General features: G+C 43.2%; 4 protein-coding genes across 4 annotated transcripts in view; 2 read left to right on the forward strand and 2 right to left on the reverse strand.

Annotated features, from left to right (window-relative positions):
• Positions 1-12169: 12169 nt before the first annotated feature.
• Positions 12170-97588, reverse strand: slc16a4 (solute carrier family 16 member 4). The gene is made up of 10 exons (XM_064922087.1): positions 97308-97588; positions 84395-84534; positions 62231-62375; positions 61763-61895; positions 61235-61378; positions 60542-60703; positions 59681-60376; positions 24934-25145; positions 21973-22066; positions 12170-17411 (listed from the first exon to the last, which is right to left on the reverse strand). Exons 2-10 carry the CDS (start codon positions 84415-84417, stop codon positions 17185-17187), a joined length of 1836 nt encoding a protein of 611 aa, XP_064778159.1. The 5' UTR covers positions 84418-84534; positions 97308-97588; the 3' UTR covers positions 12170-17184.
• A 1828-nt stretch (positions 97589-99416) lies between these two features.
• Positions 99417-102839, reverse strand: LOC135503906 (ragulator complex protein LAMTOR5-like). The gene is made up of 4 exons (XM_064922088.1): positions 102692-102839; positions 102543-102604; positions 100827-100944; positions 99417-100052 (listed from the first exon to the last, which is right to left on the reverse strand). The coding sequence occupies exons 1-4, from the start codon at positions 102724-102726 to the stop codon at positions 99992-99994; spliced, it is 276 nt and encodes a 91-aa protein (XP_064778160.1). The 5' UTR covers positions 102727-102839; the 3' UTR covers positions 99417-99991.
• Positions 102840-129959: 27120 nt separating this feature from the next.
• On the forward strand, positions 129960-135458 carry prok1 (prokineticin 1). The gene is made up of 3 exons (XM_064921788.1): positions 129960-130465; positions 134455-134580; positions 135082-135458. Exons 1-3 carry the CDS (start codon positions 130391-130393, stop codon positions 135199-135201), a joined length of 321 nt encoding a protein of 106 aa, XP_064777860.1. The 5' UTR covers positions 129960-130390; the 3' UTR covers positions 135202-135458.
• Positions 135459-143127: 7669 nt separating this feature from the next.
• LOC135503908 (pepsin A-like) overlaps positions 143128-144179 on the forward strand; it is a 3316-nt gene continuing 2264 nt past the window's right edge. Inside the window, exons 1-3 of the mRNA XM_064922090.1 lie at positions 143128-143186; positions 143320-143461; positions 143851-143968. Coding sequence (XP_064778162.1) covers positions 143128-143186; positions 143320-143461; positions 143851-143968 — 319 coding nt within the window. The remainder of the gene's footprint in view (positions 143187-143319; positions 143462-143850; positions 143969-144179) is intronic.

The following is a 144179-nucleotide window of genomic DNA, read 5'->3' on the forward strand; positions in this document are numbered from 1 at the left end:
AGTAACTGTGTTGTAGTACCACCTGCTAACAGTAAGTAACTGTGTTGTACCACCACCTGCTGACAGTAAGTAACTGTGTTGTAGCACCACCTGCTAACAGTAAGTAACTGTGTTGTAGCACCACCTGCTAATAGTAACTGTGTTGTAGTACCACCTGCTAACAGTAAGTAACTGTGTTGTACCACCACCTGCTAACAGTAAGTAACTGTGTTGTAGTACCACCTGCTAACAGTAAGTAACTGTGTTGTAGCACCACCTGCTAACAGTAACTGTGTTGTAGGACCACCTGCTAGTAGTAACTGTGTTTTAGGACCACCTGCTAACAGTAAGTAACTGTGTTGTAGGGCCACCTGCTAATAATAAGTAACTGTGTTGTCGTACCTCCTGCTAACAGTAAGTAACTGTGTTGTACCACCACCTGCTGACAGTAACTGTGTTGTAGTACCACCTGCTAACAGTAAGTAACTGTGTTGTAGCACCACCTGCTGACAGTAACTGTGTTGTAGTACCACCTGCTAACAGTAAGTAACTGTGTTGTACCACCACCTGCTGACAGTAACTGTGTTGTAGTACCACCTGCTAACAGTAAGTAACTGTGTTGTAGCACCACCTGCTAATAGTAACTGTGTTGTAGTACCACCTGCTAACAGTAAGTAACTGTGTTGTACCACCACCTGCTAACAGTAAGTAACTGTGTTGTAGTACCACCTGCTAACAGTAAGTAACTGTGTTGTAGCACCACCTGCTAACAGTAACTGTGTTGTAGGACCACCTGCTAGTAGTAACTGTGTTTTAGGACCACCTGCTAACAGTAAGTAACTGTGTTGTACCACCACCTGCTAACAGTAAGTAATTGTGTTGTACCACCACCTGCTGACAGTAACTGTGTTGTAGTACCACCTGCTAACAGTAAGTGACTGTGTTGTAGTACCACCTGCTAACAGTAACTGTGTTGTAGTAACACCTGCTAACAGTAAGTTACTGTGTTGTAGTACCACCTGCTAACAGTAAGTAACTATTGTAGTACCACCTGCTAACAGTAAGTAACTGTGTTGTAGGGCCACCTGCTAATAATAAGTAACTGTGTTGTCGTACCTCCTGCTAACAGTAAGTAACTGTGTTGTACCACCACCTGCTGACAGTAACTGTGTTGTAGTACCACCTGCTAACAGTAAGTGACTGTGTTGTAGTACCACCTGCTAACAGTAACTGTGTTGTAGTAACACCTGCTAACAGTAAGTTACTGTGTTGTAGTACCACCTGCTAACAGTAAGTAACTATTGTAGTACCACCTGCTAACAGTAAGTAACTGTGTTGTAGCACCAACTGCTAATAGTAACTGTGTTGTAGTACCACCTACTAACAGTAAGTAACTATTGTAGTACCACCTGCTAACAGTAAGTAACTGTGTTGTAGTACCGCCTGCTAATAGTAACTGTGTTGTAGTACCACCTGCTAACAGTAAGTAACTGTGTTGTAGTACCACCTGCTAACAGTAACTGTGTTGTAGTACCACCTGCTAACAGTAAGTAACTGCGTTGTCGGACCTCCTGCTAACAGTAAGTAACTGTGTTGTACCACCACCTGCTGACAGTAACTGTGTTGTAGTACCACCTGTTAACAGTAAGTAACTGTGCTGTAGTACCACCTGCTAACAGTAAGTAACTGTATTGTAGTACCACCTGCTAACAATTACTGTGTTGTAGTACCACCTGTTAACAGTAAGTAACTGTGTTGTAGTACCACCTGCTAACAGTAAGTAACTGTGTTGTAGTACCACCTGCTAACAGTAAGTAACTGTGTTGTAGTACCACCTGTTAACAGTAAGTAACTGTGTTGTAGTACCACCTGCTAACAGTAAGTAACTGTGTTGTAGTACCACCTGCTAACAGTAACTGTGTTGTAGCACCACCTGCCCGACAGTAACTGTGTTGTAGTACCACCTGCTAACAGTAAGTAACTGTGTTGTAGTACCACCTGCTAACAGTAAGTAACTGTTTTGTAGTACCACCTGCTAACAGTAACTGTGTTGTAGTACCACCCTTTAACAATAACTGTGTTGTAGTACCACCTGCTAACAGTAAGTAACTGTGTTGTAGTACCACCTGCTAACAGTAAGTAACTGTGTTGTAGTACCACCTGCTAACAGTAACTGTGTTGTAGTAACACCTGCTAACAGTAAGTTACTGTGTTGTAGTACCACCTGCTAACAGTAAGTAACTATTGTAGTACCACCTGCTAACAGTAAGTAACTGTGTTGTAGCACCAACTGCTAATAGTAACTGTGTTGTAGTACCACCTACTAACAGTAAGTAACTATTGTAGTACCACCTGCTAACAGTAAGTAACTGTGTTGTAGTACCGCCTGCTAATAGTAACTGTGTTGTAGTACCACCTGCTAACAGTAAGTAACTGTGTTGTAGTACCACCTGCTAACAGTAACTGTGTTGTAGTACCACCTGCTAACAGTAAGTAACTGCGTTGTCGGACCTCCTGCTAACAGTAAGTAACTGTGTTGTACCACCACCTGCTGACAGTAACTGTGTTGTAGTACCACCTGTTAACAGTAAGTAACTGTGCTGTAGTACCACCTGCTAACAGTAAGTAACTGTATTGTAGTACCACCTGCTAACAATTACTGTGTTGTAGTACCACCTGTTAACAGTAAGTAACTGTGTTGTAGTACCACCTGCTAACAGTAAGTAACTGTGTTGTAGTACCACCTGCTAACAGTAAGTAACTGTGTTGTAGTACCACCTGTTAACAGTAAGTAACTGTGTTGTAGTACCACCTGCTAACAGTAAGTAACTGTGTTGTAGTACCACCTGCTAACAGTAACTGTGTTGTAGCACCACCTGCCCGACAGTAACTGTGTTGTAGTACCACCTGCTAACAGTAAGTAACTGTGTTGTAGTACCACCTGCTAACAGTAACTGTGTTGTAGGGCCACCTGCTAATAATCAGTAACTGTGTTGTAGTACCACCTGCTAACAGTAAGTAACTTTTGTAGTACCACCTGCTAACAGTAACTGTGTTGTAGTACCACCCTTTAACAATAACTGTGTTGTAGTACCACCTGCTAACAGTAAGTAACTGTGTTGTAGTACCACCTGCTAACAGTAAGTAACTGTGTTGTAGTACCACCTGCTAACAGTAAGTAACTGTGTTGTAGTACCACCTGCTAACAGTAAGTAACTGTGTTGTAGCACCACCTGTTAATAGTAACTGTTTTGTAGTACCACCTGCTAACAGTAACTGTGTTGTAGGACCACCTGCTAGTAGTAACTGTGTTTTAGGACCACCTACTGCTAACAGTAAGTAACTGTGTTGTAGGGCCACCTGCTAATAATAAGTAACTGTGTTGTCGTACCTCCTGCTAACAGTAAGTAACTGTGTTGTACCACCACCTGCTGACAGTAACTGTGTTGTAGTACCACCTGCTAACAGTAAGTAACTGTGTTGTAGCACCACCTGCTGACAGTAACTGTGTTGTAGTACCACCTGCTAACAGTAAGTAACTGTGTTGTACCACCACCTGCTGACAGTAACTGTGTTGTAGTACCACCTGCTAACAGTAAGTAACTGTGTTGTAGCACCACCTGCTAATAGTAACTGTGTTGTAGTACCACCTGCTAACAGTAAGTAACTGTGTTGTACCACCACCTGCTAACAGTAAGTAACTGTGTTGTAGTACCACCTGCTAACAGTAAGTAACTGTGTTGTAGCACCACCTGCTAACAGTAACTGTGTTGTAGGACCACCTGCTAGTAGTAACTGTGTTTTAGGACCACCTGCTAACAGTAAGTAACTGTGTTGTAGGGCCACCTGCTAATAATAAGTAACTGTGTTGTCGTACCTCCTGCTAACAGTAAGTAACTGTGTTGTACCACCACCTGCTGACAGTAACTGTGTTGTAGTACCACCTGCTAACAGTAAGTAACTGTGTTGTAGCACCACCTGCTGACAGTAACTGTGTTGTAGTACCACCTGCTAACAGTAAGTAACTGTGTTGTACCACCACCTGCTGACAGTAACTGTGTTGTAGTACCACCTGCTAACAGTAAGTAACTGTGTTGTAGCACCACCTGCTAATAGTAACTGTGTTGTAGTACCACCTGCTAACAGTAAGTAACTGTGTTGTACCACCACCTGCTAACAGTAAGTAACTGTGTTGTAGTACCACCTGCTAACAGTAAGTAACTGTGTTGTAGCACCACCTGCTAACAGTAACTGTGTTGTAGGACCACCTGCTAGTAGTAACTGTGTTTTAGGACCACCTGCTAACAGTAAGTAACTGTGTTGTACCACCACCTGCTGACAGTAACTGTGTTGTAGTACCACCTGCTAACAGTAAGTGACTGTGTTGTAGTACCACCTGCTAACAGTAACTGTGTTGTAGTAACACCTGCTAACAGTAAGTTACTGTGTTGTAGTACCACCTGCTAACAGTAAGTAACTATTGTAGTACCACCTGCTAACAGTAAGTAACTGTGTTGTAGGGCCACCTGCTAATAATAAGTAACTGTGTTGTCGTACCTCCTGCTAACAGTAAGTAACTGTGTTGTACCACCACCTGCTGACAGTAACTGTGTTGTAGTACCACCTGCTAACAGTAAGTGACTGTGTTGTAGTACCACCTGCTAACAGTAACTGTGTTGTAGTAACACCTGCTAACAGTAAGTTACTGTGTTGTAGTACCACCTGCTAACAGTAAGTAACTATTGTAGTACCACCTGCTAACAGTAAGTAACTGTGTTGTAGCACCAACTGCTAATAGTAACTGTGTTGTAGTACCACCTACTAACAGTAAGTAACTATTGTAGTACCACCTGCTAACAGTAAGTAACTGTGTTGTAGTACCGCCTGCTAATAGTAACTGTGTTGTAGTACCACCTGCTAACAGTAAGTAACTGTGTTGTAGTACCACCTGCTAACAGTAACTGTGTTGTAGTACCACCTGCTAACAGTAAGTAACTGCGTTGTCGGACCTCCTGCTAACAGTAAGTAACTGTGTTGTACCACCACCTGCTGACAGTAACTGTGTTGTAGTACCACCTGTTAACAGTAAGTAACTGTGCTGTAGTACCACCTGCTAACAGTAAGTAACTGTATTGTAGTACCACCTGCTAACAATTACTGTGTTGTAGTACCACCTGTTAACAGTAAGTAACTGTGTTGTAGTACCACCTGCTAACAGTAAGTAACTGTGTTGTAGTACCACCTGCTAACAGTAAGTAACTGTGTTGTAGTACCACCTGTTAACAGTAAGTAACTGTGTTGTAGTACCACCTGCTAACAGTAAGTAACTGTGTTGTAGTACCACCTGCTAACAGTAACTGTGTTGTAGCACCACCTGCCCGACAGTAACTGTGTTGTAGTACCACCTGCTAACAGTAAGTAACTGTGTTGTAGTACCACCTGCTAACAGTAACTGTGTTGTAGGGCCACCTGCTAATAATCAGTAACTGTGTTGTAGTACCACCTGCTAATAGTAACTGTGTTGTAATACCACCTGCTAACAGTAACTGTGTTGTAGTACCACCCTTTAACAATAACTGTGTTGTAGTACCACCTGCTAACAGTAAGTAACTGTGTTGTAGTACCACCTGCTAACAGTAAGTAACTGTGTTGTAGTACCACCTGCTAACAGTAAGTAACTGTGTTGTAGCACCACCTGTTAATAGTAACTGTTTTGTAGTACCACCTGCTAACAGTAACTGTGTTGTAGGACCACCTGCTAGTAGTAACTGTGTTTTAGGACCACCTGCTAACAGTAAGTAACTGTGTTGTAGGGCCACCTGCTAATAATAAGTAACTGTGTTGTCGTACCTCCTGCTAACAGTAAGTAACTGTGTTGTACCACCACCTGCTGACAGTAACTGTGTTGTAGTACCACCTGCTAACAGTAAGTAACTGTGTTGTAGCACCACCTGCTGACAGTAACTGTGTTGTAGTACCACCTGCTAACAGTAAGTAACTGTGTTGTACCACCACCTGCTGACAGTAACTGTGTTGTAGTACCACCTGCTAACAGTAAGTAACTGTGTTGTAGCACCACCTGCTAATAGTAACTGTGTTGTAGTACCACCTGCTAACAGTAAGTAACTGTGTTGTACCACCACCTGCTGACAGTAACTGTGTTGTAGTACCACCTGCTAACAGTAAGTAACTGTGTTGTACCACCACCTGCTAACAGTAAGTAATTGTGTTGTAGCACCACCTGCTAACAGTAAGTGACTGTGTTGTAGTACCACCTGCTAACAGTAACTGTGTTGTAGTAACACCTGCTAACAGTAAGTAACTGTGTTGTAGTACCACCTGCTAACAGTAAGTAACTGTGTTGTAGTACCACCTGCTAATAGTAACTGTGTTGTAGTACCACCTGCTAACAGTAAGTAACTCTGTTGTAGTACCACCTGCTAACAGTAACTGTGTTGTAGTACCACCTGCTAACAGTAAGTAACTGCGTTGTCGGACCTCCTGCTAACAGTAAGTAACTGTGTTGTACCACCACCTGCTGACAGTAACTGTGCTGTAGTACCACCTGTTAACAGTAAGTAACTGTGCTGTAGTACCACCTGCTAACAGTAAGTAACTGTATTGTAGTACCACCTGCTAACAATTACTGTGTTGTAGTACCACCTGTTAACAGTAAGTAACTGTGTTGTAGTACCACCTGCTAACAGTAAGTAACTGTGTTGTAGTACCACCTGCTAACAGTAAGTAACTGTGTTGTAGTACCACCTGCTAACAGTAAGTAACTGTGTTGTAGTACCACCTGCTAACAGTAAGTAACTGTGTTGTAGTACCACCTGCTAACAGTAAGTAACTGTGTTGTAGTACCACCTGCTAACAGTAACTGTGTTGTAGCACCACCTGCCCGACAGTAACTGTGTTGTAGTACCACCTGCTAACAGTAACTGTGTTGTAGGGCCACCTGCTAATAATCAGTAACTGTGTTGTAGTACCACCTGCTAATAGTAACTGTGTTGTAATACCACCTGCTAACAGTAAGTAACTGTTTTGTAGTACCACCTGCTAACAGTAACTGTGTTGTAGTACCACCCTTTAACAATAACTGTGTTGTAGTACCACCTGCTAACAGTAAGTAACTGTGTTGTAGTACCACCTGCTAACAGTAAGTAACTGTGTTGTAGTACCACCTGCTAACAGTAAGTAACTGTGTTGTAGTACCACCTGCTAACAGTAAGTAACTGTGTTGTAGCACCACCTGTTAATAGTAACTGTTTTGTAGTACCACCTGCTAACAGTAACTGTGTTGTAGGACCACCTGCTAGTAGTAACTGTGTTTTAGGACCACCTGCTAACAGTAAGTAACTGTGTTGTAGGGCCACCTGCTAATAATAAGTAACTGTGTTGTCGCACCTCCTGCTAACAGTAAGTAACTGTGTTGTACCACCACCTGCTGACAGTAACTGTGTTGTAGTACCACCTGCTAACAGTAAGTAACTGTGTTGTAGCACCACCTGCTGACAGTAACTGTGTTGTAGTACCACCTGCTAACAGTAAGTAACTGTGTTGTACCACCACCTGCTGACAGTAACTGTGTTGTAGTACCACCTGCTAACAGTAAGTAACTGTGTTGTAGCACCACCTGCTAATAGTAACTGTGTTGTAGTACCACCTGCTAACAGTAAGTAACTGTGTTGTACCACCACCTGCTAACAGTAAGTAACTGTGTTGTAGTACCACCTGCTAACAGTAAGTAACTGTGTTGTAGTACCACCTGCTAACAGTAAGTAACTGTGTTGTAGCACCACCTGTTAATAGTAACTGTTTTGTAGTACCACCTGCTAACAGTAACTGTGTTGTAGGACCACCTGCTAGTAGTAACTGTGTTTTAGGACCACCTGCTAACAGTAAGTAACTGTGTTGTACCACCACCTGCTGACAGTAACTGTGTTGTAGTACCACCTGCTAACAGTAAGTAACTGTGTTGTACCACCACCTGCTAACAGTAAGTAATTGTGTTGTAGCACCACCTGCTAACAGTAAGTGACTGTGTTGTAGTACCACCTGCTAACAGTAACTGTGTTGTAGTACCACCTGCTAATAGTAACTGTGTTGTAATACCACCTGCTAACAGTAAGTAACTGTTTTGTAGTACCACCTGCTAACAGTAACTGTGTTGTAGTACCACCCTTTAACAATAACTGTGTTGTAGTACCACCTGCTAACAGTAAGTAACTGTGTTGTAGTACCACCTGCTAACAGTAAGTAACTGTGTTGTAGTACCACCTGCTAACAGTAAGTAACTGTGTTGTAGTACCACCTGCTAACAGTAAGTAACTGTGTTGTAGCACCACCTGTTAATAGTAACTGTTTTGTAGTACCACCTGCTAACAGTAACTGTGTTGTAGGACCACCTGCTAGTAGTAACTGTGTTTTAGGACCACCTGCTAACAGTAAGTAACTGTGTTGTAGGGCCACCTGCTAATAATAAGTAACTGTGTTGTCGTACCTCCTGCTAACAGTAAGTAACTGTGTTGTACCACCACCTGCTGACAGTAACTGTGTTGTAGTACCACCTGCTAACAGTAAGTAACTGTGTTGTAGCACCACCTGCTGACAGTAACTGTGTTGTAGTACCACCTGCTAACAGTAAGTAACTGTGTTGTACCACCACCTGCTGACAGTAACTGTGTTGTAGTACCACCTGCTAACAGTAAGTAACTGTGTTGTAGCACCACCTGCTAATAGTAACTGTGTTGTAGTACCACCTGCTAACAGTAAGTAACTGTGTTGTACCACCACCTGCTAACAGTAAGTAACTGTGTTGTAGTACCACCTGCTAACAGTAAGTAACTGTGTTGTAGTACCACCTGCTAACAGTAAGTAACTGTGTTGTAGCACCACCTGTTAATAGTAACTGTTTTGTAGTACCACCTGCTAACAGTAACTGTGTTGTAGGACCACCTGCTAGTAGTAACTGTGTTTTAGGACCACCTGCTAACAGTAAGTAACTGTGTTGTACCACCACCTGCTGACAGTAACTGTGTTGTACCACCACCTGCTAACAGTAAGTAATTGTGTTGTAGCACCACCTGTTAATAGTAACTGTTTTGTAGTACCACCTGCTAACAGTAACTGTGTTGTAGGACCACCTGCTAACAGTAACTGTGTTGTAGTAACACCTGCTAACAGTAAGTAACTGTGTTGTAGTACCACCTGCTAACAGTAAGTAACTGTGTTGTAGTACCACCTGCTAACAGTAAGTAACTGTGTTGTAGCACCACCTGTTAATAGTAACTGTTTTGTAGTACCACCTGCTAACAGTAAGTGACTGTGTTGTAGTACCACCTGCTAACAGTAACTGTGTTGTAGTAACACCTGCTAACAGTAAGTAACTGTGTTGTAGTACCACCTGCTAACAGTAAGTAACTGTGTTGTAGTACCACCTGCTAACAGTAAGTAACTGTGTTGTAGCACCACCTGTTAATAGTAACTGTTTTGTAGTACCACCTGCTAACAGTAACTGTGTTGTAGGACCACCTGCTAGTAGTAACTGTGTTTTAGGACCACCTGCTAACAGTAAGTAACTGTGTTGTACCACCACCTGCTGACAGTAACTGTGTTGTAGTACCACCTGCTAACAGTAAGTAATTGTGTTGTAGCACCACCTGCTAACAGTAAGTGACTGTGTTGTAGTACCACCTGCTAACAGTAACTGTGTTGTAGTAACACCTGCTAACAGTAAGTAACTGTGTTGTAGTACCACCTGCTAACAGTAAGTAACTGTGTTGTACTACCACCTGCTAATAGTAACTGTGTTGTAGTACCACCTGCTAACAGTAAGTAACTGTGTTGTAGTACCACCTGCTAACAGTAAGTAACTGTATTGTACTACCACCTGCTAACAGTAAGTAACTGTATTGTAGTACCACCTGCTAACAATAACTGTGTTGTAGCACCACCTGCTAACAGTAAGTAACTGTGTTGTAGTACCACCTGCTAACAGTAAGTAACTGTGTTGTAGTACCACCTGCTAACAGTAAGTAACTGTATTGTAGTACCACCTGCTAACAGTAAGTAACTGTATTGTAGTACCACCTGCTAACAGTAAGTAACTGTGTTGTACCACCACCTGCTAACAGTAAGTAACTGTATTGTAGTACCACCTGCTAACAGTAAGTAACTGTATTGTAGTACCACCTGCTAACAGTAACTGTGTTGTAGTACCACCTGCTAACAGTAACTGTATTGTAGTACCACCTGCTAACAGTAACTGTATTGTAGTACCACCTGCTAACAGTAACTGTGTTGTAGTACCACCTGCTAACAGTAAGTAACTGTGTTGTAGTACCACCTGCTAACAGTAAGTAACTGTATTGTAGTACCACCTGCTAACAATAACTGTGTTGTAGCACCACCTGCTAACAGTAAGTAACTGTGTTGTAGTACCACCTGCTAACAGTAAGTAACTGTGTTGTAGTACCACCTGCTAACAGTAACTGTATTGTAGTACCACCTGCTAACAGTAAGTAACTGTGTTGTAGTACCAACTGCTAACAGTAACTGTGTTGTAGTACCACCTGCTAACAGTAAGTAACTGTGTTGTAGTACCAACTGCTAACAGTAACTGTGTTGTAGTACCACCTGCTAACAGTAAGTAACTGTTGTAGTACCACCTGCTAACAGTAAGTAACTGTGTTGTAGTACCAACTGCTAACAGTAACTGTGTTGTAGTACCACCTGCTAACAGTAACTGTGTTGTAGTACCACCTGCTAACAGTAAGTAACTGTTGTAGTACCACCTGCTAACAGTAACTGTATTGTAGTACCACCTGCTAACAATAACTGTGTTGTTGTACTACCTGCTAACAGTAAGTAACTGTGTTGTAGTACCACCTGCTAACAATAACTGTGTTGTTGTACCACCTGCTAACAGTAACTGTGTTGTATTACCACCTGCTAACAATAACTGTGTTGTGGTACCACCTGCTAACAATAACTGTGTTGTAGTACTCTGTGGCTGAAAGGACATCCTATTATGTAATACTTAAGGTGCACATTATTTAGCCTGGCACAATGAAACCAATGTAATAGTCCCCAAAGTTCAAACCCCACCCATCTGACACTCCAGACAGGCTCCATCAAACTGTCCTCCCGTTGTAGCAGTATATTGTACTTGGAGATGACCACCACGGTAATATCACTCACTAGCGTCTGACAGTGTTTCCAGTCAAGTTTTAGATCAAAACAGATGTGACAACGGATTGCCCCAAGGCTGAGATGGTAAGTTCCGGATAAAGATACATCGCATATCAATAAGGCAGATGGATGGTTGCTGGCAACAAAATGGCTCCTGGTTGAAAACCCCAGACCATCACCTGCCGTTGTTCCCTTGTGCAAGGCGCTGCACTGTGACTGAACTTGTGCCGTGCTTACGTGTCTGTCTGGGAGGGATCTGAATGTCCGAAGATTCATTTCTGTTTCTCACAAAATGGATAACAAAATATCTATTCTGTTCTAGTGGATTTCTCTGTTCCCTATAGAGTATCGTCGCTTCTAGAGGATATACTGAATTCTGGAACATCCAAGACACTGTCAGACACCTCAGAATGTAAGTACTATCCATTCATACAATATGTTACTCTCTATATAATGGCATCTATACTATTACAAACTCAGTGCTGTTGAAATGATCAATCCACATTCTGTTCACCTCTTTACTTCTCATAACATTTTCCAAATATATTTTTGTGTTTGTATTTTGAAGCGATTTAATTTGCTTTTACGAGATGATTTGTTTAAATTTGACTCATCATATCTGGTCTGATATACATTGTTTTTTTTTGTATTGTTCATTCTCTTAATAAAAAGTGATTTTGGTGCAATTTGTTTGTGTTGTGAGAGTGATTTTCTCCAGGTGTCTGAATAGAAGCAAAAATGACCCTAACAAACCTCACCATCCATGTCATGTGTCTCTTTATTGCAATAGTAAACTGTTATGAATATGATTGGTTAAGCATGTTTTCTAGTATGTAAAATGTCAAGTCATCATCTTGTCTGACAAGAAATGATTGCAATCTGAATACAACATCAAATACATTTCTAGGTGTTATCAATATACATTTAAGAACTTAAGGGTTGCTTTTGTTCTTGTTTTCTTGAAAAACAATTGTTGGACAAAATACATTTTTCAGGATATTGCTTAAACCATGGTTTCTTTATAATACACCCCACTGGGTTCAGACAGTAAATAATATAATAAACACAACTACTTTTAAAGCATCAAAATGTCCTTCTTACACGTGATTTAACATTAACATTCAGTGGGCCCACAATCACTTCTTGGAAATCACACTGGAAGTGAACAAACAGTTAAGTCCCAAATGGCACTCCATTCCCTATATAGTAGCGCTACGTTTAACCAGAATCTATAAGGGCTCTGGTTAAAAGTGCATTATATAGAGAACAGTGTGGCATTTCGGACTTACAACACTGAGCTCTCTTGGCATCCATTTTAGGAGCGAACAGAGCTGCTGCATGTGCATCACGGTTGGTTAATGGAAGAATGTGTTAAAACAATACAAAGAGCTGTGCATGCAGGACGCTGATGAGCTTTGTGAGAGTGAGCTGAGGGGGAAAGAGATTTGGTACTGGTTAATGATGCAGTGTTCTTTCAGTTGAAGCTTTTTAGCGCCACTAGAGGGCGGTAGAAAACAAAAGTGAAATGTTCCATCACTTAATTTTGAACCAAACTGGTCAGTGCTCCTCAAACTTTTTTTGTACCAAGGACCGGAGACTGGTCAGCAGTATCTCACGAACCGGCACATGTCCACGGGTTGAAAAATACTGAACTATGTACATACAGTATACAGTACTTAGGAACATTTAGTGAATAATGGGAAATCATTATGGTAACTGTCAAACAATTTGATCTAATATTGTGCTAGTATTAAACATGTTGAGCTAATATTACTTGTTTTGAGCTAGTATTAAACATGTTAAGATAGTGTTACTAGTATTCAACATGTTTAGCTAGTTTTAAACATGCTGAGCTAGTATTACTAGTATTAAACATGTTGAGCTAATATTACTTGTTTTGAGCTAGTATTGAACATGTTGAACTAGTATTACTGGTATTCAACATGTTGAGCTAGTATTACTAGTATTAAACATGTTGAGCTAGTTTTAAACATGCTGAGCTAGTATTGCTAGTATTCAACATGTTGAGCTAGTATTACTAGTATTAAACATGTTGAGCTAGTTTTAAACATGCTGAGCTAGTATTGCTAGTATTCAACATGTTGAGCTAGTATTACTAGTATTAAACATGTTGAGCTAGTTTTAAACATGCTGAGCTAGTATTGCTAGTATTCAACATGTTGAGCTAGTATTACTAGTATTAAACATGTTGAGCTAGTTTTAAACATGTTGAGCTAGTATTGCTAGTATTCAACACGTTGAGCTAGTTTTAAACATGCTGAGCTAATATTACTGGTATTAAACATGCTGCGCTAGTATTACTGGTATTCAACACGTTGAGCTAGTATTAAACATGCTGAGCTAGTATTAAACAGGTTGAGCTAGTATTCAACATGTTGAGCTAGTATTAAACAGGTTGAGCTAGTATTAAACAGGTTGAGCTAATATTGAGCTAGCTAGTACTGCATTACTACGTTTGAACCTAGTGTTTCTGAGAGAGTTTGAGGTGTAGATTATGGATGTGTCTTTGGCTCACAGTATAGAGAAGGGTTAGTAAACATACCATTATTTATAATAAAGGCAAATAGTGGTGATAAACAGTGAACCAGTAGACTGACAAAACATTGAAAAAAATGACAACATAAACAAACAAAAAAACACCCGATAGACTAGACTCCCATATATAATGGCATTATACATTGATTGCATTGTCATTCTGTCTGCCTGGAGTTGTGACACTGAAGTAGCCTACAACAGCATTTCATTTCCTCATTTTACCAGTTCTGCTACAGTACATTGGGGTAGTAACATCTACAGAATATATATTATCTGGGCTATAATAAGTCAATAATAGCCTGAGTGCCAATCTGTTTGTCCTCTATTGCCAACACCTTATCGCTCCATTATTGTCAATACAGCACAAGCAGACTGGCACGCAGGCTAAGCAAATAAAGTGTCTGTAAAGGCACTTGGTCAGTAGTTTACACAGTAAAGCAGCACCAACCCAATGTACCCTGCCCACCGAGTACATACGAAGTAAAGCCTGGTATTTTCAGCCAATTTCATTTACCTACATGTATGTAGCTTGGTCCTTGCCAACGTCTATGGTGTGGTTGGCACGCCAAACAGGCAAGACGGCACAAACCGATCTGGGGCCAGGCTAACCTAAATTAGGGTCTGTGTACAAAATCATCTCCCCTCAGTTGTATACCGTACATACTAAAATCCCACGGGGCAAAAACAACATTTCAATCCAGTATGTGTTATTTCATCGTTTTGATGTCTTCACTATTATTCTACAATGTAGAAAATAGTAAAAAAATAAAGAAAACCCTTGAATGAGTAGGTATGTCCAAACTTTGGACTGGTACAGTATACCATACGGTATATACACTGAGTGGACAAAACATTAGGAACACCTTCCTAATATTGAGTTGTACCCCCTTTTGCCCTCAGAACAGCCTCAATTCGTCGGGACATGAACTCTACAAGGTGTTGTAAGCGTTCCACAGGGATGCTGGCCCATGTTGACGCCAATGCTTCCCACAGTGTGAAGTTGGCTGGATGTCCTTTTGGTGGTGGACCATTCTGGATACCAGTGGAGGCTGCTGAGGGGAGGACGGCTCATAATGATGTCTGGAACGGAGCAAATGGAACGGCATCAAACCATGCGTTTGATGTATTTGATACCATTCCACTGATTCCACTCCAGCCATTACCACCAACCAGTCCTCCCCAATTAAGGTGCCACCAACCTCCTGTGCTTGACAGACATGGGACAGCGTTGAGCGTGAAAAACCCAGCAGCGTTGTAGTTCTTGACATAAACCGGTGCGCCTGGCACCTACTACCATACCCCGTTCAAAGGCACTTCAATATTTTATCTTGCCCATTTACCCTCTGAATGGCACACACACAATCCATGACTCAAGGCTTAAAAATCCTTCCTTAACATGTCTCCTCCCCTTCACCTACACTGATTAAAATGGATTTAACAAGTGAGGGATCATAGCTTTCACCTGGATTCACTTGGTCAGTCTATGTCATGAAAAGAGCAAGTGTTGATCATGTTTTGTACTCTCAGTGTAATCTACAGTATATGGTATATAATCTATATGGTATGTAACCTATACCATAAACAAACAATCTCAAAATGCAAAATGTTTCCGTGTACAGGTATAAATATAGAGGTATACCAAGACATTTGTTGAATAGGACTGCGTGCTATATTCCCTATTCAGTGCACTACTTTTGACTGGAGCCCTATGGAAGCCCTATGGAAGCTGTATGGAAGCCCTATGGAAGCTGTATGGGAGATGTATGGGAGCCCTATGGGAACTGTATGGGAGCTGTATGGGAGCCCTATGGAAGCTGTATGGGCGCCTCATGGGAGTCCTATGGGAGCTGTATGGGAGCCCTATGGGAGCTGTATGGGAGCCCTATGGGAGCTGTATGGGAGCCCTATGGAAGCTGTATGGAAGCTGTATGGGAGCTGTATGGTAGACCTATGGAAGCTGTATGGGAGCTGTATGGGAGACCTATGGAAGCTGTATGGGAGCCCTATGGGAGCTGTATGGGAGCCCTATGAAAGCTGTATGGGAGCCCTATGGAAGCTGTATGGGAGCCCTATGGAAGCTGTATGGGAGCCCTATGGAAGCTGTATGGGAGCCCTATGGAAGCTGTATGGGAGCCCTGTGGAAGCTGCTTGGAAGCCCTGTGGAAGCTGCATGAAAGCTCTATGGGAGCCCTTTGGGAGCCCTATGGAAGCTGTATGGGAGCCCTATGGGAGCTCTATGGGAACCCTATGGGAGCTGTATGGGAGCCCTATGGGAGCCCTATGGGAACCCTATGGAAGCTGTATGGGAGCCCTGCTCAAAAGCAGTAAACTATATAGGGAATATGGTACCAATTGGGACGCATCCCAAGACTCCTCCATGGTGTACTTCATATTCATGGTGTACTTCATATTCATGGTGTACTTCATATTCATGGTGTACTGTATGACACACAGAGGTGTATGGTTTCTGATTCATATGGATGTGATTGTAGAGACTACAGTGACTGTTTTGTGTCAGGTTGTTGCCTTGTTCAATTCCTCCTCATACCGAAGGAAAAGTGTTCCAGCCACATTAGTCGACACTACAATGAGATTTGTGTCGCAGGCGTCAGGCGATTCCATGAGAACATGAGTGATAACATATATGGCCGAGCAGAATAAGTGTAAATTTGGTTTATTTTCAAAGTTACAAAACAGGATGATCTGTTTTCTGTCTCTCTTTATGGACTGAATGTCAACCAATCCACAACCATTATTAGACTATTCATATAGCTGTGGTCATCATCTCCTCAGTCCGTCAGTCAGCTAGCCAGTCAGCCATTCAGTCAGTCTGTTAGCCAGCCATCCAGCCAGCCATCCAGCCAGTCAGCCATCCAGCCAGTCAGTCAGTTGGGTATTCCTTGGCTTTCTCCAAAGGGGCACGGTCATTTCAGCCCATCCAAAAGCTGGGTAACTTAGGTCCAACTGGCACAGTCGGCACATGGAGGTCCAACTGGCACAGTCGGCACATGGAGGTCCATGCTTGTTTTATTAAGGAGAGTGAGAGAAAGGGTGGAAGCAGCCAACTCTGCCCTTCTTCCCTCTTACACAGTTCTGTGTGGCTCAGTTAATAAGAGCAATGGCTCTAGCACAGGTCGCGGGTTCGATTGCAGCTAGGATCCCAAATACTAAAAATGTCTGTACTCACTGTACTATAAGTCACTTTGGATAATCGTCAAGCGTCTAGCATTTATTAAGAGCAGGAAGCCAACCCTGCCCTCCCTCCATCTAGATAGCCTTGATTCCAGGCTTGATGAAGTAGAGTTGGGGAGTCCGATAATGTTCCAGCTAGATCAAAATGTTCTAAGGACCGTAGTGATTGTTAAGGCATGGTGATTGCCCTATGGTTATTTTTGCATACAATATTCTCAGAACATTCCAAGGAACCAAATGTGAAAGCTGTGGTGAAACCACCATCTAGACAACGCCGTTGTTGTTCTTCAGGACAGGGAGCTCTGGTTCGGGGCAGAAGCAACCGTTGGTCTTCCAGCTGGTGTCTGCGCTCCGCGCCTCGCGTCTCTTCCTCCTGCTCTGCCACCTCCTCGCCACGGGCTCCAGGAAGAGAGATAAAGAGGACAGCAGGTAACACCCCCCCGCCAGGTAGAAGGAGCAGTCGTAGGTCTGGGTGTAGTCATACAGGAAACCTAGAGGATGGAAGACAAAGGGAAGCCAAAAAGGGGAGACAGTCAAGTCATTCAATGCTTAGAGAGAGAAACGGACATCTCCCCCCCTGAAACGGACATCTCCCCCCCTGAAAACCCAAATGACAGAAGACACCACCACAAAAAGAAACCATTAATAACGTCATAAAAACTGAAAGAAACGAACATCCCCGACACCACACATTATGACAGGAGACACCACTGCAAAGGGAGGAGACCGTTAGCAATGCCATTCAGGCTAATAACGTCACTTGTTGACTCAATGAGAGAAGCAATGGATACACACTGTAGATATAGAATTACTGGCAATTTTAGAATCTATTTTTTATTTTTTTATGAAGACACACACACACACACACACACACACACACACACACAGAGAGAGAAACCAAATCTGACATCCCCCTGGACACCACACGTTATAGTGACAAATGACACCACAGCAAAGGGAGACCGTTACGTCAATGAGAACGTAACGGTGAGAACGTCAATGGACTTCTCCCTCACAACGTCAGAGTTAACTGTACTGAAAATGGGGGGGGGGGGGGGTAAACATAACTAACAATAACAGCTGGTGTACATACTTACAGACAGAACATCATACAACTACGAGAATTGCCTGGCCTAGAACTGAATAACAATCTGCGCAAGGCTACTCTCTGGGTGGAACGCTAACACACAGCCTGTATAGCTAGCTGGTTGTGGGGGGTCTGGGTGGAATACTAACCCACAGCCTGTATAGTTAGCTGGTTGTGGGCGGTCTGGGTGGAATACTAACCCACAGCCTGTATAGCTAGCTGGTGGTGGGGGGTCTGGGTGGAATACTAACCCACAGCCTGTATAGCTAGCTGGTTGTGAGGGTGCCGGTGTCATGGTGGACTGCGATGAGTTAAGTTCATCCTGCAGGACTAGCAGCATGGACGGTAAACATAGCAGCACGCTATTTCCTGACCCCAAACCCCGTAAGGGGTCACCAATAGTCACGTTTTGACCCTGGAATGTAGATCCCCTCTCAGCTCTCAGGACGGCCTGACCAATAGGAAGACCCTCCCACCCCTCTCCAAACCCCCCCCCCTCTCTGTGTCAATAAGTTCAAGGGTACCTCTTCTACAGGTTTTGAAGTCAAAAGTCACTCGTAAGAGGAATGTAGCATTATTTTTTTCCTGGAAATAGGCTTACATCCGTGTTCGTAGACAGTTCCAAGATGGGAAAGTATTTACAAGATGTTTCAGTTTGTCATTTATATCTAGTAGACACCTGGTTATAGCTTGGGGTCTGCAGAGTTACATTTGGACTGGTTTATACTTATTTACACTAGGTGATAAAATACCAGTTTATCCAATGTAGATCCCCTCTCAGCTCTCAAGACTCTCCTACCCCTCTCTAATCCCCCTCTCTACAGTAGGTCATTGAGTTCAAGGGAGTTTAAGTTTTGACGGAAGGGGAATGCAGCTTTTTTTCCTGGAAATAGGCTTACGTCGGTTCATAGACCACAGTTCCCAACATGTGGAGGTGTTCCCAACATGTGGAGGTGTTCCCAACATGTGGAGGTGTTCCCAACATGTGGAGGTGTTCCCAACATGTGGAGGTGTTCCCAACATGTGGAGGTGTTCCCAACATGTGGAGGTGTTCCCAACATGTGGAGGTGTTCCCAACATGTGGAGGTGTTTAAAACATGTGGAGCTGTTTAAAACATGGAGGTATTTACAACATGTGGAGATATTTACAACATGTGGACGTGTTTACAACATGTGGAGGTTTTTACAACATGTGGACGTGTTTACAACATGTGGAGATATTTACAACATGTGGAGATGTTTACAACATGTGGAGATATTTACAACATGTGGAGATGTTTACAACATGTGGACGTGTTTACAACATGTGGACGTGTTTACAACATGTGGACGTGTTTACAACATGTGGACGTGTTTACAACATGTGGACGTGTTTACAACATGTGGACGTGTTTACAAGATGTGAGGGATGTGGAGGTGTTTACAACATGTGGACGTGTTTACAAGATGTGGACGTGTTTACAAGATGTGAGGGATGTGGAGGTGTTTACAACATGTGGAGGTGTTTACAAGATGTGGACGTGTTTACAAGATGTGAGAGATGTGGAGGTGTTTACAACATGTGGAGGTGTTTACAAGATGTGAAGGATGTGGAGGTGTTTACAAGATGTGGAGGTGTTTACAAGATGTGGAGGTGTTTACAAGATGTGAAGGATGTGGAGGTGTTTACGAGATGTGGAGGTGCTTACAAGATTACGTGAAGGTATTTACCATATACAGTATATCTATTATAGTAGATGCATTGTAAAAAAACATGTTTTTTTTTACATAGCCAGGTCTGTATTTAGATCAAATGTAGATTTGTTTATGCTAGTTTATACTACACTGAAGAAAAATATAAACGCAACATGTAACAATTTCTAAGATTTTACTGAGTTACAGTTCATATAAGGAAATCAGAAATTAGTAAATAAATAAATTAGGCCCTAATCTATGGATTTCACGACTGGGAATACAGACATGTATCATAGACACCTAAAAAAAAGTAGAGGCGTGGATCAGAAAACCAGTCAGTATCTGGTGTGACCACCATTTGCCTCATGCAGCGCTGCACATCTCCATAGAGTTGATCAGGCTGTTGATTGTGGCCTTTGGAATGTTGTCCCACTCCTCTTCAATGGCTGTGCAAAGTTACTGGATGTTGGATGGAACACGCTGTCGTACACGTCGATCCAGAGCATTCCCAAACATGCTCAATGGGTTACATGTCTGGTGAGTATGCAGGCCATGTAAGAACTAGGACATTTCCAGCTTCCAGGAACTGTGTACAGGTCCTTGGGGCTATGTAATATAATGTTGAAACATGAGGCGTTGGCGGTGGATGAATGGCACGACAACGGGCATCAGGATCTCATCACAGTATCTCTGTGCATTCAAATTGCCATTGATAAAGGCAATTGTATTTGTTGTCCGTAACTTATGCCTGCCCATACCATAACCCCACCGCCACCATGGGGCACTCTGTTCACAACATTAACATTAGCAAACCGTTCTCCCACACGACACCATACATGCTGTCTGCCATCTGCCCGGTACAGTTGAAACCAAGATTCATCCATGAAGAGCACACTTCTCCAGTGTGCCAGTGGCCATCTAAGGCCGAGCATTTGCCCACTGAAGTCGGTTACGATGCCAAACTGCAGTCAAGTCAAGACCCTGGTGAGAACGAGGGAGCACGCAGATGAGCTTCCCTCGGTTTCTGACAGTTTGTGGAGAAATTATTCAGCTGTGCAAACCCACAGTTTCATCAGCTGTCCAGGTGGCTGGTCTCAGATGATCCCGCAGGGGAAGAAGCCCGGATGTAGAGGTCCTGGGCTGGAGTGGTTAAACATGGTCTGTGGTTGTGATGCCGGTCGGAAACACCCTTCAAAATGCTCTAAAACAACGTTGGAAGCAGCTTATGGTAGAGAAATTAACATTCAATTATCTGGCAACAACTTTGGTAGACATTCCTGCAGTCAGCATGCCAATTGCACGCTCCTTCAAAACTTGAGACATCTGTGGCATTGTGTTGTGTGAGAAAACTGCACATTTTAGAGTGGCCTTTTATTGTCCCCAGGACAAGGTGCACCTATGTAAAGATCAGGCTCTTTAACCAGCCTGGGATCTTTTATATCAGCTAATGAAACATGGGTCCAGCACTTTACATGTTGCGTTTATATTTTTGTTCAGTATAGTTTATGATAATGAAATACTAGTTTATCAATGGGAGAGAAAAGAGGGAGGTCCTCTGAGAATACCTTGGCTGGTATTGGCATTGAGAAACCCATAAACACCTACAGTAACCTGGGCCATTCATCAACATCTCAGAGTAGGAGTTCTGATCTAGGATCAGTTAAAAAAAAAAATTAATCATAATGAATAAGATTACATGGACAAGGGGGGACCTGATCCTAGACCAGCACTCCTACCCAGGGACACAGACTTTTGGACATAAACATGACCTTATATAACACCCAAAGCACAAACCTGTTCTGTTGATTTAATGTTTTTTTTTACAACTGTTCTGTTGATTGCAAAAAAAATACACCCCCCCCCCCAAAAAAAAATGTACATTTAAAAAGTCTGGACTGGAACCAAATTATGAATTTGGAACCAAATTATGAAAACAACCATTTTTCTAAAGCTATGCTGGCCTAGAAGGTTGGATGCTTCTACACCTGCATGGCTTGCTGTTTGGGGTTTTAGGTTGGGTTTCTGTACAGCACTTTGTGACATTAGCTGATGCAAGAAGGGCTTTATAAATACATTAGATTGATTGATAAAACGTGAGCATGCATTTTATTCCAATCAACCTCCAAAGAGCTAAACTATAGGTTATTTTTCACCTGGCTGTTTCTGTCTTCGAAACAAGACCACACACGCACGCACATACTTACACACACACACAATCATCTGTGTGTGTGTGTGTGAGTGCGCGTGTGAGTATATGCGTTTGAGTATATGCGTGTGTAAGATTCCCTCACCTGCGAGAGGAGGTCCGGTCAGACAGCCAAGGCCTACGAAGAACATAGAGAATCCCATGGAGTTGTTGAGTTTTTCTTGTCCTACCAGGTCCACCTGAGAAGGAAATGAACCCAGAAACATTTGTCCTGACTAACTAGTCTGTGTTACTAAACTAGGAACACAGCATAGAACATGTACATCAAAACAGGCACACAAATTTGCATTGTGAATCGAACATATATATATATATATTTTTTTTTTTTACTTGTATCTACACCACTTGACTTTTTCCACATTTTGTTGTGTTACTGCCTGAATTTAGACCCCCTGCGATATGCAACTTTTCAGGGAAGTGAGGAACCAATATACTCAGTCAGTTAGGAAAGCTAAGGTTAGCTTTTTCAAACAGAAATTTGCATCCTGTAGCACTAACTCCAAAAGGTTCTGGGACACTGTAAAATCCGTGGAGAATAGGAACACCTCCTCCCAGCTGCCCACTGCACTGAGGTTAGGTAGCACCCCCCAAAAAATACAAAATAAACCTACAACAGGGTAGCTCTCCAGGAACAGGGTAGGAGTCACAACCTACAACAGGGTAGCTCTCCAGGAACAGGGTAGGAGTAAAAACCTACAACAGGGTAGCTCTCCAGGAACAGGGTTGGAGTCACAACCTACAACAGGGTAGCTCTCCAGGAACAGGGTTGGAGTAAAAACCTACAATAGGGTAGCTCTCCAGGAACAGGGTTGGAGAGCCCTGGTATGTGGTGTACTGTCACAGCGATAAGAAGAGTGGGTCCATGCATTTATATTTGAGTAATTTAGCATTTATCCAGTGCGACTTACAGTAGTGAGTGCATACATTTTGAGACTGAACCACAAGGGACCATGCCACTGCTTGAGGTGAGCACTGTGCCACTGCTTGAGGTAACCTCCTCCCACTACATCACTTAGTTAACACACACACACCTCGGACGATTTTATCGCAAACAACTTACAGTCCTCTAGCCTCAATATTTCCCATCATATGTTACCTACAATCATCTATTAAATCACACAATATGACTAGAGGAATTAAAGACTAGTGAAATTAAAGACTAGAGACATTAAAAACTAGAGACATTAAAGACTAGAGACATTAAAAACTAGAGGCATTAAAGACTTGAGACATTAAAGACTAGAGACATTAAAGACTAGAGACATTAAAGACTAGAGACATGAAAAACTAGAGGCATTAAAGACTAGAGACATTAAAAACTAGAGACATTAAAGATTAGAGACATTAAAGACTAGAGACATTAAAAACTAGAGACATTAAAAACTAGAGACATTAAAGATTAGAGACATTAAAGACTAGAGACATTAAAGATTAGAGACTGTCATGCTCGTCATAAAGATGAGACCAAGGCGCAGCGTAAGTAGAGTTCCACATGTTTTTAATCAAACCGAAACTCAGCAAAACAAACAAGCACAAACGAAACGTGAAGCTATACGAATAGTGCAGACAGGCAACTAAACATAGAACAAGATCCCACAAACACCAAAAAGAAAATGGCTACCTATATATGATCCCCAATCAGAGACAACGATAAACAGCTGTCTCTGATTGGGAACCATATCAGGCGAACATAGAATTACAAAAACCCCTAGACATACAAAACCCTAGACATACAAAACCCTAGACAATACAAAAACCCTAGACAATACAAAAACCCTAGACAATACAAAACTAGCGTACCCACCCTAGTCACACCCTGACCTAACCAAAATATAAAGAAAACAGAGATATCCCAGGTCAGGGCGTGACAGAGTCATTAAAAACTAGAGGAATTAAAGACTAGAGGCATCAAAGACTACATGCATCAAAGACTATATGCATCAAAGACTATATGCATCAAAGACTATATGCATCAAAGACTATATGCATCAAAGACTATATGCATCAAAGTCTAGAGACATTAAAGACTAGAGACATTAAAGACTAGAGACATTAAAGACTAGAGGAATCAAAGACTAGAGGCATCAAAGACTAGAGACATTAAAGACTAGAGACATTAAAGACTAGAGGCATTAAAGTGTCATGACTTCTATTCTGAACTGGTTTGAAGGACGTAGTTAAGAGGTACAAGAGCATGATGACTGTTGGCTGACTTGTGTGTTTCATACACTTGCTTTTTTGCTTTGTCTGAGTGTGTTTGACTGGGAGTGAGGTGAAGTAACAGACCCCATCTACAGATGTCCTAGACTGGTATCAGTCCACACACACATTCTCCCTCTCATATCACTCCACATGTCCAAGGCCACACACACACACACACACACAAACTCCGCTCAATGGCTGGATTGTGTGAAACAGCATAGGTCAGCAAAACAGTGATCAGATCCTTCAAAGACCCTGTTCCCGAATGGTTGGTCAGCTATTTTAAAAAGACGTATCTCTATCAATAGATATCACTAGTGCTGCATTCTAATCAGAAAACTTTATTACCATGGAACAAATTTTACTAGCAATTTCTCTCAAGAAATCTCTCTCTTATCTCCCCTAATTGGTTATTTTAGGTATCTTCATTGATTGGTATCTAAGTTACCTTGAAAGAAAATAAGAATTTGCACACTTTTGCCAGTATCAAAAGCGTGCGGCAGGGTAGCCTAGTGGTTAGAGCGTTGGACTAGTAACCTGGAGGTTGCAAGTTCAAACCCCTGAGCTGACAAGGTACAAAACTGTCGTCAGTTTTGTACCTTGTCAACTCGGGGATTTGAACTTGCAACCTTCTGGTCTAATAGAAAATCAATACCCTTTTTTTTCTCCTTCCAATTCTTGAATTGGAATTTCAGTTAATTTCCTGAATTGACTGACTGAAATTCTTCAGCCAGATCCCAACCTAGGACCCGCAGTAGCCATGTAACCGCAGCAGAAGATGGCTTAATAGACAAAACACTGGTATATGTTCAGGCTTGTGCCTTGTGTAGTGTGTGATTCTTACCAGGACAGGCAGTAGCAGTGCCATGTAGCCGCCACAGAAGATGGCAAAGAAGACAGCGTAAACCATGAGCAGGATGTAGGTGTTAGCCAGCGGGGCAAACAGGTTGACCACTCCACACAGGATCAGGTAGGCCTTGTGGTAGTGGTACTTATGGAACAGGTTCTTATCCGCTAGCCAACCAGAGCCTAGCTGGGCTATAGTCTCTGTGATACCTGGAGGGAGAAGGAGAAGGAGAGGTAAAAGGAGGGGGAGAAGAAGAGGGAGAGGGAAAAGAGGAGGTAGAGAGAAAGAAAGGGGAGGGAGAAGAAGAGGGAGAGGGAAAAGAGGAGGTAGAGAGAAAGAAATGGGGAGGGAGAAGAAGAGGGAGAGGGAAAAGAGGAGGTAGAGAGAGAAAGAAAGGGGGAGGGAGAAGAAGAGGGAGAGGGAAAAGAGGAGGTAGAGAGAGAAAGAAAGGGGGAGGGAGAAGAAGAGGGAGAGGGAAAAGAGGAGGCAGAGAGAGAAAGAAAGGGGGAGGGAGAAGGAGAGCAGGAGAGGGGGAAGGAGAGGGAGAAGAGAGAGAAGGAGAGGTGGGAGAGAGGGAGAGGCACAGACATAACAAGTCCCTTTAGCAAAATGCAGAGTTGGGGAAGCTTCTCTGAAAATAGAGTTTACCAAGCTACCAAATACTTCTCACTGGACGAAGTTATGCTACACCAAAGCTATCTTTAAGGAGCATATAGTTTACTGAGCTAAAGCTACTTTGAAAAAGTAGTTCACTACATCCAAACTACAGTGAACAAAAATATAAACCCAACAAGCAACAATTTCAAAGATGTTACTTCCAGTTCATAGTTCAGGAAATCAGTCAATTGAAATAAATTAATTCATCGTTAAGCTCCCGAGTGGCACAGCCATCTAAGGCACTGCATCTCAGTGCTAGAGGCGTCACTACAGACACCCTGGTTCTAATCCAGGCTGTATCACAGCCGGCCGTGATTGGGAATCCCATAGGGCGGCACACAATTGGCCCAGCGACGTTAGGGTTTGGCTGGTGTAGGCTGTCATTGTAAATAAGAATTTGTTCTCACTTGCCTGATTAAATAAATAAATAATAATATATGGATTTCACATGACTGGGAATGCAGATGTGCATCTGTTGAACACAGATACTTAAAATAAAAGGTAGGGCAGTGGATTAGAACATCAGTCGGTATCTAGTGTGACATATCTCCTTCGCATAGAGTTGATCAGGCTGTTGATTGTGGGCTGTGAAATGTTGTCCCACTCCTCTTCGAATGGCTGTGCGAAGTTGCTGGATATTGGCTGGAACTGGAATACGCTGTCGTACAAGTCGATCCAGAGCATCCCAAACATGCTCAATGGGTCACATGTCTGAGTATGCAGGCCATGGAAGAACTGGGACATTTTCAGATTCCAGGAATTGTGTACAGATCCTTGCAAGATGGGGCCGTGCATTATCATGCTGAAACATGAGGTGATGGTGGCGGATGAATGGCAAAACAATGGGCCTCAGAATCTCATCACGGTATCTTTGTGCATTCAAATTGCCATCGATAAAATGCAATAGTGTTCATTGTCCGTAGCTTATTCCTGCCTATACCATAACCCCATCGCCACCATGGGGCACTCTGTTCACAAAGTTAACATCAGCAAACCGCTCGCCACCATGGGGCACTCTGTTCACAAAGTTAACATCAGCAAACCGCTCGCCACCATGGGGCACTCTGTTCACAAAGTTAACATCAGCAAACCACTCGCCACCATGGGGCACTCTGTTCACAAAGTTAACATCAGCAAACCGCTCGCCACCATGGGGCACTCTGTTCACAAAGTTAACATCAGCAAACCGCTCCCCACCATGGGGCACTCTGTTCACAAAGTTAACATCAGCAAACCGCTCGCCCACACGACACCACGCTGTCTGCCATCTGCCCGGTATAGTTGAAATCAGGATCATTCCGTGAAGAGCTCACTTATCCAGCATGACAGTGGTCATCAAAAGGTGAGCATTTGCCCACTGAAGTCAGCTACGAGGCCGAAGTGTAGTCAGGTCAAGACCCTGGTGAGAACGATGAGCACGCAGATGAGCTTCCCTGAGATTTGTGCATCATCAGCTGTCCAGGTGGCTGGTCTCAGACGATCCCTTCAGGCGAAGAAGCCAGATGTGAAGGTTCTAGGCTGGCGTGGTTACACGTGGTCTGCGGTTGTGAGGCCGCTTGGACATACTACCAAGTTCTCTAAAATGACATTGAAGGCAGCGTATGGTAGAGAAATGAACATTAAATTCTCTGGACACAGCTCTGGTGGACATTCCTGCAGTCAGCATGCCAATTGCACACTCCCTCAAAACTTGAGACATCTGTGGCATTGTGTTGTGTGACAAAACTACAAATTTTAGAGTGGACTTTTATTCTCCCCAGCACAAGGTGCACCTGTGTAGTGATCATGCTGTTTAATCAGCTTCTTGATATGCCACACCTGTCAGGTGGATGGATTATCTTGGCAAAAGAGAAATGCTCACTAACAGGGATGTAAACAAATGTGTGCAATTTTGGGGGTGAGAACTAAGCTTTTTGCTTGTATGGAACATTCTTTGGATCTTTTATTTCAGCTCATTAAACATGAAACAAAACTTTACATGTTACGTTTATATTTTTGTTAATTGAAAAATTATATGTAAATCTGAAATGTAATGGACTACAAATTGCAAAAACAGATCACTCTGAAGTTAGATGTTAACAGAATGTGTAATCTAGCATACTAAACACTAAAAATGTGTTTCAAGTGAGAGATATTCTTTATAAATACTTCTCAAATATTTTATTTTGGCAAAACAGTAGTGTGTAGTTCCAGTAGTTAGCTACACCGCTTCATGGTAAAACAGTAGTCTGTAGTTCCAGTAGTTAGCTACACCGCTACATGGTAAAACAGTAGTGTGTAGTTCCAGTAGTTAGCTACACCGCTACATGGTAAAACAGTAGTGTGTAGTTCCAGTAGTTAGCTACACCGCTACATGGTAAAACAGTAGTGTGTAGTTCCAGTAGTTAGCTACACCGCTTCATGGTAAAACAGTAGTCTGTAGTTCCAGTAGTTAGCTACACCGCTACATGGTAAAACAGTAGTGTGTAGTTCCAGGAGTTAGCTACACGGTAAAACAGTAGTGTGTAGTTCCAGTAGTTAGCTACTCCGCTACATGGTAAAACAGTAGTGTGTAGTTCCAGTAGTTAGCTACACCGCTTCATGGTAAAACAGTAGTGTGTAGTTCCAGTAGTTAGCTACACCGCTACATGGTAAAACAGTAGTGTGTAGTTCCAGTAGTTAGCTACACCGCTACATGGTAAAACAGTAGTGTGTAGTTCCAGTAGTTAGCTACACTGCTACATGGTAAAAAAGATTAACTAATTAAAATGTAGTCATGAATATAACTACTGTTCTATGAAGGAGGGAACGAGGTATAACATACTATGCAGCCCTACTGTCAGGACCCGGTTACGAACCTGGGTCTCCGGAGTGAGAAACAGTCACTTAACCAACTGAGCCACGAATAGTCAGCAGAACCCAGAAGATGAGGCAAACACAGCAGTACTTAAGACGGTGTATTTAATAAAGTAAAAAGGAGAAGTCCTTAAATACAAAAATGGCAAATCCAAAAGGTGGTAGGAATAGCACAAAAAAGCCTCAAGAGACACTCAAAAACAAAAACAGAATTCCACAAGAGCTTCCACCGGAATCGACAAGAATACACAGAACACTAGGGCTGGGTGCTAACATACAAACACAGAGCACAGAACTGAGGGAAACTAAGGGTTTAAATACAATCAGGGGAAACGAGGCACAGGTGCAAATAATAATGGGGAACAAGGGAAAAACATAAGGTCAAAAAGCACAATGGGGGCATCTAGTGACCAAAACCCGGAACAACCCTGGCCAAATCCTGACAGAATCCCCCCCCTAGGAACGGCTCCTGACGTTCCTACCAGCTCTATCAGGGTGGAGGGCCCTGAACTGACGAATGAGGTCAGGGTCCAGGATGTCTTTGGCAGGAACCCAGGAGCGCTCCTCGGGACCGTAGCCTTCCCAGTCCACCAGATACTGCCAGGACCGCTGCACCCGGCGGGAATCCAGTATCCGATGGACGGTATAAGCCGGCTGGCCTCCAATGACACGAGGCGGAGGGGGAGGTCTGTCTGCCGGGACAAGGGGAGAAAAAACAACAGGTTTTAACAATGAAATGTGAAATGTGGGATTAATCTTAAGGGATCTGGGTAAGTGTAGGCGATAAGAAACTGGGTTAACTCTCCTGGCAACCTTGAAGGGACCAATGTATTTTTGGGACAGCTTGCGAGACTCCACCCGTAGAGGTAAGTCTCTTGTGGAGAGCCAGACTCTCTGGCCGGGGCGCAGGGTAGGCCCGGGACGGCGACGTCTGTTGGCTTGTTGTTGGTACCTCTGTGAGGAACGCATAAGATTAAGACGGGTCTTCCTCCACATAAGCCGACAGCGTCTGACGAACTTCAAGGCTGAAGGCACTCTGACTTCTGCCTCCTGGTCCGGGAACAATGGAGGAGCATAGCCAAACTGACACTCGTGCGGGGACATACCAGTGGAGGAGGAGCGCAAGGTGTTGTGCGCGTATTCGGCCCAAACAATAAAGGATGACCATGTGGACGGGTTGTCACGAGTCATACATCGGAGGGTGGTTTCCAGCTCCTGATTCATCCTCTCTGTTTGGCCGTTGGACTCCGGATGGTACCCTGAAGATAGACTGGCAGAAGCCCCCATGAGTTGGCAGAAGGCCTTCCAAAACCTTGAGGCGAACTGGGGACCTCTGTCAGAAACCATATCTTGAGGAATGCCGAAGACTCGGAACACATGATTAATTACCAACTCAGCCGTTTCCTTGGCAGAAGGTAACTTAGTCAGAGGGACGAACCTGGCCGCCTTTGAAAACCTGTCGATTATGACTAGGATAGTAGTATTGCCATGGGATGGAGGAAGTCCAGTAATAAAGTCCAATGAGATATGGGACCAGGGTCTGTGGGGAACAGGTAAAGGGTGAAGGAGTCCTTGAGGGCGGAGGTGAGAAGATTTGCCCTGGCAGCACACGGGACAGGCATTGACGAAAGTGGCAACGTCTTCTCTTATGGTAGGCCACCAGAACTTACGCTGGATGAACTCCAAGGTGCGACCTACGCCCGGATGACAGGTGAGGCGAGAGGAGTGCCCCCACAGAAGGACCTGAGTCCTCACTGCCTTGGGGACAAACAACCGATTGGCAGGACCTCCTTTCGGGTCCGGTTCGCTAGCTTGAGCACGTCTCACGGTATCCTCAACTTGCCACGAGATCGGAGCCACAATCTTAGCAGCAGGAAGGACAGGCATGTCCGTGTCATCTCGAATGGCAGGAGCGTAGACTCGGGACAGGGCATCCGGTTTGAGATTCTTCGACCCGGGCCGATAGGTGAGGATAAACTGTAATCGATTGAAGAAAAGAGACCATCTAGCTTGTCTAGAGTTCAACCGCTTCGCCTGCTGGATATACTCCAGATTTTTGTGGTCCGTAAGCACTTGAAACGGGTGAGAAGCCCAGGGAATGCACACTGTTCCATACAAGCAAATAACGTGCCAGGTTTAGCAGAGAGAGAGGCCGTGTCCCTCCCTGCCTGTTGATGTACGCCACCACCGTCCTGTTGTCTATCAGACCCAATAACCTCAGGCACAAGTAAAAAAGGCACAGAGTGCACCAGCTAAAACCGTGCCAGACAGAGCCGTAATGTGACACTCCTCTGTTGGGAAAAAAATGCATGATTCAGAACTGAGTCCAGAACGAGACCCAAAAAACTAAATTCGCCGAGCTGTAGTCAAACAACTTTTGTTGTCATTCACTATGAACCCCAGTGAATGAATAAAGGGAATCTGAACTGCAGCATGGGATCTCAATCTGTTCCCTCGACTCCACTACAACCAGCCAATCATCCAGGTAGGCCAACACTCTGATCCCCTGGCACCGCATCGGTGCCAAAGCCACCCATGGAGATGGGGAGGATGTATAACACATGAATATACGCATCCTTCAGATATATGTGAACCAATCGCTGGGACGTACCGACTGCAATAGCCGGCAAAGTGTGAGCCTTTAAAACTTGCAACCTTGAGGTGCTTGTCCAGGATGGGACGCAACGTTCCATTGCTCTTGGGAACTAAGAAGTACCGGCTATACCAGCCGCTCTGTACTTCTGACACAGAGGCCACCCGAATAGCCTGCTTTTAAAGGTGAGAGGAAATCTCCTCTCTCAAGACAGGTGCTAGGACGTCGGGGACAAATGACACAGATGCCACAAAAAGGAGGAGGATGCACAGCGAACTGCAGACTATAAAATGATCTCTGAATGTGCTACAGCAACGAAACCACTCTCTCCTGCTGCGTTATGTTAGGTTATATGGACTCCAGGCATACGCATTGTTAGTGGCTTAAGTTGATGGACAGTCGGACGAGCGAATGAAATGGTAGGAGGGACATCCCGGCTTCAAGTCGTGTCAGAGTTCACATCCTGCTTCACACATGCATAAGATAAATACTCCTGTATCCGTGAGAAATCAGAGCTACCGCTCATTGCAAGCCATTTCCATCTACGGTGTCCACAGATTGATTTAGAAGTGAAAATGTTGGTCGGAACCGGTACCAGAACCACACAGTTCCCCTAAACAGAGGACTTACATAACGCGAATGTCTAGCAACTCAAATATTGCCTGTTCAAATCTCATCACGGACAACTTTAGCATTTCAGCTACTTTGCAACTACTTAGCATGTTAGCTAACCCTTCCCATAAAGGCGTCCACATTATTCCCAGCTGAAAACAGTTCTTCAATTCTTCAAAAGTGTTTTTACTCATTTAACGAGAGACATAATTTATGTACAGTTTTTCACTTGAGAAATACTGCACCAAACATCTTAGTTAGATCTAAAATTGCACGACTAAGATTTACTCAGTAAAAACTTCCTCTTCCTTTGTCTCGCTGAGTTAAAATCTAATTTTACTTATCACATGCTCCAGATACAACAGGTGTAGACTTTACAGTGAAAGGCTTGCTTATGGACCTTTCCCAACAGTCTAGAGTTAACAAATAATAATAAAGAATTCAATAAATTCAATAAAATACACAAGAATAGAGCAAAATACAGGTAGTACCAGTACCAGATCAATATGGAGCTATATACAGGGAGTACCAGTACCAGATCAATGTGGAGCTATATACAGGGAGTACCAGTACCAGATCAATGTGGAGCTATATACAGGGAGTACCAGTACCAGATTAATGTGGATCTATATACAGGGAGTACCAGATCAATGTAGAGCTATATACAGGGAGTACCAGTACCAGATCAATGTGGAGCTATATACAGGGAGTACCAGATCAATGTAGAGCTATATACAGGGAGTACAAGTACCAGATCAATGTGGAGCTGTGTACAGGGAGTACCAGTACCAGATCAATGTGGAGCTGTGTACAGAGAGTACCAGTACCATATCAATGTGGAGCTATATACAGGGAGTACAAGTACAAGATCAATGTAGAGCTATATACAAGGAGTACAAGTACCAATATCAATATGGAGCTATATACAGGGAGTACAAGTACCAGATCAATATGGAGCTATATACAGGGAGTACAAGTACCAGATCAATGTGGAGCTATATACAGGGAGTACAAGTACCAGATCAATATGGAGCTATATATTGGGAGTACCAGATCAATGTGGGGCTATATACAGGGAGTACAAGTACCAGATCAATATGGAGCTATATATTGGGAGTACCAGATCAATGTGGAGCTATATACAGGGAGTACCAGATCAATGTGAGCTATATACAGGGAGTACCAGATCAATGTGGAGCTATATACAGGGGTACCAGTGAGCTATATACAGATCAGATCAATGTGGAGCTATATACAGGGAGTACCAGATCAATGTGGAGCTATATACAGGGAGTACCAGATCAATGTGGAGCTATATACAGGGAGTACAAGTACCAGATCAATATGGAGCTATATATTGGGAGTACCAGATCAATGTGGAGCTATATACAGGGAGTACCAGATCAATGTGGAGCTATATATTGGGAGTACCAGGTCAATGTGGAGCTATATACAGGGAGTACTGGATAGATAATAATGAGAGTAAAATAAAGAACAGAGTAGCAGCAGCAAATGATGAGTGTAAAAGTGTGTGTGTGTCAGTGTACAGTTGAAGTTGGAAGTTTACATACACCTTAGCCAACTACATTTAAACTACATTTTTAACAATTCCTGACATTTAATCTAAGTAAAAATTCCCTGTTTTAGGTCAGTTAGGGTCACCACTTTATTTTAAGAATGTGAAATGTCAAAATGATAGTTGAGAGAATGATTTATTTCAGCTTTTATTTCTTTCATCACATTCCCAGTGGGTCAGAAGTTTACATACACTCAATTAGTATTTGGTAGCATTGCCTTTAAATTGTTTAACTTGGGTCAAACGTCTCGGGTAGCCTTCCACAAGCTTCCCACAATAAATTGGGTGAATTTTGGCCCATTCCTCCTGACTGAGCTGGTGTAACTAAGTCAGGTTTGTAGGCCTCCTCGCTCATACACGCTTTTCCAGTTCTGCCCACACATTTTCTATAGGTGTGAGGTCAGGGCTTTATGATGGCCACTCCAATACCTTGACTTTGTTGTCCTGGATATAGGGGGCGCTCTTTTAATTTGTGGATGAAAAACTTTCCCATTTTAAACAAGATATTTTGTCACGAAAAGATGCTCGACTATGCATATAATTGACAGCTTTGGAAAGAAAACACTCTGATGTTTCCAAAACTGCAAAGATATGTCTGTGAGTGCCAGGTGTTACAGGTGAAACCCAGATAAAAATCCAATCAGGAAGTGCTGCATTTTTTGAAACCGCCTCATGCCAATGACTCCTTATATGGCTGTGAAGGAGCTAGGAGTCAGCTTACGTTTTCCATGTTTTCCCCAAGGTGTCTGCAGCATTGTGCCGTCTTTTTAGGCATTTCCATTGGAGAATGGCTGTAAGAGACCATATAGAGCGAGTGGTCGCATGGTGTCTCCCGGAGAAAACCTTGCGTAAAATACTGTGGTAGCCATTTTTCCAATTGTTTCTTATGAGAAACCAACTGCGTCGACGGATATATTATTGAATACATATGTTAAAAACACCTTGAGGATGGATCCTAAACAATGTTTGCCGTGTTTCTGTCGATATTATGGAGTTAATTTTGAAAAAAGTTTGCCGTTGTAATGGTAGCATTTTCCGGTCGATTTCTCAGCCAAGCATGATGAACAAACGGGAGCTATTTTGCCTACAAAAATAATATTTTTGGAAAAAAGGAACATTTGCTATCTAACTGGGAGTCTCCTGAGTGAAAGCATCTGAAGTTCTTCAAAGGTAAATGATTTAATTTGGTTGCTTTTCTTATTTTCGTGAAAATGTTGCCTGCTGCCAGCAGGCATTTGGAAATTGCTCCCAAGGATGAACCAGACTTGTGGAGGTCTACAATTTTTCTGAGGTCTTGGCTGATTTCTTTTAACTTTCCAATGATGTCAAGCAAAAAGGCACTGAGTTTGAAAGTAGGCCTTGAAATACATCCAGAGGAACACCTCCAATTGACTCAAAATATGTCAATTAGCCTATTAGAAGCTTCGAAAGCCATGACATAATTTTCTGGAATTTTCCAAGCTGTATAAAGGCACAGTCAACTTAGTGTATGTAAACTTCTGACACTGGAATTGTGATACAGTGAATTATAAGTGAAATAATCTGTCTGTAAACAATTGTTGATGAAAATAGTCCGGTGGCGATTTCATTAATTGTTCTGCAGTTTCATGGCTTAGGGGTAGAAGCTGTTGAGGAGCCTTTTGGTCCTAGATTTGGTGCTCTGGTACTGCTTGCCATGCGGTAGCAGAGAGAACAGTCTTTGACTTGGGTGACTGGAGTCTCTGACAATTTTATGGGCTTTCCTCTGACACCGCCTGTTATATAAGTCTTGGATGGCCGGAAGCTTGGCCCCAGTGATGTACTAGGCCGTACGCAGGGACCCTCTGTAGCGCCTTGCGGTCAGATGTCGAGCAGTTGCCGTGCCAGGCGGTGATGCAACAGGTCAGGATGCTCTCGATGGTGCAGCTGTGGAACCTTTTGAGGATCTGGGGAACCATGCCAAATTTTTTCAGTCTCCTGAGGGGAAAAGGTGTTGTCGTGCCCTCTGTGCCTGTGTGGCTCAGTCGGTAGAGCATGGCGCTTGCAACGCCAAGCGTCGTGGGTTCGATTCCCGCTGGGGCCACCCATATGTAAAAGTAGTGGCCCCAGCCGACTTGTAAGTCGCTTTGGACAAAAGCGTCTGCTAAATGGGATTTATTATTTATTATTATTATTACGACTGTCTTGGTATGTTTGGACCATGTTAGTGCATTGGTGATGTGGACACCAAGGAACTTGAAACTCTCGACCCGCTCCACTAAAGCCCTGTTGATGTTAATGGGGACCTGTTCGGCCCACTTTTTCCTGTAGTCCACAATCAGCTCCTTTGTCTTGCTCACATTGAGGGAAAGGTTGCTCTCCTGGCACCACACTGCCAGTTCTCTGACCTCCTCCCTATAGGCCGTATAATTTTTTTGTCTGTGACCAGGCCTACCGCTGTTGTGTCATCAGCAAACTTAATGATGGTGTTGGAAGTCGTATTTGGTCACACAGTCGTTGGTGAACAGGGAGGACATGACGGTACAAAGTAAACACCCCTGAGGGGCCCCAGTGTTAAGGATCAGCGTGGCAGATGTGTTGTTGCCTACTCTTACCACCTGGGGGCAGCCCAGCGGCTTTGTGAATGTTGACCTTTGACCTTTGTTCACATCGGCTACCATGAACGTTACCACACAGTCATCCAGAACAGCTGGTGCTCTCATGCATGCTTCAGTGTTGCTTGCCTTGAAGCGAGCATAAAAGACATTTAGCTCATCTGGTAGGCTCGCGTCACTGGGCAGCTCGTGTCTGAGTTTCTCTTTGAAGTCCGACGAGCGTCGGAGCCGGTGTAGAAGAATTCAATCTTAATCCTGCATTGACGCTTTGCTTGTTTGATTGTTCGTATGAGGGCATAGCAGGATTTCTTATACGCGTCCGGATTAGTCTCCCACTCCTTGAAAGTGGCAGCTCTAGCCTTTAGCTCGATGCGGATGTTGCCTGTAATCCATGGAGAATAGAATCAGGAGGATATAATTATGGTCAGAATTGCCAAATGGAGGGTGGGGAGAGCTTTGTATGCATCTCTATGTAAATCTGGTATAGGATTTTCTTTCCTCTGGTTGCACATGTGACATGCTGGTAAAAATTTGGTAAAACTGATTTAAGTTTGCCTGCATTAAAGTCTCCGGCCACTAGGAGCGCTGCTTCTGGATGAGCATTTTCTTGTTTGCTAATGCGGAATACAGCTCATTGAGTGCAGTCTTAGTGCCAGCATCAGTCTGTGGTGGTAAATAGACAGCTACAAAAAATATAGATGAAAACTATCAGGTAGATAGTGTGATCTACAGATTATCATGAGTTACTCTACCTCAGGCAAGAAATACCTCAAGACCTTAATATTGACAAATAGACACACAACACCACCCCTCGTCTTACCAGACGTAGCTGTTCTGTCCTGCCAAAACACAGAGAATCCAGGCAGCTGAATATTATCCTTATCGTCGCTCAACCATGATTCTGTGAAACAAAATATATTTTTCAATGTCCTGTTAGGATATTCTCGAGCGGAGATTCTAGTTTATTTTCCAGTGATTGCACGTTGGCCAATAGAACGGATGGTAGAAGCAGGTTACCCACTCCCTGACGAATTCTCACAAGACACCCCGATCTCCTTGTATTTCTGTCTTCTCTTCACACAAATGACGGGGATTTGGGCCTGGTCTTGGAGGATCAGTATATCATTCATGTCGGACTCATTAAAGAAAAAATGTTTGTTAAGTTTGAGTTTAGTAACCAGTTTTCTGACATTCATACGCTCTTTTCAGTCATAAGAGACCGTAGCAGCAACATTATGTACAAAATAAGTTAAACAATAAGAAAATAAAACACACAAAATAGCTCAATTGGTTAACCTCTCTGGGCAACCCGACGCGCTAGCGTCCCACCTTGCCAACAATAAATGCAAATGCGCTACGCCAAATGCTAATAGCACTCGTTAAAACTCAAACGTTCATTAAAACACACATGCAGGGTACTCAATGCAAGCTACACTCATTGTGAATCTAGCCAACAAGTCAGATTTTTAAAATGCTTTTCGGCCAAAGCATGAAAAGCTATTATCTGATAGCATGCAACACCCCGAAATACCTGAAGGGAACGTAAACAAAAGAATTAGCATAGCTGGCACTACACAAAACGCAGAAATAAAATATAAAACATTCATTACCTTTGACGAGCTTCTTTGTTGGCACTCCTATATATCCCATAAACATCACAATTGGGTCTTTTTTTCGATTAAATTGGTCCTTGTATACCCAAAATGTCCATTTATGAAGACTGTGTGATCCAGGAAAAACACTGTTTATAAATGCAACGTTATTTTTTTAAGTTAAAAAAGTTGCCTATAAACTTTGACAAAACACTTCAAACTACTTCTGTAATCCAACTTTAGGTATTAGTAAACGTTAATAAACGATCAAATTGATCACGGAGCGATCTGTATTCAATAGCAACAAGTTTGGAAAACGTAGTCTACTTTCCCCCTTCCATTTCTTCCTGCTGTGTACCCGACGAAAGGCTGTGCCTATTACTCATATGACCAAGGATTTAGCTGCATAGAAATCACAACACTGGCGACATCGTGTGCAAGCTGTAGGAACTGTAAGCCCGTCGTTATCTATTATACCTTGCAATAGACAATACAGAGACTGGCGGATTGATATTTTCTTTGTTGATTTTGTGATCAGGTTTCCTTGCGATTTTGACCACGAAACACGTTCTGTTATAGTCACAGACATCATTTAACCCGTTTTAGAAACTTCAGAGTGTTTTCTATGCACACATACTAATCATATGCATATACTATATTCCTGGCATGAGTAGCAGGACGTTGAAATGTTAAGCGATTTTTAACAGAATGTTGAAAAAAGTAGCCCGATCTCTAGCAGGTTTTAAGAGCCCGTAAAACGGTGCTATTATCCCCTCCGGCACCATTATTGTAGATGATTCTGTGCTTCCAACTTTGTGGAAACAGTTTGGGAAAGACCCTTTACTGTTTCCGCATGACAATTCCCTGTGCACAAAGCGAGGCCCATACAGAAATGGTTTGTAGAAATCGGTGTGGAAGAACTTGACTGGCCTGCACAGAGCCCTGACCTCAACCGCATCGAACACCTTTGGGATGAATTGGAACGTCGACTGAGAGCCAGACCTAAATCACCCACCATCAGTGCCCGACCTCACTAATGCTCGTGGCTGAATGGAAGCAAGTCCCCCGCAGCAATGATCCAACATCTAGTGGAAAGCCTTCCCAGAAGAGTGGAGGCTATTATAGCAGCAAAGGGGGACCCAACTCCATATTAATACCCATGATTTTGGAATAAGATGTCCAATGAGCAGGTGTCCACATACTGTTGGTCATGTAGTGTACATACAGAATAATACGAAATGCTCTGAGAACACGTTTCATAGCCAGGAAGGCGGAGCTTCCGGGGCGGACGGTTGGGCATGATTTCACTTTGCTTCAAGTGAATAGGACTCGTCTTTGACTCGTCGTAATTTGTTATAACCAGTGACCGACTGAAAGACAAATCTACCAAGGTTTGAATATTGTTCAACTACCAGCAAGGTACTGCAAAATGTTGTTTAATTAGCTACTCGTTGAACTACATGTAGTTATTTTTCTACAGATGTGATCTTCCTGTCTGGTTCTGTGTCCCCCTCCAGATTGTGCGGTGGAGGAGAGCTATACTTAGCCTTGTCTCACAGTAGTAAGTTGGTGATCTGTTGATATCCCTCTAGTGGTGTGGGGGCTATGCTTTGGCACAGTGGTGGGGTTATAATCTGCCTAGTTGGCCCTGTCTGGGGGTATTGTCATATGGGGTCACAGTGTCTCCCAACCCCCCTATGTCTCAGCCTCCAGTATCTATGATGCAATAGTCTATGTGCGGGGAGCTAGGGTCAGTCTGTTCTATCTGGTGTAATTCTCCTGTCTTATCTGGTGTCCTGTGAATTTAAGTATGCTCCCTCTAATTCTCTCTCCCCCACTCTCCCTCCCGTCCCGGAGGATCTGTGCCCTAAGGACCATGCCTCAGGACTACCTGGCCTGATGACTCCTGGCTGTCCCCAGTCCACCTGGTCATGCTGCTGCTCCAATTTCAACTGTTCTGCCTGCGGCTATAGAACCTTGACCTGTTCACCGGACGCGCTACCTTATCCTGGACCTGCTGTTTTTGACTCTCTCTCTCTACCACACCTGCTGTCTCAACCTCTGTATGACCCTGCTGGTCATCTATAAACGTTTGAACGTCTTGAAGAACAATCTGGCTTTAATGACAATGTAACCGGCACAGCTAGAAGAGGTCTGGCCTCCCCGCAGAGCCTGGTTCCTCTCTAGGTTTCTTCCTAGGTTCCTTTCTAGGTTCCTTTCTAGGGAGTTGTTCCTAGCCACCGTGCTTCTACATCTGCATTTCTTGCTGTTTGGGGTTGTAGGCTGTTTTTTTATAACACTTTGTGACATCTGCTGATGTAAAAAGGGCTATATAAATACATTAGATTGATTGTACGTTCTTGAACAGACTTTGATGTACATTCTCTCTCATTTGATGGGTGTGGCTTAATGCAATGAGTGATGTATTTTAAAGGGAGTGGCCATGGTGACTGCGTTCCCCAACCCACAACTCTACCCCTCTACCCCATTTTTCAAACTGTTTGTTCAGTAATTGAACCCTTTCCATTCAATTGAATGTTCCAGAACAAAAAATAAACGTACTGAATTCAGACCTTGTTTCAATCAAATCAGTAAATCAATCACCATGCCTTAATCTTTCTGAAGTATAGAATAACCCCTGCATGCCTGAGTGGGTGACCGAGAGCCAGACTAAGAGAGATAGACCAACCTTTATCTGAGAGAGAGAAAGACAGAGACATAGCAGCAGCAGTCTTCACACTGTGCTAAAACATGATGTGTGACATCTGGTGAATGATGAGGATGTATTAGTCTCCTCCCACTCAGTCTCCTCCCACTCAGTCTCCCACAGAGTTCCCATCTGGAGTCCTGTGTTCCCTGTCACGTTGAAGAGAACGTCCAGTGTTGTGGCTGCGTTCAGCAGGGCACCACGTTGTGGAACACTATCATGCCTGAGTGCCAGTCTGTTTCTGCTATCATCCGAACTCCTTGTCACTCATTGCAATGTTTGGGTTGACAATGAAAGCGATGGAGTTGGCATGAGCACAAAGATCTGTGAACAGGCTACACAAACAAACGTTGGTAGAATTTGGGAATCACAATCAGTTCTATTTGTGATGAATTGTAATCTGCAGGGTTCCACAACGTTTGCCGACTCGATGGGACACAGAGGTTGATTAGTGCAGTGGCTTATCATAAGCAACAGTGTGTTCATTCATAATGCCTTGACTGACAACAGCTTACTCAAAGAGCTGAACATGATAGAAACAATCAGTAGATAACGGCAACATCTAAATGAGGAGATAAGATCTGCATCGAGTACTGTATTCACGATCATCTGTCACACCACAATCTATTGATTACGTTTTTAATTGATTGGTTCGAGTGGCCGATGATGAAGGTACATCAAAAACGCCAGCCTATTTCCTATAAATGTGCACTCCTTTCGAATACAGCTCTATGGGCCCTGGGCAAGAGTAGTCCACTATATAGGGAAAAGGGTGCCATTTTTGACGTGACCTCCCTTATCTTTCCGAGGTCAATGTGAATGTGATAGCCCCTGTCGCTGCTGTGGCTGTATTGATCCTGGGTTCAGGAATAGCTCAGGGCAGACGGGCAGCATCATCATCCCATTGATCAACGAAATGCAGTCAGATCATTACTCGTCTGCATTTCAAATGGCAGCCTGGTATCTATATATTTCACTACTTTTGACCAAGGCACACATGGGGTGACCTATGGGATACAGCCATAGTGATTTCCAGATAAATCCAGTACTGCAGTGATAAAGGTGCAGTGCGGGGACACGCTACATTTAGTGACTTCAATCTACTATGGACTTCCGTTCAGATACTCTGCAGCATTATAGGTTCTCACTTTGTTAGAGTACACTTGGTGAGAGTCTAGAAAAGTAGTGGAGTAGAATGATAGATTTTAAAAGCTGGTTGTCTTTTCTTATTGGTTGAAAACGGTCAACAGCTTTTATCAGGATGTGATTTGCAGCTGTGTGATGGTCTTTTTTCTTGCTGAAGAAAGACCATCATAAAAACGTGACTAAAACTAGAGAGCAATAGTAATGGCGTCTTTTTGACGGCACCAACTGAGGTTAGCTCCGCCATGGTTCGTTGATCAAAGCCTACGGGGAAATAAAATGTGTTTTTTTTTGGAGAAGTTTTGGATAAATGCCCGAAAAAAAGGTCTGTGGTAAATACAGGCTCTTATACGTTTTGTTCTATAATCTTCATCAGTTAACGTCACTTTTTGTGCATTTTGAAGAATTGATGTAATCAAAGCAAGCACATAAAGGGTTCATAATTCATGAAGGTTAACTGACAGATATGATCTCATAGAACATATAAAATCTCCTAAACCTGTGTTTACCACAGACCTTATTTTCAGAGTTTTCAAAAACCTAACAAAACCCCTATTAATTTCCCCGTAAGCTTTGACCAACGAGCCACGGCCAACTCATTTACATTTTTTTAGGACTACAAGCTAGCGAGCTCTATGTCTTGTAACAGAACATTACTATCTCTACTGTGGAATATTCCACAGCAATGAGTCCAGACAGCTGTCTTTCCCCTGTTCCTGTTTATCTGTCCTCTCCTAGTGACCAGAGAGCGTCCCCCCCCCCCCCATGGTCCCCCCCCCATGGTCCGCCTCCGGAGAACAGACTAGCCCTGAGGTTGTTTGTGTGTTTTACTCACAGCAGGTTGGTGGAAGTTGTTCAACAGCTGTTTCTGTAGAAACGCAGCGCAACGGCTTTCAATAAAGCTGCCTCGTTCTCTTTAGCCTGGTCCCAGATCTGTTTGTGCTGTCTTGCCAACCCGGAACAGACTTGCCAACTCTTGACAACTCAAGACAGCACAAACAGATTCCCTCCACTCTGCTCTTCCTGGAAGCCAAATGCTTGGGAATGGGAAGTCACAAGGCTTTGTCTGTGGCCTTGATGTTTGTGGGGCTCTCACCTCTGACAGATAAGACAGGCAGGTGTTAGTGCACCATGCAACTCAACGATAAACCTTAAAGGGGAAGTTCATCCAAAATCACTTCTGGGCTCTTTATAACACTTGCCTGGAAGTTTGTCAGTGCCCCCAGACAGTTTCTAGGTACATTGCTTGAGTACGTAGATTTCTGTATGTTTATATAAACATGCCACATTTCCAAAATGACCTAAATATGCATTAAAAACCATGTGTATTTATCGTTACATGGCATTGACTTATATGTAAAAAGTATTTTATTTTAAATAAGACCTACTTTATGCTAGCGCGAAGGTCTTCCGTATCGTCTATAATCAGTTGATTATTTTATTTCTTCGTAGTTCTAAGATTGATAATTACACGAGGCAGGATGAAGGAGGATGTTACTATTGGTCTTCAATAACGGAAGTAAGGACGACAGGAAGCAAACAAAGAGAAGTACACAAAGTAGCTAGGCAAGTGTTTGAAGTTCTGGTTCTCTGAAGTAAAGTTGTAGGCGAATCATACTCGAGTAGCTGAGTAACTTCAGGGAAGTAAGTAGGCAGAATATCTGCCCAGAATTCAGGGGCATTGTACCCCCCGGGCGCAATAATGTCCCTGTCAGATACAAATATATTGCACAATTTCACTCTTTTCCTGTCCACGATAGAACTATCTGTCGGGCACGGCTACAGGCCATCTGACATCCTGATTTATGGTGTCGATACAAAGACTGAAGGGATTCACCAGCGGTGTCGTCCATTTGCAGTGATCTCTTTGATCTCTTTGGGATTAGAGTGATCACTTTGATCACTTTGGGATTAGGGTGATCACTTTGATCCCTTTGATCACTTTGGGATTAGAGTGATCACTTTGATCACTTTGGGATTAGAGTGATCACTTTGGGATTAGAGTGATCACTTTGATCACTTTGGGATTAGAGTGATCACTTTGGGATTAGAGTGATCACTTTGATCACTTTGGGATTAGAGTGATTACTTTGGGACAGGTTGAAACCGGCTTCTATTCCCACCGTTTTTTCCACCATAGACGGGAAAGCTCCAACCATTCGAGGTAGATTGCAAAAGTAAATAGCTAAAACCTGTAGTCACTACAAAGTCATTTGTAAATGTTATTTGTTTGCTCGTGTTGTATTTGGCTTACTACTGTACATGTAACATAATCCTACGGACTATTGTGTTTTTATTTTATGATTCAATTTCCTTTTCCATTACTCATAATACTAATAAGCAGTCCAAGACCTCGGTCCCGAATCATGGCGCACATTCATCTTCTTCCTGAATTTCAATATTACATAAAAAAAATATATTGGTAAATATTAGCCTAATGAAATAAATTAGCAGAAAGAAATGTGCCGAGAAAGTCATTACAAGGATTATTGGGGTCTTGGGAGGCCAGAGCAGTGTGTTTGCAAGGTATTTATGATGGACTTTGACGTCGAATGCGATTTCTTTGCGGAAGTGGGGGGGGTAGAATCAGATTACTTAGCTACATGTACGCTACATGACCATAAGTATGTGGACACAGGCTCATCGAACATCTCGTTCCAAAATCATGGGTATTAATATGGAGTTGGGTCCCCCTTTGCTGCAATAACAGCCTCCACTCTTCTGGGAAGGCTTTCCACCAGATGTTGGAACATTGCTGCATTAGTGAAGTCGGGCACTGATGTTGGGCAATTAGGTCTGTCTTGCAGTCGGCTTTCCAATTCATACCAAAGGTGTTCGATGGGGTTGAGGTCAGGGCCAGTCAAGTTCTTCCACACTGATCTCTGTATGGAGCTTGTTTTGTGCACAGTGACATTTTCAATATGAAACAGGAATGGGCCTTTCCCAAACATTTGCCACAAAATTGGAAGCACAGAATCGTCTAGAATGTCAAGATTTCCCTTCACCGGAACTAAGGGGCCCGAACCATCATTTCTCCATCACTAAACTTCACAGTTGGCACTATAAGGTTGGCACCAATAAATGTCGTTCCACTTCATGATAGTCCCACTAGTTGTTGATTCTTCACAAAAAAATACAGTTTTATATCTTTATGTTTGAAGCCTGAAATGTAGCAAAAGGTTGCAAAGTTCAAGGGGGCCGAATAATTTCACAAGGCACTGTATATATATAGTGAGGCAAAAAAGTATTTAGTCAGCCACCAATTGTGCAAGTTCTCCCACTTAAAAAAGACGAGAGAGGCCTGTAATTTTCATCATAGGTCCACTTCAACTATGAATGACAAAATTAGAAAAAAAATCCAGAAAATCACATTGTAGGATTTTTTATGAATGTATTAGTAAATTATGGTGGAAAATAAGTATTTGGTCACCTACAAACAAGCAATATTTCTGGCTCTCACAGACCTATAACTTCTTCTTTAACCAGTTGGATATAGGGGGCGCTCTTTTAATTTTTGGATGAAAAACGTTCCCGTTTTAAACAAGATATTTTGTCATGAAAAGATGCTCGACTATGCACATAATTGACAGCTTTGGAAAGAAAACACTCTGACGTTTCCAAAACTGCAAAGATATGTCTGTGAGTGCCAGAGAACTGATGTTACAGGCGAAACCCAGATAAAAATCCAATCAGGAAGTGCCGCATTTTTGAAACCGCCTCATGCCAATGACTCCTTATATGGCTGTGAAGGAGCTAGGAGTCAGCTTACGTTTTCCATGTTTTTCCCAAGGTGTCTGCAGCATTGTGAGGTCTTTTTAGGCATTTCCATTGGAGAATGGCTGTAAGAGACCATATAGGGTGAGTGGTCGCATGGTGTCTCCCGGAGAAAACCTAGCGTAAAATACTGAGGTAGCCATTTTTCCAATCGTTTCTTATGAGAAACCAACTGCGTCGACGGATATATTATCGAATACATATGTTAAAAACACCTTGAGGATGGATCCTAAACAACGTTTGCCGTGTTTCTGTCGATATTATGGAGTTCATTTTGAAAAGAGTTTGGCGTTGTAATGGTAGAATTTTCCGGTCGATTTGATGAACAAACGGGAGCTATTTCGCCTACAAAAATAATATTTTTGGAAAAAAGGAACATTTGCTATCTAACTGGGAGTCTCCTGAGTGAAAGCATCCAAAGTTCTTCAAAGGTAAATGATTTAATTTGGTTTCTTTTCTTATTTTTGTGAAAATGTTGCCTGCTGCCAGAAGAGCTAGCATTGCATTATGCCATGATAAACTTACACAAATGCTTGTCTTGCGTTGGCTGTAACGCATATTTTGAAAATCTGAGATGACGGTGTTGTTAACAAAAGGCTAAGCTTGTGTTTAAATATATTTATTTCATTTCATTTGCGATTTTCATGAATAGGAAAAGTTGCGTTATGGTAATGCGCTTGAGGCTATGATTACGCTCCCTGATACGGGATTGCTCGTCGCTAGAGGTTTAAGAGGCTCCTCTGTCCTCCACTCGTTACCTGTATTAATGGCACCTGTTTGAACTTGTTATCAGTATAAAAGACACATGTCCACAACCTCAAACAGTCACAATCCAAACTCCACTATGGCCAAGACCAAAGAGCTGTCAAAGGACACCAGAAACAAAATTGTAGACCTGCACCAGGCTGGGAAGACTGAATCTGCAATAGGTAACCAGCTTGGTTTGAAGAAATCAACTTTGGGAGCAATTATTAGGAAATGGAAGACATACAAGACCACTGATAATCTCCCTCGATCTGGGGCTCCACGCAAGATCTCACCCCGTGGGGTCAAAATGATCACAAGAACGGTGAGCAAGCTGGAATTCTTACTGGTTGGTAGGTGATCAAATACTTATGTCATGCAATAAAATGCAAATTAATTACTTAAAAATCTTACAATGTGATTTTCTGGATTTTTGTTTTAGATTCCGTCTCTCACAGTTTAAGTGTACCTATGATAGAAATGACAGACCTCTACATGCTTTGTAAGTAGGAAAACCTACAAAATTGGCAGTGTATCAAATAAATATATAAATATATGAGGTCACCTGTTAAAGCAGGGGTTTAAAACCACATGATTCCCTTAGTGAGGTCACCTGTTAAAGCAGGGGTTTAAAATCACATGATTCCCTTAGTGAGGTCACTGTTAGAGCAGGGGTTTAAAACCAAATGATTCCCTTAGTGAGGTCACCTGTTAAAGCAGGGGTTTAAAACCACATGATTCCCTTAGTGAGGTCACTAGCTACGGGGGGTGCGGAGCTGTTGGCCGGGGTTGGGGTAGCCAGGAGGAAAGCATGGCCAGCCGTACAGAGGTGCTCTTATTCTCCATGGAATTTACAGTGTCCCAAAACTTTTTGGAGTTAGAGCTACAGGATGCAAATTTCTGTTTGAAAAAGCTAGCCTTTGCGTTCCTAATTGACTGCGTGTATTGGTTCCTGACTTCCCTGAAAAGTTGCATATCGTGGGGACTATTCGATGCTAGTGCAGTCCACCACAGGTTGTTTTTGTGCTGGTTATCTGTTCTTAGTCCTACATTTTTTGAAAGGGGCTTATTTAAGATGGTGAGGCATCCTCTACTGATGCGATGAGGACAATATCCTTCCAGAATACCCGGGCCAGGTCGATTTGAAAGGCCTGCTCGCAGAAATGTTTTAGGGAGCGTTAGACAGTGATGAGGGGTGGTCGTTTGACCGCGGACCCATTACGCACGCAGGCAGTGAGGCAGTGATTGCTGAGATCCTAATTGAAATCAGCAGAGGTGTATTTGGAGGGCAAGCGACAACAGTGAGAGGCTTATTTCTGGAGAGATTAATATTTAAAATTAGAAGCTCGAACTGTTTGGGCATAGACCTGGAAAGTATGACAGAACTCTGACAGGCTATCTCTGCAGTAGATTGCAACTCCTCCCCCTTTGGCAGTTCTATCTTGAAAAAATTTTTGCAGTTGGGGATGGAAACCTCAGAATTTCTGGTGACCTTCCTAAGCCAGGATTCAGACATAGCAAGGACATGAGGGTTGGCGAGTGTGCTGAAGCAGTGAATAAAACAAACTTAGGGAGGAGGCTTCTGATGTTAACATGCATGAAACCAAGGCTTTTACGATGACAGAAGTCAACAAATGACAGTGCCTGGGGACACGCAGGGTTAACCTCAATATTCATCGGAGGAACAGAGGAGGAGTAGGATGAGGGTATGGCTAAAGGCTATCAACTGGTCATCTAGTGTGTTGGGGACAGAGAATAAAAGGAGCAGGTTTCTGGGTGTGGTAGGATAGATTCAGGGAATAATGTACAGACAATGTATGGTAGGGTGCGGGTACAGTGGAGTGAAACCTAGGCATTGAGTGGCGATAAGAGAGGTTGCATCTCTGAACACACTAGTTATGCTGGCTGAGGTCACCGCATGTGTGGGAGATGGGACAAAAGAGGTATCGGAGGCATGTTGAATGGGACTAGGGGCTCAGCAATGAACTAAAACAATGATAACTATCCTAAACAACAGTATACAAGGAATATTGACATTAGAGAGAGACATTAAGCGAGGCATAAAGCAATCACAGGTGTTGATTGGGAGAGCTAGCTAAGACAACAACAGGTCAGACAACAACAGCTAATCAGCTAAGATAGCAACAACAGGTAAAATGGTGATGAATGGGCAGAGAGCGTCAGTTAACTACACACAGGGCCTGAGTTCGAGGCTGGGGCCGACAGATAAACAAAATAAACTAAGTGGAGTACCGTGATTAATGAACAGTCTAGCAGGCATCAGCTATGTAACCAGGTGATCATAGGGTCCAGTGAACAGCAATAGGTGAAACAGGGAAGCCGTTAGGTAGTCGTTACTACGCTAGCAAGCGGGAGACACGGCGTTAAAAAAAAAAAAAGAGTTAGCAGGCCGAGGATATTAGAAGCATCTGCTTTGATGTCTGGGAAAGGCCGGTTGAGGGCACAGCGGATGGAATTAAGTGGCCAGACCAGTTGTGATGGAACGGCGGCTCCATGTTGACAGAGGGTCCAGGCCAGTTGGAAAAAGAGGTATTGTAGCTGGAGTAATTTCGTTTGCTAGCTGGGAGATGCGCCTAGCTCGCGGCTAACTGGTGCTAGCTACGGGACAAGGGCGTTAGCCATTATAGCCACTTGGTAGCAGCTAGCTAGCAGCGATGACCCGATGCGAAGGTCCTGAGCTTACGGCAAGAATCCGGTAGTGTAGTAGATTCTAGTCGTGTTAGTGAAGAGTCCCGGAGGCATTAGCTCAGTAGTCGAGTGATCATAGGGTCCACTGGGTAGGCCTGGAGATGGGCCTGGCTCAAGGCTAGCTTCGGGGCTGGGTCAGTCGGTGGCTGCTAGCTAGCTGCGATGATCTGGAGTAATGGTCCAGGACTTACGGCAGGAATCTGGTGTTGAAGTGGAGAAAAACAGTCCGAAATGCTCAGGGTTGATAACGCGCTGAGCTGACTGGCAGGTTGGCAAGTATTATCCAGGCTAAAAGCGACTGGTGTCTGTGATAAAGGAAAAGGCCGCTAGCAGTGGCTAACAATGACTAAATAGCTAGTAGCTAATTAGCTGGTTAGCTTCTGATGGGAGGTTCTGGCAATAAGGTCTAAAAATAGCAGATCCGTATCACATTGGGTGAAGCGGATTGCCGGAAGGTATATTTAATTTAATAATGGAAAAAGAGATTGAAAATATATTGACATATATATATAAAAAGATGAAAAATACAAAATTTACACGGGAGAACGACAAACAAGGTCTGCACTGTTACACCATCTTGGCATTATGTGAGGTCACTGTTAAAGCAGGGGTTTAAAACCACATGATTCCCTAGTGAGGACCCCCTGTTAAAGCAGGGGTTTAAACCACATGATTCCCTAGTGAGGACCCCCTGTTAAAGCAGGGGTTTAAAACACATGATTCCCTAGTGAGGACCCCCTGTTAAAGCAGGGGTTTAAACCACATGATTCCCTAGTGAGGACCCCCTGTTAAAGCAGGGGTTTAAAACACATGATTCCCTAGTGAGGTCCCCCTGTTAAAGCAGGGGTTTAAACCACATGATTCCCTAGTGAGGTGCCCCTGTTAAAGCAGGGGTTTAAACCACAAGATTCCCTAGTGAGGTCCCCCTGTTAAAGCAGGGGTTTAAACCACATGATTCCCTAGTGAGGTCCCCCTGTTAAAGCAGGGGTTTAAACCACATGATTCCCTAGTGAGGTCCCCCTGTTAAAGCAGGGGTTTAAACCACATGATTCCCTAGTGAGGTGCCCCTGTTAAAGCAGGGGTTTAAACCACAAGATTCCCTAGTGAGGTCCCACTGTTAAAGCAGTGGTTTAAAACACATGTTAGTCATTCCTCTTTCCCCCAGTCCTTCTCATTACTAAACAAAGCTCTGTTGGCTCATCTCGCCTTTCCATTTGTACACATCTCCGCCTCAGCGATTCTGAGGGAACAATATCAACCAGCCACTTCAACATTGGACAAAAAAATGATAATCGGGATGCCCTCCTGTCGCCACGGCAGCCACTTTTACTCAGTAAGCCGTTGCCTAGCAATGCCAGTGGAGCAGCGACGATGGCCTGACATGAGGCCTTGTCTGGAGCATAGAAATAGAAATAATAGAATGAATGAACATGGACTGGAATGGGAATGTGCGTTCTAGTAATTCAATTTCTATGGTCTGGACTATGGTGGCCCTCCTCTCTGTCTGAGCTCAGCTAGCTGAAAGGGCCTCTTTCAATTGATGTGGGGAGGAGAGGGAGGGAGGGAGAAGGCTGGGGGATATGTTGGGTTTGTTGTGGCAGGAGTGGATGGCAGTCTCTCTCTGTCTCTGTTCACTTTCTGGGAATGACATGACAGCAGAATGTGAGACAGAACAAATGTGTGCTGAGAATACCCCAATGCCATCATACCCCCCTAATCACAGACCTACTTATGAAAACCTTTTAACTCCATGAGGAGCATAGACCATCCCTTAATGTTCTCCACTCACTGTGTTAAACCCTTACATCTAACCCCCTTTAAAAGGTGTGTTTGAGCTACAAACTTCTGGGTTGTACCATTATATACTTCTGGGTTGTACCATTATATACTTCTGGGTTGTACCATTATATACTTCTGGGTTGTACCATTATATACTTCTGCATCCATAGATACCAACCACTCGTCTGTGTGATTAACAGGGGCTGAGCTAGAGCTGTGTTTCTGAGACAAGGGCGGTTCCTGAAGGGGCCTGGTGACAGGTATTTTCACAAAAACTTCTGGCGAGTCCGAATAGTTTGAGCTATAAACTGTATCTATGAAAAGCTGAGACTCATGAACACATTCACAAACTACACAAGAGTCATTAGAAGGTAAGGGGTTCTTCTACATAGAAGATCATAGTAAATCCCAGGACATAGTGTCTATAATACTGTAAGGGGTTCTTCTACATAGATCATAGTAAATCCCAGGTCATAGTGTCTATAATACTGTAAGGGGTTCTTCTACATAGATCATAGTAAATCCCAGGACATAGTGTCTATAATACTGTAAGGGGTCTTCTACATAGATCATGGGAAATCCCAGGACATAGTGTCTATAATACTGTACTGGGTTCTTCTACATAGAAAATCATAGTAAATCCTAGGACATAGTGTCTATAATACTGTAAGGGGTCTTATACATAGAAGACCATAGTAAATCCTAGGACATAGTGTCTATAATACTGTAATTTGCTCACATAGTTGCTGTCACAAACTCCACACAGTTATCTCTGACTAGTCGGAAATGTATTTCTGTACTTACAGCGTTCATATGAGTTCATATGGACCTTATTTTCTAATTTGACATGCGTCAATAAAACTCATGAATGCAACTGTTCATGTTAAATAGTTTTGTGCCCTGGTTGTCCTGACCAGAACATGGGAAAACCCTTCATTGTAGTCCTGGTTGTCCTGAAAATAAAACACTTCATTGTGAGGCTAAATATGAGGGCTGGACATGCAGATCAATGAAAGTCAGATTAAATGCAAAGCCAATTTTAGATGTGATCTAAGGACTGATAGGGTTAACTCAAGAGGACAGGCCATCCACTAATGTTCTCTGCGGCACCCGGATCGTCAGCCCTCTGCTTTATTTAGGGGTACTCAGGGGTCAAGATGAAAATAGAGACATCCATACCCACGGCTGGCTTTGTCTGGCTGGCATTCACTGACTCTACTGGACCCTGGCCCATAAACCTCTGTGTTAGGCCTACATTAATACACGTACCAGCACCCATCCTAACACTCCCAGTCCTAATCTCAGAACTCAAAGCTTATGCACTAGCTAGCTAGCTAGCTACTCGACGTGACAGTCTGTCACAACACACTACACATCTCCTATCATTACATTCCCTCCATTACTACACACAGAGCAGACTGTGGCAACAGACATTATCTTGGAAACCATTTGGCAGAACTAGTTACTGACAACTAAAACGAGTTACAGACAACCCCATTCACCACTCCATAACTCAGTACCACATTCACCACTCCACAACTCAGTACCATATTCACCCCATTCACCATAACACTATACCACATTCACCACTCCATAACACAGTACCACATTCACCACTCCATAACCCAGTACCACATTCACCACTCCATAACTCAGTACCACATTCACCACTCCACAACTCAGTACCACATTCACCACTCCATAACTCAGTACCATATTCACCACTCCATCACTATACACATTCACCAGTACCCATACCACATTCACCACTCCATAACACTGTACCACATTCACCACTCCATCACTCAGTACCATATTCACCACTCCATAACTCAGTACCACATTCACCACTCCAAAACTCAGTACCACATTCACCATAACTCCATAACACTATACCACATTCACCACTCCATAACACTATACCACATTCACCACTCCATAACTCAGTACCACATTCACCACTCCATAACACTATACCACATTCACCACTCCATAACTCAGTACCACATTCACCACTCCACAACTCAGTACCACATTCACCACTCCATAACACATACCACATTCACCACCATAACTCAGTACCCATTCACCACTCCATAACTCAGTACCACATTCACCACTCCATAACTCAGTACCACATTCACCACTCCATAACTCAGTACCACATTCACCACTCCATAACTCAGTACCACATTCACCACTCCATAACTCAGTACCACATTCACCACTCCATAACTCAGTACCACATTCACCACTCCATAACTCAGTACCACATTCACCACTCCATAACTCAGTACCACATTCACCACTCCATAACTCAGTACCACATTCACCACTCCATAACTCAGTACCACATTCACCACTCCACAACTCAGTACCACATTCACCACTCCACAACTCAGTACCACATTCACTCCACTCAGTACCCCATTCACCACTCCATAACTCAGTACCCCATTCACCACTCCATAACTCAGTACCACATTCACCACTCCATAACTCAGTACCACATTCACCACTCCATAACTCAGTACCACATTCACCACTCCATAACTCAGTACCACATTCACCACTCCATAACTCAGTACCACATTCACCACTCCATAACACTATACCACTCCATAACTCAGTACCACATTCACCACTCCATAACTCAGTACCACATTCACCACTCCATAACTCAGTACCACATTCACCACTCCATAACTCAGTACCACATTCACCACTCCATAACTCAGTACCACATTCACCACTATAAAGAAATTAGTTTTGGAATTCACCACTGTAACTCAGTACCACATTCACCATTAACTTGTACCACATTATTACTGCATTCACCACTCCGGAACTGGAAGCACATAAAGCATTCACCACTCCATAACTCAGCATTAACTCCATCTGCATTCAACCATAACTCAGTATTGACAAATAAAAATTTCCATTTGATTTGATAACTTTACCCCATTCACCACTCCATAACTCAGTACCACATTCACCACTCCATAACTCAGTACCATATTCACAACTCAGTACCACATTCACCACTCCACAACTCAGTACCACATTCACCACTCCACAACTCAGTACCACATTCACCACTCCATAACTCAGTACCACATTCACCACTCCATAACTCAGTACCACATTCACCACTCCACAACTCAGTACCACATTCACCACTCCACAACTCAGTACCACATTCACCACTCCATAACACTATACCACATTCACCACTCCATAACTCAGTACCATATTCACCACTCCACAACTCAGTACCATATTCACCACACCACAACTCAGTACCACATTCACCACTCCACAACTCAGTACCACATTCACCACTCCATAACACTATACCACATTCACCACTCCATAACTCAGTACCACATTCACCACTCCATAACTCAGTACCACATTCACCACTCCACAACTCAGTACCACATTCACCACTCCATAACTCAGTACCACATTCACCACTCCATAACTCAGTACCACATTCACCACTCCACAACTCAGTGCCACATTCACCACTCCATAACTCAGTACCACATTCACCACTCCATCACTCAGTACCACATTCACCACTCCACAACTCAGTACCACATTCACCACTCCACAACTCAGTACCACATTCACCACTCCACAACTCAGTACCACATTCACCACTCCACAACTCAGTACCACATTCACCACTCCATCAACTCAGTACCATATTCACCAACTCTCCATTCACCACTCCATAACTCATACCACATTCACCACTCCATCACTCAGTACCATATTCACCACTCCATAACTCAGTACCACATTCACCACTCCATAACTCAGTACCACATTCACCACTCCATAACACTATACCACATTCACCACTCCATAACACTATACCACATTCACCACTCCATAACTCAGTACCACATTCACCACTCCATAACTCAGTACCACATTCACCACTCCATAACTCAGTACCACATTCACCACTCCACAACTCAGTACCACATTCACCACTCCATAACACTATACCACATTCACCACTCCATAACTCAGTACCATATTCACCACTCCACAACTCAGTACCACATTCACCACTCCATAACTCAGTACCACATTCACCACTCCATAACTCAGTACCACATTCACCACTCCACAACTCAGTACCACATTCACCACTCCATAACTCAGTACCACATTCACCACTCCACAACTCAGTACCACATTCACCACTCCACAACTCAGTACCACATTCACCACTCCATAACTCAGTACCACATTCACCACTCCACAACTCAGTACCACATTCACCACTCCACAACTCAGTACCACATTCACCACTCCATAACACTATACCACATTCACCACTCCATAACTCAGTACCACATTCACCACTCCATAACTCAGTACCACATTCACCACTCCATAACTCAGTACCACATTCACCACTCCATAACTCAGTACCACATTCACCACTCCATAACTCAGTACCACATTCACCACTCCATAACTCAGTACCACATTCACCACTCCATAACACTATACCACATTCACCACTCCATAACTCAGTACCACATTCACCACTCCATAACTCAGTACCACATTCACCACTCCATAACTCAGTACCACATTCACCACTCCACAACTCAGTACCACATTCACCACTCCATAACTCAGTACCACATTCACCACTCCATAATTAGTTTTGGAATTGTTAAGTTACATTACTTAACTCAGTTATTACTCCATTCAGTACCACATTCAACTGGAAACACAACCATTTCACCACTCCATAACTCAGTACCACATCTCCATAACCATGTACCACATGTGACAAATCAGTAAATTCACCACTCCATAACTCAGTACCCCATTTCCATAACTCAGTACCACATTCACCACTCCATAACTCAGTACCACATTCACCACTCCATAACACTATACCACATTCACCACTCCATTCAACTCAGTACCATATTCACCACATTCACCACTCCACAACTCAGTACCACATTCACCACTCCACAACTCAGTACCACATTCACCACTCCACAACTCAGTACCACATTCACCACTCCACAACTCAGTACCACATTCACCACTCCATAACACTATACCACATTCACCACTCCACAACTCAGTACCACATTCACCACTCCACAACTCAGTACCACATTCACCACTCCATAACACTATACCACATTCACCACTCCATAACTCAGTACCATATTCACCACTCCACAACTCAGTACCATATTCACCACACCACAACTCAGTACCACATTCACCACTCCATAACTCAGTACCACAACCACTCCACAACTCAGTGCCACATTCACCACTCCATAACTCAGTACCACATTCACCACTCCATAACTCAGTACCACATTCACCACACCACAACTCAGTACCACATTCACCACTCCATAACTCAGTACCACATTCACCACTCCACAACTCAGTACCACATTCACCACTCAGTACCACATTCACCACTCCACAACTCAGTACCACATTCACCACTCCACAACTCAGTACCACATTCACCACTCCACAACCCAGTACCACATTCACCACTCCACAACCCAGTACCACATTCACCACTCCACAACCCAGTACCACATTCACCACTCCACAACCCAGTACCACATTCACCACTCCATAACTCAGTACCACATTCACCACTCCATAACACTATACCACATTCACCACTCCATAACACTATACCACATTCACCACTCAGTACCATATTCACCACTCCATAACTCAGTACCACATTCACTCAGTACCACATTCACCACTCCACAACTCAGTACCACATTCACCACTCCATAACACTATACCACATTCACCACTCCATAACACTATACCACATTCACCACTCCATAACACTATACCACATTCACCACTCAGTACCACATTCACCACTCCATAACTCAGTACCACATTCACCACTCCACAACTCAGTACCACTCACACTGTGTATAAGAAATTAGTTTTGGAATTGTTAGTTAGATTACTTGTTGGTTATTACTGCATTGTCGGAACTGGAAGCACAAGCATTTCGCTACACTCACATTAACATCTGCTAACCATGTGTATGTGACAAATACAATTTGATTTGATTTTACCACATTCACCACTCCACAACTCAGTACCACATTCACCACTCCACAACTCAGTACCATATTCACCACTCCATAACACTATACCACATTCACCACTCCATAACTCAGTACCACATTCACCACTCCACAACTCAGTACCACATTCACCACTCCATAACTCAGTACCACATTCACCACTCCATAACTCAGTACCACATTCACCACTCCATCACTCAGTACCCCATTCACCACTCCACAACTCAGTACCCCATTCACCACCGGTGTGATTCGATAATTCATGAAGTATGTTTAACTACCCGGTTTTAACTACAGTATGCATGTGTCTACAAGCGTACGGACTGGGCTGGCCGAGAGATATGTTATTATTGGAGTGCTCCCTAAATGGAACACTATTACCTATTTAGTGCACTAGTTTTTACCAGGGCCGTATATAGGAAATAGGGTGCTATTTGGGATGCATGCCTGGTTTTCATACAGAGTGGCCTCAGCCTCATCAATGGGAATACTACTGAGCTGAACCCCACGGCTCAGGCCACTGGGCCAAAGTTCAGGTTTTATATAAGGGCATGTGTTACGTAAGACCACTGCAGCTAGGGTCTGAGTCTGAGCTGGAAAACTACTGCGGGGTCTGAGTCTGAGCTGTAAAACTACTGCGGGGTCTGAGTCTGAGCTGGAAAACTACTGCGGGATCTGAGTCTGAGCTGGAAAACTACTGCAGGGTCTGAGTCTGAGCTGGAAAACTACTGCGGGGTCTGAGTCTGAGCTGGAAAACTACTGCGGGGTCTGAGTCTGAGCTGGAAAACTACTGCAGGATCTGAGTCTGAGCTGTAAAACTACTGCGGGGTCTGAGTCTGAGCTGTAAAACTACTGCGGGGTCTGAGTCTGAGCTGTAAAACTACTGCGGGGTCTGAGTCTGAGCTGTAAAACTACTGCAGGATCTGAGTCTGAGCTGGAAAACTACTGCAGGATCTGAGTCTGAGCTGTAAAACTACTGCAGGATCTGAGCTGCTACAGTACTCCTACATAATTCATACCCTAGCTAAAGCTAAATTAGGACTTTTTTTCATCACTTCTAAAACAAAATCTGCCCTACCACAGCACTGCAAAGAAAAGCAAGTTACCTGGTTCTACCTCTGACTAAGTAGACTGAAAAAATTAGATGTTACGCTACAGAAGGTTACATTCAGAAGAGGAATAGTCGAACCCCCTGCCCAGGATTCTATTACTGCACTCTTTGGAAAAAAGCAGTTAACTATAACCTAAAAGGGTTCTTTGGCTGTCGCCCTAGGAAAAGCATTTGAATAACACTTGTTGGTGGTTCCAGGTAGAACCCTTTTGGTTCCAGGTAGAACCCTTTTGGTTCCAGGTAGAACCCTTTTGGTTCCAGGTAGAACCCTTTTGGTTCCAGGTAGAACCATTTAGACAAGAGGGAAACAAAAAGGGTTCTCCTAAGGGGACAACCAAACCTTTTTTTTCTAAGAGTTTAGCTTTCCAGACTGATTGTCAATTGATAGTGTTCATTTGGATGTACAGTGCCTTGCGAAAGTATTCGGCCCCTTTGAAATGTGCGACCTTTTGCCACATTTCAGGCTACAAACAAAGATATAAAACTGTATTTTTTTGTGAAGAATCAACAACAAGTGGGACACAATCATGAAGTGGAACGACATTTATTGGGTATTTCAAACTTTTTTAACAAATCAAAAACTGAAAAATTGGGCGTGCAAAATTATTCAGCCCCTTTACTTTCAGTGCAGCAAACTCTCTCCAGAAGTTCAGTGAGGATCTCTGAATGATCCAATGTTGACCTAAATGACAAATGATGATAAATACAATCCACCTGTGTGTAATCAAGTCTCCGTATAAATGCACCTGCACTGTGATAGTCTCAGAGGTCCGTTAAAAGCGCAGAGAGCATCATGAAGAACAAGGAACACACCAGGCAGGTCCGAGATACTGTTGTGAAGAAGTTTAAAGCCGGATTTGGATACAAAAAGATTTCCCAAGCTTTAAACATCCCAAGGAGCACTGTGCAAGCGATAATATTGAAATGGAAGGAGTATCAGACCACTGCAAATCTACCAAGACCTGGCCGTCCCTCTAAACTTTCAGCTCATACAAGGAGAAGACTGATCAGAGATGCAGCCAAGAGGCCCATGATCACTCTGGATGAACTGCAGAGATCTACAGCTGAGGTGGGAGACTCTGTCCATAGGACAACAATCAGTTGTATATTGCACAAATCTGACCTTTATGGAAGAGTGGCAAGAAGAAAGCCATTTCTTAAAGATATCCATAAAAAGTGTCGTTTAAAGTTTGCCACAAGCCACCTGGGAGACACACCAAACATGTGGAAGAAGGTGCTCTGGTCAGATGAAACAAAAATTGAACTTTTTGGCAACAATGCAAAACGTTATGTTTGGCGTAAAAGCAACACATCTCATCACCCTGACCACACCATCACCCTGACCACACCATCCCCACTGTCAAACATGGTGGTGGCAGCATCATGGTTTGGGCCTGCTTTTCTTCAGCAGGGACAGGGAAGATGGTTAAAATTGATGGGAAGATGGATGGAGCCAAATACAGGACCATTCTGGAAGAAAACCTGATGGAGTCTGCAAAAGACCTGAGACTGGGACGGAGATTTGTCTTCCAACAAGACAATGATCCAAAACATAAAGCAAAATCTACAATGGAATGGTTCAAAAATAAACATATCCAGGTTTTAGAATGGCCAAGTCAAAGTCCAGACCTGAATCCAATCGAGAATCTGTGGAAAGAACTGAAAACTGCTGTTCACAAATGCTCTCCATCCAACCTCACTGAGCTCGAGCTGTTTTGCAAGGAGGAATGGGAAAAAATGTCAGTCTCTCGATGTGCAAAACTGATAGAGACATACCCCAAGCGACTTACAGCTGTAATCGCAGCAAAAGGTGGCGCTACAAAGTATTAACTTAAGGGGGCTGAATAATTTTGCATGCCCAATTTTTCAGTTTTCGATTTGTTAAAAAAGTTTGAAATATCCAATAAATGTCGTTCCACTTCATGATTGTGTCCCACTTGTTGTTGATTCTTCACAAAAAAATACAGTTTTATATCTTTATGTTTGAAGCCTGAAATGTGGCAAAAGGTCGCAAAGTTCAAGGGGGCCGAATACTTTCGCAAGGCACTGTATATATTTTATTGACAAATGAGGGTCTGGTTCAAATAAAATACATTATTCCTGTCTCATCTACTAAAACTCAACACCTATGTTGGACTCTCAAAATACAAGTGTCACACAAAATTCTGCCTGTAGGTTGATGTATACATTTGACCAGGTGAAACTAACCTGCCACAGAGATGATGAAGGAAGCGTCCATGGCGTCAATGCCCAGGTTCCTGGCCCGGGCAGACAGGTGGAAGTAAGGGATGAAGTAAGCCAGCTGGCTAAACACCAGGGACCAGGTATAGATGCAGAAGAAGGGGTTCTTTAACAGGGAGAAGTCCAGGACTCGGTTTTTCACGAACGGTGGGATAGGGTCGTCCACGGTGGTGGTGCCGTTCGGCGAGGAGAACCCAACCACAGAGGAACCGTTTATGCTAATGGTACCGTTCTGTTCCACAGGACTGGGGGTGTCTGTGAGTGGCGTGGTGGGGGACTGCTCCTGAACGTTCCCGTTCACCTGCCTGTTCTGGACACGTTTGGTCAGTTCAGGGTTTGGTGGAGGTGGGTGGCTGTGGTTGCTCTGACCCAGCCCATGGGTCGTGGCCTTCTCTTGGGTCTCAGCTTCCCAGTGGAGGGGTGGAGGAATGGAACGGGAAGAGTCTGATTTGGCGATGCCATTGGTTAACGGCGTGGATCCGTTAAGGCAGCATCCATTCTGAGGGCAGTTCTTTTCCTTCTCTGGACCTATCAGAGGGCTTTTTTGGATGAATGACGATGAGGATGAGGATGGGGGTGGTGCAGGCTTCACGTGGATGGGTCTTAGCAGCATCCCAGAGGCCACCAGGTTCAACATCAGGCCTCCCAGGATCAGCAGAGCTCCTGTGGAAATAACCAGGCTCTTTACAGGGTCAATCTAAAATAAGCATACAGTAGACGTGTGACTGACAGAGAAATATACATCATTTTCACATCATTAAATGATGAATCATTAAATACTTCCCACACACCAACAGACATAGTGTGTGTCTGTCTGTGTGTCAGTACCTTGCCAGGCATACTTTTCCAGCAGCAGCTGAGTGAAGGGGGCGAGGGCAAAGGTCAAGCCCATCCCAGACCTTCCGATGGAGTATGCCGTTGCTAACCTCTTACGGAAATATGTTGCCGTGACAACTGAGGTGGCTTGGTACAGGAGCGCAAAACCAAGGCCTGAGAGGGGATATATGATATGTTTATGATCATAAACTGGGTGGTTCAAGCCCTGAATGCTGATTGGCTGAAAGCCGTGGAATATCAGACTGTATACCCACGGGTATGACAAAACATTTACTGCTCTAATTACGTTGGTAACCAGTTTATAACAGCAATAAGGCACCTCGGGAGTTTGTGACATAGTCATTATACCACGGCTCAGAGCTGTGTCCAGACACTTCGCGTTGTGTCCTGCCTAAGAACAGCCCTTAGCCGTGGTATATTGGCCATATATCACACCCCCTGTGCCTTATTGCTTAATCATATGATTCAGAATTATTCATTAGAAACCTGTGATTTCTCACCAAAATACAAATGCTAGACAGATAAACCCCTCAGTTCTAGTATATCAAATACCTCAAGACAAATACTTGCAAGTATACAAATTAAGACTTAGGACCCAGGGCTACTTTGCATTGTAGCACGGCTAGCGGCTGCACTTTAACCTTTAACCTCTTAACTGTTTGAGCTTTTAACTTGTTAGCTTACCTACAATCAGCCCCATGCTGATATAGAGGAATACCACGCTGGTGGCAAAGATACTCATGAGGAAGCCAACACTGACCAGCACAGCCCCGGCTATAGAGGTCACTCTGTTACCCAACTTCGCACAAGCTACAGAGGCCAAGGGACCTACACAGGAACAAACAGATAAACTTGAAAATGTGTCCCATAATTTGTTCATTCATCCATCCATCCATCCACTAAGTTCTTAGTTAGAAAGACAGGTGTCAGATCCTGTCAGTGGTTAAGGCGATGCAACACAAGAGCCAGACCCCAGACCCCCAGACCGCAGACCCCCAGACCCAGACCCCAAACCCCCAGACCCAGACCGCAGACCCCCAGACCTCAGACCCCAGACCCAGGGGGACGAGTGATGTGGTCAGACTTTGGTTTCATGTGAACTCTGACCTTGAGCGAGACTCATACACACACGCAAACAAATATGACTTCCACACACACACACACACACACACAGTTGTAGTCTGAATGTTTTCCTGTCATGTGAACTCTGACCTCCTGAGAGCCGCAGGCTAGACATGATGGAGCCGATCCAGCTGATACTCTCTGCTGACCCTCCGAACTCATCCTGGAATGCCACGAAGAAGATCCCAAAGCTTTTTAGGGTCCCCATCACCAGCACATTCACCTGGAGGCATAGACCGACGGAGGGAGGTACACAGATAGGCAGGCAGACGCACGCAGGCACAAAACACACACACACAAACCAACACGTGAGCACACTACAACCATGCAGGGTTGGGGTCAATTCCTTTTCAATTCAGGAAGTACAGTACACTAGAATTCAAATTCACTTCAATGCTGGAATTGGAATTTCGGTTTATTTTCCAAATGGACCACAACCTTGTGTAATTGCATAACATAGCAACAATTATTTCAAGAAATGCTAGAAACGTGTCTAATAGATCAACATTTCGTAAACCTCCCAAAAACACCCAAAGATGAGGAAAGAAGAAGCCGTACCAGGAAGCAGTGAAGTACGACCATCCAGCCCCAGCCACCGTCCGGGGGGTCTTCATATTGGATCTCCTTCCCTTTCTTCTCATCCTCGGTCTTCATACAGGTATTACTTCTCCTGAACAGGTTAACCTTGGCAGCCTTGGGCTCGCTGCAAACAAACCACAACAATGCAACACTTTCAAAGTACACCATATCCATATGTAGTACTTTCAAATTACACCATATCCATATATAATACTTTCAAAGTAAACTGTAACATATTTTTTATTTATATTTTTATTTCACCTTTATTTAACCAGGTAGACCAGTTGAGAACAAGTTCTCATTTACAACTGGTGACCTGGCCAAGATAAAGCAAAGTAGTGCGACAAAAACAACAACACAGAGTTACACATAAACAAACGTACAGTCAATAACACAATAGAAAAATCTATGTACAGTGTGTGCAAATGCAGAAGAGTAGGGATGTAAGGCAATAAAAAGGCCATAGAGGCGAAATAATTACAATTTAGCATGAACACTGGAGTGATAGATGTGCAGATGATGATGTGCAAGTAGAGATACTGGGGTGCAAAAGAGCAAGAACAATATGGGATGAGGTAGTTGGGTGTGCTATTTACAGATGGGCTGTGTACATGTTAGGCAACACTGTCAGGGTAAACCGTAACATGGCAACACTGTCAAAGTAAACCGTAACATGGCAACACTGTCAAAGTAAACCGTATCATGGCAACACTGTCAAAGTAAACCGTAACATGGCAACACTGTCAAAGTAAACCGTAACATGGCAACACTGTCAAAGTAAACCGTAACATGACAACACTGTCAAAGTAAACCGTATCATGGCAACACTCTCAGGGTAAACCGTATCATGGCAAGTTGGGTGTGCTATATACAGATTGGCTGTGTACATGTTAGGCAACACTGTCAGGGTAAACCGTATCATGGCAACAATGTCAGGGTAAACCGTAACATGGCAACACTGTCAGGGTAAACTGTAACATGACAACACTGTCAAAGTAAACCGTATCATGGCAACACTGTCAGGGTAAACCATAACATGGCAACACTGTCAGGGTAAACCGTATCATGGCAACACTGTCAAACAAAACCGTAACATGACAACACTGTCAAAGTAAACCGTATCATGGCAACACTGTCAGGGTAAACCCTATCATGGCAAGTTGGGTGTGCTATTTACAGATGGGCTGTGTACATGTTAGGCAACACTGTCAGGGTAAACCGTATCATGGCAACAATGTCAGGGTAAACCGTAACATGGCAACACTGTCAGGGTAAACCGTAACATGGCAACACTGTCAAAGTAAACTGTAACATGACAACACTGTCAAAGTAAACCGTATCATGGCAACACTGTCAGGGTAAACCGCATCATGACAACACTGTCAAAGTAAACCGTATCATGGCAACACTGTCAGGGTAAACCGCATTATGGCAACAATGTCAGGGTAAACCGTAACATGGCAACACTGTCAGGGTAAACCGCATCATGACAACACTGTCAAAGTAAACCGTATCATGGCAACACTGTCAGGGTAAACCGCATCATGGAAACACTGTCAAAGTAAACTGTAACATGGCAACACTGTCAGGGTAAACCGTAACATGGAAACACTGTCAGGGTAAACCGTAACATGGAAACACTGTCAGGGTAAACCATAACATGGCAACACTGTCAGGGTAAACCGTAACATGGAAACACTGTCAGGGTAAACCGTAACATGGAAACACTGTCAGGGTAAACCGTAACATGGCAACACTGTCAGGGTAAACCGTAACATGGAAACACTGTCAGGGTAAACCGTAACATGGAAACACTGTCAGGGTAAACCGTAACATGGCAACACTGTCAGGGTAAACCGTAACATGGAAACACTGTCAGGGTAAACCGTATCATGGCAACACTGTCAAAGTAAACCGTAACATGACAACACTGTCAGGGTAAACCGTATCCATGGATACTTTAGGCAACACAAGCTCACAGAACAGGACCGCTGAGTGCTGAAGCGCATAGCGCAATAAAACGATCCCAAACTGCCTCTGGAAGAAACGTCAGCACAAGATCTGTTAGACGGGAGCTTCATGAAATGGGTTTCCATGGCCGACCAGCCGCACACAAGCCTAAGATCACCATGCGCGATGCCAAGCGTCAGCTCGAGTGGTATAAAGCTCGACGCCATTGGACTCTGGAGCAGTGGAGTGATGAATCACACTTCACCATCTGGCAGTCCAATGGACAAATCTAGGTTTGGCGGATACCAGGAGAGCGCTAGCTGCCTGAATGCACAGTGCCAACTGTAAAGTGGTGGAGGAGGAATAATGGTCTGGGGCTGTTTTTCATGGTTCAGGCCCCTTAGTTCCAGTGAAGGGAAATCTTAACACTACAGCATACAATGACTTTCTAGATGATTCTGTACTTCCAACTTTGTGGCAACAGTTTGGGGAAGGCCCTTTCCTGTTTCAGTATTACAATGCTAAGCAAGGTCCACACAGAAATTATTTGTTGAGATCGTTGTGGAAGAACTTGACTGGTCTGCACAGTACCCTGACCTCAACCCCATCGAACACCTTTAGGATGAATTGGAACGCCGACTGTAAGCTAGACCTAATCGCCCACCATCAGTGGCCAACCTCACTAATGCTTGTGGTTGAATGGAAGCCCCGCAACAATGTGACCACCATTTCCTCATACCGTGCGACATGGAGTTGATGGATGGAGTTATGGAGTCAGATATTGCTTGTGGTCTGTGGAATGTTGTCCCACTCCTCTTCAATGGATGTGCGAAGTTGCTGGATATTGGCAGGAACCAGAACACGCTGTCGCACAAGTCGATCCAGAGCATCCCAAACATGCTTAATGGGTGACATGTCTGGTGAGTTTGCAGGCCATAGAAGAACTGGGACATTTTCAGCTTACAGATCCTTGCGACATGGTGCAGTGCATTACCATGCTGAAACATGAGGTGATGGTGGCGGATGAATGGCACGAAAATGGGCCTCAGGACATCTTATCACGGTATCTTTGTGAATTCAAAATGCAATTGTGTTCAATGTCCGCAACAGCGCCTCTTCAACCTCAGGAGGCTGAAGAAATGTGTCTTGTCACCTAAAACCCTCACAAACTTTTATAGATGCACAATTGAGAGAGTCCTGTCGGGCTGTATCACCGCCTGGTACGGCAACTGCACCGCCCACAACCGCAGGGCTCTCCAGAGGGTGGTGCGGTCTGCACAACGCATCACCGGGGGCAAACTACCTGCCCTCCAGGCTACAGCACCCATTGTCACAGGAAGGCCAAAAAGATCATCAAGGACAACAACCACCCGAGCCATTGCCTGTTCACCCTGGTACCATCCAAAAGGTGAGGTCAGTACAGGTGCATAAAGCTGGGACTGAGAGACTGAAAAATTGTTTCTATCTCAAGGCCATCAGACTGTTCAACAGCCGTCACTAACACAGAGAGGCTGCTGCCTACATAGACTTGAAATCATTGGCCACTTTAATAATGTTTACATATCTTGCATTACTCATCCCATATGTATATACTGTATTTTATACCATTTATTGCATCTTGCCTATGCTGCTCGGTCATCCATATATTCGTATATTCATATTCTTATTCCATTCCTTTACTTAGATTTGTGTGTATTAGGTAGTTGTTGGGGAATTGTTAATTACTTGTTAGAAGCACAAGCATTTCGCTACACTCACAATAACATCTGCTAACCATGTATATGTGACCAATAACATTTAATTTGATATCGGTTACGAAGTCAAACTGCAGTCAGGTCAAGGACAACTAGCACGCAGATGAGCTTCCCCGAGACGGTTTCTGACAGTTTGTGCAGAAATTCTTCGGTTGTGCAAACTCAGAGTTTCATCAGCTGTCCGGGTGGCTGGTCTCAGACAATCCTAAAGGGGAAGAAGCCGGATTTGGAGGTCCTGGGCTGGAGTGGTTACACATGGTCTGTGGTTGTGAGGCCAGATGGATGTACTGGAGGAATGGATATGCAGTTCTCTTGCAACAGCTTTGGTGGAGATTCCTGCAGTCAGCATACCAATTGCACGCTCCCTCAAAAACTTGAGACATCTGAGGCATTGTGTTGTGTGACAAAGCTGCACATTTTAGAGTGGCCTTTTATTGTCCCCATCAGAAGGTGCACCTGTGTATTGATCATGCTGTTTAATCGTCTTCTTGATATGCCACTCCTGTCAGGTGGATGGATTATGCTCACTAACAAGGATGTAAACAAATTTGTGAACTACATTTGAGAGAAATAAGCTTTTTGTGCATTTGGGATATTTTATTTCAGCTCATGACATGGGACCAACACTTTACATGTTGAGTTTATATTTTATTACCGTGTAAAACGCCTTCACATGGAAACAGACTTGGAAGGTACAGGTTCCAGGTGTCAGAGGAAGGCCCTAATCAAATGGCTACCCAGACTATTTGCATTGCCTCCCCCCCCACACACACTCTTTTACGCTGCTGCTACTCTCTGTTATCTATGCATAGTCACTTTAATAACGCTACCTACATGTACATATTACCTCAATTACCTCGACTAACCGGTGCCCCCGCACATTGACTCTGTACCGGTACCCCCTGTATATAGCCTCCACAGTGACTCTGTACCGGTACCCCCTGTATATAGCCTCCACATTGACTCTGTACCGGTACCCCTGTATATAGCCTCACTATTGTTATTTTACTACTTTTGTTACTTTTATTTTTGTTATCTTTCTTAAAACTGCATTGTTGGTTAAGGGCTTGTACGTTAGCATTTCACCATTGTATACGGCGCATGTGACAAACACAATTTGATTTGAAAGCATTTGAAGAACAAACACAATTTCCAAGAATACTGCCAGCCTATCCTAGTTCCCAGCAACTACATTGACTGGTAGTTTTTTTTTTCCTTCTGTCAGACATCCCTGTCAGACATCCCTGTCAGACATCCCTGTCAGACATCTCTGTCAGACATCTCTGTCAGACATCTCTGTCAGACATCTCTGTCAGACATCTCTGTCAGACATCTCTGTCAGACATCTCTGTCAGACATAACTGTTAGAGATAACTGTTAGACAGCCCTGTTAGAGATAACTGTTAGACATCCCTGTTAGACATCCCTGTTAGACATCTCTGTTAGAGATAACTGTTAGACAGCCCTGTTAGACAGCCCTGTTAGACAGCCCTGTTAGACAGCCCTGTTAGACAGCCCTGTTAGACAGCCCTGTTAGACAGCCCTGTTAGACAGCCCTGTTAGACAGCCCTGTTAGACAGCCCTGTTAGAGATAACTGTTAGACAGCCCTGTTAGAGATAACTGTTAGACATCCCTGTTAGACATCCCTGTTAGACATCTCTGTTAGACATCTCTGTTAGAGATAACTGTTAGACAGCCCTGTTAGACAGCCCTGTTAGACAGCCCTGTTAGACAGCCCTGTTAGACAGCCCTGTTAGACAGCCCTGTTAGACAGCCCTGTTAGACAGCCCTGTTAGACAGCCCTGTTAGACAGCCCTGTTAGAGATAACTGTTAGACATCTGTTAGACATCTCTGTTAGAGATAACTGTTAGACAGCCCTGTTAGACATCCCTGTTAGACATCCCTGTTAGACATCCCTGTTAGACAATGCCTGTTAGACAATGCCTGTTAGACAATGCCTGTTAGACAATGCCTGTTAGACAATGCCTGCAGATCCCGTATCATCGAATAAACAATTCTCTCTGTAAGTGCTGAGTCTGCATGTCTTCAAGTAAAATATATATCCTCTTCTACAACCACCAACACGTTGCAACATATTCCATACTTCATTGATTGCTGATACAGCAAAGGACTAAGGACAGAGGTCAAAGAGGGACATTCAAATCAGTACACTGATAGGTGTGGAGTGCTGACAGACTAGGGTGCAAAATTGCAGTAACTTTCACAAAATCCCAGTTGGAAGAGTCCCGGAATGTCCCGGAATGTCCCGGAATCACAATGGAATGTACAGGAACTCCAGAATCCTTTTCGCCAGAAGGTATACCGGAAAACATGGGCATTTTCGGCCAGTTACCCAAGTTTTTGCTCCCCTATCTATGGACTCACCACAAGTCCTCTGCTGTCCTCGGATGATACTTTGTATTTGTGGAAAGGTGCACGACCTCTGTCTATCTATTGTAGTTGACAGTGTAGTGATGTTTATACTGTATTTGGTGTACTGATGTGTATATAGTGTACTGATGCATATAGTGTACTGATGTGTATAGTGTATATAGTGTACTGATGTGTATATAGTGTACTGATGCGTATAGTGTATATAGTGTACTGATGTGTATATAGTGTACTGATGCATATAGTGTATATAGTGTACTGATGTATATAGTGTACTGATGTATATAGTGTACTGATGTGTATAGTGTACTGATGCGTATAGTGTATATAGTGTACTGATGCATATAGTGTATATAGTGTACTGATGTGTATAGTGTACTGATGTGTATAGTGTACTGATGTGTACAGTGTACTGATGTGTACAGTGTACTGATGTGTACAGTGTACTGATGTGTACAGTGTATATAGTGTACTGATGTATATAGTGTACTGATGTATATAGTGTACTGATGTATATAGTGTACTGATGTGTATAGAGTACTGATGTGTATAGTGTACTGATGTGTGTAGTGTATATAACTTACTGATGTGTGTGGTGTACAGATGTGTGTAGTGTACAGATGTGAATAGTGTACAGATGTGTATAGTGTAGTGATCTGTATAGTGTATATATTGTACTGATGTGTGTAGTAGAAGGGACGATTTCAAGTTTTCATAACAAATCGGTAATCTGCATTTTTTGGACACCGATTATGGCCGATTACATTGCACTCCACGAGGAGACTGCGTGGCAGGCTGACTACCTGTTATGCGAGTGTAGCAAGGAGCCAAGGTAAGGTGCTAGCTAGCATTAAACATATCTTATAAAAAAACAATCAATCTTTACATAATCACTAGTTAACTACACAAGGTTGATGATATTACTCTAGCTTGTCCTGCGTAATTGATGCGGTGCCTGTTAATTTATCATTGGATCACAGCCTACTTCGCCAAACGGGTAATTTAACAAGCGCATTCGCGAAAAAAAGCAGTCGTTGTCCCAATGTCTACCTAACCATAAACATCAACGTCTTTCTTAAAATCCATACACAATTATATATTTTTAAACCTGCATATTTAGTTAATATTGCCTGATAACATACATTTATTTTAACTAGGGAAAATGTGTCACTTCTCTTGCGTTCTGTGCAACACAGTCAGGGTATATGCAGCAGTTTGGGCTACCTGGCTCGTTGCGAACTGTGTGAAGACCGTTTCTTCCTAACAAAAACAGCCAACTTCGCAAAAAGGGGGATAATTTAACAAAAGCGCATTTGCGAAAAAAGCACAATCGTTGCACGAATGTACCTTACCATAAACATCAATGCCTTTTTTTAATTTCACCTTTATTTAACCAGGTAGGCTAGTTGAGAACAAGTTCTCATTTGCAACTGCGACCTGGCCAAGATAAAGCATAGCAGTGTGAACAGACAACACAGAGTTACTCATGGAGTAAACAATTAACAAGTCAATAACACAGTAGAAAAAAAGGGGAGTCTATATACATTGTGTGCAAAAGGCATGAGGAGGTAGGCAAATAATTACAATTTTGCAGATTAACACTGGAGTGATAAATGATCAGATGGTCATGTACAGGTAGAGATATTGGTGTGCAAAAGAGCAGAAAAGTAAATAAATAAAAACAGTATGGGGATGAGGTAGGTGAAAATGGGTGGGCTATTTACCAATAGACTATTACAGCTGCAGCGATCGGTTAGCTGCTCAGATAGCAGATGTTTGAAGTTGGTGAGGGAGATAAAAGTCTCCAACTTCAGCGATTTTTGCAATTCGTTCCAGTCACAGGCAACAGAGTACTGGAACGAAAGGCGGCCAAATGAGGTGTTGGCTTTAGGGATGATCAGTAAGATACACCTGCTGGAGCGCGTGCTACGGATGGGTGTGACCAGTGAACTGAGATAAGGCGGAGCTTTACCTAGCATGGACTTGTAGATGACCTGGAGCCAGTGGGTCTGGCGACGAATATGTAGCGAGGGCCAGCCGACTAGAGCATACAAGTCGCAGTGGTGGGTGGTATAAGGTGCTTTAGTGACAAAACGGATGGCACTGTGATAAACTGCATCCAGTTTGCTGAGTAGAGTGTTGGAAGCAATTTTGTAGATGACGTCGCCGAAGTCGAGGATCGGTAGGATAGTCAGTTTTACTAGGGTAAGTTTGGCGGCGTGAGTGAAGGAGGCTTTGTTGCGGAATAGAAAGCCGACTCGATGTGATTTTCTTAAAATCTTAAAATCAATACACAGAAGTATATATTTTTAAACCTACATATTTAGTTAAAAGAAATTCACGTTAGCAGGCAATATTAAACTATGGAAATTGTGTCACTTCTCTTGCGTTCATTGCACACAGAGGCAGGGTATAGTTTGGGTCCCCTGGCTCGTTGAGAACTAATTTGCCAAAAATGTTACGTAATTATGACATAACATTGAAGGTTGTGCAATGTAACAGCAATATTTAGACTGATGGATGCCACCCGTTTGATACAATACGGAACGGTTCCGTATTTCACTGAAAGTATAAACGTTTTGTTTTCTAAATGATAGTTTCCAAATTTGACCATATTAATGACCAAAGACTCGTATTTCTGTGTGTTATTATAATAATGTCTATGATTGGATAAAGCAGCCTGACTGAGCGGTGGTAGGCAGCAGCAGGCTCGTAAGCATTCATTCAAACAGCACTTTACTGCATTTGACCGGCAGCTCTTTACAATGCTTCAAGCTGTGCTGTTTATGACCAAGCCTATTAACTCCCGAGATTAGGCTGGTAATACTATAGTACCTCTTAGAACATCCAATAGTCAAAGGTATATTAAATACAAATGGTATAGAAGGAAATAGTCCTATAATAACCAGAACCTAAAACTTCTTACCTGGGAATATTGAAGACTCATGTTAAAAGGAACCACCAGCATTCACATGTTCTCATGTTCTGAGCAAGGAACCTAAACGTTAGCTATTTTACATGGCACATTTTGCACTTTTACTTTCTTCCCCAACACTTTCTTCCCCAACACTTTTACTTTCTTCCCCAACACTTTTACTTTCTTCCCCAACACTTATGTATTAAGTTAAAATAAAAGTGTTAAGTCGGTATTGTTGTAATTGTCATTATTAAAAAAAAAAAATAAAAAAAAAAAATCGGCCGATTAATTGGTATCGGCTTTTTTGTTTGATCCTCCAATAATCGGTATTGAAAAATCATAATCGGTTGACCTCTAGTGTATATAGTTTACTGATTTGCATAATGTAATGATGTGTATTGTGTACCGATGTGTGTGGTGTTTATAGTATACTGATGTGAATAGTGTACTAATATTATTGTGATAATTAAGACCAACTTTTCAGCCTAAATTAAAAACTACAGGTTTGGGTCAAATCTGTGAAACCCTCTGTATTTTCAATTATTATGGTGGTAGCATCATGTCATGGGTATGCTTGTCATCGGCAGGGACTGAGGAGATTGTCGGGATCAAAATAAATATGAAAGGAGTGAAACCCAGGTAAAAATGTAAAGTGAAACACGTCTCAGTCTTTTGAAAACATAACCCTGGAATAGTTTTCTTTTTTTTCAGCGAGACAATTACACAAATTCTTATGCCAAAGACACAACAGAATAGTTTTCCAGTAGGTGTTGAGTGGTCGACTTTGACTAGGCACTGTATGTACATAATCTCTCAATATTTAAATACGAATATTCTATATTCATGAAAATACATATCCTGGATATTATACCTAAACATACACTACCGTTCAAAAGATTAGGATCACTTAGAAATGTCCTTGTTTATGAAAGAAAAGCACATATTTTGTCCATTAAAATAACATAAAATTGATCAGAAATTCAGTTTTGACATGGTTAATGATATAAATGACTATTGTAGCTGGAAATGGAAGATTTCCGTTGGTAGATTAGTGGGGTTCCGTGTGGTAGAGGGGACCAATCCAATTGACAAAATAGTTATGGTTATAGTGGCCCAAGAAAATTGTCCGATGGACCTATTCAGCTAGCAACCGATATGCTCTAGACAGCTAACGATTAGCAGGCCGCAGTTAGCAGATGAGCGTTCAGGTTAGTTGAATAACCCCCTCGGGCAGATAACGTCGGTAGACCAGTCGTGAAGGCCCGGTGGGGTCCAGATAGGTGATTGTAGCCCAGGAGTGGCTGATGGAACTCTTCAGCTAGCCGGAAGCAACAAGCAACAGCAAGCAAGCAACACTGAGCCATGCATGAAAGCACCAGCTGTTCCGGATGACTGTATGGTCACGCTCTCTGTAGCCGATGTAAGACCTTTAAACAGGTTAATGTTCATACTGATTACCAGGATGTGTACTCAGAGCATGCACTGACCAGCTGGCTAGTGTCATAACTGACATTTTCAACCTTTCCCTGACCCAGTCTGTAATACCAACATGTTTTAAGCTGACCACCATAGTCCCTGTGCCCAAGAACGCCAAGGTAACCTGTCTAAATAACTACCGCCATGTAGCACTCACATCTGTAGTCATGCAATGCTTTGAAAGGCTGGTCATGACTCACATCAACACCCTCATCCCGGAAACTCTAGACCCACGCCAATTCCCATACCGCCGCAACAGATCTACAGATGACGCATTCTCAATCACACTCCACACTGCCCTTTCCCACCTGGACAAAAGGAACACATATGTGAGAATGATGTTCATTGACGACAGCTCAGTGTTCAACAAAGCATACCTGGTAGTAGTTGTAGTTTTTTAAACAGTACCCTACCCCCAAGACCAATTTGTGTGTTAATTTGACAATTGAAAAAATAAATACTGCTTAAATACTGTATCACGTTTCAGGTAAAACCCAAGTGCAGACTGTGATGAAGTAACAATGTTGATTACAACAGGGGTAGGCAAACGACAGGTCAAGGCAGGCAGAGGTCGTAATCCAGAGTAGGGGCAAAAGTACCAGATGGCAGGTAGGCTCAGGGTCAGGGGCAGGCAGAGTGGTCAGGCAGGTGGGCATAGAGTCAGGACAGGTAATGGTCTAAACCAGGAGGGTGAGAAAAGAGAGACTGGGGAAAAGCAGGAGCTGAGAAACAAAACGCTGGTTGACTTGACAAACAAGACAAACTGGCAACAGACAAACAGAGAACACAGTTATAAGTACCTAGGGGATAATGGGGAAGATGGGCGACACCTGGAGGGGGTGGATACAAGCACAAGGACAGGTGAAACAGATCAGGGCGTGACACACTAATGCAGGTTGGATTGAATTGAACCCTAATCAACATTTTCAAGGTGATGATTACACTTTTCTTTCCAACACAATACTGCAATAAATGCACATTACAAAAATGTGTTTTGTGCGACATGTGGGATTTGGGTTTACACTGAAGTTGGCAAAAGATGTCAGCAACTCAGTGAGTTAACACTGTGGGCTAACTGTCCAGAGCCTTACCACTGTGAGCTAACTGTCCGGAGCCTTACCACTGTGAGCTAACTGTCCGGAGCCTTACCACTGTGAGCTAACTGTCCGGAGCCTTACCACTGTGAGCTAACTGTCCGGAGCCTTACCACTGTGAGCTAACTGTCCGGAGCCTTACCACTGTGAGCTAACTGTCCGGAGCCTTACCACTGTGAGCTAACTGTCCGGAGCCTTACCACTGTGAGCTAACTGCCCGGAGCCTTACCACTGTGAGCTAACTGCCCGGAGCCTTACCACTGTGAGCTAACTGCCCGGAGCCTTACCACTGTGAGCTAACTGCCTAAAGCCGTATATATGGTTACGATGCGCATCATCATTTTATTATCACAAATAAAGTGACTAAGTGGGCAGTTGAAGTCAGCGAGGAGGCAAATATTTGTGGGGTTCTTGCATTGAAATTGCATTAAATTCTGCTTATATCATGCTACTCCATCATAAACACAAAGTTCAAATTTCCGAGATTGTGAGTGCTTTTGAAGTGACAGGTTGCCACGAAATCTGTCGCCTATCTCTGTCGCCTATCTCTGTCGCCTATCTCTGTCGCCTATCTCTGTCGCCTATCTCTGTCGCCTATCTCTGTCGCCTATCTCTGTCGCCTATCTCTGTCGCCTATCTCTGTCGCCTATCTCTGTCGCCTATCTCTGTCGCCTATCTCTGTCGCCTTCTAGTAGTCGTGAGGACAAGGATTCAGCAGGACGCAGGCAGGTAGAGGTGGAAATGAGTGTTTACACAGTGCTGGTGTTTCAAAGATTATGTTAATATTTACAAGTGCATATACGAAGTTCTGTCTTTAAAATGTCAGCATTCAAGTGCATATACGAAGTTCTGTCTTTAAAATGTCAGCATTCAGCAGGCAAAACCTGTTTGAACCAACCAGGCTCAGATACAGCCTCTCCATGAGTTACCCAACCTTGAACTAAAGTAACTACAGCAACCGCAAACAGGCACTTGGCCACACCTATTCTTGGAGCACAGGCCAGGTACTGTATATCTATGCATGCTAAAGCATGTGTTCAGACAACATTAAAAACAGACACATACTCCCCAAAGAAACACAATGAAGAAATTCACAGTAAACTGACAGTAATTTGACAGTAGATTGGCATTAAACTGGTAAATGCAATTAAATAAACCAAAAGTTGTGCTGTTTGTGAGCTCTCCAAACAACATTCCCACTTGGAGAATGAGAATGGTATGAATGTATATTATATTTATTGAATTATAAACATTTCTGTAAGTAAACATTATAAATGAATGGGGGAATATGTTGCAAGGGGACAAGTACATTAGAGTGTCTAGTTTGAGAAACAGACTCCTCACAAGTCCTCAACTGGCAGCTTCATTAAATAGTACCCGCAAAACACCAGTCTCAACGTCAACAGTGAGGAGGCGACTCCGGGATGTTGGCCTCTTACGCAGAGTTCCTCTGTCCAGTGTTCTGTGTTCTTTTGCCCATCTTAATCTTTTCTTTATATTGGCCAGTCTGAGATATGTCTTTTTCTTTGCAACTCTGCCTTAATCTTAAATAAGCATGCCCCATTCAAGAAATTTAGAACCAGGAACAGATATAGCCCTAGGTTCTCTCCAGACCTGACTGCCCTTGACCAGCACAAAAACATCCTGTGGTTGTTCTGCATTAGCACCGAACAGCCCCCGTGATATGCAACTTTTCAGGGAAGTGAGGAAAGCCAAGGCTAGCTTTTTCCAAGCAGAAATTTGCTTCCTGTAACACAAACTCAAAAAAGTTCTGGGACAAGGGCCTCCCGGGTGGCGCAGTGGTTAAGGGTGCTGCGGTCATTTACATTTACATTTAAGTCATTTAGCAGACGCTCTTATCCAGAGCGACTTACAAATTGGACACAAATCAAATTTTATTTGTCACATACACATGATTAGCAGATGTTAATGCGAGTGTAGCGAAATGCTTGTGAGTGTAGCGAAATGCTTGTGAGTGTAGCGAAATGCTTGTGTTCAACACAATCACAATTGCTTTTTTGTCTTTTAAGCACAATTCAACACAGGCTTAACACCTAACAAACACTTTGTACTTAAAAATAAATAATTGAAACATAGGCCAAGACCTGTTGTTAACACATATTCCAATGATAATGCCTTGAATTTTTCCTGGGAAGAAAACACATTTGCTAAACTTGTCATGGGCTTACCCCTTGGCCATTGGCTCAACCTGCCCAGGGCAAACATTTTGATGATAAGGACACACTTATGCTAGGTTTAGGACCTCATAATGAAGCTTAGAGACCCCAACCGATTTATAGAACAATCTAATAGCTGCAATATGTAATTTTTGGGCAGCCATACCAAATTCACATAGAAATGTTAGTTACAGATCTGTCCTTTTCAATGAAAGCAAGTTTAAGAAGCGGTAGATATGTTCTATGTGCAATATTTCTATGCTTTCCATAATTAAGTTGAATTTTCTGTCATTTTACTTTTCCACACCAGCTTCAAACAGCTGAAAATACAATATCATTGGTTATTGAAAATATATTTCACAGCGGTTTAAATGGTACAATGATTCTCTACACTATGCTTGTTTTCCCACAAACTGAAATTAGGCGAACTATTCAAATTTTTGCAACCAGGAAACGGCAGAGTGATTTCTGCATATTGCACATTTAAAATGATCTACTTCGGTTTAGATATAAGCATCATGAAACCTCTAAGACAATATATTCATTTGACTTGGTGAAAATTAGTTTTTTGAACCCAAGTTGTTTACCACTTTCTCCATGTGGTTTTTTCCATCACAGACTTCTTGAAATGATGACCTCTTCTTAAATATTTGGTCGAATGATTAATGTTGCGTATGGTTTCCTAGAAACAATGGTGGCTGAATTGAACCCTTTCGCTCAATTTACCCCACTCTCCCCTACAGCTTTATAGTCAGTATCCTAAATAGCAAAACTATTCCTGGCCAGGAGGACCGAAACTGTTACAGGTTGGTGGAGAGTACGATACCGATACACCTGCTAAACTTCATAATAGTAAACATACCTGAGTGCTCGACGTTGGCGGTATCTGCGAATCCTTGTGTCGCTCAGGTGAGATGTTATTTTTTACTCGAACTGAATAAAAACTTTCACCTGATTGAAAATATGAAACAAATGGTCTTTGAGAAAGAACACAGCTAATACGCTTCCCGTATGGCTACCTTGGCCACGCGGTCATCCCCATCTTCAAAGGGGGGGGGACACTCTTGACCCAAACTGCTACAGACCTATATCTATCCTACCCTGGCATTCTAAGGTCTTCGAAAACCAAGTCAACAAACAGATTACTGACCATTTAGAATCCCCAGTACCTTCTCCGCTATGGAATCTGGTTTCAGAGCTGGTCATGGGTGCACCTCAGCCACGCTCAAGGTCCTAAACGGTATCATAACCGCCATTGATAAGAAACAATACTGTGCAGCCATATTCATCGACCTGGCTAAGGCTTTCGACTCTGTCAATCACCACATCCTTATCAGCAGACTCAACAGCCTTGGTTTCTCAAATGATTGCCTCGCCTGGTTCACCAACTTCTTCTTCGATAGAGTTCAGTGTGTCAAATCGGAGCGACTGTTGTCCGGGCCTCTGGCAGTCTCTATGGGGGTGCCGCAGGGTTCAATTCTTGGGCCGACTCTTCTCTGCATACATCAATGATGTCGGTCTTGCTGCTGGTGAGTCTCTGATCCACCTCTACGCAGACGACACCATTCTGTAGACTTCTGGCCCTTCTTTGGACACTGTGTAAACAACCCTCCAGACGAGCTTCAATGCTATACAACTCTCCTTCCGTGGCCTCCAACTGCTCTTAAATACAAGTAAAACTAAATGCATGCTATTCAACTGATCGCTGCCCGCACCTGCCCGCCCGTCAAGCATCACTACTCTGGACGGTTTTGACTTAGAATATAACTACAAATACCTAGTTGTCTGGTTAGACTGTAAACTCTCCTTCCCGACTCATATCAAACCTCTCCAATCCAAAATGAAATCTAGAATTGGTTTCCTATTTTGCAACAAATCATCCTTCACTCATGCTGCCAAACATACCCTCGTAAAACTGACCATCCTACTGATCCTCCATTTGGCGATGTCATTTACAAAATAGCCTCCAACACTCTACTCAACAAATTAGATGCAGTCTATCACATTGCCACCCGTTTTGTCACCAAAGCCCCATATACTACCCACCACTGCGACCTGTATGCTCTCGTTGGCTGTCCCTCGATTCATACTTGTCACCAAACCCACTAGGTTCCAGGTCATCTACAAGACCCTGCTAGGTAAAGCCCCGCCTTATCTCAGCTTGCTGGTCACCATAGCAGCACCTACCCGTAGCACGCACTCCAGCAGGTATATCTCACTGGTCTCCCCCAAAGCCAATTCCTCCTTTGGCCGCCTCTCCTTCCAGTTCTCTGCTGCCAATGACTGGAACGAACTACAAAAATCACTGAAACTGGAGACACTCTTCTCCCTCACTAGCTTTAAGCACCAGCTGTCAGAGCAGCTCACAGATCACTGCACATAGCACATCTGTAAATAGCCCAAACAACTGCCTCATCCCCTACTGTATTTATCTTGCTCCTTTGCACCCCAGTACTTCTACTTTGCACATTCATCTACTGCACATCTCCCTTTCCAGTGTTTATTTTTGTATTTACATCGCCACCATGGCCTATTTATTGCCTTACCTCCCTTATCTCACCTCATTTGCACACATTGTATATAGACTTGTTTTTCTACTGTATTATTGACTGTATGTTTTTTTTTTGTGCAGATGTTGCCTTTACTCCATGGCTTCTGGGTTATGTACATATGGTCACTGTAGGGACGACGTTGTCGATGCACTTATTAATGAAGCCGGAAACTAAAATCCTCAAAGCCATCGGATGAATCCCGAAACATATTCCAGACTGTGCTAACGAAACAGTCCTGTAGCTGGTTCACCAAGCAAAAACCTGATACAAAAGAATGCTATAAGTACATAAATTGTTTGCTCAGTGGGAAATTAATATCCAACTAGTCAGTGAGTTTGTAATTTGTGACAGCAACTATGTGAGCTAATTACAGTATTATAGACACTATATCCTGGGATTCCCTATGATCTATGTAGAAGAACCCCTTAAAGTATTATAGACACTATGTCCTGGGATTTTCTATGATCTTCTAGTTAGAAAATGGCGCCACACCAAACTGGAAGTCTTCCGACTAGCTTGGAAAGACAGTACCGTGCAGTATCGAAGAGTCCTCACTGATGCTCGATCATCCTATTTTTCCAACTTAATTGAGAAAAATAAGAACAATCCAAAATGTATTTTTGATACTGTCACAAAGCTAACTAAAAAGCAGCATTCCCCAAGAGAGGATGGCTTTCACTTCAGCAGTAATAAATTCATGAACTTCTTTGAGGAAAAGATCATGATCATTAGAAAGCAAATTACGGACTCCTCTTTTAATCTGCGTATTCCTCCAAAGCTCAGTTAGGGTTAGAGTCTGCACAACTCTGCCAGGACCTAGGATCAAGGGAGACACTCAAGTGTTTTAGTACTATATCTCTTGACACAATGATGAAAACAATCATGGCCTCTAAACCAAGCTGCATACTATTCCAACTATTCCCTATTCCAACTAAACTACTGAAAGAGCTGCTTCCTGTGTTTGGTCCTCCTATGTTGAACATAATAAAACGTCTCTATCCATCAGATGTGTACCAAACTCACTAAAAGTGGCAGTAATAAAGCCTCTCTTGAAAAAGCCAAACCTTGACCCAGAAAATCTAAAAAACTCAAATTGGCCTATCGAATCTCCCATTCCTCTCAAAGAAAATAGAAAAAGCTGTTGGGCAGCAACTCACTGGCTTCCTGAAGACAAACAATGTATACGAAATGCTTCAGTCTGGTTTTAGACCCCATCATAGCACCGAGACTGCACTTGTGAAGGTGGTAAATTACCTTTTAATGGCGTCAGACCGAGGCTCTGCATCTGTCCGGTCTGCATCTGTCCTCGGGCTCCTAGACCTTAGTGCTGCTTTTGATACCGTCGATCACCACATTCTTTTGGAGAGATTGAAAACCCAAATTGGTCTACACGGACAAGTTCTGGACTGATTCTTCTGTTGAATCTCACAATTAATCTTGATGGTTGTACAGTCGTCTCAAACAAAACTGTGAAGGACCTCGGCGTTACTCTGGACCCTGATCTCTCTTTTGACGAACATATCAAGACTGTTTCAAGGACAGCTTTTTTCCATCTACGTAACATTGCAAAAATCAGAAATGTTCTGTCCAAAAATTACGCAGAAAAATTCATCCATGCTTTTGTCACTTCTAGGTTAGACTACTGCAATGCTCTACTTTCCGGCTACCCGGATAAAGCACTAAATAAACATCAGTTACTGCTAAATACGGCTGCTAGAATCCTGACTAGAACCAAAAGATTTGATCATATTACTCCAGTGCCTCTCTACACTGACTTCCTGTAAGGCAAGGGCTGATTTCAAGGTTTTACTGTTAACCTACAAAGCATTACATGGGCTTGCTCCTACCTATCTTTCTGATTTGGTCCTGCCGTACATACCTACACGTACGTTACAGTCACAAGACACAGGCCTGCTAATTGTCCATAGAATTTCTAATCAAATAGCTGGAGGCAGGGCTTTCTCCTGTAGGGCTCCCTAATGGTCTGCCTACCCATGAGAGAGACGCAGACTCGGTCTCAACATTTAAGTCTTTATTGAAGACTCATCTCTTCAGTAGGTCCTATGATTGAGTGTAGTCTGGCCCAGGAGTGTGAAGGTGAACGGAAAAGGCACTGGAGCAACGAACTGCCCTTGTTGTCTCTGCCTGGCCAGTTCTCTCTCCACTGGGATTCTCTGCCTCTAACCCAATTACAGGGACTGAGGCACTGGCTTACTGGTGCTCTTTCATGCCGTCCCTATGAGGGGTACCTTTTCCAGACCTGCTGTTTTCAACTCTCTAGAGACAGCAGGAGCGGTAGAGATACTCTCAATGATCGGCTATGAAAAGCCAACTGACATGTTCTCCTGAGGTGCTGACCTGTTGCACCCTCAACAACTACTGTGATTATTATTATTTGACCATGCTGGTTATTTATGAACATTTGAACATCTTGGCCATGTTCTGTTATAATCTCCATTCGGCACAGCCAGAAGAGGACTGGCCACCCCCCTCAGAGCCTGGTTCCTGTCTAGGTTTCTTCCTAGATTTAGGTTTTTCCTAGCCACTGTGCTTCTACACCTGCATTGCTTGCTGTTTGGGGTTTTAGGCTGGGTTTCTGTACAGCACTTTGAGATATCAGCTGACGTAAGAAGTATTATCGACACTATGTCCTGGGATGTAGAAGAACCCTTTACCTTCTAAAGACTCTTGTGTGGCTTGTGAGCATCACAGGGCAAAACAGTGCGTGTTCGTGAGAGTCTCAGATCTTCATAGGTGGGCCATAATAGTTTGTAGCTCAAACTGTTCGGACTATACAGCCGTTTTTGTGAGAAAAACAGTTTTTGGGATCCGCCCTTGTCTCACAGACACCGCTCTAAGTCAGCAACTGTTAATCACAGACGACTGTCTGGTATCTATGCAGAAGAAATAGACTAATCCCATGCAACAACCCAGCAGTCTGTAGCTCAAACACACAATGTTTAAAAAAGGGTTAGAAGCCATAAATCACGCCGACGATGGGACTCAAAGTGTTTCTACTACAGAGTGATTCTGCATTAACAATTGTAGCCTACAGATGTCGGATCTTGATTTGATCACTCGTGTTGCTGACAATGTATGAGTTTTCAAAAGGCTTCTAATGTTTGGAATTTCCACTCTGAAATGTCAGGCATGATTTTCCCCTATAAACCCTTAAAAAAAATGTAAATTTAATTATAATCCACATAATAATTATTTTCCCGCTGTAGCAAACTGGCTCAAATTAAGATCCTACATCTGTACCTACAGCACAATAACCGAGGCTACTGCTCACACTGGAGTGAGATTATTTTCAGCTCCACTTATACCAGATTGCATCAGTGTTGCAAACCGCAACTCGGTTTGGATGAATTCCATCACTCAAACGTTGAGAGGGGGCGAGCAGGCGATATCGTCATCAGTGAGTCAATAGCTCAGTTGGAACACAAGCAAGCCCAGGCATTTAATGAACGATGATCAGGATTGGGAAACCCGTAGAATAAAATAGTAACATAATAATCTATATGGGAATACATTGGCGAATGGAGAGAGAGAAACACACCCCACAGAGCCCCAGGACAGCAGCACAATTAGACCCAACCAAATTATGAGAAAACAGAAAGATAATTACTTGACACATTGGAAATAATTAACAAAAAAACAGAGCAAACTAGAATGATATTTGGCCTTAAACAGAGAGTACACAGTGGCAGAATACCTGACCACTGTGACTGACCCTAACTTAAGGAAAGCTTTGGCTATGTACTGACTAAGTGAGCATAGCCTTGCTATTGAGAAAGGCCGCCGTAGGCAGACATGGCTCTCAAGAGAAGACAGGCTATGTACTCACTACCCACAAAATGAGGTGGAAAATGAGCTGCACTTCCTAACCTCCTGCCCAATGTATGACCATATTAGAGAGACATATTTCCCTCAAATTACACAGATCCACAAAGAATTCAAAAACAAATCCAATTTTGATAAACTCCCATATCTACTGGGTGAAATTCCACAGTGTGCCATCACAGCAGCAAGATTTGTGACCTGTTGCCACAAGAAAAGGGCAACCAGTGAAGAACAAACACCATTGTAAATACAACCCATATTTATGCTTATTTATTTTCCATTGTGTACTTTAATCATTTGTACATTGTTACAACACTGTATATATTATGACATTTGTAATGTCTATTGTTTTGAATCTTCTGTATGTGTAATGTTTACTGTTAATTTTTATTGTGTATTTCACTTTTGTATATTGTCTACCTCACTTGCTTTGGCAATGTTAACACGTTTCCCATGCCAATAAAGCCCCTTGAATTGAGTTGAGAGCGAGAAAGAGGGGGGGGGAAAGACAGAGAGAGACAGAAAGAGTGAGAAAGAGGGGGGGAGGGAGACAGAAAGAGGGGGGGAGAAAGAGAAAGGGGGGAGACAGAGAGAGCGAGAAAGAGGGGGAGACAGAAGAGCGAGAAAGAGGGGGGAGACAAAGAGCGAGAAAGAGGGGGGGACAGAAGACAGAAAGAGCGAGAAAGAGGGGGGAGACAGAGAGAGCGAGAAAGAGGGGGGGAGACAGAGAGAGCAAGAAAGAGGGGGGGGAGACAGAGAGAGCGAGAAAGAGGGGGAGACAGAGAGAGCGAGAAAGAGGGGGGGAGACAGAGCGAGAAAGAGGGGGAGACAGAGCGAGAAAGAGGGGGAGACAGAGCGAGAAAGAGGGGGGAGACAGAGCGAGAAAGAGGGGGGGGAGACAGAGCGAGAAAGAGGGGGGAGAGAAAGAAAGGGGGGGAGACAGAGAGAGCGAGAAAGAGGGGGGGGGAGACAGAGAGAGCGAGAAAGAGGGGGGGGAGACAGAGAGAGCGAGAAAGAGGGGGGGGAGACAGAGAGGGGGGAGCGAGAAAGAGGGGGGGAGACAGAGAGAGCGAGAAAGAGGGGGGGAGACAGAGACAGAGAGGGAGAGACAGAGACAGAGAGGGGGAGACAGAGAGAGGGAGACAGAGAGAGGGAGAGACAGAGAGGGGGAGAGACAGAGAGGGGGAGAGACAGAGAGGGGGAGAGACAGCCAGACAGACAGACTTTTCCTCTTTAGGAAATTTTCCCATCTACCACCGCTGTAGACAAAGCATTAAAGCCACACGCCTTCATTTGTGCATATCTTCAAAGAGTGGGCCACCAACAAAAAGCATTATTTCAAGTCTACCGTCGCCGTGCTACTACTATCCACATAAACATTAGATCTGGGAATGTTTGGAACAGACTCGTTAGAACATGACGCTGGTTAGTTCAATGGTAGGGAATGTGTATGAGTGTGAGTTAGGATTGAGACAGAACATATACAGCTTCTAAAGGTTCAAGTGCTGAAGGAATATGAATCATGTTCACTATAAGTGGACACGGAGACACTAAGTACGGGGATGATGAGAAAACACTACAGAGAACATTACCATAAACACATCATCAGACTTGACAGATTTACACTAGTTAGCCAGTAGTAATTTCTTCAAAAATGTAGCTAAAGGCACAAGGGTGAATGACAAGTAGAAGGACAGGGGGGAAATGACAAGTAGAAGGACAGGGGGGAAATGACAAGTAGAAGGACAGGGGGAAATGACAAGTAGAAGGACAGGGGGAAATGACAAGTAGAAGGACAGGGAGGAAATGACAAGTAGAAGGACAGGGAGAAAGGATAGGTAAAGGGACAGGGAGGAAATGACAAGTAGAAGGACAGGGAGGAAATGACAAGTAGAAGGACAGGGAGGAAATGACAAGTAGAAGGACAGGGAGAAAGGATAGGTAAAGGGACAGGGGGAAAGACAGGTGTGGGTGTACGGTGCTATACCTGTTGTGCTCTTTAGATAGCATGGTGGAAGGTGGGCTGTGAAGCAGCAGCAGAGATTTGAAAAGTGTCTACTGTGTATTGTAGCGTCTTCCTCTGGTGTGTGGATAGGGAGATAAATCTACAGCTGTCTCAAGGTTAACCTGCAACAACAAAACAGGCACATACAAGTTAGAAATAACATGAAAATCTCCCTTTGCATAAGAGGTTTTTAACCTCAAGGGACTTTTCTGGATCGACAATTTATTTATATTTTTTACTTAACCTTTATTTAACTTGGCAAGTTAGATAAAGGTTAGGTAAAATTGAAAATCAGGACAACAGTGGGACTTGTCTCGGTAGAAAATTTTCCCTGACTGAAGACATAGTTTCATACTAAAATAACAACACATCAAAACATGAGCATGAAGAGAAGTGAGTTGTCGTCATGACAGGATGGGTAGACGTTCTTAATGTCTTCCCAGAGTTATCATAGGCCTAAAAGATCACTCAGGATGAACTATATACAGTGGGGCAAAAAAGTATTTAGTCAGCCACCAATTGTGCATGTTCTCCCACCCAAAGCCACGCACGCTGTCTGTCAGGTACAGGTGAAACCGGTGAGCATTTGCCCACTGAAGTCGGTTACGACGCCAAATTGCAGTCGGGTCAAGACCCTGGTGAGGACAACGAGCACGCAGATGAGTGTCCCCGATACGTTTTCTGACATTTGGGCAGAAATTCTTCAGCTGTGCAAACCCACAGTTTCATCAGCTGTCCAAGTGGCTGGTCTCAGACAAACCCACAGTTTGATCAGCTGTCCAAGTGGCTGGTCTCAGACAAACCCACAGTTTCATCAGCTGTCCAGGTGGCTGGTCTCAGACAAACCCACAGTTTGATCAGCTGTCCAAGTGGCTGGTCTCAGATAGTCTCGCAGGTGAAGAAGCAGGATGTGGAGGTCCTGGGCTGACGTGGTTACACGTGGTCTGCAGTTGTGAGGCTGGTTGAACACACTGCAAAATTCTTTAAAACAAAGTTGGAGGCGGTTTATGGTAGAAAAATGTACATTCATTTCTCTAGCAACAGCTCTGGTGGACATTCCTGCAGTCAGCATGCTAATTGCATGCTCCCTCAAATCTTGAAACATCTGTGGCATTGAGTTGTGTGACAAAACTATACATTTTAGAGTGGCATTTTATAGTCCCCAGCACACCTGTGTAATGATCATGCTGTTTAATCACCTTCTTGATATGCCACACCTGTCAGCTGGGTGGATTATCTTGGCAAAGGAGAGATGCTTACTGACAGGGATGTAACAGGCTTTGTTAGAGATGCAAATTTGTACACAACATTTGTGATTAATAAGCATTCTGTGCTTATGGAACATTTCTGGGATATTTTATTTCAGCTCATGAAACATGGGACCAACATTTTACATGTTGCATTTATATTTTTGTTCAGTAAAATTATAGACAAGTTGACTAACAAATAGCATACAAACATTTTTGAATTTATAAAGTAGAAACATATCTAAATCAGCCATCAACAAAAAAATCCGGCACCCCTTGTCAAAAAATTATTACGCCATCTTCAACTGTAGCTTACTGTGCATTTTCTATATCAGTGGATTATGGTCGGGTGCGGGCCTCAGATGTTCACTTTATCACATTGGGCAGTTTCGGATTGGTTATTAGCACCTTTGGGCAGGTGCTGTTGAATAAACTTGCGCACCACTAGTGTGTTCAATGAGTGTGCCTGAGGGGGAGGGAGGGTGTGCAAATGTATGTGTTTCCATCTTCCATGTGGGTAGCTAGAACATCCATCTTCCATGTGGATGGCTAGAACATCCATCTTCCATGTGGATGGCTAGAACATCCATCTTCCATGTGGATGGCTAGAACATCCATCTTCCATGTGGATAACTAGAACATCCATCTTCCATGTGGATAACTAGAACATCCATCTTCCATGTGGATAACTAGAACATCCATCTTCCATGTGGATAACTAGAACATCCATCTTCCATGTGGACTGAGCTAGAACATCCATCTTCCATGTGGATAGCTAGAACATCCATATGGATAGCTAGAACATCCATATTCCATGTGGATAGCTAGAACATCCATCTTCCATGTGGATAGCTAGAATATCTGGACAGCTGGCATATCCATCTTCCGTGTAGATATTGTGAACACTGCCCTGTGTAGGGTGCCGTCTTTCGGGTGGGAAGTTAAACGGGTGTCCAGACTCTCTGAGGTCATTAAAGATCCCATGGCACTTATCGTAAGAGTAGGGGTGTTAACCCCAGTGTTCTGGCTAAATTCCCAATCTGGCCCTCAAACAATCACGGTCACCTAATAATCCCCAGTTTACAATTGGCTCATTCATCCCCCTCCTCTCCCCTGTAACTATTCCCCATGTCGTTGCTGCAAATGACAATGTGTTCTCAGTCAACTTACCTGGTAAAATAACGGATAAATAAAAGATATGCCAGCTGGGTTTTCCATATATCGGCAGGACCGAACAGCTATGTCCGGTAAGATGAGGGGTGAGGGTCTATTTGTCAATAACAGCTGGTGAAAAATGTCTAATATTAAGATAGGTGAGCAATACCTCGAGACTGAGGTAGAGTACCTCATGATAAGCTGTAGACCACACCATCAACCAAGAGAGTTTTCCATTTATATTTTTTGTAGCCATCTATTTACCACCACAAACCGACGCTGGCATGAAGACCACACTCAATGAGCTGTACATGGCCATAAGCAAACAAGAAAATGAGCATCCAGAAGCAGCACTCCTAGTGGCCGGGGACTTTAATGCAGGCTAACGAAAATATGTTCTACCTCCTTTGTACCAGCATGTCACGTGCAACCAGAGGGAAAAAACTGCAGACCATCTTTACTTCACATACAGAGACACGTACAAAGCTCTCCCTAGCCCTCCATCTGGCAAGTCTGACCATAATTCTATCCTCCTGGTTACATTACTGATTACATTACTCCTGATTCCTGTTTATAAGCAACAACTAAAGTAGAAAGTACCAGTGACTCGCTCAATACAGATGTGGTCAGACTGTTTTGCTAGCACATTTTGGAAAATGTTCCGGGATTCATTGAATGGCATTGAGGAGTATACCACCTCAGGCTTCATCAATATGTGTATCGACGATGACGACATCCCCACAGTGGCCGTATGTACATATCCCAACCAGAAGCCATGGATTACAGGCAACATCCACACCGAGCTAAAGGATAGAGCTGCCACTTTCAAGGAGCGGGACACTAATACGGAAGCTTATAAAAAAATCCTGCAATGTCCTCAGACGAACCATCAAAACAGGCAAAGCGTCAATACAGGACTAAGATTGAATCCTGCTACACCGGCTCCGACAATCGTCAGATGTGGCAAGGCTTGCAAACTATTACAGAGTACAAAGTGAAACCCAGCCACGAGCTGCCCAGTGACGCGAGCCTACCAGATGAGCTAAATGCCTTTTATGCTCGCTTCAAGGCAAGCAACACTGAAGCATACATGAGAGAACCAGCTGTTCCGGATGACTATGTGATCACGCTCTCAGCAGCCGAAGTGAACAAGACCTTTAAACAGATCAACATTCATAAGGCCGCTAGGCCAGACGGATTACCAGGACGTGTACTCAGAGAATGCGTGGACCAACTGGCAAGTGTCTTCACTGACATTTGCGACCACTCCCTGCCCGTGTCTGTAATACCTACATGTTTCAAGCAGACCACCATAGTTCCTGTGCCCAAGAAAGCGAAGGTAACCTGTCTAAATGACTACCACCCCGTAGCACTCACGTCGGTAGCCATGAAGTGCTTTGAAAGGCTGGTCATGGCTCACATCTACACCATCAACCCGGAAACACTAAATTGCCCAACAGATCCACAGATGATGCAATCTCAAATCACACTCCACACTGACCTTTCCCACCTGGACAAAAATAACACCTATGTGAGAATGCTGTTCATTGACTACAGCTCAGCCTTCAACACCAGACTACCCACAAAGCTAATCACTAAGCTAAGGACCCTGGGACTAAACATCTTCCTCTGCAACTGGACCCTGGACTTCTTGACGGGCCACCCCCAGGTGGTGAGGGTAGTTAACTACACATCTGCCGCACTGATCCTTAACAAGGGGGCCCCTCAGGGGTGCATGCTCAGTCCCCTCCTGTACTCACTGATCACCCACGACCCTGTGGCCAAGCACGACTCCAACACCATCATTAAGTATGATGATGACACAACGGTGGTAGGCCTGATCACCAACAACGATGAGACAGCCTATAGGAAGAAGGTCAGAGACACTGCCAGGACAATCTCTCCCTCAACGTGAGCAAGACAAAGGAGATGATCATGGACTACAGGAAAATGAGGGCAGAACATGCCCCCATTCACATTGAATGAGGCTGTCATGGTGCAGGTTGAGAGTTTCAAGTTCCTTGGTACAGCTGCAACATCGAGAGCATCCTGACCAGTTCCATCACCGCCTGGTATGGCAAATGCGACTGTAAGGGTAGTGGGTACGGCCCAGTACATCACTGGGGCAAAGCTTCCTGACATCCAGGACCTCTATACCAGGCGGTGTCAGAGGAAGGCCCTAAAATTGTCAAAGACTCCAGTCATCCAAGTGCAGGAACACGAGGTAATAACTTGGCTATACACAGGCGGTACCAGTACTGAGTCAATGTGCAGGGACACGAGGTAATAATTTGGCTATACACAGGCGGTACCAGTACTGAGTCAATGTGCAGGAACACGAGGTAATAACTTGGCTATACACAGGCGGTACCAGTACTGAGTCAATGTGCAGGGACACGAGGTAATAACTTGGCTATACACAGGCGGTACCAGTACTGAGTCAATGTGCAGGGACACGAGGTAATAACTTGGCTATACACAGGCTGTACCAGTACTGAGTCAATGTGCAGGGACACAAGGTAATAACTTGGCTATACACAGGCGGTACCAGTACTGAGTCAATGTGCAGGGACACAAGGTAATAACTTGGCTATACACAGGCGGTACCAGTACTGAGTCAATGTGCAGGGACACGAGGTAATTGAGGTAGATATGTACATATAGGTTCAAGTGACTAGGCGAAATGATATATAATAGACAGTAGCAGCAGCGTACAGGGCCTTCAGAAAGTATTCACACCCCTTGACTTTTTACACATTTTGTTGTTACAGGAAAACCTGGTTCAGTCTGCTTCCCACAAGACACTGGGAGACTAATTCACCTTTCAGCAGGACAATAACCTAAAGCACAAGGCCAAATCTACACAGGAGTTGCTTACCAAGACAACACTGAAGGTTCCTGAATGCCTGAGTTATAGTTTTGACTTAAATCTGCTTGAAAATATACGGCAAGACCTGAAAATGGTTGTCTAGCAATGATCAACAACCAATTTGACAGAGCTTGAAGAATTTCAGAAAATAATCATGTGCAAATGTTGCACAATCCAGGTGTGGAAAGCTCTTTAGAGACTTACCCAGAAAGACTCACAGCTGTAATCGCTGCCAACGGTGATTCTACAAAGTATTGACTCAGGGGTTTGAATAGTTACATTTTCAATAAATGTGTAGAAATTCTAAAAACATGTTGTTTTCACTTTGCCATTATGGGGTATTGTTTGTAGACAGGTGGGAAAAATATATTTAATTCAGTTTGAAATCAGGCTGTAACACAACAAAAAGTCAAGGGGTATGAATACTTTCTGAAGGCACTGTACCATATGTGATGAATCAAAAGAGTTAGGTGCAAAAAGGGTCAATGCAACAACTAATTAACATAGTTAATTAGTTAACCAATAGCTATCCGGACAAACTATTAGCAGTCTCATGGCTTGTGGGTAGAAGCTGCTCAGGGTCCTGTTGGTTCCAGACTGCCAGGTCACTGACTTCGTCCCTATAGGCTGTCTTGACCAATCAGATTAATAGAAAACGCAGTATTGAACTGCGACAGATACAAGCAAAAAATCTTTACATAAATGTTGTAGCAGCCTACACCGAAACATTAGCGACCTGACATGCTGTACTGCATGGAAACGAGACGATTCTTCAATCGGATCAACTGTCGGCTACTAACAACAGCAGCTGCATACAGTCTACTATCCAAAGTGCTAATTTCAGGCTGCGCTGATAGGGATATTTTAGACCAACCAAAATCTGGTTTTAGCAGTAACACAGTTGGTTATGGTATGAATTTTGACAGCGGAAACGCAGCCCATCCAGCCGTGACGCACACTGACCATACGACATGGAACAAGAGTAGACTAATGTGATTTTGGTGCCTGTATACTTCGTATTTGCTTAAAAACCAAGCATAGCCTGTTTGTTTTTTTTGCCCAATGCAATCGCAAAGTAGTCAAGACTGTCGACAAAGGGTTTGGCTCCTGAGACTGATTGGAAATAAATCTTAAATCACCAAAGCTTTATTAAAACATCAAGTTTGAGAGGAGTTGCGCCATACATATTTTTGATGTACTGATTCCATTGCACATGGTTGATAATTTAACAGCTGAGACATAAACTGAACAAGTTCCACAGACATGTGACTAACAGAAATTGAATAATGTGTCCCTGAACAAAGGGGGGGGATCATCTGGTGTGGCCACCAGCTGCATGAAGCACTGCAGTGCAACTCCTCATGGACTGCACCAGATTTGCCAGTACTTACTGTAAGATGTTACCCCACTCTTCCACCAAGGCACCTGCAAGTTCCCAGACATTTCTGGGCGGAATGGCCCTAGCTCTCACCCTCCGATCCAACAGGTCCCAGACGTGTTCAATTGGATGGAGATCCGGGCTCTTCGCTGGCCATGGCAGAACACTGACATTCCTGTCTTGCAGGAAATCACTCACAGAATGAGCAGTATGGCTGGTGGCATTGTCATGCTGGAGGGTCATGTCAGGATGAGCCTGCAGGAAGGGTACCACATGAGGGAGGAGGCTGTCTTCCCTGTAACACACAGCGTTGAGATTGCCTGCAATGACACAACAAGCTCAGTCCGATGATGCTGTGACACACCGCCCCAGACCATGACGGACCCTCCACCTCCAAAATTGATCCCGCTCCAGAGTACAGGCCTCAGTGTAACGCTCATTTCTTCAATGATAAACGCGGATCTGACCATCACCCCTGGTGAAACAAAACCTTGACTCGTCAGTGAAGAGCACTTTTTGCCAGTCCTGTCTGGCCCAGCGACGGTGGGTTTGTGCCCATAGGCAACATTTTTGCCGGTGATGTCTGGTGAGGACCTGCCTTACAACAGGCCTACATGCCCTCAGTCCAGCCTCTCTCAGCCTATTGCGGACAGTCTGAGCACTGATGGAGGGATTGTGCCTTCCTGGTGTAACTCGAGCAGTTGTTGTTGCCATCCTGTACCTGTCCCGCAAGTGTGATGTTCGGATGTACCGATCCTGTGCAGGTGTTGTTGCACGTGGTCTGCCACTGTGAGGACGATCAGCTGTCCATCCTGTCTCTCCGTTATGCGGTCTTAGGCATCTCACAGTACGGACATTGCAATTTATTGCCCTGGCCACATCTGCAGTCCTCATGCCTCCTTGCAGCATGCCTATGGCACGTTCACACATCTTTCTTTTGGTGTTTTTCAGAGTCAGTAGAAAGGCCTCTTTAGTGTCCTAAGTTTTCATAACTGTGACCTTAATTGCCTACCGTCTGTAAGCTGTTAGTATTTTAACGACCGTTGCACTGGTGCATGTTAATTAATTGATTATGGTTCATTGAACAAGCATGGGGAAACAGTGTTTAAACCCTTTACAAACTAAAGATTTTATGAATTATCAATGAAAGACAGGATCCTGAAAAACTGACGTTTCTTTTTTGCTGAGTTTCTGTGTAGCAGAAAAGCTGTAAATAACTAAAACAGATATGTGTCCTTCGAAGAAGGGGGTGGTGGTAATAAATAAATAAAATAATAAGTAAGTAAAATAACACAAACATATATACAGTGCCAGAAAAGTTTGGACACAACTATTCATTCAAGGGTTTGTCTTTAATTGTAATATGTTCTACAATGTAAAACGATAAGACATCAAAACTATAAATTAACAAATATGGAATCATCTCCTTCTTGGTCAAATAGCCCTTACACAAACTGGAGGTGTGTTGGGTCGTTGTCCTGTTGAAAAACAAATGATAGTCCCAGTAAGCGCAAACCAGATGGGATGGCGTATCGCTGCAGAATGCTGTGGTAGCCATGCTGGTTCAGTGTGCCTTGAATTCTAAATAAATCACAGATTGTGTCATCAGCAAAGCACCCCCACACAATCACACCTCCTCCTCCTCCATGCTTCACAGTAGGAACCACACACGCGGAGATCATCCGCTCACCTACTCTGCATCTCACAAAAGACACAGCGGTTGGAACCAAAAATCTAACATTGTACTCATCTGTCCAAAGGACAGATTTCCACCGTTCTAATGTCCATTGCTCTTGTTTCGATCAATAAGTCCATGTCCCATGAAATGAGAGATAGGGTGAACCTCGTATTTAGAAGTTCTGTAACCTGGAAAAAGTTGCTTGTTTTCCGATTCAACCCAAGCCCTCCCTTACGTCTACTATAATGAAGGCTGGTTCAACAGCAACGCCTATCTTTTTTATCCCGGAGATTTTATAACATCATTACATTTATTTAAAAAAATAAAAAATATGATTGCTTGTTTTTCATACTTACAATGCAACTTCTAGAGATGTGTGAACACGATCTGATCTGTAAAATGGTTCCGATTATATTCATAAAACACAGGCCTATTGTCACGTCCGTCGAATGAAGAGAACCAAAGCGCAGTGTGGTGAGCGAACATATTCCTTTTTATTAGGATGACGCCGACAAAAACAATAAACAAAAACAAGCGTGAAGCTTATAAGGGCTAAGTGCCTCAAACAAAGTTAACTTCCCACAAAGAAAGGAGGGAAAGGGCTACCTAAGAAGTATGGTTCCCAATCAGAGACAACGAGACAGCTGTCCCTGATTGAGAACCATACCCGGCCAAAACATAGAAATACAAAATCATAGAAAAACAAAACATAGAATGCCCACCCCACATCACACCCTGACCAAACCAAATAGAGAAATAAAACATCTCTCTAAGGTCAGGGCGTGACACCTATTTGGGAGCAGTATAACGGTGAGTGGACATTCTCCCTTTCTCTTTATATTGGACAGGTCCAGCTACTGCAAAAAGCTGCCCAGTCTGTGTTGTTTTAATATCATGTGCCCATGGGGAGAAATGATGGTGTCTGTAAGGGTGACATAGCCTATTTAAAACAAGTTGTTTTGATAAGAATGTGATTAGAAATATTTGTTATCTTTTTAGGCCTTATCAATAATGAATTTAATCTTGCTTATTGACTATGTTTGGCATGTTCCTGCTCAGCCATGATGTAATTTACAGTAGGCCTAGCCCCTATGTCAGTGTGAATGCTATTGAAGCCATGCAATTGCTTAGAACAATGTGGACTGTAAAATGGATTAAAGTTCGCATATTGTAGGTCTACATTTTGTTATTTCATTTCTGTAAGCCATTTAACAAACTATAACGGACTAACATTGGAGTTGGAGTTGATTCCAAGGCAATACATTAAAAAAACTACTTCGAGCAACCACATATTTGGCCATGGAGCACTGATTGTTCAGTGAGGGTCCAAGCCTCGACACACCCACAACGTGTTTATTCATCAAAATCGAGCCCTTTCACGCCAAGGCCAACAAGTGCGCCTATAATTGTAATAGTGAAAATAGCAACAACAAAATCCGCTCCAGCATTTACCACGAGCCAGACCTCCCTAATTAAGGTGCCACCAACCTCCTGTGGTTAGAAGCTTTCTCACTGGGCACAAACTGGATGAATCAATGTTGTTTCCACGTAATTTCAGCAAAAAAAAAAAAAACGTTTTTCCTTCTGATGACATTGAATCAAAATGGGAAACTATTTGGATTTAACAAAAAAGTAATCGATGTAAATTTGGGTGTTTCTTTCTCATCCAATTTTTACCTAAATCCAAAGACTTAATTCAAAAATTGTCTTGATTTCACTTGAATTCACATAGATGTTTGACATTGACTATGCCCAGTGGGTTCAGTTACCTACCGTTACAACATCCAACTTCTTCTGTAGTGTTTGGTCAACTAGGGCAATCCATTACAATGAATTAAGCATGTAGATTAGTTTATGCCGGGTTGGAAGAGGGTTTTTGGTCATCAGGCGATACGAAAGTTCAATTAACAGAACAAAAGATGCTCTCATCTCAGAGTAATTGTTCTCAACTCAAGGTGTTTCATTATGTGAGAGCAAATAACTGAAATGAAGACCTTAGACATTATTAAGTGTTGAATACAATGAGATACTGTATCAGTTTACTTTGATAGGCATTAGTGTATGAACAAGCTTTGTGACCACGGATCCATAGCTACAATTACTGTAGCTCTGCTTCCCCAGTGGACTCCAGTAATACAATACCATACTAAAAGCCAATCCGACATTCTCACATTCTCTTTTAGTGTTAATAAGAAAAGCAAAATACATTAGTCATGAGGAATGGGAGATTACGTCGCTAAAAAGCTGCTTGGTGGTTAGATGAAAAGCTTTTGGCTTAGTTTATTATCCCTGAAAAAGAGAACGGAACGACCATACACCACAGTACTGTGAACTCATACACCAAAATATTCAACAGGGTTCAAGTACTATTTTAAATCTTCCACAAACTTTGAGCGTTATGCATTAGCTCGCCTGGAGTGCCAGGTGCACAGGGTTTGCACTTTTGGGACGTTTCTATTAGTTCCATTGCGACAGGGAGAGCTCAATCAACAATAATAATAATAATAATAAATGAAACATTTATATCGCTTTTCATTACAGACAGATTCTCAAAGCGCTTGTTAAGCTAAATAAACAACCAGAAGTCATGTAAAAAGAAATACAGGCTACAATAGCTAGATCAGATAGATCCAAGTCAGCTCGAGTACTTCTTGAAGCCTCCGGATGGGCAGCCGCAGTCTTGAGAGGATCAGAAAGCTCATAGCCATATGGTCAGTGGAGGTAGTGGACAGGTCTGTATGCCCATGGGCAGGCAATCAAGCACAGCTTACATTTTTTAAATGATTTCAAACATTATTTGAACCCAGTTCTGGACCATACAACACCACAGTATTGTAAATTTGAACTCCAAGAGAGGTCTTGCTGCATTATTGCCCCTCACTCACCGGACATCAAACAACTCTGTTTGGAACAAACAGATCATCACTACCCACTAGCTGTTTGGATTTAGTTAGAGGAACACATATCCCACTGGGCACCCTACGTCATTTCAACGTGGAGATTTGGGTAGTATTTGGTTGAGATGTTGATCAATGAGATTACAACCTACAGTACCAGTCAAAAGTTTGTCTTTATTGTTTTACTATTTTCTACATTGTAGAATAATAGTGAAGACATCAAAACTATGAAATAACTCATATGGAATCATGGAGTAACCAAAAAAGTGTTAAACAAATCCAAATATAAAATATATTTGAGATTCTTCAAAGTAGCCACCCTTTGCCTTAATGACAGCTTTGCACACTCTTGGCATTCTCTCAACCAGCTTCACCTGGAATGCTTTTCAAAATGTGAACCATTTCATTGGATTTACAGTGAGTTCCAAAACTATTGGGGCAGTGAGACATTTATTTAAAATATTTTGGTTCTGTAATCCAGCACTTTGCATTTAAAATGATACAATGACTGGGGTTAAAGTAGCAGACTGTCAGCTATAATTTGAGGGTATTTCCATCCATATTGGGTGAACCATTTAGAAATTACAGCACTTTTTGTACATAGTCCCATTTTAGGGGACCAAAAGTACTGGGACAAATTAACTTGTGTGTATTAAAGTAGTCAAAAGTTTAGTATTTGGTCCCATATTCTTAGCATGCAATGAGTACATCAAGCTTGTGACTCTACACACTTGATGGATGCACGTGCTGTTTGTTTTGGTTGTGTTTCAGATTATTTTGTGCCTAATATAAATGAAGGGTAAATAATGTTATTTTAGAGTCACTTTTATTGTAAATAAGAATATAATGTTTCTTAACACTTCTACATTAATGTGGATCCTACCATGATTACGGATAGTCCTGAATGAACCATGAATAATGACGATTGAGAAAGTTACAGACACACAAATATCAACCCCCCCAAAACTGCTAACATCTCCTATTGTAAGGGTGAGAGGTTAGCATGTTTTGGTGGTATGATATTTGAGCTTCACAAGCTTGATGTAATCATATTCATTGGAATATGGGACCAAATACTAAACTTTTGACTACTTTCATACACATACAGCACAAGTGAATTTGTCCAAGTACTTTTGGTCCTCTAAAGGGGGAGACTATGTACAAAAAGTGCTATAATTTCTAAACGGTTCACCCAATATGGATGACAATAACCTGAAATTAAAGTTGACAGCATGCACTTTAAACCCATAGTCATTGTATCATTGTAAATCCAAAGTGCTGGAAAACAGAGCCAGAACAAAAAACAATATGTCACTACATACTTTTGGAGCTCACTGTAGGTTAAAACTCGGGTAAAAAAAAAGGACAAACATTCCTTTATATGAATGACTTTTTGCTAATCCAATCAGTTTTTCACGTTGATTAAACGTGACCCCATTGTATTTTGAGTCGTTGAAAAGACGTGTAAACAACGTTGATGCAATCAATTTGTGCCCGGTGGGAAAACACTCAATTGTTGTGTATTTGTGAGTAAAAATATACATATGTTAAAGCATATCACTAAAACCCTATAAAAAATAAATACATAACTGCAAAAACACTTGTCTAGAACAATAACTATTGATTAATTATGACTGAAATACAGTCTATTTAGTATACTTATATACATACCTTAATTTTCAATAAGATTCTGACCAATTTCCCTCTTGATTTTACATAGGAACAGTAAATAACAAATGTGGTGTTCTGCGCTCGAGGAGATGGAGATTCCTACACTTGAGGTGCGCGATCCATCCTTTTGATAGTGCACTTGAAAGGAGGCCTACTTGGAGAAGTTTCCTTTGCATATAATTCTACAGAACAGGACCCGTTCACATGATGGCACTGAGGGTGAAGTCGCCATAATAACTTTAGCTCAACGTTTGAATTCCGTCCTCTGAGTTGCGACTCAAACTCCACCCACCTCAACAGTCAACAGCAAATTGGCGATGAAGTGAGAGAGAGGTCGCGTGAACCAAAGCCGCCCTCCACAGGGACTGACACGTGATTGAAACGTGGAGCTCTCTCTGAAAACCTCCCAACGTAGAAAAACAACGTCTGCTCTGCTGTCAAAACATAATGCTAAAAACTTGGCCAGTAGGTTCATGTAGAGCTAGGCTATTAGCTGAGAACCATTACAGAGTCGGAGATGGGGGTGAGTCTTTCTGCAGGTTGACAGGCAGCCAGCCAGCCCAGGCGGAATCGCTGACTGCAGTGTTCTCTGCAGCTAACGGGACATCCCATCCACTGCAGAGAAACATTAGCGCAAGATCTTATCTGTGTGACCTGAACTCAAATTGTGTAATAATGAGAGATGATATAATGGTATAAAAATATAACTTTTCTAGGTTTTGACACGAATACCTCCTACCACACCTAGGCCTATTATTTACACAGAATTACCTCTGCAGGACGCGCTTGCTAAGAGAAATCCTGAACCATCTAAAGGAGAAAATAAAAGACTTGAAATGGAGGTTAGAAGATTAATCCATATTTCAGTTAAAGTTTATCTACCTGAAACGCCCTAGAAATAAATGCATTGAACTGGAAATGCATTCGCTGGAAGCATGGGCACCTGTTGAGACGTGAACTGTGAATATTCACAAACGTAAAACACGCATAACAATTAAACGAGAAAGGTGAGGGAGGGAAAGAGAGAGAGCAGCTGAACAATACATAAATCACACTCAGAGGCTCATACAAGGGAGCACTGATTGCTAAATTCCATATCTGTGAGTTAACTCATCACTAAAATAAACATTTTCGGAATATACATAGATCAAACTGGGGGAGGGGGCTGTGATACATGTTACACACTTGAGTGAGCACTTTACAACAAATATAGGTTCGTTGTCGTCATCATTATGTTTGTCAGCCAACAAATTAAGTCCTGGTGTCTGTCTCTGCCATGGTCATGAACACACGGATTGCAAATGAGTCCCAAATAGCACCCTATTCTCCATTTAATGCACTAATTACTTAACTATAGTTAATTGGGAATAGGGTGCCGTTGAAAAAAACAGCTTTTATCCCAAGGCCATCAGACTGTTAAACAGCCATCACTAGCCGGCTTCCACCCCGTTACGCAACCCTGCTGCCCTGTATACATAGACATGGAATCACTAGTCACTTTAAGTGTTTACATACTGCTTTACTCATCTCATATGTATATACTGTATTCTATTCTACTGGATTTTAGTCAATGACACTCCGACATCACTCGATCTAACATTTATATATTTCTGAATTCCATTATTTTACTTTCAGATTTGTTTGTATTGTTTGAGTTTTTAGATATTACTACACTGTTGGAGCTAGAAACACAAGCATTTCACTACACCTGCAATAACATCAGCTAAATATGTGTATGTGACCAATAAAATGTGATTTGATTTTGATTATTGGTAACCTTCAGGCTGTAATGGTAGTGGCCCAGACTAAATGTTCAACTCCTGTAGGCTTGTAGGTCAAGTTTACTTACTCATCCCACAAGAGGGAAATGTGTCACACCACTCATTTGAAAACAGACAGCACTTAAGAGAGTGAACTGTGATGAGGACTCAATCTTCATCTGCCCAGTATCCTAACAAGTGGTACCTTCATTTGGCATACTTCACAATTGCACTAAAAACTAGGATCTCGGTCCAGCCAGTACAGTGTGACATAACTAAGTTCCCCTGACGTGGCAGTATGCTTTTTTACTACAGAACAGACACCATGACAAAAGTGAAAAATTGCATATTGATGTTACATTGCTTTTAATATGAATACAATATCTCTACAGGAATTTGAAATCAGACATGATTGCAGATTAAAAATGTCCCAAAAGTAATTGCCAGGTCAACAAATATTGATACAAAAACTAATCAGACCTATTAACTTACACAAAACATAACTCAAATAGTATGGAGTCGACTTTTAAATATGACTCGTGGCCAAACAGACAGTTGAAGAAATGGAATCTTCTAACACCTGCATGTGACCTCCTAGATCCAGATAATGTATTCTGCCCTCACAAGCAAAACGGCAGTAACTGCTCATTTGGTCAAAAATGAGTTGATGTAATTTTTGCTACATTAAGTACATGCTTAATCATGTAGACAAGTATCCTGCCTCCATTGTATTGTGTGTTGGAGGAAATGGGGGTTATGTTTGCAGTAACTGCAAAAACCAAGGTAAATAAAAGCAATTTTTCTCAGTTCCAAGCAGTTACTGCCTTTTTGCTTGGTAGGGCAGTATTGTGTGGGATTATTTAGCGTTAGTGAACAAACAGCTTTACAAACAGAAACAGACTCCTCCATCTTCATCAGCCGACTTCATGACGACATCTTATGAACAGCTACTGTGACAGTTCCATGTGCTCTCACTAGAATATTCCTGTGGGAAAAACAAACAATATGGCCCGTGGCCAATCAATTGCATTTCAATCAAGACATTACTAAACTACAAAACTGTTCCTTGATCAGCAGAAACTGACCAACTCTGGCTCTGCTCGACATGCCATTAAATACCATAGGCAGCATGTCATGCTGTAATTTGCATCCACAGGATGCTGCCATATGATCTTTTCCCATTTAAACTGTCCATCATTATAAATACAGCATGTTGCCCACTGAGGATCAGTGTTTTACGCCTATGTCTTGAACATAGTTTCAAATGAGTTGTTTTGACTGCTCAGATATGCACAGTGCAATGTAAAGGTGACGTTCAGGGAACTATATGAAGCTGTGCACACACCTATGATGTCCACAAGGTGGCAGCACAGTCAAAGAAAACCTAACTAGACAACAAGACATGAATGCACTTTGCAGATAAGCTCCCAGTCGAGTCCCAAATCCACCCCTAGTTCCTACCTATGCCCGCCATGTAGATGTGGAAAAACTTGCAAAGGTATCAGCAACATGATAATATGTCAGGCCTTTCCCTCTGATGGAAAGGCTGGGCAGACTTTGCCTCATTATCTATCCAATAGTTTACGATCCATACAAGTGGCAAAGAGGAAGGTGCTAAAAACTATATTTGTAAATAGTAAATGGACCAGTTAAACTGGTTATATAACTAAGGTGAGTTCATTTTGAAATCTCTACCAACCCGGAGCACCAAAAGGAACTCGCCCCTAATATTGACTCCTGATTGGATGTGGTTCCTCACCCTGAATCTGACTCCAGACACACTGTGGGGATGTCTGTAGGGTCTTTGGTGAGAGAGGCTACCTGTCTGGCCAGTACAGACACCACTCCACCATGCTCATCAGACAGAGAGCCACGACCTGAAATAAACACAAGACAAAGTAGACTCGGATTCAGTCATATGGAAGAACAGAGCAAAATGTAGGCTGATCTTGTGGTAAGTTCACTTGTATCAAAAGGGGGCCTGATACATTAGCTAGGCCCTGTATTCAATAGCATGTCTCAACCAATGGTGGGAATAACACAAAAACCTCAGATGATGTAAAAATAGGGTCTAAGCTTCAACGAATATGCGAATATGAACAATTTTGGGGGGGGATTTGACATGTTTTTAGATAATTTACATTTAAGGTTTTTTTTAAATGACATGTTTACAAAAAAAATTGTGTAAAAAAAATGAAATAGTTCGACAACCCTGTTTATAAACGTTTAAATTATATAAATCTCAACCGTTTCCCCTTTTCCAGTGATAAAGACATGTCTCGTGGTATGGTGGGGTTACCCCATTGACAGACACTAACTACCTTTAGGGCCTATGCTAGAAGGCGTCTTCTTCCCAGATGGCCTTTGTTAATCAACCTGACGCTCGGTCTAAACGTGAACACGCATCGCTTGTCGGTGTGGTTTTTCAAAACATAAAAGGAACATATCTGCGAGAAATATATATTTTTAAACTAAATGTTCAATTACTACACACCTTTATAGGGCTAGTGTTCCCACACGGCCATATCTCCATGTTACGGCATATGCTTACGGAAGACCGACAGAAGAGAGGCGACCACCTGTGTGCTAATGAGCTATAGCATGCACCTGACACGTGTGTGTTTAACGGAAGAATGCCACCAGAAACGTGTTGGAATAGAAAAATATAGTCGGCTGCAACTGTGATAAACCCGGTTAAAACAGTAAGTGTGTATTTTGCATTTGTGAAATTATTTCTGACGTGGTATTAAAAAGGGCTTTATGTTTATTGAACAGTATCACTATTGAGAATTGATTCACGTTTAGATGGGAGTATTTGGATATTTAGGCTGCCAGAGCCAGTCTAGCTCTGAAAAGAACATAGGATCCAAGGTAGACGTCACGAGATGACGTTACAACGAGTAAATATTGAGATGAATGAGATGCATGACTTGGTTCACAGCGTGGCTGTCAGGTCACCAACATATAGAGGAGAAGTTGGGCCACGCACACCTAGTTGTGGAAATTACCACACTGTGCGGTTTACTTTCTGCATCTATTTCATGTCGCTGAGTCTACTTTTAAGGAGTAATGTTTTGCTCGCCTACACATCTTTAGGAGTACATTATTGGGCTATGCAAAAATAGGTCTACTTTGTACACAGTGCTCTCTTCAATGTTTTGTTATTTGGGTACAAAATGTCACTTTTTATTAGCAATTCTACAATGGTAAAATATGTATGGAAGGTTTCGTTCCATACAAAGAGGGGTGCTGTCAAAAAGTGATTGAATTCAAATGGATTTACCCCCTACCAAAGAACAAGCTTGGGCTATAGCTACCATTCATTTTACTTATTGCATTATCTAATATTTGTAACGTTAGCTACTGCCATTTCAAGGGGATATTTTCACACTTTTCAAACACCGTCAGTCAAATGTTTGCCTGCTGAATAATAAGATAAGAATTGAAAATAACAAGAAATTGGTATTTTACTTACAGCCTAGAATATGTCCCTGTTGGTCGGTGCAGAGAACTCCGATAATGGCTGGATTTTTCATGCTATCAAAACGACATGGATACAAGTTTCAGGAATGTTTACACAAAATGTAACGGTTTTGCACGAGTCTCGATCAGATAATCACTTACGTATCATCAAGATGTAGCTCGAGGGTCGACTCCATGATAACAAAAGCCTAAATCGCGTTAACTGCAGTTAATACATTTGATATTTTGCAAGAAATTGTTTGTGATTGTCTGCTTCCTGACTTTTTCTCGAACTCACGTGATACGCATTCCTACGGAAACGCGCGAAGGCAAAATTACACCAACCGCGATTCCTTCTAGTTTTTCTGTAATGGGAAAGGAGGGGGAGAAATAACACAATGTTATAACATTTAAACAGACATCGGTGGTAAAAGCAACGTAATAACAGTTGTTGTTTTTTCTCCCAAAAGCAATAGATGTACAGTGTCAACAATGTACTATATTTTTGGTAAGTGGCTATCCTTTACCAAATAGGCCAGGGAGCTTCAAGCTTTTCTTGCTTAGGGACCACAACCCAGGAAAACTGGTGACACAGGGACCCTCCTCATTTTAGCAAGAAACATGTTGATCACATGTCTTGTCTTATTATCAGGTGAATGGTGGTGTCAAGGAAAAGTAGACATAATGAACATTTTAAAAAGTGTATAGATTTGGTAGTCTCCACATTTATAATTGGAAGAGGAAGTGTAAACTCTAACATAGCCTGTTGTTGGAAAGATAAATCCAAATGCATTTTTGCAAATAGCAGCTGTTTATCTGGTTAAACAAAGGTTATCCATGTGTTGGTAAAAATGTATGTCCCAAGACAAGAAAGCTGACCAGTAGCATTTTTTCCCCTCTACTGGTAGGCCAGTGAGTGTAATTAGCTACAATGAGTGAAATAGTTTAGAATATCTTCTTTAAACTATATTCTTTCATCTTTTTATACTGTAAGTATGCCATTCAAAATGCATTTATTCTGCTATCGATATTCATAAAAACATAGAAAAAATACAAACATTTCCCATTTTAAATAAATAAATACAAATAGCGACCCCCCCTCCTAGAGTACCGCAGACCTAAGGTTGTATACCCCTGATCTAGTGAGTGATAAATAAACAAAATGGGCATCCCAGAGTGATTCACCTGGTGGAAATGATTCCAAACTAATATTTGACCCTTTTCTATAAATAGCTTACTGTGGATGTCCCAACTTGAATCACAGCCTGGCTGCCACTGTGCATTTAGCTACAGTAAGCAAAACGAGAAGAGCACTCTGGGATTGCAGTGCCATCAACCACCCTGATGGATTGACTGCAGCCTACATAACAGATTTAATTTACACTACATTTTACCACTATTTAAGCAGGAGTCAGCATTGAGACCAGGGTCTCTTTCACAAGGGAGTCCTGCATATACAATTTCAAAAATAAAATACAATATAAAACCAGTAAAATATAGCACAACATAAATATTCAAGAAAAACAATTTTCAGTCCTCAATAAGAAGGTTCCCAATCAATATTTTAAATTGCCCGAGCGGCACCAGAACATCCAATTGTAATGTATTTTGTAGTTGGTTCCAGCAATGAGGGGCTTTAAAACTAAAACAGGACTTCCCTAGTTTGGAAACCCGAGGAACCTTAAGAGTTAACCAACCTTGTGAACGGGTTTGGTACCTCATGTTTTTCATATTTTAACAACGAAGCTAAGTAAGTTGGAAGCTTGTGTAGTAGAGCTTTGTAAACCAGAAAGGGAATAGTGAAGTCTACGGGACTTTAATGAGGACCAGCCAACCTTTTGATACAGGATGCAGTGGTGAATATTAAAACAGTCACCTGTGATAAAGCAAAGCACGATATGGTAGACAGCATCCAAAGGGTTAAGAGTAGTGGCTGCTGCAATCTGGTAAATGGTGACACCATAGTCAAGAACTGGCAGGACTGTACAATCTGCTTCCTACTATTTAGGGAGAGGTACGATATATATATTTTTAATCTTAGTTTTTTAACCTGTATGTTTTTTTTAACCATTTTAATCCTTCTCAATCCAAATGTCCAGATATGTATAGGCGGGAAACCAATCGATCGTATTCAGTGCAAGTTTTAAACCAACCAGGGCTTTATGTTAGGCAACAAAGTTAGATTGCATCTCTAACATATCCAGTCACATCCCTGTTAGTAAGCATTTCTCCTTTGCCAAGATAATCCATCCACCTGACAGGTGTGGCCTATTAAGAAGCTGATTAAACAGCATGATCATTACACAAGTGCACCTTGTGCTGGGGACAATAAAAGGCCACTCTAAAATGTGCAGAATTGAATGTGAATTTCTCTACCAAAAGCCGCCTCCAACGTCGTTTTAGAGAAGTTGTCAGGACGTCTAACCGGCCTCACAACCACAGACAACGTGTGTGGCGTCTTGTTGGCGAGCGATTTGCTGATGTCAACGTTGTGAGCAGAGTGCCCCATGGTGGCGTTATGGTATGGGCAGGTATAAGCTACAGACAACAAACACAATTGCATTTTATCGATGGCAATTTGAATGCACAGAGATACAGTGACGAGATTCTGAGGCCCATTGTCGTGCCATTCATCCACCACCATCACCACATGTTTCAGCATGATAATGCATGGCCCCATGTCACAATAATCTGTACACAATTCCTGGAATCTGAAAATGTCCCAGTTCTTCCATGGCCTGCATACTCAGACATGTCACCCAGTGAGCACGTTTGGGATGCTCTGGATCGACTTGTACGACAGTGTGTTCCAATTCACAACAATATCCAGCAACTTCGCACAGCCATTGATGAGGAGTGGGACATTTACATTACATTTACATTTAAGTCATTTAGCAGACGCTCTTATCCAGAGCGACTTACAAATTGGTGAATTCACCTTCTGACATCCAGTGGGACAGCCACTTTACAATAGTGCATCTAAATCATTAAGGGGGGGGGGGTGAAGGATTACTTATCCTATCCTAGGTATTCCTTGAAGAGGTGGGGTTTCAGGTGTCTCCGGAAGGTGGTGATTGACTCCGCTGTCCTGGCGTCGTGAGGGAGTTTGTTCCACCATTGGGGGGCCAGAGCAGCGAACAGTTTTGACTGGGCTGAGCGGGAACTGTACTTCCTCAATGGTAGGGAGGCGAGCAGGCCAGAGGTGGATGAACGCAGTGACTTGGTGTAGGGCCTGATCAGAGCCTGGAGGTACTGCGGTGCCGTTCCCCTCACAGCTCCGTAGGCAAGCACCATGGTCTTGTAGCGGATGCGAGCTTCAACTGGAAGCCAGTGGAGAGGCGGAGGAGCGGGGTGACGTGAGAGAACTTGGGAAGGTTGAACACCAGACGGGCTGCGGCGTTCTGGATGAGTTGTAGGGGTTTAATGGCACAGGCAGGGAGCCCAGCCAACAGCGAGTTGCAGTAATCCAGACGGGAGATGACAAGTGCCTGGATTAGGACCTGCGCCGCTTCCTGTGTGAGGCAGGGTCGTACTCTGCGGATGTTGTAGAGCATGAACCTACAGGAACGGGCCACCGCCATGATGTTGGTTGAGAACGACAGGGTGTTGTCCAGGATCACGCCAAGGTTCTTAGCGCTCTGGGAGGAGGACACAATGGAGTTGTCAACCGTGATGGCGAGATCATGGACGGGCAGTCCTTCCCCGGGAGGAAGAGCAGCTCCGTCTTGCCGAGAGTTCAGCTTGAGGTGGTGATCCGTCATCCACACTGATATGTCTGCCAGACATGCAGAGATGCGATTCGCCACCTGGTCATCAGAAGGGGAAAGGAGAAGATTAATTGTGTGTCGTCTGCATAGCAATGATAGGAGAGACCATGTGAGGTTATGACAGAGCCAAGTGACTTGGTGTATAGCGAGAATAGGAGAGGGCCTAGAACAGAGCCCTGGGGGACACCAGTGGTGAGAGCGCGTGGCGAGGAGACAGATTCTCGCCACGCCACCTGGTCTGTCAGGTAGGACGCAATCCAAGCGTGGGCGCGCCGGAGATGCCCAACTCGGAGAGGGTGGAGAGGAGGATCTGATGGTTCACAGTATCGAAGGCAGCCGATAGGTCTAGAAGGATGAGAGCAGAGGAGAGAGAGTTAGCTTTAGCAGTGCGGAGCGCCTCCGTGATGCAGAGAAGAGCAGTCTCAGTTGAATGACTAGTCTTGAAACCTGACTGATTTGGATCAAGAAGGTCATTCTGAGAGAGATAGCGGGAGAGCTGGCCAAGGACGGCACGTTCAAGAGTTTTGGAGAGAAAAGAAAGAAGGGATACTGGTCTGTAGTTGTTGACATCGGAGGGATCGAGTGTAGGTTTTTTCAGAAGGGGTGCAACTCTCGCTCTCTTGAAGACGGAAGGGACGTAGCCAGCGGTCAGGGATGAGTTGATGAGCGAGGTGAGGTAAGGGAGAAGGTCCCCGGAAATGGTCTGGAGAAGAGAGGAGGGGATAGGGTCGAGCGGGCAGGTTGTTGGGCGGCCGGCCGTGAGATTTCATCTGGAGAGAGAGGGGAGAAAGAGGTCAGAGCACAGGGTAGGGCAGTGTGAGCAGAACCAGCGGTGTCGTTTGACTTAGCAAACGAGGATCGGATGTCCGACCTTCTTTTCAAAATGGTTGACGAAGTCATCTGCAGAGAGGGAGGAGGGGGGAGGGGGAGGAGGATTCAGGAGGGAGGAGAAGGTGGCAAAGAGCTTCCTAGGGTTAGAGGCAGATGCTTGGAATTTAGAGTGGTAGAAAGTGGCTTTAGCAGCAGAGACAGAGGAGGAAAATGTAGAGAGGAGGGAGTGAAAGGATGCCAGGTCCGCAGGGAGGCGAGTTTTCCTCCATTTCCGCTCGGCTGCCCGGAGCTCTGTTCTGTGAGCTCGCAATGAGTCATCGAGCCACGGAGCGGGAGGGAGGACCGAGCCGGCCTGGAGGATAGGGGACATAGAGAGTCAAAGGATGCAGAAAGGGAAGTGAGGAGGGTTGAGGAGGCAGAATCAGGAGAAAGGTTGGAGAAGGTATGAGCAGAGGGAAGAGATGATAGGATGGAAGAGGAAAGAGTAGCGGGGGAGAGAGCGAAGGTTGGGACGGCGCGATACCATCCGAGTAGGGGCAGTGTGGGAAGTGTTGGATGAGAGCGAGAGGGAAAAGGATACAAGGTAGTGGTCGGAGACTTGGAGGGGAGTTGCAGTGAGGTTAGTGGAAGAACAGCATCTAGTAAAGATGAGGTGCGTATGCCTGCCTTGTGAGTAGGGGGGAAGGTGAGAGGGTGAGGTCAAAGAGGAGAGGAGTGGAAAGAAGGAGGCAGAGAGGAATGAGTCAAAGGTAGACGTGGGGAGGTTAAAGTCGCCCAGGACTGTGAGAGGTGAGCCGTCCTCAGGAAAGGAGCTTATCAAGGCATCAAGCTCATTGATGAACTCTCCGAGGGAACCTGGAGGGCGATAAATGATAAGGATGTTAAGCTTGAAAGGGCTGGTAACTGTGACAGCATGGAATTCAAAGGAGGCGATAGATAGATGGGTAAGGGGAGAGAGAGAGAATGACCACTTGGGAGAGATGAGGATCCCGGTGCCACCACCCCGCTGACCAGAAGCTCTCGGGGTGTGCGAGAACACGTGGGCGGACGAAGAGAGAGCAGTAGGAGTAGCAGTGTTATCTGTGGTGATCCATGTTTCCGTCAGTGCCAGGAAGTCGAGGGACTGGAGGGAGGCATAGGCTGAGATGAACTCTGCCTTGTTGGCCGCAGATCGGCAGTTCCAGAGGCTACCGGAGACCAGGAACTCCACGTGGGTCGTGCGCGCTGGGACCACCAGATTAGGGTGGCCGCGGCCACGCGGTGTGGAGCGTTTGTATGGTCTGTGCAGAGAGGAGAGAACAGGGATAGATAGACACATAGTTAACAGGGTACAGAAGAGGCTACGCTAATGCAAAGGAGATTGGAATGACAAGTGGACTACAGAATGTTCAGAAAGTTAAGCTTACGTAGCAAGAATCTTATTGACTAAAATGATTGAAATGATACAGTACTGCTGGAGTAGGCTAGCTGGTAGTGGCTGCGATGTTGACACTACACTAATCAAGTCGTTCCGTCGAGTGTAATAGTTTCTACAGTGCTGCTATTCGGGGGCTAGCTGGCTAGCTAGCAGGTTAATTGTGTTACGTTACTTTAAGCGACAATAGCTGGCTAGCTAACCTAGAAAATCGCTCTAGGCTACACAATTGTCTTAGATACAAAGACGGCTATGTACAACATTCCAAAGTCTACAGTCAACAGCCTGATCATCAGAAGGAGATGTGTCATGCTACATGAGGCAAATGTTGGTCACACCAGATACTGACTGGTTTTCTGATCCACGCCTATGCCTCTAACGAGGACGTGACTTAAAACAAGAGTCATTGAGGGTTACCTGTTGCGGGCCAGGACTGAAATCCCATCACTTGTTTAGTGCATTTGCAACGTTTATAAAGTCTCCTCTCAGCATCTCAACAAATCAATCCCATAACATGAAAGAAGTGTTTTGACATATATATGAAACGGACAATGAGTATACCAAACATTTGTTTCTGAGTGGCACAGCGGTCTAAGGCACTGCATCTCAGTGCAAGAGGCGTCACTACAGTCCCTGGTTCGATTCCAGGCTGTATCACATCCAGCCGTGATTGGGAGTCCCAATTGGCCCAGTGTTGGCCAGGGTAGGCCAGCGTTGGCCAGGGTAGGCCATCATTGTAAATAAGAATTTTTTCTTAACTGACTTTCCTTGTTAAATAAAGGTGTTTTTTTTTTTTTTTTTTTTTTTTTAAATTAGGAACATCTTCCTAATATTGACTTTTTAACGTTTTGTATACTCAGTGTATGCTTTACTGTATAAACAATTAACCTGGTGTATGCTACAGTCTTCTAACACAATCATCACCATATTTGTAATTTTACAAACATTTCTTATTAAGCCCATCTCGCATCTGACAGTGATGTCTTGACTCTCAACAGGTGATGGGCAGGCTGTTTAGGTATATCCTCCATGATAGGATCATGTCTGAGCCACCACCAATCTGTGTCCTTATCACGGTGCTATAAAAACATCTACTCTATTCAGCTCAACAGAAGTGTCTGTCAAATATTTGAAAAGGGATGTTGATTGTTATCTAGACAAAAGCAGCAGACCGTCCAAGCTAACTTCCTGCTGTGGCCACGGCAACAATGTCTCGCTCTCTCTCTGTGTTGTTATGAACTCTCTTCTTTTTTTATACCTTTATTTAACTAGGCAAGTCAGTTAAGAACAAATTCGGGGATTTGAACTTGCAACCTTCCGATTACTAGTCCAATTGCTCTAACCACTAGGTTACCCTGCCGCTCAGGATTCAGTTTGAATCTCCCTCAGATAATGTGCTCTATAAAACCATGGAAATAGAATGTAATTTATGAAGGCAATATTCATGGAGGCCCTACTTCGCACATTGATTCATGCATTAATGAGAAACCTACAACACGTACTAATGCAAGGTTTAAAATAAATATCAAATCATTCTTCCTATTTAGAAAGTGTAATTTTATTGAGATTAACCGTAAATAATATACATATTTCTCCCCATCCATTTGATGTATACCTTGAATAAGCTATGATAATGTCTTCCTTTTCGGTGTCCTGTTAGATAACTACTAATTTTATTTTACTAGGCAGGTCAGTTAAGAACAAATTCTTATTTTCAATGACGGCCTAGGAACAGTGGGTTAACTGCCTGTTCAGGGGCAGAACGACAGATTTGTACCTTGTCAGCTTGGGGATTTGAACTTGCAACCTTTCGGTTACTAGTCCAACGCTCTAACCACTAGGCTACCCTGCCGCCCCAACATGAACCCCTAGAAGCTTCATTTAATAATAATACATTCATCACCAATTCTTTGTTCATTGCTTGCATATCCATTGGCAGGTTGGGTCTTTATCAGTTTCTTAGAGATCAACCATTATGTCACGTTGACAAGTTCTAAGAAAACGGACCGTTAACCCAAGTTGAACCAGATTCTTTTCATCAACTGTCTCGCAGGAATACGGAGTGATGATTGGCAGCAGGAATGAATGGCGATTTGAAAGAAGTGCCATGAAAGGAAATAGACTTTGACCTCCAGCAGAATGTCAGCATGTCGCACACTCTCCCGTCACATGGCCAACACACCATAGGATGAGTCACTGGGCTTCAGTCGGGACTAGGGTTGCAACATTTTGGGGAATATTCAGAGGTGGAAACTTTCTGTGGGAATTAACGGGAATATATGGGAATTAACAGAAATATATGCATATTAATACCATTTAAATGTAGATGTTTACCATATCATATGGAGACAGAAATATAAACCTTTAACCTTATCATAAGTAGAAATAAATGCAAATGATTAAATCCTTCCAATATAATTTTTTTTTTTACAATTTAGTTACGAATTGACTCTTCACATGGGATGATTTCACTGAACAACATAAGAAAGGGAATATTGAATGATCCCCAATGATCCATCGCATCTCCTAAAAATGTTTTCAACATACATCTGTAAAATGATAGTCTAGAAACTAAAGCTTTGGTTGACTTTCTCTCAGGCTTCCATGTCTTCTCCCTGGACCTCCTCAATGTCCACCTCTTGAAAATCAGACTCTGAGGCCGCATCTTCACTGTCACTTTCCAACCTTGTTGGCTCGTTGTCAGGTTCAAAAAGCCTCAAATTTGCCCAGATGGCCACCATTTTGTAAACTCTTGTATTGGTCCGTCTGTTGCATAATTTGATGTCTGTGTGTTCCCAAGCGAGGACCAGTTGCAGTCTGAGGTGGCTGATGTTGGTGTGATTTGGAGGATGATGGAGGCAACAGGGGAAAGAGCCTCAGATCCACAAAGTCCCTTCCACCAGGTGGCTGATGAGATATGTTGACATGACTGCCTTATTGCATCTCCATCCCAAAGCCCTCGCTTTGGAAGTGTACTTTGCCAGACTGCCAAGAACATTGCCCCCATCCACGCCGAGGTGTCCAGACGCGGTAGTGATGACACCATAGGCCTTGTTGATCTCTGCACCAGACAGGATGCTCTTGCCAGCATACTTGGGGTCCTACATGTGTGTATGGGCTTTTTTTTAAATTTTACCTTTTTTTAACTAGGCAAGTCAGTTAAGAACAAATTCTATTTACAATGACAGTCTATGAACAGTGGGTTAACTGCCTTGTTTAGGGGCAGAACAACAGATTTTTACTTTGTCAGCTAGGGGATTCGATCTTGCAACTTTTCGATTACTAGTCCAATGCTCCAACAACTAGACTAACTGCCGCTTCAGGCAGAAGTCTTCACACTTTTTGATGTATTTCAGAACTGCAGTTTCCTCAGCTTGGATCAACAGTGAAGTGGGCAGGGCAGCACGGATTTCTTCTCTTACATCTGCAAGTAGAGTCTGAACATCAGACAGGATGGCTTTGTCTCCCTTAATGGCTACTGCTATAGGTTTCAGGAGTTTAGGCTGCTTACCACTCTCTCCCAAAATACATCATCCAGGAGGATCCTCTTGATGGGACTGTCCACATCGGCAGACGGTAGTGAGACGTGATAAGGCCATTTCTTGGAGAGACTCCTTCCCCTCCAGGAGACTGTCAAACATGATGACAACACCACCCCAACGGGTGTTGCTGGGCAGCTTCAATGTGGTGCTCTTTTTCTTCTCACTTTGCTTGGTGAGGTAGATTGCTGCTATAACTTGATGACCCTTCACATACCTAACCATTTCCTTGCCTCTCTTGTAGATTGTATCCATTGTTTTCTGTGCCATGGTGTCCTTGAGGAGCAGATTCAATGCATGAGCAGCACAGTCAATGGGTGTGATGTGAGTGTAGGACTCCACTTTAGACCAAGCAGCCTTCATGTTTGCAGCATTGTCTGTCACCAGTGCAAATACCTTCTGTGGTCCAAGGTCATTTATGACTACCTTCAGCTCATCTGCAATGTAGAGACCGGTGTGTCTATTGTCCCTTGTGTCTGTGCTCTTGTAGAATACTGATTGAGGGGTGGCGATGATGTAGTTAATTATTCCTTGTCCACGAACATTCGACCACCCTTCAGAGATGATTGCAACACAGTCTGCTTTCTCTATGATTTGTTTGACCTTCACTTGAACTCTGAGTAGATAAAGCATGTCTGGTTGGAGGGGTGTATGCTGGGCGAAGAACATTCAGAAATCTCTTCCAATACACATTGCCCGTGAGCATCAGAGGTGAACCAGTTGCATACACAGCTCGACCAAGACATTCATCAGCATTTCTCTAACTACGTTCCTCCATTGAGTCAAAAAAACATCTGATTCCAGGAGGACCATGACCTGTTGCTATTGATAAGGTGTCTGATTCATCATTTTTACCTAGAATAGAAGTAGAGGGACATTTGTCAGAGGTTGCTTGTTGAGCGCTGAGGGAACTTTATGCACATTGCCAGATGATTCTGCATCTTTGTTGCATTCTTCACAAACAGTATATATATTTTTTTACTTTTACCCCTTATTCTCCCCATTTATCGTGGTATCCAATTGCTTGGCATCCGACTATAAGAGGGTAATGCGTATTGCCCAGTACATCACTGGGGCCAAGCTCCCTGCCATCCAGGATCTATTTACTAGGCAGTGTCAGAGGAAGGCCCAAAAATTGTCAGACTCCAGTCACCCAAGTTATAGACTGTTCTCTCTGAGACAGTCTTGTCTCAACACTGCAACTCCCTTACGGACTCGGGAGAGGAGAAGGTCGAGAGCCATGCGTCCTCCAAAACACAACCCACTGCTTGTTGACACAACGCCCGCTTAACCCAGAAACCAGCCACACCAACGTGTCGGAGGAAACACCGTACACCTGGTGACTGTGGCAGCGTGCATGCACCTGGCCCGCCACAGGAGTCTCTAGTGCACGATGGGACAAGGACATCCCTGCTGGCCAAACCCTCACCTAACCCAGACGACACTGGGCCAATTGTGCACCGCCTCATGGGTCTCCCGGTCACGGCCGGCTGCGACAGAGCCTGGACTCAAACCAGGATCTCCAGTGTCACAGCTAGCAACTGTGATGCAGTGCCTTAGACCACTGTGCCACTCTGGAGGCCAACTGTCAATGTTAATGGTGGCCTGTTCGGCCCTCCTTTCCCTGTAGTCCACAATCAGCTCCTTTGTCTTGCTCACATTGATGGAGAGGTTGTTGTCCTGGCACCACACTGACAGGTCTCTGACCTCCTCTCTATAGGCAGTCTCATCGTTGTTGATGACCAGGCCTACCACTGTTCTGCAAACCTAATGAGGGTGTTGGAGTCAAGCTTGGCCACACAGTCATGGGTGAACAGGGAGTACAGGAGAAGACTAAGGACGCACCCCTGAGGGGCCCCCATGTTGAGGATCAGAATGGCAGATGTGTTGATGCCTACCCTTACCACCTGGGAGCGGCCCGTCAGGAAGTCCAGGCTCCAGTTGCAGAGGGAGGTGTTTAGTCCCAGGGTCCTTTGTGGGCACTATGTTGTTGAAAGCTGAGCTGTCGTCAATGAACAGCATTCTCACATAGGTGTTCCTTTTGTCCATGTGGGATAGGGCAGTGAGATTGCGTCAATCGTGGATCTGTTGGTGCGGTATGCAAATTGGAGTGGATCTAGGATTAACTGGATGATGGTATTGATGTCAGCCATGGCCAGCCTTTCAAAGCACTTCATGGCTACAGATGTGAGGGCTACGGGCGGTAGTTATTTAGGCAAGTTACCTTCGCATTCTTGGGGACAAGTACTATGGTGTTCTGCTTGAAACATGTGGGTATTACGGACTCGAGCAGGGAGAGGTTGAAAATGTCAGTTGATCACTCTCTTCCCTGGGCGGTCCCATTCTCCACTTCACGGCTGGTTGTGAGAGTAGAACCGATCCGGACCTGTCTTGTCCGATCTAGTTACATACGCGAGTCTGTCTGTGACTATACATTCCATTCCTTGATATGTGTTTGAGTTGAGAGAGATCCTGGGTCTTTTCCTGGTTTAGCTATGGGGACTGCTGTTTCCAGTGCTTTGGGGAATAATACTGTTTCCCATAATCATAAAAAAAATATTAAAAAATATTGATAATTATTTGTATGCAATTGTCTGATAGGTCTCGGGAAACATTTCATAGCATATTGGGTCAGCCAGCTGCTTTACTCGCCTTCGTTATCTCAGCCAAAGAGCATTAAGTATCCAAAAGGGTCTGTGTTTTAACCTAGTTAATGATCCTCCTCTGGTGTGTAGTTCAGTTCGTCTCCAGCATGGTCTCCCTGCTTCTTAGCTTGTTCTGGGCTTAGGGATGCATTGCTGTGGATACCTGCAAAGGCCTCCACTAACATGTCTGATTGCTCCTCATCTGTGCATTGCAGTCTTTTCCTCAGATTTTAGTGCCCGGGATGGCCCGTCTTCTATTGAGGCCATTCATTTTCCTGATCATTCCCAACCTGTTTCTCCATTAAGTGTGATGTCACAGAACTTTCTCCAATAAGTGTGATGTCACAGTGCTTTCTCCAATAAGTGTGATGTCACAGTGCTTTCTCCAATAAGTGTGATGTCACAGTGCTTTCTCCAATAAGTGTGATGTCACAGTGCTTTCTCCAATAAGTGTGATGTCACAGTGCTTTCTCCAATAAGTGTGATGTCACAGTGCTTTCTCCAATAAGTGTGATGTCACAGTGCTTTCTCCAATAAGTGTGATGTCACAGTGCTTTCTCCAATAAGTGTGATGTCACAGTGCTTTCTCCAATAAGTGTGATGTCACAGTGCTTTCTCCAATAAGTGTGATGTCACAGTGCTTTCTCCAATAAGTCTGTTTGACCGTTTTGATTATTCTTGCTATTACTCTTTTTCTTTGATGCTCAATCAGCTCTGTGAACCTATTTGAGTTATTTTAAGGTTTTAAAGGCTCGGTTTCTCTCCTTGACAACTGTATGGCACTCACTTGACCACCGGGGGACAGCCTTGCCCTTTCTGAATGATTTAGAGTTTGGTATGGATTCTTCAGCCGCTCTCATTAAACTGTCTACTAGAGTTATTTTGGCCGGAGCAAGAAGTCTGGGTAGCCAGGCAAGAGGATTAGTGCAGCGAGGCTATGTAGGTTTTATGTCTGTAATTGGAGCTGTAACAGGATTGCAGCTCCAATCCGAGGTTTCACTGGGCATATACTGGCATCAGCTAAGGTGAATTGGGAGCAGAGTGAGGGTCTGATTTATGGGGATGGGCCAGAGAAGAGTCTCCTAGTCTTTCTGGGGGGGGGGTTACAGTGGGGCAGAGTAGGGATAGAGTTCCTTGGGGGTGTTCTTGGGGACCTCAGAGTTTAAGAGAGACACTGGGCGGGTCTGGTGGACAAGGTTACAGCTAAGTTGTCTAAATGGTTGTTGCCACTGACGTCTTTTAGTTAAAGCTGCAATATGTGACTTTTTTTGGGCGACCCGACCAAATTCACATAGAAATGTAAGTTATAGATCCGTCCTTCTCAATGAAATCAAGTGTAAGAAGTGGTATATCTGTTCTATGTGTGCTAATCCTATGCTACCCGTTCTTAAATTTTGCATCTTTTCATTTCGGGTTTTGTATACCAGTTTCAAACACCTGAAAATACAATATTTTGGGTTATGGAAAATATATTTCACAGTGGTTTAGATGGTACAAGGATTCTCTACACAATGACTGCTTGTTTTGCCACATAAATTGACATTAGACAAACTATTAGAATTTTAGCAACCAGGAAATGGCTGATCGATTCCTGCATATTGGACCTTTTAAAGGTCCTGGTCACTAACAACTTGGTTGCTTCAATGCTCAGGCACTGGCTGATGGTGTTGGATTGCCCACAGAATCTCATCAAGCAACTGCAGAGGTTACTGGTGGATCGATTTTTGGTCAACACTGGACAATCGAAGCAGGATTACACTTCCTTTTGCTTAAGGGGACAAGTGGACATTGGGTCCAAAGTGACAGCTTTCCATCTATAAGCTGCACAGAGACTTCTGTCCCAGAAGGGGGTGTGCTGAAGAGACACTGCTTGGTCTGTTCTGAGGAGAGCAAATCAAAATCAAATCAAATTGTATTTGTCACATGCGCCGAATACAACAGGTGTAGATCTTACCGTGAAATGTTTACTTATACAAGCCCTTAACCAACAATGGACCTTGGATATGACGGGCACTTGTTCCTGATGGATCTGGAGCAGGACCATATGTCAGCTATTACTCCGTTCTACTTCACTGTGCGTTGGGCGTTCACAGAGACGTTTCACAGCTAGGAGCATTGATAATGGAGGAACCATTGCTGCTGCAGAGGAACACCAGCAGGGTGAGGTAATTATTGTGCCGAGCTAGGGACCTTTTGCACAGCCAGCAAAAAGACTCTGTACGTGGGTGGTTCAGAAATACCATCTGCATGTGCTGAGTATGGGCTGTGGTTCAGAAATACCATCTGCATTTGCTGTGGGGTGACTGTGGCTCAGAAATACCATCTGCATGTGCTGAAGGATGGCCATGCTTTCCACCTGGCTACTCCTACCCCGGGCAACAGCACTGCACCCCCCACAGCAACTCGCCCAAGCCTTCCCCATTTCTCCTTCTCCCAAATCCGTTCAGCTGATGTTCTGAAAGAGCTGCAAAATCTGGACCCCTACAAATCAGCCGGACTAGACAATCTGGACCCTTTCTTTCTAAAATTATCTGCCGAAATTGTTGCCACCCCTATTACTAGCCTGTTCAACCTCTCTTTCGTGTCGTCTGAGATTCCCAAAGATTGGAAAGCAGCTGCGGTCATCCCCCTCTTCAAAGGGGGGGACACTCTTGACCCAAACTGCTACAGACCTATATCTATCCTACCATGCCTTTCTAAGGTCTTCAAAAGCCAAGTCAACAAACAGATTACCGACCATTTCGAATCTCACCATACATTCTCTGCTATGCAATCTGGTTTCAGAGCTGGTCATGGGTGCACCTCAGCCACGCTCAAGGTCCTAAACGAAACCTTAACCGCCATCGATAAGAAACATTACTGTGCAGCCGTGTTCATTGATCTGGCCAAGGCTTTCGACTCTGTCAATCAACACATCCTCATCGGCAGACTCGACAGCCTTGGTTTCTCAAATGATTGCCTCGCCTGGTTCACCAACTACTTCTCTGATAGAGTGCAGTGTGTCAAATCGGAGGGTCTGCAGTCCGGACCTCTGGCAGTCTCTATGGGGGTGCCACAGGGTTCAATTCTTGGACTGACTCTCTTCTCTGTATACATCAATGAGGTCGCTCTTGCTGCTGGTGAGTATCTGATCCACCTCTACGCAGACAACACCATTCTGTATACTTCTGGCCCTTCTTTGGACACTGTGTTAACCTCTCTGGCCCACCCGAGACGCAATCGCCCCACCTTGCCAACAATAAATGCAAATGCGCTACACCAAATGCTAATAGCACTCGTTAAAACTCAAACGTTCATTAAAACTCACATGCAGGGTACTCAATTCAAGCTACACTCGTTGTGAATCTAGCCAACAAGTCAGATTTGTAAAATGCTTTTCGGCGAAAGCATGAGAAGCTATTATCTGATAGCATGCAACACCCCGAAATACCAGAAGGGGACGTAAACAAAGGAATTAGCATAGCCGGCCCTACACAAAACGCAGAAATAAAATATAAAACATTCATTACCTTTGACGAGCTTCTTTGTTGGCACTCCTATATGTCCCATAAACATCACAATTTGGTCTTTTTTTTCGATTAAATGTCCTTGTATACCCAAAATGTCCATTTATGAAGACCGTCAGATCCAGGAAAAACACTGTTTTTAAAAGCAACGTTATTTTTTTTAATTAAAAAAGTTGCCTATAAACTTTGACAAAACACTTCAAACTACTTCTGTAATCCAACTTTAGGTATTAGTACACGTTAATAAACGATCAAATTGATTACGGAGCGATCTGTATTCGATAGCTAGAAGTTTTCAAAACGAAGTCCATTTCCTCACGGACATTTTTTTCAGTTGCGCACCTGAAGACAGGATGTGCCATTGACTAATCTGACCAAGGATAAAGGGCCCTGGTAATCACAACACTGGCGACATCGTGTGGAAGCTGTAGGAATTGCAAGCTCAGTCCCATCATTTATGGCAAGCCATAGACAATACCGAGTGTGGCGGATGGATTTCTTCTTTGTCGATTTTGTGATCAGGTTTCCTTGCGATTTTGACCACGGAACTCGTTCTGTTATAGTCACAGACACCATTGAACCAATTCTAGAAACTTCAGAGCGTTTTCTATGCACACATACTAATCATATGCATATACTATATTCCTGGCATGAGTAGCAGGATGTTCAAATGTTGCGCGATTTTTAACAGAATTTTGAAAAAAGTAGCCCGATCTCTAAGAGGTTTTAACAACCCTCCAGGCAAGCTTCAATGCCATACAACCCTCCTTCCGTGGCCTCCAATTGCTCTTAAATACAAGTAAAACTAAATGCATGCTCTTCAAGCAATCGCTACCTGCACCTACCCGCCTGTCCAACATCACTACTCTGGACGGCTCTGACTTAGAATACGTGGGCAACTACAAATACTTAGGTGTCTGGTTAGACTGTAAATTCTCCTTCCAGACCCATATCAAATATCTCCAATCCAAAGTTAAATCTAGAATTGGCTTCCTATTTCGCAACAAAGCATCCTTCACTCATGCTGCCAAACATACCCTTGTAAATCTGACCATCCTACCAATCCTCAACTTTGGCGATATCATTTACCAAATAGCCTCCAATACCCTACTCAACAAATTGGATGCAGTCTATCACAGTGCAATCCGTTTTGTCACCAAAGCCCCATATACTACCCACCATTGCGACCTGTACGCTCTCGTTGGCTGGCCCTTGCTTCATACTCGTCGCCAAACCCACTGGCTCCATGTCATCTACAAGACCCTGCTAGGTAAAGTGCCCCCTTATCTCAGCTTGCTGGTCACCATAGCATCTCCCACCTGTAGCACACGCTCCAGCTGGTATATCTCTCTGGTCACCCCCAAAACCAATTCTTTCTTTGGCCGCCTCTCCTTCCAGTTCTCTGCTGCCAATGACTGGAACGAACTACAAAAATCTCTGAAACTGGAAACACTTATCTCCCTCACTAGCTTTAAGCACCAACTGTCAGAGCAGCTCACAGATTACTGCACCTGTACATAGCCCACCTATATTTTAGCCCAAACAACTACCTCTTTCCCTACTGTATTTAATGTATTTATTTATTTTGCTCCTTTGCACCCCATTATTTTTATTTCTACTTTGCACATTCTTCCATTGCAAATCTACCATTTCAGTGTTTTACTTGCTATATTGTATTTACTTTGCCACCATGGCCTTTTTTTGCCTTTACCTCCCTTATCTCACCTCATTTGCTCACATCGTATATAGACTTGTTTATACTGTATTATTGACTGTATGTTTGTTTTACTCCATGTGTAACTCTGTGTCGTTGTATGTGTCGAACTGCTTTGCTTTATCCTGGCCAGGTTGCAATTGTAAATGAGAACTTGTTCTCAACTTGCTGTGAATGTATTTATTTAACGAGGCAAGTCAGTTAAGAACAAATTCTTATTTTCAATGACGGCCTAGGAACAGTGGGTTAACTGGCCTAGGAACAGTGGGTTAACTGGCCTAGGAACAGTGGGTTAACTGGCCTAGGAACAGTGGGTTAACTGGCCTAGGAACAGTGGGTTAACTGGCCTAGGAACTGTGGGTTAACTGGCCTAGGAACTGTGGGTTAACTGGCCTAGGAACTGTGGGTTAACTGGTCTAGGAACAGTGGGTTAACTGGCCTAGGAACAGTGGGTTAACTGGCCTAGGAACAGTGGGTTAACTGGCCTAGGAACAGTGGGTTAACTGGCCTAGGAACAGTGGGTTAACTGGCCTAGGAACAGTGGGTTAACTGGCCTAGGAACAGTGGGTTAACTGGTCAAGGAAGAGTGGGTTAACTGGCCTATGAAGAGTGGGTTAACTGGCATATTTTTACCTTGTCAGCTCAGGGATTCGACCTTGCAACCTTTCGCTCTAACCACTAGGCTGCGCTGCCGCCCCAATGGGGCTTAGAAATACCATTTTCACGGGCTGGCTGGCGGGGGTTGGGACCGGGCTCTTCTCTGAGAGGATATTGGCGCTCCCTGTATAAGCCTCCCACAGAGAAGCGTATTGCTAATCTACAGGAGATTCACAGGGCTATCGCTTCAAACAGATACACATTGCACCTTGATCCATCAGTGGGTCTGTTCTGTGGAGAAGAGGAGACAATGCAAGGTTTTTTTTCTTGTTCCAGGCTGGTGGGGTTGTTTTCTGTCCGGGGTGGGCCTAGGGTTGGGGATGACTGGACTTAAATGTTAGAGGTCCTACAGTAGGTAGAGCGTAGCCAACAAGGCAAAGGGACTGCCTAGTAACCTAGTACTTGTTGGGACAGGCAAAAATGGCAGTGTGGAAGACCAGGAATGAGGTTCAAGGGGCGGGGTGTACGGAACCCAGAGCTGGGGCTGGTGCAGGCTCGCTCACACTGGAGCATGTATTTGGGAGCTGGTGAACTGTTAGGGGGACTTTTTAGGGGTGTGGGGTGTCAGGTGGGTTCAGTGGACGAGGAGGGGTGCTTGGTTCTAACTTTCTAGGTGCGTTAAAAGCACAAACTTTACTTAATTTTAATTAGATGTTAAGTCCCCTATACGGGGGACTGTTGGGTGGTTCTGGACCAGTTCCGAGTGACATTTTGGTGTACAAAGATCTCTGTGAACATCGTAGAGTCCCGGGCCTTATAGTGTCAGAAAGACCCATCTGTCAGCTCTCTGTTTCCACTCTCTCAGTAGAGCTGACTTGAAGTGTCAGGTTTCAGACTCTACATTTGCATAGGGAGTGATGTGTCACATTTTCTGGCCTATCCAGACACAGAATCAATTCGCTCTCCCGCAGACTAGCCCAGCCTGCGGCATATTAAAGGGGACAGTTTAGCGAATTCAGCAATCTTGTGATATTCTCAGGTCGGATTTAGAGCTCTCAACATGAAAAAATACTAAATAATTTCATAGAATTTAAACAAGACCACTTTGTCCTCATCACAGAAGGACAAAACCACTTTCTGCGTAAAGGGTTAGGTTTATGGTTAGGGTTAGGTTTAGGGTTAGGTTTAGGGTTATGGTTAGGGTTAGGTTCAGGGTTAGGGTTAGGTTTAGGTTTAGGGTTTAGGGTTAGGGTTAGGTTTAGGGTTATGGTTAGGGTTAGGTTTAGGGTTTAGGGTTATGGTTAGGTTTATGGTTAGGTTTAGGGTTTAGGGTTATGGTTAGGGTTAGGTTTAGGGTTTAGGGTTATGGTTAGGGTTAGGTTTAGGGTTTAGGGTTAGGTTTAGGGTTATGGTTAGGGTTAGGTTTAGGGTTTAGGTTTATGGTTAGGTTTATGGTTAGGTTTAGGGTTATGGTTAGGGCAAACATTTGAATGGCGTCAGTGCCGCTCAGTGGACATTGAGGAGAAATGTTTCTTTTATCAGTAATATGAAATAGGGCCAATATTGTACTGTCACTAATTATGATCATATTTATTTTACAGTTATAAGAAATGTGAAATCTTATCATAAGTCGTTTATGATTTGATTGTGAACTGCTTTCTAAATATAGTTAGTCATTTCAAGCCCCATTGCCCCACTTTTTCATAATATGAAAGAAATCTACAAAAAATCTACTTGAGCTTGTGTCCTTAAAAGTGAGTAAACCTCTGCAATTATAACCGTTTCTTACCAGAAAGGTTAGTTCCAGACCTGTCTAGAACTATGCAGCATTACTAGTTATTGTTTATGGTCATCTCATGAAAAATAATTACTTTTGGGTATGTCTATTTAGGCAGAAATCTATATTTTGCCCTATCATTCAAGAAGTTGGTAACAATTGGGCCAATAAAGTATGTACAAAAAAATCAATCTCTCTCTTTTTTTATTTTTAGGGGGTAGACCAGCTTTACTATTTGGAGTAGATTGTAGCTTCCATCAATGTAATTGTCTGCATCATTTCCAATCCCCATATGTTTTTTGCGTTAATATACAGTATATACATACATACATACATACATACATACATACATACATACATACATACATACATACATACATACATATATTCATATATTTTCCTTTATTATTGTCCCCAAACCCTACCACCCCTCTCCTAATTGGAGAAAACAAATAAACAACAACACTTAGGCTTCTACTTCCAGCTAATACTTACTATACTCAGCAAAAAAAGAAACATTCCTTTTTCAGGACCCTGTCTTTCAAAGATAATTCGTAAAAATGTAATTAATTAATACATTTAATTTATTTAAATTTAAATAACTTCACAGATCATCATTGTAAAGGGTTTAAACACTGTTTCCCATGCTTGTTCAATGAAACATAAACAATTAATGAACCCCAGAAATGTCTGGGAACTTGCAGGTGCCTTGGTGGAAGAGTGGGTAACATCTCACAGCAAGAACCGGCAAATCTGGTGCAGTCCATGAGGAGGAGATGCACTGCAGTACTTAATGCAGCTAGTGGCCACACCAGATACTGACTGTTACTTTTGATTTTGATTTGACCCCCATTTGTTCAGGGACACATTATTCCATTTCTGTTGGTCACATGTCTGTGGGACTTGTTCAGTTTATGTCTCAGTTGTTGAATCTTGTTATGTTCATACAAATATTTCCACATGTTAAGTTTGCTGAAAATAGACGCAGTTGACAGTGAGAGGACGTTTCTTTTTTTCTGAGTTTATATATATATAATTATCGGCACAATCTATTTTACAATAGTTGTATTGTGTTTGTTTTTAGTCCTGGCCTTCCTCAACCTCTCCCATCTATTGCTGATGTCCATCCAGTTTGATTTCTATTTGCCATATATTTTTAACTGTGCTATTTCACAAAAGTTCTGAACCTATGAACATTTTACAGACCCCGTATGTCTTACATTTGTTATCTTGTTGTTATTAGTCCCAACGTTCAGCTCCCTTCAACCCCTCCCCTATATATTTTTCAACTGTGCTGTGATGTTTCACAAAAGTACTGATCCTTTTCTATTCTGATAGTTTCTACAGATTGTAAATTAAAGATATTTTTTTTTGGCCAAAAGTATTATTATATTATGGATCAATTGACTTTGACTTTTCAGATCACCCAGAAGTGCTATCTGCAGAGTTCGCTCCAGGTAAAGGTCCAGGTCTTCAACCATTCCTGGATCTGTTACCAAAAATGAGCTACATATATAAAATAAATGAACTAATGACTCTGATAGGAGAGGTGGAAATATTTTGTCTTCTCTCATCGTATTGCTGTATTTTTGTTCCCCATAAAGGTGTCTAGTCGTGGCCAAAAGTTTTGAGAATGACTATACATTTTCACAAAGTCTTCTGCCTCTGTTTGTATGATGGCAATTTGCATAAACTCCATAATGTTATGAAGAGTGATCAGATGAATTGCAATTAATTGCAAAGTCCCTCTTTGCCATGCAAATTAATTGAATCCCCCCCAAAAACACTGAAATTCAGCCCTGCCACAAAAGGACCAGCTGACATGTCAGTGATTCTCTCGTTAACACAGGTGTGAGTGTTGATGAGGACAAGGCTGGAGATCACTCTGTTATTCTGATTGAGTTCGAATAACAGATTGGAAGCTTCAAAGGGAGGGTGGTGCTTGGAATCATTGTGCTTCCTCTGTCAACCATGGTTACCTGCAAGGAAACACGTGCCGTCATCATTGCTTTGCACAAAAAGGTCTTCACAGGCAAGGATTTTGCAGCCAGTAAGATTGCACCTAAATCAACCATTTATCGGATCATCAAGAACTTCAAGGAGAGCGGTTCAAATGTTGTGAAGAAGGCTTCAGGGCGCCCAAGGAAGTCCAGCAAGCGCCAGGACCATCTCCTAAAGTTGATTTAGCTGCAGGATTGGGGCACCACCAGTACAGAGCTTGCTCAGGAATGGCAGCAGGCAGGTGTGAGTGCATCTGCACGCACAGTGAGGTGAAGACGTTTGGAGGATGGCCTGGTGTCAAGAAGGGCAGCAAAGAAGCCACTGCTCTCCAGGAAAAACATCAGGGACAGACTGATATTCTGCAAAAGGTACAGGGATTGGACTGCTGAGGACTGGGGTAAAGTCATTTTCTCTGATGAATCCCCTTTCTGATTGTTTGGGGAATCCGGAAACACCTTCAGTCAGGGTGTGGCCCAGAAGTGAATTGACAGCATGCCAGGGCGGAATGGAGAGGTCTTGAAAAAGAAGGGTCAACACTGCAAATATTGACTCTTTGCATCAACTTCACGTAATTGTCAATAAAAGCCTTTGACACTTATGAAATGCTTGTAATTATGCTTCAGTATTCCATAGTAACGTCTGATGAAAATATCTAAAGACACTGAAGCAGCAAACTTTGGAAATTAATATTTGTGTCATTCTCAAAACATTTGGCCACGACTGTACTTTGCCCAAGTCAGGGAGGACAGGGTTCTGGATGATGTCTGTCCTATCAGTCCTCAGAGGCCTGCTGCTTCTCTTCTGCTGACACGGCAGAAACAAGGGAATGTAATTATGTAGCCAGGAGTCCTTCAGAGAAATCCATCACCTGCTACACAGCATTCTGGGTAATGTGTTGCTGACTAACCCATGGGGTATACTTCCTCTCCTCTCATCCCTCTCTTCGTCCCTAAATCAAAAACCTGCATATCCTATTGACACCTTCCTGTCCATTACCGTCACACACACACACCCCCCTACAGCCCCTCCGCCCACACACACAGATAGTCCATCCTCGTCCACTTTACGGCCAGAGGGAGTTGGTGAAAAGGAATAGGTGTCTTAACTGCTATTAGTTACTGTATATCAATCAGTACTGCACATATCTGTCCACAGACGGTCCCTTTAACTCACAATGAGTCATCACACTAGTATATGATATGTGTCACACAATATCACACTAGTATATGATATGGGTCACACAATATCACACTAGTATATGATATGGGTCACACAATATCACACTAGTATATGATATGGGTCACACGATATCACACTAGTATATGATATGTGTCACACAATATCACACTAGTATATGATATGGGTCACACAATATCACACTAGTATATGATATGTGTCACACAATATCACACTAGTATATGATATGTGTCACACAATATCACACTAGTATATGATATGTGTCACACAATATCACACTAGTATATGATATGGGTCACACAATATCACACTAGTATATGATATGGGTCACACGATATCACACTAGTATATGATATGGGTCACACAATATCACACTAGTATATGATATGGGTCACACAATATTGTCATGCTATACTGTACCTCTCTATCCCATTTAATGAGCAGTCTAGTCTAGAGAGATCCTGGGCTGCTTCCCATTATATATTATATTACATTATATTTAGTGCACTATACTGCCCTAATAGGGCGAAAGAGCAGTAACTGCACATTTTCATCAAAAATTAGTTATTTAAAAAAAATATTTAAAAAATGTAATACTTGAAAAACATGCTTTATCATGTGTACAAATATCATGACTCAATTGTGTTGTATTATGGAGAAAATGGGCGGTCATGTTTGCAGTAACTGTAAAAAGTTAAAGTGAAACCATGGAAAAAGGCATTCACTGGCATTACTCACGTCAATTACTGCCTTTTCCCTTGGTTTCACTGAGCTTTGGGCTGCAGTGTCTACGGTAAACTTTGATATTATTTATTGTTCTTTGCTAATACAAGTATCAAACTATATGACACTGACAGCCCCATACAATTAAATATTCTAACACACGTTTGTCCAAAAAAAAAGTTTTTTTAAATCGGCATGGAAAAGTATTCCAATGGCTGTAGCAAGCAAGAAGGCAGTAACTGTTTTTTTGGGTCAAAGGTCATGTCACTGGTCAGGGTAAATATGAACTTTAAAAAATGACCTCATAGTAAGACAACAGATAACCACATCTCCAATGATCTGCCTATAACTCATTCGACTGGACAATAAAAAATAACTTTGAAGTCATTTTTCTCAGTTTCTCTCTATGAGCAGTTACTCCATAAAAAAAAATCCAGACTACGGTTTGCAACTGCACATGTGGACAAAGATCATACTTTTTGGAGAAATGTCCTCTGGTCTGATGAAACAAAATTAGAACTGTTTGGCCATAATGACCATCGTTGTGTTTGGAGGAAAAAGGGGGAGCCTTGCAAGCTGAAGAACACCATCCCAACCGTGAAGCACTGGGGTGGCAGCATCATGTTGTGGGGGTGCTTTGCTGCAGGAGGGACTGGGGCACTTCAAAAAATAGATGAGGTAGGAAAATGATGTAGATATATTGAAGCAACATCTCAAGACATCAGTCAGGAAGTTAAAGCTTGGTCGCAAATGGGTTTTCCAAATGGACAATGGCCCCAAGCATACTTCCAAAGTTGTGGCAAAATGGCTTAAAGACAACAAAGTCAGGGTATTGGGAGTGGCCATCACAAAGCCCTGACCTCAATCCTATAGAAAATTTGTGGGCAGGACTGAAAAAGCGTGTGTGAGCAAGGAGGCCTACAAACCTGACTCAGTTACACCAGCTCTGTCAGTCAGCTCAGTCAGGAGAAATGGGTCAAAACAATCATCCAACTTATTGTGGGAAGGCTACCCGAAATGTTTGACCCAAGTTATACAATTTCAAGGCAATGCTACCAAATACTAATTGAATGTATGTAAACGTCTGACCCACTGGGAATGTGATGAAATAAATAAAAGCTGAAATAAATCATTCTCTCTACTATTATTCTGACATTTCACATTCTTAAAATAAAGTGGTGATCCTAACTGACCTAAAACAGGGGAATTTTTACTAGGATTAAATGTCAGGAATTGTGAAAAGCTAAGTTTAAATATATTTGGCAAAGGTGTATGTAAACCTCCCGACTTCAACTGTATATGATTTTATGGGTGCATGACAAAAGAGATCAGATCACTGCGTTTTCCCAGGCCTCATTGTTTTCAGTAGAAAGTTGTGATCGATTATGTTGTGATTTACCTGAAAGCCTCATCTTAGAATGAGACGATGGACCGACCGGAAGAGTGAGCTGCAATGACATTCTATTTCTATGGCAATAACTTTGGGGGTCTTCTATGACGGCTGGTCCTGTCCCAGACAAACAGATGGACACCTTGGGACCAGGATGTTACATAAATCCTATTACAGTCCAAAGGCCTGGGCTGGGTTTCTACAGCCCTAAACTAACATATGGAATTGTTTTAAGATGGTCATACCATGGATCATTTAACTATTTGATTTTAGGAACCTTGTAGGTATAAAAAATATATATATATTTGATGAAACATTGAATTTGGTCTTACTGCTATTCATATATGGAAAAACAGATTAGTCCAAAAATACATCAAAACAATGTTTTGAAGTGTCTGAGAGAGATAAGAGAGATAAGAAAATGTATATAGCATGTCATTCCACAGTAAATTATTATCATATATATATATATATATATATATATATATGATGATAATAATTTACTGTGGAATGACATGTATACCTTCGGCGTGGAAATTCCCGATTCACTTCCATACATTGTTTGGCCCGGTAGCAGGTGTCTTTCAGTCCCGTCACATACTGTATTAGTGAGTATTCATAAAGCCCTTTCAACAGACATGCTGGTCAGTCAGTCACCACTGTTGGTCTGGTCACTTACTCAGAATACGGAGCTATACATGGAATAGGAAGAGGCATATACAGTGCATTCGGAAAGTATTCAGACCCCTTTAATTTTTCCACATTTTGTTACATTACAGCCTTATTATAAACTTGTATAAATTGTGTGTCCCCCCCATCTATCTACACACAATACCCCATAATGACGAATCAAAAACAGGTTTTTATACATTTTGGCAAATTTGTTAAAATTAAAAAACGGAAATATCACATTATACATACGTTTTCAGACCCCTTTACTCAGTACTTTGTTGAAGCACCTTTGGCAGCGATTACAACCTCGAGTCTTCTTGGGTATGATGGTACAAGCTTGGCACACCTGAATTTGTGAAGTTTCTCCCATTCCTTCCTGCAGATCCTCTCAAGGTCTATCAGGTTGCATGGAGAGCATTGCTGCACAGCTATTTTCAGGTTACTCCAGAGATGTTCGGTTGGGTTCAAGTCTTGGCTCTTTTTGGGCCACTTAAGGTCATTCAGAGACTTGTCTCCATTCCTGCCTGCGTTGTCTTGACTGTGTGCTTACAGGCATTGTCCTGTTGGAAGATGAACCTTCACCCCAGTCTGAGGTCTTCAGTGCTATGGAGCAGGTTTTCATCAACGATCTCTCTGTACTTTGCTCCGTTCATCTTTCCCTCGATCCTGACTAGTTTCTCAGTCCCTGCCGCTGAAAAACATTGCCACAGCATGATGCTGCCACCACCATGCTTGGCATTCAGGGAAAAGCGTTCAATCTGGATTTCATCAGACCAGAGAATATTGTTTCTCATGGTCTGAGAGTCTTTAGGTGCATTTTGGTCAACTCCAAGCAGGCTGCCATGTGCCTTTTACTGATGAGTGGATTCCATCTGGTCACTCTACCATAAAGGCCTGATTGGTGGAGTGCTGCAGAGATGGGTGTCCTTCTGGAAGGTTTTCCCATCTCCACAGAGGAACGCTGGAGCTCTGTCAGAGTGACCATCAGGTTCTTGGTCACCTCACTGACCAAGGCCCTTCTCCCCCGAATTTGCTAAGTTTGCCTGGGCGGCCAAATCTATAGTCTTGGTGGTTCCAAACTTCTTCCATTTAAGAATGATGGAGAACACTGTGTTCTTGGGGACCTTTGATGCTGCAGAAATATTTTGGTACCCTTCCTCAGATCTGTGCCTCGACACAATCCTGTCTCGGAACTCTACGGACAATTCCTTCGACGACATGGCTTGGATTTTGCTCTGACATGCACTGTGAAATGTGGGATCTTATATAGACAGGTGTGTGTTTCTTTCAAAAAGAAATGTCCATGTCCAATCAAGTTGTAGAAACATCTCAAGGATGATTAATGAAACAGGGTACAACAGCTCAATTTCGAGTCTCATAGCAAAGGGTCTGAATATTTATGTAAATAAGGTATTTCATTTTATATACGTGTGTGTGTGTGTGTGTGTGTGTATACATACATACATACATACATACATACATACATACATACATACATACATACATACATGGGGGGGCAGGGGAGAGGGAGAGGATGAAAGAGAGAGAGAGAGAGAGCTTGGACATGACACCAGGCACAGTGAGTCAGACGGACAGCACAAGAAGGAGAGAGTGACAACAGAAAGTAGCTACTGCGCTGAAGGGGGCTACAGTATTGCTGTGTTGAGTAGAGACTGACAACAGAAAGTAGCCACTGCGCTGAAGGGGGCTACAGTATTGCTGTGTTGAGTAGAGACTGACAACAGAAAGTAGCCACTGCGCTGAAGGGGGCTACAGTATTGCTGTGTTGAGTAGAGACTGACAACAGAAAGTAGCTACTGCGCTGAAAGGGGCTACAGTATTGCTGTGTTGAGTAGAGACTGACAACAGAAAGTAGCTACTGCGCTGAAAGGGGCTACAGTATTGCTGTGTTGAGTAGAGACTGACAACAGAAAGTAGCCACTGCGCTGAAGGGGGCTACAGTATTGCTGTGTTGAGTAGAGACTGACAACAGAAAGTAGCCACTGCGCTGAAAGGGGCTAGAGTATTGCTGTGTTGAGGAGTGAGTGGTACCCTACACTATCCTGTGCTACTGTTGCTGCTACGGCCATGGGGACCAGGGTCCTGCTTCTCTCCATCTTAATGATTTCTTTCAACTGGTCCAGGGGGGCTGTCATCACTGGGGTGAGTGACAAACCTTTCATTCATGTGCTGTGTGGAATTTTTAACTAATAGAGTTGTCATTGTGAAACGTACGATTGAAAGTAGAGAGAGAGAGACAGATGCAGAGAGAGTAGGGGTCATTAGAAGTGACAGTTGGAAGGTAGAGAGAGAGATGCAGAGAGAGTAGGGGTCATTAGAAGGTAGAGAGAGTAGGGGTCAGTAGAAGTGACAGTTGGAAGGTGGAGAGAGAGACCAGTGGTGGAAAAAGTACCCAATTTTCATACTAGAGTAAAAGTAAAGATACCTTAAAAGAAAATTACTCAAGTAAAAGTCACCTAGTAAAATACTACTTGAGTAAAAGTCTAAAAGTATTTGGTTTTAAATATACTTAAGTATCAAAAGTAAAAGTATAAATCATTTAAAATGTCTTATATTCAGCAAACCAGACAACACGATTTTCTTGTTTTTTAATTTACAGATAGCCAGGGGCACAGTTCAACACTCAGACATAATTTACAAACAAATTATTTGTGTTTATTGAGTCTGCCAGATCAGAGGCAGTAGGAATGACCAGGGATGTTCTCTTGATAAGTGCGTGAATTAGACAATTTTCATGTCCTGCTAAGTATTCATAATGTAATAAGTACTTTTGGGTGTCAGGGAAAATGTAAGGAGTAAAAAATACAGAATTTTCTTCAGGAGTGTAGTGGAGTAAAAGTTATTAAAAATATAAATAGTAAAGTACAGATACCCCAAAAAGTATTTTTACTTTTTACACCACTGAGAGAGACAGATATAGAGAGAGTAGGGGTCATTAGAAGGTAGAGAGAGAGACAGATATAGAGAGAGTAGGGGTCATTAGAAGGTAGAGAGAGACAGATATAGAGAGAGTAGGGGTCATTCGAAGGTAGAGAGAGAGACAGATATAGAGAGAGTAGGGGTCATCAGAAGGTAGAGAGAGACAGATACAGAGAGAGTAAGGGTCATTAGAAGGTAGAGAGAGACAGATACAGAGAGAGTAGGGGTCATTAGAAGGTAGAGAGAGTCAGATACAGAGAGAGTAAGGGTCATTAGAAGGTAGAGAGAGTAAAGAGACAGAGAGACAGAGAGAGGGAGAAAGCTAAAGAGACAGAGAGAAGGAGACAGAGAGAGAGACAGCAGCACAATTAGACCCAACCAAATCATGAGAAAACAAAAAGATAATTACTTGACACATTGGAAAGAATTAACAAAAAAACAGAGGAAACTAGATTGCTATTTGGCCCTAAACAGAGAGTACACAGCGGCAGAATACCTGACCACTGTCTGACCCAAAATTAAGGAAAGCTTTGACTATGTACAGACTCAGCGAGCATAGCCTTGCTATTGAGAGAGGCCGCCGTTGGCAGACATGGCTCTCAAGAGATGTGCTCACTGCCCACAAAATGAGGTGGAAACTGAGCTGCACTTCCTAACCTCCTGCCCAATGTATGACCATATTAGAGACACATATTTCCCTCAGATTGCACAGATCCACAAAGAATTCGAAAACAAATCCAATTTTGAAAAACTCCCATATCTACTGGGTGAAATTACACAGTGTGCCATCAGAGCAGCAAGATTTGTGACCTGTTGCCACGAGAAAAGGGCAACCAGTGAAGAACACACACCATTGTAAATACAACCCATATCTATGCTTATTTATTTTATCTGGTGTCCTTTACCATTTGTACATTGTAAAAACACTGTATATATATATAATATGGCATTTGTAATGTCTTTATTGTTTTGAAACTTCTTTATGTGTGATGTCTACTGTTAATTTCACTTTATATATTATCTACCGTACTTGCTTTGGCAATGTTAACACATGTTTCCCATGCCAATAAAGCCCTTGAATTGAATTGAATTGAGAGACAGATACAGAGAGAGTAGGGGTCATTAGAAGGTAGAGAGAGAGACAGATACAGAGAGAGTAGGGGTCATTAGAAGGTAGAGAGAGAGACAGATACAGAGAGAGTAGGGGTCATTAGAAGGTAGAGAGAGAGACAGATACAGAGAGAGTAGGGGTCATTAGAAGGTAGAGAGAGAGACAGATACAGAGAGAGTAGGGGTCATTAGAAGGTAGAGAGAGAGACAGATACAGAGAGAGGAGGGGTCATTAGAAGGTAGAGAGAGACAGATACAGAGAGAGTAGGGGTCATTAGAAGATAGAGAGAGACAGATACAGAGAGAGTAGGGGTCATTAGAAGGTAGAGAGAGACAGATACAGAGGGGTCATTAGAAGGTAGAGGGACATTAGAGAAGGGGTCATTAGAAGGTAGAGAGAGACAGATACAGAGAGAGTAGGGGTCATTTAGAGAGACAGATACAGAGAGAGACATTAGAAGGTAGAGAGAGACAGATACAGAGAGTAAGGGTCATTAGAAGGTAGAGAGAGACAGATACAGAGAGAGTAGGGGTCATTAGAAGGTAGAGAGATATTCACTTTATATATTATCCACCTCACTTGCTTTGGCAATGTTAACACATATTTCCCATGCCAATAAAGCCCTTGAATTGAATTGAATTTAGAGACAGATATAGAGAGAGTAGGAGTCATTAGAAGGTAGAGAGAGACAGATATAGAGGGAGTAGGGGTCATTAGAAGGTATAGAGAGACAGATACAGAGAGAGTAGGGGTCATTAGAAGGTAGAGAGAGACAGATACAGAGAGAGTAAGGGTCATTAGAAGGTAGAGAGAGAGACAGATATAGAGAGAGTAGGGGTCATTAGAAGGTAGAGAGAGACAGATACAGATAGAGTAGGGGTCATTAGAAGGTAGAGAGAGACAGATACAGAGAGAGTAGGGGTCATTAGAAGGTAGAGAGAGACAGATACAGAGAGAGTAGGGGTCATTAGAAGGTAGAGAGAGACAGATACAGAGAGAGTAGGGGTCATTAGAAGGTAGAGAGAGACAGATACAGAGAGAGTAGGGGTCATTAGAAGGTAGAGAGAGAGACAGATACAGAGAGAATAGGGGTCATTAGAAGTGACAGGTGGAAGGTAGAGCGAGAGACAGATATAGAGGGAGACAGAGAGAGTAAACACCAAATTGAGACTGCATGCAGAATTCTATAAACATATCCTGTGTTTCCTGGTTCCAGTGGGTATGTGTTTCCTGTTTCCAGTGGGTATGTGTTTCCTGTTTCCAGTGGGTATGTGTTTCCTGTTTCCAGTGGGTATGTGTTTCCAGTGGGTATGTGTTTCCTGTTTCCAGTGGGTATGTGTTTCCTGTTTCCAGTGGGTATGTGTTTCCTGTTTCCAGTGGGTATGTGTTTCCTGTTTCCAGTGAGTATGTGTTTCCTGTTTCCAGTGGGTGTGTTTCCTGTTTCCAGTGGGTATGTGTTTCCTGTTTCCAGTGGGTATGTGTTTCCTGTTTCCAGTGGGTATGTGTTTCCTGTTTCCAGTGGGTATGTGTTTCCTGTTTCCAGTGGGTATGTGTTTCCTGTTTCCAGTGGGTATGTGTTTCCTGTTTCCAGTGGGTATGTGTTTCCTGTTTCCAGTGGGTATGTGTTTCCTGTTTCCAGTGGGTATGTGTTTCCTGTTTCCAGTGGGTATGTGTTTCCTGTTTCCAGTGGGTATGTGTTTCCTGGTTCCAGTGGGTATGTGTTTCCTGGTTCCAGTGGGTATGTGTTTCCTGTTTCCAGTGGGTATGTGTTTCCTGTTTCCAGTGGGTATGTGTTTCCTGTTTCCAGTGGGTATGTGTTTCCTGTTTCCAGTGGGTATGTGTTTCCTGTTTCCAGTGGGTATGTGTGGTCCAGAGTTAGAGCTTTACTACAACACCAGACCGGCACAAGAAAACCTGCAACCAAACTGAGTAAAAAAATGTGTGATGGTCATTTCTCTCTCTCTCTGCCTCTCTCTCTCTCTCTCTCTTTCTATTTTTCTCTCTTTCTCTCTCTCTCTCTCGCTCTTTTGTCTCTCTCTCTTTTTTTTCTCTCTCTCTCTTTTTTTCTCTCTTTCTCTCTCCCTCTCCCCATCTCTGTTAGGCGTGTGATAGAGATATTCAGTGTGGGTTTGGTCTATGCTGTGCTGTCAGCCTGTGGCTTAGGGGACTGCGGATGTGTATACCACGAGGGGAAGAGGGGGACGAGTGCCACCCCTTCAGTCACAAGGTGAGGAACACACACGCACGTACGCGCTCACACACACACACACACGCAAACACACATGCATATGCTTGATGGCACGTACTGGCTGGCACACGCACACGCACTCACACACTCAGGTATACACACACAAGCACACGCACAAACACACAGAAGTGCACATAAACACACATATGCACAAACATACACACACAGTTGTTGCTTAGGATGATAACTTCAGAAGTTATTGACTTGTTTTCATCATGAATCAAACCAATGGAAGTAATACATCACTTTGATCGGCTGGAGATCGGCTCAGCCTCCAGCCGGGTTAGTTCACTCCACAAAGTTTATCTCTGGGAATTGACAACTGAATGGTTCTCCATTTCCCATTGGAATTGTTCCATGGTCTCTGGTGGCGTTTGACCAAGTCTGTTCATTTAGCCCATAGAGCTGTTGGCTCAATGTGATTTCATGGATCCTAAGGGAGAAGTTGAATCAAATGTAGATCATGTATTTTTCTTCCAGGTGCCCTATCCAGGAAAAAGACAGCATCACACCTGTCCATGTCTTCCTCATTTGGTCTGTACCAGCTACACAGGTAGCACATACAGGTGTACCAAAGACTTCAAAAACCTAGACTTTTGATGACCGAGGAGGAAGAAGAGGAGAGAGAAGAAGAGGAGAAAGATGGGAAACAATGACAACAGCACATTCAATCACACACAACCTTCACTCTTTTCCCTCTACTTAGTCCCTCAATCACACACGACCTTCACTCTTTTCCCTCTACTTAGTCCCTCAATCACACACGACCTTCACTCTTTTCCCTCTACTTAGTCCCTCAATCACACACGACCTTCACTCTTTTCCCTCTACTTAGTCCCTCAATCACACACGACCTTCACTCTTTTCCCTCTACTTAGTCCCTCAATCTTCACTCTTTTCCCTCTACTTAGTCCCTCAATCACACACGACCTTCACTCTTTTCCCTCTACTTAGTCCCTCAATCACACACGACCTTCACTCTTTTCCCTCTACTTAGTCCCTCAATCACACACGACCTTCACTCTTTTCCCTCTACTTAGTCCCTCAATCACACACGACCTTCACTCTTTTCCCTCTACTTAGTCCCTCAATCACACACGACCTTCAATTTTTTCCCTCTACTTAGTCCCTCAATCACACACGACCTTCACTCTTTTCCCTCTACTTAGTCCCTCAATCACACACGACCTTCACTCTTTTCCCTCTACTTAGTCCCTCAATCACACACGACCTTCACTCTTTTCCCTCTACTTAGTCCCTCAATCACACATGACCTTCACTCTTTTCCCTCTACTTAGTCCCTCAATCACACGCGACCTTCACTCTTTTCCCTCTACTTAGTCTTTGTTCTATATACTATAGGAACTGTTATATTTCATGAGAATATAACATCTGTAAATACACCTCACTGTGCCCCACTGGCCACCAAAGACATGCCAAGACAATATATACATGCTAAACTGTGCCAAGAAAGATACATAGCTAAATGTTTTCTTTTTTTTTATGTATGTACCAATTGCAGACTATAGTTTTAATACATAGGCCTGTCAAAAGCTTGATGCAAATCATAATAATATACGGTTTAATTCATATTCAAATGTAATGTTTTTATTTATGATCAACATTTTTGCAAATTAAACTCACTGTATCATACCACTGTATCATACCACTGTGAAAAATATGTACTTACACTGTGTGTTGTGTCTGTTGTTGTTATGTAAGTAATTATGTAAGTTATATATATATACTGAACAAAACTATATATAAACTCAACATGCAACAATTTCAATGACTTTACTGAGTTACAGTTCATATAACAAAATCAGACACTTTAAATAATTAAATTAGGTCCTGGCTGGGCCTGGGAGGGCATAGACCCACCCACTGAGGAGCCAGGCCCAGCCAATCAGAATGAGCTTTTCCCCACAAAAGGATTTTATTCCAGACAGAATACTCCTCAGTTTCATCAGCTGTCCGGGTGGCTGGTCTCAGACGAAGCCAGATGTGGAGGTCCTGGGCTGGACTGGTTACACGTGGTCAGCGGTTGTGAGGACGGTTGAACGTACTGCCAAATTCTCAAAAACGACATTGGAGGTGGCTTATGGTAGAGAAATTAGCATTAAATTCTCTGGCAACAGTTCTGGTGGACATACCTGCAGTCAGCATGCCAATTGCGCGCTCCCTGAAAACTTGTGGCATTGTGTTGTGTGACAAAACTGCACATTTTAGAGTGGCCTTTTATTTTCTCCAGCATAAAGTACTGCTGTGTAATGAGCATCCTGTTTCGGTTTCTTGATATGCCACACCTGTCAGGTGGATGGATTATCTTGGAAAAGGAGAAATACTAACTGGGATGTGTATAAAAAAAATGATGCACAAAATTTGAGAGAAATCCGTTTTTTTGTGCGTACGGTATGGAACATTTCTGGGGATCTTTTATTTTCAGCTCACGGGACCAACACTTTACATGTTTTTTTGTTTAGTGTAATATCTTATCTCTTAGTGAATACCTCTTTGTTTTACTTGAGTATCACGTGGCCGTAATCAGCCTCTTCAAAAAAAAAAAAAAACCTGGAGCCCTTGCCTTTCCTATGACTGACACGTGAGAATAAATGTCAAATGAGTCCGTAACTAAGGTTGTATTCAACATATGTTGTGGCCATAGAAACATAATTGGGAACAAAGAGATTGTCAATAAAGGTCGTGACTCTGACTCAGAAAACAGTTTTGGTTATATATTCATAGCTGCGTTCTGTTTTTGAACAAACAGTTTTCTCAGCCAATCAGGCAATTAGAAAGCGTCATAGTTAAGCACTGTACTGTCCCTTACACATTCCACATCATCATCATCATCATCGTCATTTGGTTCCCAGGTGTCGCAGCGGTCTAAGGTGCTGCATCTCAGTGCAAGAGGCGTCACTACAGTCCCTGGATCGATTCCAGGCTGTATCACATCCGGACGTGATTGGGAGTCCCATAGGGCAGCGCACAATTGGCCCAGCGTCGTCCGGGTTTGTCTGGGGTAGGCAGTCATTGTAAATAAGAATTTGTTCTTAACTGACTTGCCTAGTTAAATAAAAAAATATTAGCGTTTTGATTTATAATGTGGAGGATGCCATACCAAAGAAGTATATATCCTTTCAAGGGTTCGAATTGTGTCCTGCACGTCATCTTTATGTTGTTGTTCTAAAGTAGAAAAGAAACAAGCATTTTCATCTTTAAACTGGTTCAAATGTGATCTTTAAATGTTTTGTCAGAGACGACCTCTACTACACCTTCAGACATTCTGTTTAATGGACTGATAACCAACGCCTGATTACAGGCCAATTGTTCATTACTGATGTAGATAAACTTGTGCTGGTCAGTCAATATTCTGTGTATTGTCTGTGACATTGACCTTTTTCTTCATATATTGCGGTGTTGTTGTTGAACGCTATTATTAAATAACTTTGGCAACGGGCAAGCTCGTCTACATTCCAAATGGAAACATGGGACATTTTGATAAGATTATGCAAAGGTACATTCAGCATTACTTAGTCCCCATATAGGTGCAGTGAAATATGTTGCTATAGAGGGTACGATGCCCCCAGGAGCAAATTAGGGTTAACGACAGATTTCTCTCCTTGTCGTCTCACGTTTCACAAAACAGTGATTGAGTTACGTTATTAGCCTAAATTATGACTATGCAATCTATTCATCACATAAAGAATGGTAGCCTATCTTACATACGTTTTTGCTATGATAGATGCACGCAATCCTTTAATATAAAAGTTACATTTTATGGTGAAAGAAAAGAGCTTCCCTAAACTTTAAACTCACGTGCCGCCTACATTTGAATTCGGCCTTGTTGTGATTTGATCATGTGTATTACGCGCCTATTTCACGTTGCGCTGAATGTGCGGTTCTACAAGTAAATGAGACAATATACGACGAGGTTGGGTAATGGTCGACACTATACACCGAGTTACAAAACACGCAATTTACCTACCTCATCCCCATACTGTTTATATTTATTTACTTTTCTGCTCTTTTGCACACCAGTATCTCTACCTGTACATGACCATCTGATCATTTATCACTCCAGTGTAAATCTGCTAAATTGTAATTATTCGCCTACCTCCTCATGCCTTTTACACACAATGTATATAGACTCTCTTTTTTTCTAATGTGTTATTGACTTGTTAATTATTTACTCCATGTGCAACTCTGTGTTGTTGTCTGTTCACACTACTATGCTTTATCTTGGCCAGGTCGCCAGTTGTAAATGAGAACTTGTTCTCAACTAGCCTACCTGGTTAAATAAAGGTGAAATAAAAAAATATAAATAAAATTAGGAACACCGGCTCTTTCCATGACATAGACTGACCAGGTGAATCCAGATTAAATCTATGATCCTTTATTGATGTCACTTCTTAAATCCACTTCAATCAGTGTAGATGAAGGGGAGGAGACAGGTCAAAGAAGGATTTGTAAGCCTTGAGACAAACGAGACATGGATTGTGTATGTGTGACATTCAGAGGGTGAATGGACACGACAAAAGTTTTAAGTGCCTTTTAACGGGCTATGGTATTAGGTGCCAGGCGCACCGGTTCGAGTGTGTGAAGAACTGCAACGCTTCTGGGATTTTCACGCTCATCAGTTTCCCGTGTGGATCAATAATGGTCCACCACCCAAAGGACATCCAGCCAACTTGATACAGATGTGGGAAGCATTGGAGTCAACATGGGCCAGCATCCCTGTGGAACGCTTAGAACACCTTGTAGAGTCAACATGGGCCAGCATCCCTGTGGAACGCTTAGAACACCTTGTAGAGTCAACATGGGCCAGCATCCCTGTGGAACGCTTAGAACACCTTGTAGAGTCAACATGGGCCAGCATCCCTGTGGAACGCTTAGAACACCTTGTAGAGTCAACATGGGCCAGCATCCCTGTGGAACGCTTAGAACACCTTGTATAATCCATGACCCTACAAAAAAATAATAAAATTAGCTAGTTGTCCCTAATGGTTTGTACACCCAGTGTATATGCCGTGCCACAGGCCTTTAAACCTAATATTGCAGTGATAATTCATGGTTGGGGTCATTTTTGTTTGTTTTTGCTGTTCTCCAAATAGTAGTATAGAGTTTTTAAACTGTGCAGAAATGCAGTAAATGAGCTTCAACTTTCAAAAAAGTACCCACTTTGACAAATCCTGTTTATCTGAACTGAACCCCCCCCCACCATAGGTTTATCTGAACTGACCCCCCATACCCTAGGTTTATCTGAACTGACCCCCCCATACCCTAGGTTTATCTGAACTGACCCCCCCCCCATACCCTAGGTTTATCTGAACTGACCCACCCCCCATACTCTTGGTTTATCTGAACTGACCCCCCATACTCTAGGTTTAGCTGAACTGACCCCCATTCCCTAGGTTTATCTGAACTGACCCCCCCATACTCTAGGTTTATCTGAACTGACCCCCCATACCCTGGGTTTATCTGAACTGACCCCCATAACCTAGGTTAATCTGAACTGACCCCCCCCCAATACCCTAGGTTTATCTGAGCTGACCCCCATACCCTGGGTTTATCTGAACTGACCCCCCATACCCTAGGTTAATCTGAACTGACCCCCCCCCCAATACCCTAGGTTTATCTGAACTGAACCCCCCCCCCCCATACTCTAGGTTTATCTGAACTGACCCCACTTTGCCATATCCTGTTTATCTGGACTGACCTCCCCCCATATCCTAGGTTTATCTGAACTGACCCCCCCCATACTCTGGGTTTCTGAACTGACCCCCATACCTAGGTTTATCTGAACTGACCCCACTTTGCCGTACTCTAGGTTTATCTGAACTGACCCCCCCATTCTCTAGGTTTATCTGAACTGACCCCCCAAACTCTGGGTTTATCTGAACTGACCCCCCATACCCTAGGTTTATCTGAACTGACCCCCCCCCCCATACCCTAGGTTTATCTGACCCCCCATAACCTAGGTTTATCTGAACTGACCCCCCATACTCTGGGTTTATCTGAACTGACCCCCCCATACCCTAGGTTTATCTGAACTGACCCCCCATACCCTAGGTTTATCTGAACTGACCCCCCCCCCCCATACCCTATGTTTATCTGAACTGACCCCCCCATACCCTAGGTTTATCTGAACTGACCCCCCATACCCTAGGTTTATCTGAACTGACCCCCATAACCTAGGTTTATCTGAACTGACCCCCATACCCTAGGTTTATCTGAACTGACCCCCCCATAACCTAGGTTTATCTGAACTTACCCCCATACTCTGGGTTTATCTGAACTGACCCCCCCATACCCTAGGTTTATCTGAACTGACCCCCATACTCTAGGTTTAGCTGAACTGACCCCCCATTCCCTAGGTTTATCTGAACTGACCCCCCCATACTCTGGGTTTATCTGAACTGACCCCCCCATTCTCTAGGTTTATCTGAACTGACCCCCAAACTCTGGGTTTATCTGAACTGACCCCCCATACCCTAGGTTTATCTGAACTGACCCCCCCCCCCCCCATACCCTAGGTTTATCTGACCCCCCCCATAACCTAGGTTTATCTGAACTGACCCCCATACTCTGGGTTTATCTGAACTGACCCCCCCCCATACCCTAGGTTTATCTGAACTGATCCCCCCCCCATACCCTAGGTTTATCTGACCCCCCCATAACCTGGGTTTATCTGAACTGACCCCCCATACTCTAGGTTTATCTGAACTGACCCCCCCATAACCTAGGTTTATCTGAACTTACCCCCATACTCTGGGTTTATCTGAACTGACCCCCCCCATACCCTAGGTTTATCTGAACTGACCCCCCATACTCTAGGTTTAGCTGAACTGACCCCCCCCATTCCCTAGGTTTATCTGAACTGACCCCCCCCCATACTCTAGGTTTATCTGAACTGACCCCCTATACTCTAGGTTTATCTGAACTGACCCCCCATACCCTAGGTTTATCTGAACTGACCCCCATACTCTAGGTTTATCTGAACTGACCCCCTATACTCTAGGTTTATCTGAACTGACCCCCATACTCTAGGTTTATCTGAACTGACCCCCTATACTCTAGGTTTATCTGAACTGACCCCCCATACTCTAGGTTTATCTGAACTGACCCCCTATACTCTAGGTTTATCTGAACTGACCCCCCATACCCTAGGTTTATCTGAACTGACCCCCTATACTCTAGGTTTATCTGAACTGACCCCCTATACTCTAGGTTTATCTGAACTGACCCCCCATACCCTAGGTTTATCTGAACTGACCCCCCATACTCTAGGTTTATCTGAACTGACCCCCTATACTCTAGGTTTATCTGAACTGACCCCCCATACTCTAGGTTTATCTGAACTGACCCCCTATACTCTAGGTTTATCTGAACTGACCCCCCATACTCTAGGTTTATCTGAACTGACCCCCTATACTCTAGGTTTATCTGAACTGACCCCCCATACTCTAGGTTTATCTGAACTGACCCCCTATACTCTAGGTTTATCTGAACTGACCCCCCATACTCTAGGTTTATCTGAACTGACCCCCTATACTCTAGGTTTATCTGAACTGACCCCCCATACTCTAGGTTTATCTGAACTGACCCCCTATACTCTAGGTTTATCTGAACTGACCTCCCCATACCCTAGGTTTATCTGACCCCCCCCATAACCTGGGTTTATCTGAACTGACCCCCCCATACCCTAGGTTTATCTGAACTGACCCCCCCCCATACCCTAGGTTTATCTGACCCCCCCATAACCTAGGTTTATCTGAACTGACCCCCCACCCCATACCCTAGATTTATCTGAACTGACCCCCCCATACCCTAGGTTTATCTGAACTGACCCCCCATACTCTAGGTTTATCTGAACTGACCCCCATACCCTAGGTTTATCTGAACTGACCACCCCATACCCTAGGTTTATCTGAACTGACCCCCCCATACTCTAGGTTTATCTGAACTGACCCCCCATACCCTAGGTTTATCTGAACTGACCTCCCCATACCCTAGGTTTATCTGAACTGACCCCCCCATACCCTAGGTTTATCTGAACTGACCCCCCCATACTCTAGGTTTATCTGAACTGACCCCACTGTGGCACAGACTAGTATCCAGATATATTTTGCTTTCCACGATTAGATGACAGACTGTTCTTTAACATTGATCCTGAAGCATATTTACTTTTGCTAAATAGGCGTTTTATATTTGTACCCACTTCACATTTCTTATCTGAAGTTGTGTTATCACGTAGTGCTCCAAATGGCACCCTGTGCCCTACATAGTGCACTACTTCTGACCAGAGGCATATGGGCCCTGTTCAAAAGTAGTGCACTATATAGGGGATAGCATGCCATTTTTTGGACATTCCCCATAGCTTTGACATTGTGTGCTGAAGGAGGGCATTAACATGGTCGATTGGCTGTGGGATTGGGTCCTGGTGTCCAGCATGACTGTATATAAGGCCTGGGTTCTCCTCCTTCTAACTTCACTCCCTCTGTCCAAGAAGAACCAGAAGCAACCATGATGAACTGGGCTGTCCTCCTGTGTGCCTTAGTGGCCCTGTCCGAGTGTAATGTCAAGTAAGTTCTGTTCTTCTCTTCTCAGTCTGCATATTCTGTTTATTATTGTCAGCACCTGACACCAGGTCCAATTCCTGGTACGTGTAATTGTGGTGAATAAAGTGGATTTGTGATTGTGATGGTGTGTTTTCAGGATCTCTCTGATCAAGGGGAAGACTGCCAGAGAGACCCTGATAGAGAAAGGTATATGGGAGGAGACCAGGCTGAAGTTCCCCTACAACCCTATGGCCAAGTTCTACCAGAACGGTGATGAGGCTATGACCAACGACGCTGATGTAAGGCACAGACAGACGCAGTGTGCTGAAATACTGTATGAGCCTAGTGACTGGTCCCACAATTGTTTTTGCTCTATAGCTAATGGCCATGGGATTTGTCTATACAGCGCAAACAGACCTGGGACCAGGCTAGTCTACAGGCTAAATGAAAATGTCCTTACGTATTGGATATTGTGACTGCATAGTTTGAACCTATTGGCTCTAGAGTTTGTGTTCTTGTTGACATTAAATGTGCACTGGCATAATCAGATTAACTATGAGTTTACAGATGAGCATATAGCCAGCCATGCTTCTTGGCATGTAACTAGCTATGTTGTTAGACAAATGTCTGTTTCTTCGTGGAACTCTGAAATGTTCACTAGTGTGACCCTGTCACCGTCTCCTTGCAGTTGTCCTACTACGGCGTGATTTCTATTGGAACCCCTCCCCAGTCCTTCAACGTCATCTTTGACACGGGCTCCTCCAACCTGTGGGTTCCCTCGGTCTACTGCTCCAGCCAGGCCTGCCGTGAGTATACCATAGGCGTCTGTAGAATACTGTAGAATACCGTTGGCATTGGAGAATAGCTATATTTCAATATTGTTTCTGAGTAGTCTCTTGTGACAAGAGTTGTAAAATACAGTTTCATATTGAGTACTTAGCCAGAGAATGGGAGACTTGGTTGTGGGGTTGAGGTTAGGGGCTGAGGGTTAACATCATCAGAGGGTTGGCTCAACAC

The sequence above is a fragment of the Oncorhynchus masou genome, chromosome 18 (genome assembly GCF_036934945.1).
Source record: "Oncorhynchus masou masou isolate Uvic2021 chromosome 18, UVic_Omas_1.1, whole genome shotgun sequence".
Taxonomy (NCBI): domain Eukaryota; kingdom Metazoa; phylum Chordata; class Actinopteri; order Salmoniformes; family Salmonidae; genus Oncorhynchus; species Oncorhynchus masou.

Excerpts from the sequence above, each read along its gene's own strand:
- slc16a4 (XM_064922087.1), bottom strand. The coding sequence starts at position 84,417 with ATGCTATCTAAAGAGCACAACAG. Across the intron at positions 62,376-84,394 it reads CTATCTAAAGAGCACAACAG|CGAGCCCAAGGCTGCCAAGG; the intron begins GTATAGCACCGT and ends GTTTGTTTGCAG. Across the intron at positions 60,704-61,234 it reads CAGCATGGGGCTGATTGTAG|GCCTTGGTTTTGCGCTCCTG; the intron begins GTAAGCTAACAA and ends ATCCCCTCTCAG.
- LOC135503906 (XM_064922088.1), bottom strand. The coding sequence starts at position 102,726 with ATGGAGTCGACCCTCGAGCTACATCTTGATGATAC. Across the intron at positions 100,945-102,542 it reads ACAGGGACATATTCTAGGCT|GTCGTGGCTCTCTGTCTGAT; the intron begins GTAAGTAAAATA and ends TGTTTATTTCAG. Across the intron at positions 100,053-100,826 it reads TGTCTGGAGTCAGATTCAGG|GAATATTCTAGTGAGAGCAC; the intron begins GTGAGGAACCAC and ends TTTTTCCCACAG.
- prok1 (XM_064921788.1), top strand. The coding sequence starts at position 130,391 with ATGGGGACCAGGGTCCTGCTTCTCTCCATCTTAATGATTTCTTTCAAC. Across the intron at positions 130,466-134,454 it reads GGGGGGCTGTCATCACTGGG|GCGTGTGATAGAGATATTCA; the intron begins GTGAGTGACAAA and ends CATCTCTGTTAG. Across the intron at positions 134,581-135,081 it reads GCCACCCCTTCAGTCACAAG|GTGCCCTATCCAGGAAAAAG; the intron begins GTGAGGAACACA and ends TTTTTCTTCCAG.